The sequence below is a fragment of the Lonchura striata genome, chromosome 6, assembly GCF_046129695.1.
Source record: "Lonchura striata isolate bLonStr1 chromosome 6, bLonStr1.mat, whole genome shotgun sequence".
In the NCBI taxonomy this organism is placed as follows: domain Eukaryota; kingdom Metazoa; phylum Chordata; class Aves; order Passeriformes; family Estrildidae; genus Lonchura; species Lonchura striata.
This window is the reverse complement of record NC_134608.1, coordinates 54,238,062-54,368,531: the sequence shown is the minus strand read 5'-3', so window position 1 is coordinate 54,368,531 and position 130,470 is coordinate 54,238,062. Positions and strand designations below refer to the sequence as shown.

The 130,470-nt window shown below is 44.2% G+C and overlaps 1 protein-coding gene across 1 annotated transcript; it reads right to left on the bottom strand.

Annotated features, from left to right (window-relative positions):
* Positions 1-13,011: 13,011 nt before the first annotated feature.
* Positions 13,012-124,342, bottom strand: ABTB2 (ankyrin repeat and BTB domain containing 2). Its single transcript, XM_021555913.2, has 17 exons — positions 123,253-124,342; positions 52,348-52,494; positions 49,548-49,758; positions 29,532-29,684; positions 27,741-27,906; positions 24,608-24,697; positions 24,066-24,167; positions 22,549-22,645; positions 21,753-21,888; positions 20,531-20,757; positions 19,641-19,819; positions 19,163-19,268; positions 18,921-19,023; positions 18,397-18,487; positions 16,565-16,633; positions 16,051-16,164; positions 13,012-14,793 (listed from the first exon to the last, which is right to left on the bottom strand). The coding sequence occupies exons 1-17, from the start codon at positions 124,112-124,114 to the stop codon at positions 14,596-14,598; spliced, it is 3,051 nt and encodes a 1,016-aa protein (XP_021411588.1). The 5' UTR covers positions 124,115-124,342; the 3' UTR covers positions 13,012-14,595.
* Between the last annotated feature and the right edge of the window lie 6,128 nt (positions 124,343-130,470).

Genomic DNA, 130,470 nt, shown 5'->3' with positions numbered 1-130,470 from the left:
GCTCTCCAGGATGATCCTCCCCTACGTCTCTGCTTCCCTCCTGATGCTCTTCAAGGTAGACATTAAGGCATTCTAAAGGCAAATTTAAAAATACACCATTGTCAGCAAAGGCCTTTTCCCATGTAATCTGGGGATTCAGAGGCTCTTGGAACCCCAGGAGAATGACAAAGCCCAAAGCAGGTTGTTATCGCTTCTCTGAGCTTTGAGTTTGGAGGTGATTACACAGGGGAGATAATTTCACCTTGAGTAAGCCTCAGGGCTTTAGGGACTCCCCAGAGCAACCACAGTGCAAAACCCCACCTGTTGTGTCAAATTTTTGAGCATTCCAGAGATTTTCTGCTCTACAGATGCTGTGTTTGGCTTTATCACACCAGTGAGCTGAGGGGAATCTCACTGGTAGGACACAGTCCCATGGGAGCTGGTATCCATCAGCAGTTCCAGTCACCAGAGACAATGAACCACCTTTCTATCCTTTCTAAATTCCTTAGACCCAAACCACAGTTCACTTGTCCCATCCCTGGAAGTGTTCAAGGTCACGCTGGAGCAATCCCATCTAGTGGAAGGTGCCCCTGCCCATGGCAGGGGAGTGGAACAAGATGAGCTCTAAGGTCCTTTCCAACCCAAACCATTCCAGGGTTCTATGAAGTTTGGCTGCAAGAATCCAGAAGAAGCACAGAATAGGCTGAGTTGGAAGGAATCCACAAGGATCATCAAGTCCAGCTCTCAGCCCTGCACAAACCCATCCTCAAAAGTCACACCACGTACCCAAGAGCATTGTTTAAATGTTTGTTGAGCTATGTCAGACTTGGTGCAGTGACTAATGGTCTGGGGAGTCAGTCCAGCCACCCTCTGGGTGAGGATAACTTTTCTAATACCCAGCTTAAACCTCCCCTGACAGAACTCCAGGCCATTCCCCCGGGTACTGTCACTGGTCACTAGGACAGAGAGGGCATCAGTGTCTGACCCTCCTCTTCCCCATGTGAGGAAGCTGCAGGCTGCAAAGAAGTCAGGTCTCCCCTCAGTCTCTTCTTCTCCAAGCTGAACAGAGAGCCCTCAGCCACTCCTCCAACAGCTTCTCCTCAAGGGCCTCACCATCTTTGTTGCGCTCTTTTGGACACTCTCCAATAGTTTAATGTCTTTCTTATATTGTGGTGCCCAGAACTGCCCCCAGAACTCAAGGTCAGGCCACCCCAGTGGCCTTGTCATAAAAGGAATCCAGGTCTGATAAGCAGGACTTATAAAACCCTTTCCCACTAGATTCCCAGAAAAGAGCTTTCTTCTCCACTTAATTCCCAGAAGAAAACCAAGCCCATCTACACCACCACTGGATCTTCAGAAGAAAATTACACCCTTCTACAAGATCACTACTTCACCAAAACCACATCTATCACTCCAAGAAGACTGCAACCACCATCTACTCACACTGCTATCAACACCCTGAACAACGGTGTCAGGTCCTATTCTGACTCTGTCAATTGTCTTTTTTTAATTTCTACTTTTCTACTTTTACTTTTAAATTAACTTTTAATTTCTACTATTTGTATTTTAATTTTCTTAGTAAAGAACTGCTATTCCTATTCTCATAGCTTTGCCTGAGAACCTCTCAGTTTCCAAATCATAATTCAGAGAGAAGACGTTTACATTTTCCATTTCACAATAACCTCCTACCTTCCTTAACAGATAGCTTTTCAAACCCAGACAAACTTCCAGTCAGCTACCACCTCTCCAGATTCCCAAGACTGCTCAAAAACTTAAGAGAGGTTTTTGATATCAGCAGCTCTTTGAGGATTCTTGGCTGAATCCCATCAGGCCCCATGGATTTGTAGGGATCCTGCTGGAGCAGCAGTTCCCACACAGTTTCAATCCTGTCTGTTGCTAGAGGTTCTAAATTCCCACTTCTGTGCTAGATCCAAACACAGAATGGGACCAGCTGTCTTTTGCTGATGGGGAAAAGAAAATGCTCAGTTTACAGAAACAGACAGTGCAGAAAAACAACAACAACCATACCTTTGGAACTGGGAATTGTCATTCCCTTGAGCAGGAGTAGGTGTTGCAATGCCCCGGGCTCCAAGTCTGGTTCCCAACAGAAACAAAGGTCCAAGGTGAAAGATGTCTCTGGATTTCAGGTTTCCTGTGCCTGTGATGGCACAGGACTGGGAACAGCTCCACCTGACATACAGCAGGTCCTCAATGGAATAATAAACCAACATTGATGTTTCCAGGCTCTAAGTGACACCACCTTCAACACCTCCATCTCCAGCATTTGGGGCTCCCCAGAGAAGTAAATACTTTAGATAAGAGTATGGGCAGTTAAACATGTCCTCCTGCAGACACACAGGCTAGTCCCACAGACACGGATCACACCTGGAGTTTCTCTCTAGGATAACCAGTTACTCTGGGCACATTTACATTCCACCTTGGACACCTCACCAATTTCCATGGCACACTCAGAAGCCATTTACTCAGCTGAAGGGAGGCAGATGATACAAGAGGTTTCTGCAGCTGTGAAGTTCAGGAAGACCAACCCACAGGTGTGCAAACCCATGGATGGGCTCCTGCCACTGCCTCGGCTGGGAAACAGGTGGGGAATCATTTAACCTCTGCAGGGAGCAAGAAATAATTGTTGTTTTAACATTTCCTGGTTGGGCTGCAGCTATAGTTGTTCTGCAGAGTGAGAGAAATAGAGATGGAAACATGAAGCTGTAAAGCCAGGCTATATGAGAAAATCAAATATACTCTGGCTAAGGTATGGTCTGCAACCTGCCTCCCTCCCACCCTGGGCTGGAAACATCCCAATGCATTAGGGAAAGGAAGGGATGCAGAATTAAATGCTCTTTTGAAACCATGGCATGTCAGAGCCCTTTCCAGAGAGTAGAAAGAATTTACAGTTCACAGAACTTTGCAAAATATTGTTTTGTTTTTTGTTATTCCAAGCAATGCCTAGCAGAGAAACAGCCATGGACCAGGGATGAACATCCTCATTGCTCCCACCCTCCAAACACTGAGAGAAGTCTCCTACCCAAGCAAGGGACAACATCATTTCCAATACTGATCTAAGATTTGGATAATTTCACGTTATGGGTGGCATTCTGTGCCTCCAGCCTGCAATATCCCAACAGCCAATGCAACCCCAGAAGCCCAGCAAAAGCCTGGATTCTCTGTGTGCTGCCCCATTCCCACTCCAACAATCCAAGCAGCCTCCTTCTCTTCTAAACAAGCTTTTATAATGAATATTCCAACCAAAACATTAAACAAGCAGGAATTAGTGCCACTAGAAAGACAGAACCCTTCTCCCTGACATATCACATCCAATGCTTCTTTATAATAAATTATGGAGAAAACCCAGGATTTTCTCAGTGAAACGGCAAAAACAATGAAAAAGTGGAATAATTCCTCAGATTTTCAGCTGCACAATCACCTTGAAAACAGGTACCGCCGGCCAGCACCGGCCGCGGTCCGAGAGGGAGCGGGCTCGGTCCGCGCCCGTCCCGGAGCGGCTCCGCCTCCCCACGGCGATTCCTGTCCCGATCCCTGCCTCAATCCGCCCCGGTTTTGCGGCTCCAGGAGCCACCGCCCACTCGCCCCAGGACCCCCAGCAGACACTGGCAGGACCAGGACCCGAATTCCCCGGCCCGGGTCCCGTTCCCGGCCCCACCTCAGCGCCGCGAGCTCCGCGCAACACCGGGAGCAGCCCCGGTCCGGGCCCCGCACAGCGCCCCGAGCGCCGGTCCCGCCGCATCCCGGGATGAGCATCCCCCGCCCAAAGCGGAGCGGGCGCGGATCCGCCGGGATTTACGGGCGGGGCGGGGCGGGGCGGGGCCGGCCCAGGTGCGAAGGGCGGGGCTGAGGGGATTTCAACCCCGGGAATGGCCGCAGGTGTTATTTGACCCTCGGCGCTCGGTGGGGAAGGTTGTAGTCGCGCCGGACTTCGTGTATTTCTATGTTTCTTTTCCTCTTTACTTGTTTTTATCACTTTTCCTCTATACCTCCTCTCTCTCCCTCTCTTCCTTCCTCCCATTCCCGCCCTACCCCCGCCCCCATCCCCCTACACACCCCAAACCTGCCATACCCCTCCACCCTCCCCCTTCTTCCTCTAAGCTTCCTTCCCCCCAACCCCGGCTTTCACCTGCCTCCTCACCCTGCTCCCCTTCCCCCCAGTTCCTCCCCACCTGTCATGAATCCTCCTCCTCCTTCCTTCACCCTTCTTGCCCCTCTATCTTCCCCCATTGTGAAAAATGCATATTATATGGCTCTACACAGATAGTTACTGTATGTATTATGTTATATTGATTAATTGTGCTTTGTAGTTAAAATGAAGACTTTAGTAGTTAAAAAAATTATATATATAGAGACTCTGTATGTGGGGGGGGGAAGTTTTTTTCTTTCTTTTTTTAGGATGAGATACTCACTTCGAGGAGCACCTAAATCTTCAAAAGGAAAGGAATTGATGGCTTCTTATCAGAAGAACCTAATTTCTTCAGGCCTTGCTCAGACTCGAAGACACCAGGGGATTAAAGGAAACAGTTGACATACAACAGACAGAGTTTATTGTTTAGAATAGAATGTATGCATAACCATAAAGGTGTATGAATATGCAACAAGTGTATTGTTTTAAGGGTGATTCCTTTGTTCACAAGACATGCTTTTGGTGACTTAGTGTCCGAGAGCATCCAGACGTCCGTAATTCTTTGCCTTTTTTTTTGTCTTGTAATTGTCCTAACTCTAAACTTCATTACTCTAATTGTATTATTAATTTTATAACCATTTTATTATTATAGAACTTTTAAAATTTTAAAAAACAAGTGATTGGCGTTTTTCACACCTATCCTCTTCTTTCCTCCTCTTCACCTTGACCCTCCCACCCGTGCTCCATCCTCGTCCTGCCCCCCTCACCCCACCTGCCCCTGCCCCTCTCCCTGCTCCCCTGCACACCCCGACCCCCCCACCTGCCCTCCTTCCTTCACCCACCCCGGCCGCCCCCTCTGTCCCCCCCATTCCCGTTCTCTGTCCCCCCATCCCTCTCTCCCCGCAGCGCTGAGGCGGGCCCGGGGCTGCCCCGGAACCGGGCCGGGCCCGGGCAGCCCCCGGGATCCCGGGCCGGGCTCCGCTCCGAGCCCCGAGCGCGGCCCCGGGGCTCCGCCGCCGCTGCGGAGCTCTCGGTGCGGCCGGGGCAGCCCGGCTCGGGCCGTGCCTAAGGCAGGGCTCGGGGTCACGGACACGGACTCGCCCTGGCCGAAAGAGCCCGCCCGGAGCACCAACACGCGGCCTCTGCGCTTCTGTCAAGCCCAGCAGAACGCTGCGCTTCCGCTTCTTTGCTGAGCCCAAACTCTCCGCACTTGCTCTTCTCCTCAAGCCCTGCAAACACAGCGTTTAGTCCCTCTTCCTGAGCCCCAGCTCTGGCGCTAGCAGCCTGCTCTAAAATGCTCCGTTTAGTCTCTGCTTTTAAGCTCGGAGCCCGATTTAGCACTCCCAAACGCAGCACTGGGTGTCTCTTTGTGAGCCCCAAAACTGCTCCAGTCCATCGAGTTCGGAGCCCCCACAAGTGCCCTGGGTCATGGGCAGATCCAGCTGGGCACCAGCAGCAGCATCTTCCTCATTCCCCCGTGGGATGGGGAAGAGACCAGAGACAAAAATACAGCTCAGAATCAGTCAAATACAATTATTTAATATTATTGACAACACATAATAACAGTGAGAGCAACAAGAACACTGAGAACAAAAATGAACAGGAGAAAGAGAAAAAAAACCTACACCCCCCCCTTTAACATTGTAAATCCAAAACGTAATCCACCACAAACTCCCTGTGTGGGGGATTTCCACATTCCTGTTATTTTCTCTGTGGTCCATCCTGGGGATTTGTGGATTAAAGGAGGCACTTGCTGCTCCTCTGGGCAAAGGAAAGGCTCCTGTGCTATTCCCAAAAACAGAACACCTGGAATTAGTGCCATGGGAGCCCAGTCTGGTCCTTCCAGTCACTGGGGGTCACAGAGGTTCTTTACGTGTAGAAAGTGAAAATGACATCCTGGTCCAGTGCATTCCCAGCAGGACTGGACACTCCTGGCCACAGTGACCAGTCCGTGGAAGTTGGACTTGTGACAATCCAGGAGGATTTTAAGTTGGATTCCTGCAGATTTCATTGTGCAGAAGCTCCAGTTCTTTTTGGCACCTCTTGTTTAAATGTTTCCCTGCTGGGAGAGGTCAATTAGTCTTTCTAATGGCCAGATTGCCAGAGGCAGGGAAAACCAACCAGCATTCCCGGCACATCTCCATCATTTCCATGTCCACCTGCAAGGAGTGGTCAAAGGACAGGAGCTAGCCCAGGACAGGCTCAGAGATGAAGCTTCCAAGTCAAACCATTCCATGATGATTCTACAATATTTCCCTGCATTGATTTTGCATTGTTTCCTCTCAAATGTAAACGTTTTATTAAAGGAATCACAAAAAAATCATTCAGGGAATAAAATAGGGAGCATCAAACATTCAAGAATCAGTCCCATGTCCATCAAATCATTATTAATTAGAAGCTTATTCCCTTATGTCTCCCACTGTTTTGCTTTCCTGGAAATCCTTAGGATCCCACAGTTTCTCAGAGACATCAGCTGGGATCACTGGAAGGTTTGCTCTGTCAGAAATCCAGGGGGGTTTAGAACACTTGTTCCTCTGCATCTCTGTCCCTTACCCAGGTTTATCCCAGAATGGTGTTGTAGGAAAAGTTGGGAATTACTAGAAATGCATCAGGTTCTAGCTGAGAATCGCTCTGCTTCTCAACTGCTCCAAAATTCCTGGCATTACCCCCACACATGCCCTAGAACACTGCTGTGAAAACAGCCATCAGAGGAACATCCTGAAAAGGGAAAACCGCCTCCAGCAGCAGCCAGAATGATCCCATTTCTGTTCTTACCTGGACTCCAGCTGCTCCTGCCAGAGCTCCCCACAGCCACTGCCATTCCTAAACAGGAGCTATGGAAGACACTCCTGCTGTCCATGAGGTGAGGAGACAGTTTGGGATGTTCTCTGCTGTGCAATCAGACCAGAGAGTGTCAATGATCCTGTGCTCCCTTCCAAGCCAAAGCAGCCCGTGATTCCATGGCATGAGCAGCACCTCTCCCAGCTCCATTCCAGAAACATCCTCCCACTAACCCAGGACTTCCCCCTCCTCTTTTTGCTCCACTTAGGGATGTGCTGCCGAGTGTGCCGGGGAGGGGACGCCTCAGCATTCCCTAGGACACCTCAGCATTCCTGGGACACCTCGGCTTTCCCTGGGACATCTCAGCACTCCCTGGGATGCCCGGGACGCCCCAGCATTCCCGGGACATCCCAGCATTCCGGGGATCTCTCAGCATTCCCTGGACGCCCCAGCATTCCCGGGACTCCCCAGCATTCCCTGGACGCCCCAGCATTCCCTGGACGCCCCAGCATTCCCTGGACGCCCCAGCATTCCCGGGACGCCGCTCCGCCGGACCCCGCGCCGTGCCGGGCTGCAGTGCCGGCGCTCCCCACGGGGCGGCAGCACCGGGCGCTCCCGGCCCGGCCGGTGCCGCTGCCTCGGGCCGGTCCCGGCTCTGACCCGGCCCGGCCCGGCGGGGCCGCGGGCACCGCGGGCAAACCCCCCCGATGCCCTTGATTTCACCCTGCACGGCACAGGACCGCAGCAGGTCCCGAGCCCGAAGGGACCCACGGGCAGCATCGAGTCCAAATCCTGGTCCCGCACAGGAGCCCAAGAATCCCCCGCTGTGCCCGGGAGCCTCGTCCAGACCCCGGCTCTTCCCCCAGGATCCTGAAAACACAGCGGGGCTGGGAGAAGGATGACCGCGGGCTTTTAAAATACATATCTCGTTATACGGTCGTTCTATAGATCCGTTCTGTATCCTTATCGGTAATCCTACAATCAGTATGTCCCACTTCCCGGCTCCAGCCTTGAATTCCCGCGGCAGTCTCAGGTGTCTCGTTCCATAAAGCAAATTAATCACAGCAACACAGAGCCAGCCCGAGCCGGTCCCTCCGGAGAGCACCAACCACCTCATCCTTACCCCAAACTGTGCATTCTCTCCCCTGCACATTCATTCAGATTCTATCCCAAAATGTTCACTTTGGCCCCTCCGGAATCCGCCCCGGAGCGACGCCCCGCGCCCCGCTCGGCCGAGGCGGCTCCGGTGTCCCCTGCCCGCAGCTCCCGCTGCTGCCGCCTTCCCGCTCCGTGTCCCGGCACGGGACAGAGATCCCTGTGTCCCGGGACAGAGATCCCTGTGCCGGGACACCCATCCCTGTGCCGGGACAGCGATCCCTGTGCCGGGACAGCGATCCCCGTGCCGAGACAGAGATCCCTGTGCCGAGACAGAGATCCCTGTGCCGGGACAGAGATCCCCGTGCCGGGACAGAGATCCCCGTGCCGGGACAGAGATCCCCGTGCCGGGACAGAGATCCCTGTGCCGAGACAGAGATCCCCGTGCCGGGACAGAGATCCCTGTGCCGGGACAGAGATCCCCGTGCCGAGACAGAGATCCCCGTGCCGGGACAGAGATCCCCGTGCCGGGACAGCGATCCCTGTGCCGGGACACCCATCCCTGTGCCGGGACAGCGATCCCTGTGCCGGGACACCCATCCCTGTGCCGGGACAGCGATCCCTGTGCCGGGACACCCATCCCTGTGCCGGGACACCCATCCCTGTGCCAGGACACCGACCCGCGAGGTCCCCGCCGCCCGCTCGGGGTTCTCCCCGTTCCCCGCTCACCTCCGAGCCCGGTGCCGCCGCTCCCGGTGCCCCCGGTCCGGTCCCGCTGCTCCCCGGGCTCCGCCACGGCGCTGCTGAGTATGGTCCCAGAAAAAACTCTGGTTTTATTTCTGAGCTCGGACTCGCAGGCCTTGGCCTGATCCCCTCAGGGAACCCCCAGTGTGATGTAGGGAAAGCCGGAGCCCCGGCGGTGTCGGGCGGTGCATTGGACCGGTGTGGGGGGACCCGGCGAGCGGGCCCGGCCCCGGGTGGGGCTCCGGGGACAGCGGGGGGCGCCGGGCTCCGGCCCGCCGGGCTTTATTCTGCGGCGCCCCGAGCCCCGCGGCTGCGGGGGAGAGAGGGAGAGTGGGACAGGGGGGAATGAGGAGGCGAGGGAGAAGGTGGGGCAGCAGAAAGGGAATAAGGGCAGGAGGGATGATTAGAGGAGGTACAGGATGGGACCCCGAGGCTCCGGAGAAGCCCAGCCCGGCCGCTGCTAGCCGCACCGAGCGCCGAACGAGCAAAAGAAACGGGGGCGGTTCCCGGGGGTTTAAATCCCCTCGGCCCCGCCCCGCCCCGTTTGGGGCCGCTCGGCCCATCTCGGGATGCGCGGAGAGCATCGCATTGTCCGGGTTCGGCATCACCTGTCCGTGCCTGCAGGAGATGGGAACTGCAGCGGGAGTCTCCCGTCCCCATGGACGCCCCTCTCCCTGCAAGCTCTCGCACTGACCTAGTGTGTTTTCCACCTCCTTGGTCCCAGACAGGGAAACGCTGGCTGCTCCTCTGGGCAAGGGAAAAACTACTGTGCTATTCCCAAAACAAGAAAACCTGGAATTAGTGCCATGGGAGCCCAGTCTGGTCCTTCCAGTCACTGGAGGTCTTTAGCTGTAGAAAGTGAAAATGACATCCTGGTCCAGTGCATTCCCAGCAGGACTGGACACTCCTGGCCACAGTGACCAGTCCGTGGAAGTTGGACTTGTGACAATCCAGGAGGATTTTACGTTGGATTCCTGCAGATTTCATTGTGCAGAAGCTCCAGTTCTTTTTGGCACCTCTTGTTTAAATGTTTCCCTGCTGGGAGAGGTCAATTAGTCTTTCTAATGGCCAGATTGCCAGAGGCAGGGAAAACCAACCAGCATTCCCGGCACATCTCCATCATTTCCATGTCCACCTGCAAGGAGTGGTCGAAGGACAGGAGCTAGCCCAGGACAGGCTCAGAGATGAAGCTTCCAAGTCAAACCATTCCATGATGATTCTACAATATTTCCCTGCATTAATTTTGCATTGTTTCCTCTCAAATTTAGATGATTTGTTAAACGAAAAAAAAAAAAAATCTAAAATTATTCCAGGAATAAAAAGGGGAGTTGTAAAACATACAAGAATCAGTCCCATGTCCATCAAATCATTATGAATTGGAAGTCCATTCCCTTAACTCTGTCCTTGTTTTGCTTTCCTGGAAATCCTGAGGATCCTACAGTTTCTAGGTGTATTTCCCTCCCCATAAAGGAATGGAAATACTTTGATGCATTGAGGAAAGGATTTTTTTGTTGTTGTTGTTATTTCAAGGAATGACAAGCAGAGAAATGGCCTTGGACACTAGGGATGAGCACCCTCACCATTCCCTCTCTCCACATCCCTCGCAGATGGGGCTGGGAATGCGGGAAGGAGCCGGGCGTGCCTCTAATTGCAGAGCGTGCCTTTAATCCCGGGCAAAGCCAGCTCAGCCTCTGAGCCTGTCCCAGCGTGGGGACAGGCCAGGACAGGTCCGTGCACATCCCAGCACCCAGGTGCATCAGTCCCCGGCCTGTTCCACACCCTCCGGGCCGCTGGCTGGCCATTCCAGACCGCCGATCCCGTTGCAGCGGGATCTCTCCCTCCTGTCCCACGCCCACAATTCGCCCGCAGTGCCGGGCTCCTGTGGCTAACTGGAGGCAAATGTGGCAGCCGCGTCTGGCCGAGCAGCTCCCTGCAGGTGGCGGCGAGATGTGACCTACTTGTCACTGGAATCATGTCGCCGGCTCAGAGAGCCCTGAGCTCTTCCGACAGCTGGAGCCCGCTGACCCCGGCCGTGTCCTGGGAGGGAGCAGAGCCAGGGAAGCTGAAGCTAGCTGGGAGAACTACCGGGACCGGTCCGGCATCCCAGCGCAGCGGGAGGGAGAAGGGAGCTGTCTGGGAAGCACTGGGTGAGGGGCAGGAGGAGGGTGTGTCCTCTCCACTCGGTCCTGGTCATATTCCCTTGGGAGTTTTTACCTTCCAGAGCTGGGCTTTTGTTTGCCTGCGCACCTGGGAGTCACCTGCCGGTCTCGGTGAGGGTCCTGGTGTGTGGCTTGTTGAGTCCAGGACATCCCTCTGGCTGCCCTGGCTGTCTTGAGACCCTGGCAGGGGTCTCAGAGACCTTGGCAAGAAGTCAAAAACAGCTGTGGCTTCGATTTTAGCCTGTGGAAAAAACTGCCAGCTTTGTATGAATAATTGTAAACCACAAGGGTTTCAGTAGAGTGATACTTGAATTAACATAGGAAGGAATAGTAGAAATTTGGGGTTTTTAGAATGTATTTCAGGGGGTCAAGATGGAGGAATTTGGGCATGTCCTAGCCTTCTTTTCCTTCTTCTTGTCTTCCATGTTTTGGTGTGATGGTGACACTTCTCTCCTGGTTTAAGGTAGAGATTCACAGTCTAACAGATGATAGGTATTGTCAAAGAAATTGTAAACATACAACATGTAGTTTTGAGTATGCAAGGTGAGAGCCACCCGAGGCTCGAAGCAGAATGCTATGGTGGACTTGCTAGGCAGAGCTCAGCAGGTTGGAGAAATATTATAGATAAGAAGAAATAAACAACCTTGAAAACACAATCAGATGCATTCCATTCTTTGGCTCCTTCTTTGGCTGCAGGGGCTGGGAAAAGAACTTTTACACTGTTGGGGTCCAACCCTGACAGGCTTCATGTGGGTGCGAGGGCCAAGGATGGAGAGAGGGACATGAGAAACCTTCTCCTGCCCGAGTTAAGCATGGAGAGAGGATCAGCCGGTGAAATCCTGCACCTGGAACAGCAGGAATAGGGACAGCACTGAGCTGACTCCAGCTCTGGGTCGTGAGGCTCCTTTTTCCTTGCTCTGCTGCAATTTTTCATCACTATCACAAGATACCTTTTGTCAGCCCTTCTTTTTCTTGAGCAAGTAACACCAAGTGCAATATTCTGTGGATGAATGGATCCCCCAGGCTCCAGCCCTGTCCTTTGGAGAGGCAGATCCAGTTCTGGAGCCCTCTCCTGTGCCACAAGCAGTGTGACAGCAGCCTGCTGCCCCGTTCCTCGGGGGAGTCTCCTGCCTCCTCCCTGCGTGTCCCCCCGGCTGTGCCTGTGGCAGGTGCAGGGAGCAGTGTCTGCCTGCCTGGGCAGCATTTGGCGAGAGCAAAGGGCCTGTGAGTGGTGCTGCTGCATTAGCCAGGGCCTGCCTGCTGTGCAAAGCCTTATTAGAGAGCAAAAAGGGCTTTATTTCAGGCTGGAAGTCATCGAGCCTGTTCAGACAGATGTTTATTTCCTCTGCTCCCTGGAATGATGTCATTATGGCCAGCAAAGTTCTGTGCTTCCCCAAAGCTGGGCAAACTGCTCTGGTACTTTCTCAGGCTCCCCGGGCAGCACTCTATAAAATACAGGCAGTGTACAACTGGTTTCACAAGGAATTTCTGTTTAGCCTACTCATTAAAGTGCTCCAAAGGGAGTCTGAGGTGTTTGTATTCCATGATTCTTGAGAACGAGTCACTGTTTATGCTGGCAGGTTTCCAAATAAGGAGAAAAGAAAAGGATACTTCTGGGTCAAATTCCTGCTCTTAAACTTTTATACTCCTTACCTCTCGGACGAGTCCTGTGCTCTGACATCAATCCTCCCACAGAGCACCAACCAGAGCCCTTCTGGCCTTTGGGATCTGAGGTGACATGGAAGGATCACCTGCTTATTTTTTTAATACCTCTGGCCTAGGAGTTACTTTAACCCTCACTGTTTTTCCTGCTGCAGAGAATAATCCTGGAATTCGGGTTTTCTTGGACACTACCATTTGCTGCTTTCTGCTGGAAAGCAGGAAATCTTATTCCAGCTAGGGAAAAATGCAAGTTAAACTTTTTAACTTTACAAAAATGTCTGAGCCTAGGAAGGGGAAATTAATGCTTCTGCATCCCTAGATTTAGATATATGTACACCAAAACCAATTAAAGATGCTTCAGCTGCAACAGCCTTTTCCACTTAAGCGTCTTTAAATATTTTTTTTTTCCTACTGTTAGAGTAACAGAATAAATAACAGCACCTGTGTATTTTAAAATTATGTTGTTAATAAAATCCTGGTACATTTACATAAATGACAACATTAATGTACAATTAAACAAAGCATTGTAATATTACAGCAACAAAAGAGGACCTACATATTTATACAGATAGCTGGAACAGCTACTTGAAAATACTTTCCAAATTAAAGCCTTCTGTGGCATTTCTCAGTGATAATTTTGACCCCCCCCGTATGGCTTTCTGTAATAAATAGGGTTATTGGAGCTGGTGATGTTCAGCAGATGTGTACCTAAAGCACAAAGGGAGTGTGCCCTGACCAACCTGTCAGCTGACTGAAAATCCTTATCCATGCATGCAATTTACCTCTGTGTAAATCCTTTAGGAACAAGGCCATGTCAGATTTTGATGGATTTGCTGGGAGATGCTGGTGGTTCCTTCTCCTTCCCTTTATGTAAACTGGGTCTGTGCTGCGCTTTGGAGCCTGGGCCCAGCTGAGCCTCCTCCTTCCACTGTGTTTAGATACAATGGGAATAAATTGTTGAATTTCTAATAAGGAATAAATAGTTCTCCACTGAAAACTTGGTTTCCTCTTCTTCACCTGTCTACAACAAATGGAAGTGTCCTGGCAAATGGTTTTTGGTGGGTGCTTAGCAAAGCTCAGTGGGAATAGCTGGAGGTCTTTCCTTAATCCAAACCAGCTCCAGAGAGCAAACTACTGAGTTAGATGTTATTTGGAAGCCAGGGGAGGCTTTTATTGCTTTTATTGCAGCTGGGCAGTTTTTCAGCCTAGTGCCAGCTCCTGCTACACCTGAGCCTTCTACAAAGTGTCTTTTGTGATGTCAGGTCTCACAGGTAATGTTCAGAAACACGCTTTTAAGGTGAAAAAAAGTGACTGACTGACACTATCAGACCTTGACAGGGAGAAGGATAGACAGTTTTTTTCTTTCTCCTCAAAACAGATCCAGATTAACAACTAGCACAGTGAAACTGTATTTAAAAACACTCAACCCCCAACTCTCCCCTCCCCGCCCCAGCTCCTCATACTAGGCTTAAAGTGTGAGTAACTTCGGTGTTAGTATTAGTTTCTACTCAGCTTTGAACATACAAAACCGCTCTCTCAAGGTGCAAACAGTTTTGGGGGAAGTTTCTGTCGGTCTGTTGCGATGCACAGACGCAGGTACTACTGAGGGGAAGTATTTGTGTGCAGACAGATGGTTCGTGGGATGGGTTTTAGGATCAGGAAACTCCTCCTAGGCAGCCTTTTTACAGGGAAAACATCTGTGTGGATGAACCTAAGCCCATGTATTAGTGCTGGGCTTAGCTCAATTGCCTCTTTCTCCACAGCCCAGCGCCGTGCTCGTGGAAAGGGCAGCACCGGTCTATTGCTGCGGCTCGGGCTCTCCCCTTGCACCCTCAGCTGGTGTTTGGGCTGTGGCAGTGTTGTTGGTGTGACAGTGTTGCTCCTGGGGCAGCAGCAGCAGCAGCACAGAGAAGCCAGCTCCCGTCCCTCAGCACGGGGGTGCCTGTTCAGGGCGCTCTCAGGAAGATGCAGAAGGCAGCCAGCCCCAGCGACGCCTCCAGCGCGGTTTGCCAGCCAAACCGGGGCTGCTCACACCCGTGAGGTGACGTACACGGAGTGCAGGCGGCCGGCCAGGGCTGCCTGCAGGTCCCTCAGAGGGTCCAGGCCCTGCACTTTGCTGTTCCTGCCGTAGATGAGCTGCTTGAACGAGTCCTGCTCCAGCAGGGAGCTCATGTGCTTGAGGAAGAAGCCCTCGCAGAAAGAGGCCAGTTCTGGTGCATTGTGAATCTGAGGGAGACAGCAGGATTATTAACCCCTTCTGTACATCACAGACCTACATGACATCTCTGAGCCTCTCATTCCTAATGCTTTTCTCCTTTTTGTCTCTTAGAAAACATTAAAAGACAGGAGTAACAGTGGAAAAGCACTGAAGACAGGACTTCGATCATTTCTCCTGGTGCTTTTTGCAGGGGGGCATCCAGGCTTTTTTAATTCCTTCCCCTGCTGGCCTGCACTCCAGCCCCTTCCCTTCCTGCAGCAGAGCAGCTGGCTGATGAGGTGGCCAAGGTACCTGTTTGGCTGAGCCACAGCACACAGCAACGCTGCTGTGCTGGCAGATGGTGAGCAGGGCTCAGGGCAATCAGGACACGGGTCACAGGATGGGAGCCTCATCCCCACAAGGAGGGGCTGAACGCAGGAGAACAGGAATTCTGCACTCCTGAACCACCACGAGGTGATTTCGGCCTGGGATCTGGCTCCTTTTGCTTCAGGATCAGTAACAAGAGCAATGAAACTCAAGTTCAATATTAAGAAGCTCTGTGCACACACAGCCTCTGCCTGGGAATTCTGTGCAAATAACAATTAAAGGAAAAGAACATAATGGCCAGTAGGGAATGCTGTTTCCCCTTTTTACCACTGCACACTGTTACAAATTTTTGGTCTGAAAGCAGCCCAATGTGAGAGAAACTGAAAAGCATCAGTGTATCAGACACTAGACACACAGTGAAAAAAAAATCATTACCAACCCTCTGTGCAGTTTTCTCCTTGTCTTTAAGGGATCTGATCCTGAAAAATTCCAGGAAGGGCAGAGTATTTCTCTGATTTAGGTTATTTGCTACAGAGGTGTATCTGTCACACAACAGACTTTATGCTCCCTTTGGAGCTGAAAAGAGTATTTTCTAGCAGCAGGGGTGCTAGGAAAGGGTTTACTCTTTAGCTGCTATGCTGTGATCAATTGTCCCCGCTGCTCCCAAGATTTGAATCCCTCAGGATTTGCTGATGTTGCTGTATCAGGCTGCTAAGACAGCTTTACAGCTTTCCCCTACTCTGCAGGGATCCCTCATCCATTTCATCCATGATTGCTCCAGACAAGAAAACACACTGGGGCTGTGCAGGACTTTCCAGCCTGGAGCTGGGAATCATCTCGCTGGTGTTGTGGCTGTGGGGAGTTACCTGCAGGGAGGGTGCCCGCCTGGAGTTTTTGGGTACCACCAGCAGCACACAGGCTGCTCACTGGGGTTCTCAAACCAGGGGGGTTGGATCTACCTTTGCATATTTATAGATGTTGACAGAGTTGTCCATGCTGATGGTCTGGGCACAGAGGATTTCACAGTGTCTCTGGAGGCCGTCCAGCTGGAACAGGCTGGCAGCCGACAGCAGCTATGGGGACAAGAGAGAGGCTATTTGAGATCATGAGGCTTGAAAGGCCTGGGGAAGGCAAACAGGACAGATGATTTCCTCTCTGAAGAGTCTCTGACTCGCTGTTTTAATGACCAAGTCCTCATCAAACAGTAAAAAGGCTGCTCCGTGCTGAAGTGACAGACAGACACATTTCCCCTCTCAGCAAAAGCTCCTTCCACAAGCATATTTGCTCTCCTTTCTGTCACCATGACACAAAACCACCAAGCAGCGATGTTTTGAAACTTTTAAGCTCATTTCCAAGCGTTAAATATGCTCCTGGACTGAATGGGAGCCTGCTGTTAGCTCCTGGATTTTGCCTTTCAACTCTGTTTTATGCCCCAGTGCACTTGGCAAGACTTGGAAGAAAAAGCTGTCTCACCTCTAAGATATCAGTGGTGGGAATTTCCATGGATTCTGTCCCTCCATAGTATAAATACTGCATCAGCATCTGGAATGGGAAGAAGGCCAGGCATGAAGTTATCACGGCAGTCACAAGGGGCTGTTGATGGCTGTGCTCCCCTTCCTGAGCAGACTGGAATCATGTCCTGTGCCGGCTCTCACCTCCACTGGTGGCTTTTTTTTCACTCCCTGGCGTGGCAAATCTGCTGCTTTCTAACAGTCCTTTTTCTCTTGGGCCCTGAAAAGGGCCCTGCTGGGGACTTTGGGCTGAGGTGACAGCGTGTCTCTGAGCAACACCACTGTCCTTGTCTGGGATCCGGGCTGGTGAAGCCTGGCAGGCTGGTCACGCGCGGAGCTGCCAGTGAGCCCAGTGTGAGCATCCCGGGGACCTCCCAGCCACTTGCCTCCCCTGCTGGGCTTCTAATCAGCTTCCAGCCCCTCACCAGGCCTGGAGGAAAAGGCATTAATTGTCTGCAGGGAGAGCAAGAGGCAGCTCCTGCTCTTTGATCTGCATGTGCCCACCCCCAGCCCAAGCAGTGTCAGGGAGGGAATGGATCTGGTGTTGGATCACAGAAGTGTCCTGGGTGCTGTGTGGGGCTTGCAAGCTCTGCTTGCCATTCCTAACAGGGCTGGGAACAAATCTAAGCTGCTCCTTGTGAGATTGCCTTATCTGTAGAACAGAATTATGTGAGAGCAGAGCTCTTCCCAGCAGAGGCCTGAGCAGGACACACATCTCTGATGGTTCAGCACCCTCCACCCTACCTGAGCCTGCCTCTCCTAAACCCCTCTGACTGTATTTACCATCAAATTGTGAAATACTTCACTGTTTCAATTCTTTTAGATTTTTCTCTCTCCCTTCACTGAAGCATAAGTTTATCTTTAGAAACCTTCTGATGTACAAATGCTGTTAAGGAAGTTTGTTTCAATACTCAGTTACATTTTCGTCTCTGTTGTGGCTTGAAGCTGCAAAATTTGGATGTCACCTATCCAACACAAAACTTGTACAGCTCCTTACAAGCAGAATAAAGATGCTCTCATGGTCAACTTACTTCCCTCTAGTGAGATAACAGCACTCCTGACCAACAGACCAGGTTTTTTTGCTTATAAAAAGAGAAAAAAAAGCCTCAACCCTTTAGTGAAACAGCTACGTGACCTATACTGCACTTCACATCTCCCTGTTCCTCCACTAAATATGGAAATGTCATAAAAGCAAAGCACAATTCTCAGTTCTGAGCCTTTCTCGACAGAGACACCCTTGATTTCTTATCATCTGATTTGAATTAATATGAAGCCTGGCAATGCACCTGCTGTAACTAAGTTACTCTTTGCTTAGCAAAGGGAGTCTTTGCTTAGCAAAAGGGATAGTGAAAGATGATTTCCTGAAGTGCCTGTGAGGAGATTATCCTGCTCCTGTTACTAACACTTGGCAGCACTGAAGTAGCTCTACCTACATACTAACATGAAAATAGTGTCATAAAAATTATAAAAATGGTGTGTTAAAAGTATAAAACTACCTTCTAATAGAAGATTAGTTTATCCTGCTTTATGGAGAAGTCTGCTGCCTAGGAAGAAAATAAGAATATAGACTGGAAGAGTCTGTTTTAAGGCTGGAACTTTGGAAAAAGGGCATTTCAGAAAACTTCTGAAATTCGTATCTGTTGAAAGGTACTCCATTTCTGCTTGTATTATTATCTAATTATGATATTACTTATTATCTCCTTATGATACTACTACTTGGGTTTGTTTTACCTTCCAAGAGGTTGAGAAAAAAAAAGAAAAACAATACAGAAAAAGTGGAATTAAGTCTTATACCTTGAAAATGTTGTATTTCATATCGCTGATTTCAACAGTCTTGCTGCCGTGGCCATCATGCTCTGTTTTATTGGTCATTAGTGTCTTGAACCTGGGAATGGTTTTAAACAGATTTTATTCAAAAGATTTAATTGTATTACTGTGTCACACAGTCATCACAAAGAGCAAGGGGGAAACAAAAATCCCTCCTTGTTCTTTGCAAGCTGAAAATCGAAACATTTCCTTTAATTTAATGATGATTAGTTCAGGGACAATTGAAAAGTGAAAACTGCCTGGATCTGATCTAATCCGACCCTGTTATAGGTGGAAAACCCTATTACTGTGCCAAGACCAGAGAAAGAAGCTGCTAACTGCAAGTGCACCAGGCCAGTGTGAGATTCCAGGAAAGCTGGAGCAAGTGCAGCTCTCCCTGCAATGAAGGAATGGGAAGGCAGAGAATGGCTGGATATGTACCCTCCAACTACTGCACATGATTTCAGGGATAATCATGGCTGGATTCATTATGCCCCTGATCAGTGACTCACCTGTTAGATGCAGTAACCAGCAGGACTTTGTGTGCATAAAAGAGCTTTCCTTCCACTAAGAAAGTTACATCAGACATTTCTTTATTGTTCAGAAAGTGAGGATCTGTTGGGTAAATGGACAAAAAAAAAGTGACTTTTCTTTTTAAACTGTTCATGCTTTTCAGAAAGACATCCAAACAAACAAATAAGAAACCAACCCATCAGCAGCCAAAAGAAGCTCACTGCTCAGGTGAGCACCTTACCCAGCCGAGCTGGCAGAATCTTTCGGATCTCAGGAATGCTGGGAATGGGGCTGCTGCCATAGCAGTGGGTGAAGATGGATGCCAGCTGCTGGTTGATGGAATCATTCTGTGAGGAGGATGGAACAGGGATTAGCAACTGGACATTGAGCAGAGTCTGAATGTGCTGTAAGGGGTCCCCTGGGGCTTACACAACTTAGCCGTACAGGAGTAACCTCCTCACAGAGGGACAAGTTTTAAATTAAGCCAGAATGACAATATCTGTGGAGTTATGGAGGTATAAAGAGCTGTAGAGCTTCCCCCAGGTGTATGTTTGAGGACTGTCTAGGGGCTGTTAGTGAATTTAGATAAATGCTTCCAGGGCCATTTCCATGCCATAACTCCTAGGGACTTTGCCCAGCCACTCCCTTGCTCCTGTTGTGCACAACAACAACAAAACCCTGGAACACTCAGCTCTGACAGTTCTAAAACTAGGACTTACTTTGCTGGTTTTGAGGATGTCAAACATGAGCTGCAGCCCCTCACTGACCAGCTCCTCGTTGTAATCCTCCTCTTTGATGGTGACAAACTCCCGCAGCAGGGTCTGCACCACGGAGTAGCGGGACTGGGAGAAGGTTGTCCGTAGGGACTCGATCCACACGTGGAGCTTCCAGGGCACTCCTGCAGCCACAGGAAAAAGGGACAGTGAAAGATGATTTCCTGAAGTGCCTGTGAGGAGATTATCCTGCTCCTATTACTAACACTTGGCAGCACTGAAGTAGCTCTACCTACATCCTAACAGCAGATATAGATTTTTATCTTGATATTAAAGGTGACTGATCTGGGTCACTGACAGAGTAAGTGACAAAGGATTGGCAGCAGGATCACAAATTGGAAATTTCTGCTGATTTTTAAGGTTCAGAGACTCCCTGTTTTGTTCTGATCTTCATGGTTAGTCAGAACCACAAAAAAAATTGAACTGAAGTTGTAAGGCTACGTAATGCCACACAACTGTGGTGTGAGGTTTTTCCTCCCAGTTACACACAAGCTTCAAAGTTGTCCCTCTCCTACCCTGAGATCAGTTTTGTTCCTTCATCTTAAACCACTGATAAACACTAAATTTTAGATGTAAGTATCCAATAGAGAGAGATACCCCTTACTTTTGATACGTGGGAACAGAGGATCCAGCCAAGAGTGAGGGACATCCCAGAGCAGCAGGAAATTTGAAAAAAAAACCATAAAAACAACCCAACAACTTGTGAGGAGTCTTGAACGCTTATAAAATTTAGATTAGATAGCTTTGCAGTTGGGGCTGTTTCTCTTCTAAGTGAGATGGGCAGAAAAGGAAGGTTTTTATGCCTTATGTGCACAAGCTCAGAAGGAAGGGCTCACCCAGTGCCCTGAGCTCCATGGTGATGTCCACGTAGCCGTGCTCGGCGCTGTAGTACATGGCCTCCTGCAGAGCCTTCATCCGCGTCTTGCACAGCCGGACCTGCCCCTCGCTGGAGCTGCCCTGGCTGGAGGTGTCACTCTCCACCCCCTCGGCCAAAATCTCCTCCAGGGACAGCACATCCCCCTTGGCCTGCTGGGGCTGGCTCAGGAGCTTGCGCAGGACGTTCCTGCAGAGAGGTTACACTTACTAACAAAGGAAATTTCAACAACTCTGACAAGACTGTGGGCATTTGGGATTAGGGATCCGGCTCAGTAAACAGTAATTTCCTTCCCAAAGACAGCTGGCACTGTGGAGCAGCATGGAAACCACTTATCCTTCCCTACCGCACCCCTAGAAACTGCTGTCCCTCAGCAAGGGCAGAAACACGGCCCGTACTCCTCACATGGTGGGTTTGTTTGGAATTTCACACGGCAGTTGCAAGAAACAGACTTTCTTGTTTGTGTCTTGTTTGGGGAGTTTGCATCACGGGTGTCCCTCAGCCAGCTGGGGACAGCTGCTCCAGACATTCCCCAGCCCAGCAGGGCCACCCAGCAGTCCCTGTGCAGCTGCACTGCCACCAGCCAGTGCTCACCCACACCCCTCCCTGGGGCTAAATCCAGCTTATTTAAGGACCCAGCTTTAGGGTCACCCCATCCTATCCTGTGGCAGAACAAGCCTTGGATGTCACTAACATTTCTTCAGGGAACACAGAGATTTCTGGAGGAGCTTGCAAGTAATGTCTTATTTCTGAACAACCACGCTGAAAACAGGGTTGGAGAGCCCAGGCTGGCTGGTTTAGTGATTCACCTCTTGGTTGGCCCTCCAAAAACTAAAGATGCAGACGCCCAGGCTCTGCTGTGAGTTATTCTTGCCACCTCAACCTGATTAGATTCCATCTCAGAACATGAACAGGGATCTCACAACCCTAATTTCATAACCTACCCTTAGATGGGACTTGGTCTGCTGATGTGGGGCATAAAACCAGCTCGCTCTCAGTGCTGCAGAGCCAGACCAGCAAGTGTCAGGACACGAAACAAAAAAATATCTTTGTTCTTGTCAGGAGAGTCTTAACCCCATCTGCTGAACTGCACACGCAGGGGTTTGGGTCACAAAGTCACACAGGACACACAGCAACACCTAAAGTGCAAAAAAGCTGTGTTCTGAGCAGGAGCAGAGCACTACCTGTGACCATGTGCTGCTGAGTGGCTGAAGCAGTTCATGTCCTCATGGAGTGACGATGACATCCCGTTGACTTCCAGCATGCTCAGGAGTGGATCGGCGCCCCTGCTGAGCAGCAAGCTGACCAGCTCATAATTCCCTGGGGAAAAAGGACAGGAACATCAGGGTGGTCCCTCTGTGGAAGCACAAAACACAGGACTGGCCACAGGCAGGTCTCCCTGGCTCCATTCCCATTAGATGGAGCAGGGAGTGGTGGCAGGAGATCCAGCACTGTGTGTCACTGGGAGAGGAAATGGCCTTTTTTATCCCTTCCATAAAGCTTGGAGCAGAGCAAGCCAGCCACTCATCTTCATAACAGCACAAGGGTAACAGAGAAAGAAACAAAAGGAAAAAAACTGAAACCACTTTGAGGTGAAAAGTGTTGACAAAGGTCAGCAAAAACTCGTTCACAGAATGCTCAGCTCCTGACAGCCCACTAGAAGAAATGCAGAATTTTTACCTGCATTTAATAAACTAATAACCCAAATTTCTTTATTTAACAGTTATTTTCCCTCAGACTGAACGGAAACTTGTTAATTTTCACATCTGGGTGTTGCTTAGGCCCACAGACATGCCCAGACTAGACAGAGGCTGGTTTATGTCCCTTGACAGTGCTTGGTGAAGGAGTTGGTGCCATCAGCTCTGCTGTGGGGGCTCTGGGGAGGAGTCAAGAGTGGGACAAGCTGGAAAACAGATACTTGGGGCCCATCAGGCTGGTGATAGTAAGAGATGTACAGTGCTGAGGCCACAGGGAGCTCACCTGCAGCTGAGGCCAGCTGGAGAGGGGTCTCGGCGTAGTTGTCCTCCCCAGTGTTCACAGCAGAGCCCTCCACGTGGGCACCAGCATCCAGGAGCAGCTGCAAGGGGCACAGGGAAGACAGGGAGTTGGGAAAAGAGCAATTCAGAAGGACCAAACAGCCCGGGCTGGTTATTAGAAAGGAGAATCAGTGGGTTCAGAGTGAGGAGGGCCCATCTGGAGAGCACCACCTCCTTTTTAAAATCTCCTTCGTGGTGTGGCTGTGCAAGTGGAATCTCCAACTCCAAAGGGCTCTGCAATCAGAGCAGGAAGTCTATCCTAGCTCCATGCTGTGCACAGGAAGCAGGACTCCCCCAGGGAATTACCAGGCTGGTCATACCTTGTGGAGCCTGTGCAGGGAGGCCTGGCAGCTGCAGGGATTGTCACACAGAGCCTGCTTTCACTGAGCTGCTGGGAGGGAAAGAGCCGCCTCCCAGGGGAAGGGGAGAAGGTGACAGGGTGATGGGGATGTTTTATAGTCAGGTGGGGCTGGCAGAAGGCTCTGGAGCACCCAGAGCAGTGCTGGCAGGGGCAGGCAGGGAGGATCAGCTCTGTCGTGTGTGTCCACCAGGACATTCCATGCTTCCATGACTGTGGGCACTGCAGTACCCAACAAGAGCTTTGATTCACTTGGCTTCATCTCCTGGGAGAACCAAACTTGTATCTCACACATAAATTAAGGCTGTCCAACCTCTGGAATACCAAAGGCTGCCCGGGCAGTTTGCCAGGTGGAATCTAATCTTTATAATTATGCACAAATGTACACAAACAAAAGATGAGTGTGTGCAGCTTCCATTTACTTACTTTTTTTTTTTTCTTTTTTTTTTCTTTTTATTCCTTCCCTTTGAGCAGAAGGTAAATTAAATTCAACAGCAATTGATTGTCTGTTCTGATCAGTTTTTCATATCCCTGGAAGTTTGGGTAGCATATCTGGGGCTCCACACCATCCTCCTGCCCCCTGTGATAATTCCACAGAAAAGGGAGCAGGGAGGATGCCACAGGCCGAAATCCCACAACAGCTTAAGTCTTGTTCATGCAATTCTCAAGGATTATGAAGGAAGTTACAGATGATTTGCTGCCATTAGAGCAGACATCAGCACATACTGGATTTTTGCACATGTAAATTTATAAACCAATTAATATCTACTGTTATAAAGCTCCTGATCAAACAGCCAAACTGCAACCACTCCACGTGAAGCACTAGTTTACTTAAAACCAAAGAAATGATAGTGCAGCACTGTTTTGGGAGCAGTGAGCCTTACAGCAATACTGAAACCAAAGAAAAATACAGAAACACACCATGCTTTGTTATCAAGGCCTTGCTAGGAATTGTGTCAACCAGTTTTCATTCTCCTTGTTTTAAACAGCATGCAGTTTTTTCCCTGGTGTTTAGGAGGCTCAGGAAGGCTGGGAGCGAGGGCTCACAGGGCTGCCTTTCAGTCCCCTGTGCCTGCTGGAGGGATTCCTGGCTGGGATCTTACCTGGACCACCGAGATGTGCCCGTGTAACACGGCGAAGGTGAGCGCGGTCCAGTGCCGGCTGTCGGGATGGACCGAGGGGTATCGAGGGGAGGCACTGGGCACCTGCAGCAGGGAAGCAGCACTCATCACCCACTGCAGCCCGCCTGCCTTCCTCCCCTGCCTTCTACAGAACTTTCTCCGTGGGTGACAAGCCCAAGGAATGGGGACTTGGGCCACTTGGAGAACAATGTGACCACCACTCGCTCTGCCCCATCCCCAGGACTCTTTAATGGGCTCACTGGTTTCTCCCTGTGGCAGCTCCTTCCCTCCCCCTCCCCCTCCCCATTACCCTTGCCAATGCCAATCCTAATTGGAGCCACTGAGTGCTCCAAGAAGTTTTGAAGGTTTTCTCCCCACCCCCACCCAAATCCCTGAAGCAACACTTTCTGAGAGAAATGCCTTGCTTGAAGCTTCCAGGACTGAAGCCTTCAGTTGCTAGGAGAGATTTCAGAACTCCTGTTAGTTTACAGCTGGATAGTTATGGGCAGAGGGTGTATACTCACTGGTATATCTAAATTTGCTCCAGCATCTATAAGCATTTGGACCATGGCTTCATCTCCAGCAGCACAGGCATACATGAGGGGAGTCATACCCTTCAGAAAGGAAATAAAAATAAAAACAAAAAGAAAGTTATCTTTCTATCCCTATCAACAGTGACACTGTCATGGACACAGCAAGTTTGAATCTTAATGTACAATATGTGTGTAGGACAGCACATATATATTTATAAAGCATTTTTGACTTCTATGCAGAGGGGGCACAACTGATATTGGAAAATGACCTGGACAAAACATCACTGGACAAGGCTGAAAGAACACAAAAAGGATCACTGAAAATCCTAGTCCTGTATTGTCCACAATTCTCCGGCTTTCCCAAGGCTGCCAACAAAGAAATGCCATTTCTTGGCTCATTTGTAGCCAAATGAACTGAAGGCAGAAAGCAACACAAAAATACAGACAATGAATTTATCTGGCAACTTCTCCCCATTGCTAAAATCCTATTTGCCTCAATATTTCAGCATTTCAATCCCATAAATCTCTTTCCCTCTACTTAACCAGCAAAGCATGACGGCTCAGAGATGAATTATGAGAAAAATGAGCCTTACTTATGGAGTTCATTCCTGAAGTAGCCAAGGACAAAAAGGAAATGGCCTGGTAAAATCCATTCCTGCTCACATCCCACAGCTTTCCTGCCCCCTCCCCTTAATTATTGCAGGCATTTGGATTTTTTACAGGCAGCATCTCCACAGCTCAGTGTACAATAACAGAGCTTCATCCTTAATGGGAGCTGTACTGTAGAATGGAATTACATCTCTCACACAGGAGTGCTGCTCTTTACTCTGCAAAGGTGTCTTTTCAAAGCAGCCACAACTCCCAGCTTCCTGCTTTGGGGCACTTCCATTGCTGAGGATATTTCTGGGTGAGATATTTTGGCTTTTGTGGGGCTTGGGAGGCTCCACACTCATTATAGACAAATAAACTGAGAATTCAAAATGCAGGTCTGCAGGCACAAATCTCAGACAGGGTTCTAAACTTGTACAGACTTATATTGTCCTTTTTAATATTTTTAATGTTAGTGTTGCACTTCCTGCTTGCTCCTTGCCAAGGGAAGAAGAGATTGTTTTTCTAAACGTCTCCAACCCCTGAAACCAGAGTGCTTGTTGGTGCCCATCAGAACTGAATACAGGGTCCTGCTCCAAACTCGTGTTTCTGAGGGGATGTTCTGAGTTCTTTTCCACAGATTTCCACGAACACAAATGGACAAGTGGGTCTGAACATCCTGGACATGCTCATCCCCTGGGAGTGGTCAAAATCCCAACCTGGATCTAAAGCCTTTGTATTAAATTATCCAGCAGCTCTAAGTCAATTTTCCCAAGTTTGGGCATCTGGCTTTGTCTTACTTACTCTTTTCCAAAAGGAGCAAAATAAACTGATGGCAAAGTCCAGCTTTGCTTTCCTGTTCCAGCTATGGCAGATCTCATTCCCAGAACTTGAATTTAACTCTACCTGGGGTGGGCAGTGCCACACAAGCACTTGCTTGGACACAAAGCTGAGTTGCTCCAGAGTCAAGTAGAGAATTTCCAAGCAACAATGTCTCTAAAGGGGGCCTATCCTGCCCTTTTTGTTGGTGCCAAAACACTCTCTGAGGGCCAAAGATGACAGAGCTGCCCCTCTCACAGCGGGGCTGGCAAGAGGATCTCACTCACAGGATGAGACATCAGTGAGTGACAGCAGAAACTCCTCAGACTTCCCCAAGGAGCTGCCCACAGGGGTCTCTAGGCTGACAAAAGCCAGACAGCTCCCAGTTTGCTGGCTGGATGAGAGGTAGGGAACATCCAGCAGTGAGAAGTGACAGTCCTGGCACCAGTGTCGGAGGTGTTGGAGCACAGTGTCTCACAATGCAAATCACAAAATAATCTTCAAGAGAATGAGAGGCCTCTGGGCTACAGTAACTGCAAAAACTTATTAAAAATAAATAAAAAAAAAACCAACTAAGTGGGAAAACTTCACAATATAAATCTGCCACCTCAGTCACTTTACTTAAGTGAGTATCTATGATGAGATACCCACCCCAGTGACCACAAAGGTCCTGGTACTGGATTAGTAAATAAGGCAACTACACACCCAGATACATCCAGGAGCAGTTTCTGCTATTTGTGTGTACATTCACACTTCCCTTAAAACTGCAGGATGGTGGGAAGTGCTATGGAAGATGTGACAGGTTCAGAGCTGGGTCTGAAATGTTACTGCAGTAAAATGCTGGCAGTGAGAAAACCTCTCTACCTGAACATAAACCCTTCCCACTGCCTAATATCCTCTTGTTCCAGAGATGTGACAGCTCATTCTCCTTGCTGTGACAGCTGTAACGAGTGTTTATTTAGGAGAGGTGGCTTTTTCCCCCCCCTTTTTTAAATTAAAAGCTAATTCCATGAATTGAATGATATCCCAGAGGACAAACTCTGCTGTTACTTGATGAGACTGACAGCATGAGCAGAAGCAGCCAGAGACTCCCAGGACTACCAAATCCCTATGGTTCAGTGTAGCTGAGCAGGGAACAGTTAAAAATGGATAAACAGACACATCAGCATGATGGACTATGAGCAAATCTAACACTGACTGACACCAGGCCACTGGGGTGGGGTCCTCAGGGCTGTTCCTTGTATTCCAAACTGCTCTGACCCCAAAAGTCACGAGACAAAACCACCTTTTGGTCACTCCTCACTAACCCAGCTGGGATTTGGGCTGTTGAGGCAGAGGGGAGTGTCACTGGAAAAGAAATCACTTTGCTTTGACATCCTCTCAGCACGTATCAGACTTTCCATTTACTGCTCCTGTGTTAACCTGCCTGCTATCAGTGCCTGAGACAGCCCATCCAAAGAACAGACATTCCACCTGATAAACAATCCACTCCAGGCTCTAATGAGAGTTTTTTTGGAGCTGTGGCATGGGAGTGGGGTGGGGAAGTATTTTTCTGTGTTTTAAGGGATGCATTTTCAGCCTAAACCTCGAGCTAGAATTAGAAAACCCTTGGAGAGGCAACAAACACGACCTGGTATTGATTTGCCACCTGGAAAGGAAGGAACGAGCTGCTGATGCAGGGAATTTTGGGGTCATGTGCATTTGTTCTGTGGCACACCTGATCATCCATGGTGTTCACCCCGTCGGGGCCCAGTGCATCGATGGCTTGGTTGATCAGATCCGTCCTCCCGCAGTTCAGCATTCGGAAGCCCAGATCCTGCTGGAATTTCTCAGTAGCAGCTTTAGCATCCAGTCTCCGGAAGGAGCTGAAGCAGCATTCAGGTCTGTGAAAGACAAAAGAATTCCTAGATGGTGCCCGTACCATTAGGAAAAAAAAATATATATATATGGATCCTTAGTCTTTGCTGGGCAAAAAAATATCAAAAAATTTTAAAAGTATGAAGTAAAAATAAAATTTAGGCAGGGAACACCCTCAATGCTTTTCCAGCAACTCAATTGGAGGAAGTGTTTAACGTTTCTGCGAGGATCTAGTAAATCCTTATCCTTTAGTTGACTCTCAGGACAACTTTTATGTCATCTGGAAGGAAAGGAGCCCAGGAATTACTGTAAATCCTCTGGCTGGCTGCTCAGACTCTTCTGAATTCCAGACCTGGAAATGTGTCTCCTTCACTGAAGGATCACTTCCCAACTGGAGGCTGGTAATGGGAGCTCAGCCCTTTGATGTTATTTTGGGGTGAATGCCTTCCACAGTACCCGCCTGGTTTCCAGCACAGGCTCTTGAGCAAACTCTCAGTGAGCGAGATATCAACCTGCCAAGTTCCTCTGATAAATGAGATGCTTTCAGCACAGCCATCCTCCTCTGGAGAGCCTGGACAGCCTGCCAGAGGAACAGGCCACTCATCACCTCACATGGAAGATTCAGGATGATTCTCATACAAAATCCTACCATAATCTTTTTCTAACTGGTATTACAATTTACAGTGTCAGCTAGAATAAGATGTAATTACATAATAGTCAGAAGAAAGAGAAAAGAAGAATTAGTTAAAAAAAAAGAAATAAAATTATTAAATTTGAAATCCAGTGAACCTCAGAAAAACAGGTTTTCGAAGGGATGGAACTTGCCTTTGCACATTGTTCCCATCCCACCAAGCAAGCCAGGAATAAACAAATAAATTAAAAAATTAAACAAAAAAACCAGTTTCAAGACCTTCTTTCTCCCTTAACATGCTGGATATAAAATGACTGCTTTAAAGGCTCAAATAATGCAATCTGGAATAGATTTTTTTTTTTTTTTTGCTAGTTTAGATCTTTCATTCAAGCTATCTTAAAAAGCAAGGAATAATCTTGCAATTAAGTCTGAGGCACATAAAGACCCCAAACCCAAATACCTGTATTTCATATTTAACTTTCAGAAAGACAAAAAAATCTTTCTGCCCTAGCTGCAGAGTTTGGCCAAAGTTCCTTTATCTCTGAAGTAGCAGAAGGTTAACATGCATCGCTTGTGCAGCACAACCAGATCTGGCTTCTGGGAAATTTCGTGGAAGTATGACCCTGAAATTAGCTCACTTGGTTGGAGCACAGTGATACTACTTAAGAGTGGGACTTGAAGATCCTTGTGGGTCCCTTCCAGCTAGGAATATTCTGTGCCTGAGCACCAGCAGCTCCCACCTGTGGCCCACCGGGCTGGGCTGTGGCAGTTCCAGCAGTGGAGGGACTGGAAAGAGCTGCAGCCCACAGAGGGGACTTTCTGAGTTTGTCATCTCTTTAGGAGCAGCAAGAGGTACTGTCCATTAATATTGTCCATTTTTGTGCTGGTGATTGACCAGCATGAACCCACCACACAAACTTACGGCTGGGAAATCTCAACTTGCCAAACCAAAACCACTACAGGAAAGTTTTAAGAAGCTCCAAGGACCAGAGGAGCTTCCCAAAGCTTAAGCCCACGTACTTGAGCTGGCGTGGCTCGCAGTCCAGCCCCGGGAGGAGCAGCCTGGCCGTCTGCCTGATGTCATCGCTGTCCACGGTCAGGCTGCGCCGGTGCTCGGCGTAGGTGATGGCCACCCGCATCCACTCCATCAGCGGCGGCAGCAGCATGAAGGGGCTGTGAAGGGAGGGGAGAAATCCATCATGGAACAAGGGCTGAGCCTGGAGGACACTTGGTGGGCTCCTGGGTGCGCAAGGGGGAGCCTGGCACAGATAAATCCCACCTGAGGAAGGAAACTGGACTGGAAGGTCACAGCCATGGGAAGGAGCTGCTCAGGCTTGGTCACCCAGTTTATGTAATAGCTGTGTTATTCTAAATAATCCATAGAATTATTTAGTATTTATTATTATTGTTATTATTATTAGGCTCCTCCACTAGGAACACTAAAAATATCCTTGCCTGTTTGCAACTTCGAACCTTGCTAATTCAGCCCTGCCTCCATTAATCTTTACATTACTACTATCTCCATGGCTTTTTGCATTTTGCATTTCTAATGCAGAGCTCAATTTTGCTCATCTGATCCTCAGTTTTGCCCCCCACCCCGAGCCTACAGACCACAGAAATGCTGGAACAATGAGGTTTTACTCAATATTAAGGGCTGCAAGGCAAAAAAGGAATATAAATAAGTTAATAGCAGCAGCACCAGTTCGTGATGAGCCCCCCTTATTCCTGCTGTAAGAATGAACACAGACAGCACTGAAATTACACATTAATGTATAGTTACCATGATACTCTCATACACAACATATCCAGCCTCTCAATATACAGCCAGACTGATCTATTTTGCTTGATTTTTCCCCAGGGATACCTGCCACCCCAGTGGAAGGCTTGGAAGTGCCAGCTGTCATGAAAACACCTCTCCCATTCCTAGTAATGACTTCATTAATGCTGTGGAAAAAGGTGGGGGGGAAAAAAGGAAAAAAAAAAAAAAGGCGCCTGTCCCATTTAACCATTCAAAAGAAAAGAACTGAGGGGAGAAAGGATCAGTTCCTTTACAAAGTTCAGACAGGAAAATATATATATGAGGTAATATGAACTGATTTGGGCATTAATGAAAGCAGCTGAAGCCATGAAAGGCATTTTCAAAGCTGTGCCTGCGTACATGTGCGAGAGCAGAAGAGTGAGCTGCACCAATCCCGTTAGAAAGCATTTATTCATAATGGGATTTACAAGCAGAACTCCCTTTATCAGGACTTTGAACACCCTTCAGGCTGCAATAACTCCACTCTGTAAAAATATGTGCTGTTCCAATTTTCCCAGTTGCGAGGTGCACCCTGAAACGCTGCCATTATCACTCTACAAACACACCCACTATTTTCCCCTCTTCTCCTTCGCTTCCTTTTCTTCTGAGTTGTGAAACAGCATCTACAAAACCAAAGGTGTTTTAAGCACCGGATCCTGGATTGCCCAGGGCCAGGGTATTTTTAACAGGACATTGACTTTCTTTCCTGTTACCAGTTTACCTTTCTGTCAAAAAATCAGAATATCAGGGTTGCTACAATCACCACTTTGAAAAACACCCAGCAGCTCATCCTTCCCCAGACTTTCTGAAAGGGATGGGATGAATCATTCCAGCTCATCCAATTCAGAGCTGATCGACCTCCTTAAGGGAAGAGCAGGAATTGTCCACAGGCATTTGGGAGATGCCTTTCAGCAAATTCACTGCTCCAGAGAATTTCAACTCTTATCCGGCCTGGAAAAGAGCCATTCACACTTTTTGAATGCAGGTAACTTAAGACAGGAGCCAAAATAATTATTTATCTTTTCTATGTACTCTGCAGAGCCTCTAGCATGGGATTCAAAGTTCCACAGAGGTGGTGAGGGCAGGGAGGTAGGCCAGGGAGGCTAAAAGCACCAAAATTAAATTATATTTAGATTGGAAATGCTCAGGAGCACTAGAAAAGCTCATCTTACAAGAGATTCCATCTGCCACCTTTTGTAAACAAGGATTTAGACCACATCCCAGCTTCCATGACACTCCCATGGTGGGAACACTGCTGGGCAGGGAACTTGATCAAACCCTGGTGACTGACTCAGGGCTCTGGGCAGCCAGAACCTCTGGTCAGCCAGCAGCAAATGCCACGGAGTCTGCACCAGAAATAACACCTATCCTGAAGGAATTTCCACTCTGCAAAAGATCCACATGTGCCAGGGTTATAAATGGCTTCCACACAAGCAGACCTTGGATGTGGAAAACTTGCTTTGGGAGGAATGGCGAGAAGAAAGATTTTCCCCTCACCCCCCGCTTCTGTTCCTTTTTTAATCTCAACAGATTTTTTTCCAAAGGCTTTAAAAGTGACAGCTCAGACTGCCTGATTCTCCTTGTGTCCAAAGGGAAGCAGACTTTGGAATGCAAAAAGCAGTATCAGGAAGGACGTTCTCATCCTGCTGTCCTGATTTTCCAAACCCCACCACTGGCACTGCTATGCAAATTGGATAAATCGTTATTATCCATTATTCTATTGAGGGTCACTATAATGGCTTAAATTGCTATTTTGCTGAAAAAACCGTTTCTCTGCAAAATTTCTAGGTTGAGGTTTGCCTTTTTACTCCTTCCCCCTGCTTTTATGCAACTATTTCCTTTCTCTCAACTTGGCCAGGCTCTGGCAACAGTTTTATCTTCCTTTGCTCACTGACACTCCACCAGATAAGCAGCATTATCCCAGGACTGAAGCAGAAAGAAGAGCTGCAGTTCAGCTGAATGAAACACCAATGCTGGGTCACGCCGCACTAAGAAAATAAATGAAATTACTCATTTCCTAGAAAATAAAATGCCATTTTCAACCCTGTGGCCCTTAACCTGGGCATCCATCTGCCCCCAAGGAATCACTGATCATTTCACAGTCTGCAGGAAGGGAAGGGGAGAAACCTTCATGGAAAATTAACTGGGAGATGCTTCGAGCTAAAGAATTAATTTCTGTCTCTGTGCTCCTGCCTGTGCCATGTTCTGCCCGGTGCCATTTTCCTCTGGTCTTACTGACATTTTAGAAGCATTTGGCAGCTCATTAAATTCCACACATGAAGTGATCCAGCCTTGGGAAGCTGTCATATTCCAGCAGCATTTCGCTGGGGACACAGACCCTCAGATTTCTTGGAAGTGCAATGTCACTATGGTTTCTTCCAGTTTTTTTGCCATAAGCTGTCTTGCAGTGACGCCAGTGTGAACTGGGAGTTGCACAGGACTGGAAATGTGCACAGGACTGGGAAGTGGAACAGGAACTGCTCCTCTTCTGTAAACCTTGTGAAGGATCACATTGATGCCCCATACTGTCACGTGCTGTCAATATTCCACCCATAAATTCTCTGAAATTCCCTCCATCTGGAATTGGACAGCTGCTCCATTCCCGAGGGGATCACCTTGGAGCTGGGTGAGAGTGCTCTGAGAAAAAACACACTTTATTATGGGCTTCCTCCTTCCTTTGAGCTAAACCACTTAGTTTTATTTAGAAATAGCCAAGGAGACCAAGCAGGATTTGGCAGAGAATTTACAGCAAGCTTTAGGATAACTTTTTCCTGGAAAAGGTACCTTAATTAGAATGGCTTTGGACATGACTGGCATGTGGAGAGCACATGTAGCATCTTGAGGAGAAGCTGTGGGATCAGACTTTCAGGCATATCCATCACAAAGAAATCATTCCCCAGAGTGGGATCTTCTGAGGATTTCTAGGATCACTGGGATCAAGATATTTTTGGCAAAAGGAAATTAATTGTATGTAAAAAGGACAGCACTCCAGGGGAGTTAGAAAATCACATGATCCTTCCTCAGCTTTGAGCACCTGCTAACTCAGGTGAAGACAGTGGGTTTTCCCAGAAAAAACAGCCATTCTATCACATTCCTTCCCCCTGTCTGTGCCCCCAGGAGGATCCAGTGACAAAACTGCTGAGAAATCACAGACTCATAGAGTGGTTTGGGGTGGGAAAAGCTCATCTTGTTCCAACCCCCCTGCCATGGGCAGGGACACCTTCCACTAGCCCAGGCTGCTCAGAGGCCCCTCCAACCTGGAGGGAAAAAGGAGGAATAAAACATTTTCCCTGCTGCCCCACCTCTTCTCTGCTGTTTTTATTTTGCCTTCTGCTCTGCTAGAGCAAAACAAAGCAAGAGCCAATGGTGACAGCAACAGCAAGAAAGAAAAACCTTGTTCTTCTAAACAAGGCTCGCATTCTTCTAAAGCAGGAAAGAAAACATTGTCCTAATGGAAGCAGGTGGGAATGGCAAAAATTCACCTCCCTCCTGGCTGCCTGAGCCACACAGGCACAGTCTCCCATCCTGCCTGTCCCCAGGCCTTCTAAATGGTCTGAGTGAACTAAAGCACGTGGAAATCTCACAGTATTTATGGTCAGAGTGGGGTAGCCCATGGTAACCCCTCATATCTGACTTACAGGAACTATACAGAGGCTCCTGGGGAGAAGAATCCCAAATCTTTAAAGATCAGTGCGGGGTTTTGCAAGGGACTAAAAAATAAAAAGGAAAGGTTTTCAGTGCAGTGAGCTAATGTTTGAGTTTACTGCTGGAATCAAACACTGTGGCTCAAAGTTACTCAGATGGAAAAACCCCAAGGATGGCAACAGAGTCAAAAAGAAATCAGAGTGAAGTCTCATTACTAGGAGAAGGGAAAGGATTCTGAGGCAAGACAGAGTATCCAAAACTCAAACCATGGCACACTGATGTGGAAAACATGGCATATTTACAATTTGGATTCCCAAACATGAAAACCCCTCTTCTCAAGCAGCAGGGATAAAAAATATATCTCAGAGTATGTAATTATATGTGAATAGAATAACAACAGAGATGTTGTTTTAGAAGAAACACAAAATTGTTGCTCCAAAATACAATCAGCTTCAGACAGGAGCTATTCCTCACAGATTTAAAAGTATTTTACAAAATTTCAAGAACTTCCCACATTTACAGAAGAAAATAATAGGAATTACCATGCTGGGCCCTATTCAAGGATCATCTCAACATGTGCAACATGTTTCAAGGCAGACAGTCCAGATCCTTACAGAAAAGGAAGAAGAAATTTAATCACACCCAACTGACCCCAAAAAGTGTCCTTCTGACTTCCCTTAAAACAATGCCTAGTTCACATCTCAGAAGTTAAGAGTTCTCAAATTTTAGTGCATCGTTATCAAGTTACTAAGACCTTGGCTTGGCTATGCCACGAGTTTAGAGAGTTATCCTGCAGTCAGACACTAATGGAATGAAAGACATCTGGTTAATATTATATTTATTTGGATCCTTTCTCCACTGAATCTGCCTTCAGAGTTTCCTTTTAATATAGACAATATAAAATTGTACAGGAGTAGTTTAAATCTAGAACTGGCAGCTCTGATCCTTCTTCCCACAGACAAAAATAACACCTTTTCTGTCCTTTGCAAACCACACTTAAAAATAAGGTGCAGCATCAGACAGGTTTTACTTCATGTTGCTACAAATCAAAGAAAAAACTAAATTTGAGTTCATTTAAAAAAAGTAACATGAAGTGATCACTGGGAACTCACTATGAAACTTAAAAAGAACTCTCAAGTCTATGGTTTATTTATTGTAATCACATTTTACAAACTTTACCAACAGGAAAAAGATTTCATTTTCAGGCTGGAGACAATCACTGGTGCTGCTCTGGAATGTGCCATGTGTCTCATTAGAAAAACATATTTGCAACATCTGCAAAGCTGAGGCAGGAGGAAGGTTTCTAGAGAGGCAGAAAATAATGAAAACCAACTTAAAATGTATACAGTTGTTGTTAAGAGGGAGATAAATATACATGATAGTTTAACTATGACAATATGGTCACAGTTATGGGGTCAAGCATGTGACAGATTTCCATCTGTCCCCCCAGCCCCACACGGAGCTGTTGGAGCCTGGATGGACACAGAGGAAATGCAGAGGAAAACACCAATCCTCCTCCTCCCGCTGCTGCTCCCAACTCCTCAGTGCCCTAAAAACTCTTTGCAAGGTAAAAACTACAGCAAACAATGAGGGGGATGAACTGTGTGTGGACCTAACTGCAGTCCTGACCTCAGTTAATACGGCGTGAGTCCAGTGGAGGCCATGGAAATGCTCTGAGGTCCGGAGCAGCCGTCTCTGGAGCCCGGCTGGCAGAGCTGGGATTGCTCAGCCTGGACAAGAGAAGGCTCCAGGGAAACCTCAGGGAATACATAAAGGGGCTCCAGCAGAGCTGGAGAGGGACTTGGGACAAGGGCCTGGATTGACAGGACATGGGAATGGCTTCCCATCACGAGAGGGAAGGAATTCTTCCCTCTGAGGGTGGGGAGGCCCTGGAACAGATTCCCAGAGAAGCTGTGGCTGCCCCACCCCTGGAAGTGTCCAAGGCCAGGCTGGACAGGGTTTGGAACAACCTGGGATAGTGGAAGGTGTCCCTGCCCATGGCAATGGGGATCACTTTTAAGGCCCCTTCTAACCCAAACCATTCCATCATCCTGATTCCATGATTATTCCATCAGTGGCTCTAACCAAAACATCTGCATCAGACCCAAGCCTTTCCCAACCCTTACAAAAAGGTGACTGCCCTGGTTTGCAAGCACAAACCACCTTCCAGACAAGATCCAACCAGTCCAACATGTGGAGTCCTGGTACCCAGGACCCACCCCGAGCAATCTGACCCAGGAAAACCTTGCCATGCCTGACAATTCCAGCAGCAAAGGAAAAACTGGAACGTTTTGGAGCAGGACAGGAGCACAATTTACATGCATGAAAGGAATGAGCCTGTAGCAGCAGGTTAGGTGATAGTCAGAGATAAACGTGGGCAGAGAACCGAAGTGGGGTGTCTGCTATTCTTGGATCAGCCTTGATCCTGTGGGCAGAAAAACCAAGCAGTAACTCCTACGGTGCATTCCAGCAGCTACATTGGCAAACTAACAAAAACAAAACCAAACCAAACCAAATCAGAACCAAAACAAAACAACAACAACAAAAAAATCCCATGCTATCTGCAAGCAGATTTACCAGGGGTCAGCTGGTTCTTCACCACCCACAGCCCAGACTCCCCCTTCCCCAATATTTTTTTGCCCATTACACATAATTCCCAACAGCAGGAGCAGGATTGAGATAGCAGCCCTTTTAGTTATGACTTCAATCTGATTTGCCAACATGCATATGTTAAAAGCATATGCTGGCTCTGGAGCCAAACCCAAGCTGCCAGATTCAATCACTGAGTTGGTTTTCAGGGCCCAGTTGTAAAATCCTGACACGGAGCGTTGCCACGCTAATGAAAACTGCCCGGAGCTCCCCAGTTAAAGCTGTGTGAGCAAAGAGCCAGGAAGAGAAATGTTTTTTTCTGCAGTTCTGGAATACTGAGAGCTGTTCAATTAATTATGGCTGGAAAAGTTTGTTCACTTAAACAAAGACAATTCTTACCAAAGCAAAAGGGTTTTCACAATAAATAGGGAAAAGTTTCCCATTTACATCCCAACACAAGCCAAAACCTAATTAGTGCTTCAAATAAGACATTTTAAAACACAGAATACTGGTATCTAGAGGCAAAACATTTCAAGGTCAAAAAGATGATTCTAAGATGCTTCTTTCCCTTTCAGGACTAAGAAAAAGCTGATGAAACTCCTGTTTTTCTATTGACTTGACTGATGTGACATTCCTGTGCCATGTCACACTCCTGTGAGCAGGGACATTGAGTGTCGTCAGTCACCCCAGGGCTGATGTCAATGCTTTCTTCATGAAAATCCAAGGAATCTTTTGGCTTGTCACTTTCCTAGAGTCTGAGATGTTCCAGGAATTAATTTAGCATGAAGGCACTAAGAATACACCAACACATGCGGGTTTGCAACTCTCTTAGGTAAAATAATGCAATGTGTGCTCTAAAATCAGGTACCCACTCCACCCAAAAATGTAACTTAAGAGTCCATTTGCTTAAATAAAGGGTATTCAAAGCCCATGGACTGTAGCATTTGTGAATGAATGGACAGCACTTTTCTAATAGTGTCACTGAAGACACAAAATCTGCCATTAATCAAAGTTCAGAAAGAGAAGTAACATGACTGCTGGATCAAATAAATGCCAGTGTGGTGTTTTTAAAGTTTTTAAATTATTATTTTGCAGGAAGACATCAGTCTGTCTTAATGGCAAACTGCTCGATGAACACATTTCACCTAAATCTTCAAGGAGCTTCTGCTCTGCTCTTCAGTTCTTGTCTTAAAACACCAAAGAGTTGCTGTGCAGAATGAAGATAAAGTTCCAGCGGTGAATGAATTTGTTTCTGCTTTTTACTGAAAAGAAGAGAGTTCCATGTTTGCATTTTGCCTTAAAAAACTGAATAAATAGTGTCATGTAATGTTACAGATATGAGAAATGCAAGCAACAGAAGTGTCCTGAATTTAAAGAAAACAACTGTTGCAATGATGTCTTTCTATGCCAGACAAGAAATAATGTTGTTCTTCCATTTTGTGTTTAAGGCTTTGAAATCTCCTAATTTCAAACTCTTCTTATGGTCCTATCTCTGGAATTTGTATGTTCCTATCAATGGGCATCATCACTGAACCTAAACAGCACTGGGAATGGCAGACACAACAGCTTAACTCTGGGATTCTGGTAGGTGGATTTAATTGGCCAAGCTCAAATTCTTTTTGTTTTCAAATATCCTAAATTTAGAGCATGCATGCACTACATTTCAACATTTGGAGCTTCTCAGCAGATGCCACAAATTCCAGCTATTAAGTCTGCTCTTAGTGCCAGCAGTGCTGCTGAGCAGCCTCTTGCTTTGCCTGCCTATAGTGTATTAACTTCTACTGAATCTCAAATGACAGTAATTAAAATTATTCAATTACCTCAATATATGGATGCAGGAGATCTTTCAGCAGGTCACAGCTTGGCCTAACCAAGAGCAATGCTGACAGGACACATGGAAGAAAAACTCTCCCCTGACACCCTCACGACACTGTGGTCAAATACCAGCACAAACAGGAGGCCAGAGGCATAACCAATGTCCTCCTACAAGGTAACTTGTCAAATTACCAAAGTCTTATATCTATTTCTCATGGACTGTGAACTACAGAGTTGCAGATTTTATGCCCAGATGGCAAATGCCTGACTAAGACACCAGCAATATTTGTTTACACCCCGACACCTGCAGCACAGGGAGATGAAAAAACTCAACTGTCACTCAAGTCTCCACTTCAAGTTATCTGCTACCCCATCTCTCTCTTTCTGAAAAGCCACACTTAAATAGTCTCATATTAATAGATTAGATAAACATTCTATTAGGGATAAGAGAATGAAGTTTTTTTAATGCTCAGATAAAACTTGTTCTTGCAACAGGCCCAACCTGGTTCATGCTGACCATGGTAGAGGGAGCAGCTCTGTCCTTCCTACAAGAACATGGAGGAATTTCAAGCTCCAGCTGCTCTCTCAGCTAACGACTAAAATGAAAAAACAATAATTTTTGTTTCTAATGCCAAATGGCAAGGACTTTTTTTTTTCTCAGCTCCATTAAAATGCTGCTGCCTAAAAGCAAATCACAGACCACAGCAGCATCAATGATAGGATAAAAATGACATGAGCCTATTCTAACACCACTGCACTCAATGTGCACAATTATTCTTTTCAGCTTGTTGAGGAAAATATCAGCATTCTAAAATTCTGCTCTACACTTGAGTACCTGTTGCTTTAATAAACTGTTCTCTCAGCATCCAATGCTCTGCATCTCAAACACAAAGAAAGAGTAATCGATAAAATGTTTACAACACATGGGACACCTTTCTTCCCAGGGTTTCCACCTCAAAAGAACCATGAAGGAAGCTGGGACAAATTGTGCTCTCAGATTAAGCCACTTATCTTTAGGTGTCTTGAGTGTCTGAGCACAGACAGTTTAGCAGCCCAAAAGTAGCCCCAGAGTATGTTAATTAAACTATTGTAACTTCTTGTACAAGGAAGAACGGGATGCCCAGATGGAAAGTCACTTAAGGCACATATGTTTCTGTGATATTCCACTGCACCAGCTCTTCAGAGAGATACTTCCTGAAGAATTTGGCAGCCCCAACAGGGAACTGAGCACTGGCTACCTGGCACAGTGCAGAGCTGACAGAGGGAACTTTTAATCACCCAGTCTGGCTGCTGGGAGCAGGATAATTACAAGCAGCTAAGTTCTGAGCAGGTTATGTTAGCCCTGTTATAATTTCATGCTAACATGCTCCTGTTCCTCTCAGACCATCTTCTGGAACTGCATCACAGACAACTCATCCTTTCCCACTGAAAATGTCCCCAGTTCTGCAGCACCTGTCCAAGAAGAGCGCCCTGTTTCTCCAGAAAGATCTTTTCCATTTCTGAACAAAACCAAAGGGGTGAGGAATTGTTAACTGAATTCCTTCCCTCAGCAGGGAGTTTTCCAGCAAGCCTAGGAATAAAACCTTCCAGCTTCTGCCTGCCCCTTCTATTCTCGAGACATTGTTGACAGACTTTCCAATCCCTGGAAGAGAGACCTGCAGGTACAAACTCTCCAGTGGAACTCAAGTTGCCAGTGGTTTGACTCCAGGCTGGAAATGCTCCTTCCAGCAGCATCACCAGCAAAGCACAGCCTGGTCCCTCCTCTCTCAGCAAACACGTTAGACCAGCACCCATGGGATCAACCCCAAGTGCTTCAGCCCCAGAAGACTCTGAACCCAGGGCTGAATCAGCTCAGACATGCAGCTCATTTGAATAGGATTTGTCTTGCAGAGCAGAGGTGCTTTTGGAAACACTCAGTTCAGCAGCTGCTGTAAAAACCTTGTGACTAAAATGGTGCAGTTTAGCTCTGTAAGTGACCACGAGATCAGGGCAGCCCAGGCATGGGATGGGGAAGTACAAACTGCCTTGGAAAAGGAAACCCAGCAGAGACACACAAACCTAGATTACCCCAGGGAAAGCTTAGGTCAGAGAGAGAGAAAGATTGCTGCTATTATCACAAATTACACCCAGAAATATTTATTCTACAGTGGAGCTTGGCTCTTAGCAATGTGTTACAAAGATGTCAGGAACAATAACAGCAAAACCCCCAACAACCTGCCAGCCCTGGCTGCTGCACAGCAAAGGCTCAGGACTGTATTTATTTAGTGTGGCCTTTGTTAAAGCACCAGATAACTCCTTCCTCAGGAAACAGGCAAATTCTGCAAGGGAAGGGCTGCAATTTAATCCAATAGGAAACAATATTAACTTCAATTGGCAACAGCAATTACTGAAAAAGAAACTTCTTGGCTTGTTACCATCACCGTTCTTTGCAACGTGCACAGAACTTTTCATCCCCAGAATTACTGATTTTTCATTGTTAGTTACAAGAGCACAGTGCTGGTATCAGGAGGCTGCCCTTAAGGAAAGATAGAGACAGGAAAGACAGAAACCTGCAAGAGTCAAGCAGAGAGGTGCAGACTCTCAGGCAGTCCTCTGTTATTCTCATAGGCACTGTCTAAAAGGTGGGAAAAGAATCCAGAAGTCCTTGCCTAACTCATTCCTGTGTTTCTGTAACACTCTAACAGCTTTGCTTTAGGTCTCACCGGATTATTTTCCTTTCAATCTTGGTGCTGGTTTGCTGCTCATCACAAAGAGCAAACAACAAACAATGCACAACCCAGGCTGCCCACGGGCACTGGAGATTCCTGGGTGCAGCAGCCCTGAGATTCCAAGCAGCTGAGTTGCCAGGCTCTCATCTTCTTGCACCTTCTTTTTTATCTGAGCAGATGGAAACTCAGGAGCAGGAGCCAAGAGCTCAACGTGGGCATCTCTGCTGTAGTTACAGCAATTACTGGAGCTGTAATTGCAGGGTGGTAACACACACAAACACACACACAGTGCCTGTTGTCTCTCCACTGCTGAACAGCACAGCCAGGGATCATCTCTCCACTTCTCAGCACTTTTACATACAGGGACTTTCACCAGAAGTGGCTTTGGTCAGTGATGACCTTTGCAAGGATTTCCACCCAGCACTGGGGTAAAACCACTGTAAGAGCAGAAAATTGTGGTTTTCAAACAAATGTTTTGTAACAGACAGGACAAAGACTGTCAGACACCTCACGTTTCTCCAGGTAGGTGATGAGGATCAACCACTGCCTGCTGAAGAACCAGTTCCAGGGAACAAGGTCTTGATTCCTGTTGAGTGGGAAATCACCGAGTGGAGAGATGTTAAACAACTCTGAGGGCAAATACCAAAATTAGAACCACAGCAGCACAGGACAGCTGGGGTGGGAGGCACTTCTGCAGATCATTCAGTCCAAAGCCTTTGCTCAAGAGCAGGGTCAGCTGAGCACACTGCCCAGGACCACATGAAATGGGTGATTTTTCAGGTGTCCTGTCCCACCTGTACCAGTGACACCTGAGACTTCTCAGAACATGAAAAACAGGAGCCAGGTCTCAAGAACAGCCCAAAAACCTGACTTCACCCCCCACAGCTTCAAACAAAGCATTTATCATCCAATTTCTGTTTCACTGTACTCTCTTTTGTACTTGCAATAATTCCCCTGTCTCTCCATGCAGTCTGCTCTGTGCTGTTCCAGTTCATACACAGGGAGAGTCTTCTCCTCCCAGTTTTGTAGAGAATTTAAATAATCTGTGTTTGTATCACACCTCTGCTCTGAAACAGAAAGATCAGAAGATGCAGGGGCTCCTTTGGAAGCACTACAATAACACTACAAACTGCTTCCAGCCAGCAATGTGGAAGAAAGGCTGGTCTGTCCCAGGTGTGAGATATGTAGAGTTGGAAAAAAAAATAAAATTTAGGAGTGCATGTTTATACAAACAACATAAAAGAGAGGGGGAAAAGTATCTAATTGAGAGAAGAGTGCATTGCCAGCTTCAGCAGTTGCACTTGGACGGATTAGATCCTCAGGGTTTTCAATTAATTCCCTTCACCACTGCCAAGGTCATCCTCATATTCCAGTTTTGCAATCTTTGAACTATAAAGAAATGAACAATTAAAAAAAAAAAACAACAAAAAAAACCCAGCCAGCTCAAAATACCTCAATAGCTTAAAAATACACCTTAAAAATACCTCAGTAGGTGATGTCAGGCACAGGCAGGAATATTCCAGGAATGGTGTCTGTCACTTACTGACTTTAGCCAGACTTGTTTTAATTCCCTTCCATTTAATATTACATAAACACTTCATCCTGCATCTCTCTGCAGCCCTTCAGTTAAAATACCAGGACACATTTGCAGGAGTGCCACTTCCATGGGCTCTGACTGTCAAAATGTATTTTTTTATCATTTTGATCTAGAAGTTACTGCTGAATATGTGCTGAGATGTCCCATAAACAGCAGGAAGGTGAAAGCTGCTCATCATAAATGTGCTAAAGCTACTCACTTCTCTTTTTAAAAGGATAGATGTTCTCAGATCTCAAAACTGTGCAATATATTCAATGTTTTGAACTATTTAATATGGACTCAGCAAACAAATGATCCAGCCTAAGGTCAGGAACAGCACTGCCACTGAACAGTTAATTTCAGCCAATAGATACATGTGGGTTGCAGCTTACTGGCCTCTGAAATAGGGTTATTCATGTCATCTCCTTGCGAATGAGCACCTCAAAATCACAATTAAGGCTGACATTAAGTGGTCAAAGTCTGAAAAATGCACAGTAGCAGCCTCTCTCCCTGTGTTGGTGAAGGAAGTTGATCTTATCTGTTTATGACCTTTTCATTCTTCTAATAAATCTACCAGACCAGGCATTCATGGATAGCAAATAGCATTTTTTTTTCCCTTTAAAAAGGGGGGCACATATATATGTGCCCTTTGCACAAGCAATGCCCTAATGGCACAGTTCACTGTAAGGCTTCCTTCTCTCTCCCTATATTTAATCACTATATTCCTATCAAAACAGCTCTGGGGAAAAGAATAAAATCAATGGACTGTGGCATGGGGATGGGGCTGGAATGTGTGGACACATCTTTTTGTTGACTTCAGGGATACTCTGAGTGGATTTAAGTACTGTTAAATTCTGCATGATCACAGCATTTTGCTCTCTCAAGGCAAATGACCGGATCAGGGTCTGCTTTTATTATTCCTGTCCACCTATTTTTGAGCGGTGAGGCAGCTGCAGACAGAATGGAAAGATACTCAGAGCTCTCAGACAAGAGACCCCAGAACTTGTTTTATTACAGACCTTTTCAAAGGAACTAAGTGTATCAAGTTCTGCTCCTGATACTGCATGGAAACAATAGGGTATGGCTGTAAAATAAAAGAATTCAGACATAAATACATTAAATTGGAATTAGGAAAGACTAGGCCACAGATAAATCTAAAAGACAGGCAATGATGTAGCTATGGCACTTAATAAAATTCCATAAACCTGCAGTTAAATGGAGCAGAGGGGAAAAAAGCCTCATGACAGATGAGTGAGAGTCTGGAAAGGTCCATCTGGAGAAGAGATTTGTCCTGAAAAGCCTCAACCAGCTCTGAAAGCAGGGATTCCTCTCAGCGATGTTGAGGATGCAGCTCAAGCAAACACAGGTCTCAGCAGCAGGCTCTGCAGGTTATTCCTGATTTTCCTTCCTTTCCTGCCAGCTGGATGCCCGTGCTATGCCAAGCAAGACTTTTTGGAGACAATTCCCATTAATAACTGGGCTGTTAATATTCTCTTTAATCTGAATTAGAATCTTTGCATAAATGGGATCCATGTGACCAAATCACTCCTGTCTCAAGCAATTCCAGAAGGAACATTTAGTGGCAGGCATTTTTTGAGCACAGGGAAAGAAACCAGTGAACCATGAGGGAAGGAGCTGCAAGCTCTAATTATTTCTCATAATGCACCTAGAAATCATTGAGTAAAAAGGAACTAAGTAAGATCAAAGTCATGTGTTTCTAAAACATGAAATTTAGGAAATTTAGGAAATTTTAGGAGACCTAGGGTTACTAGGAATTAAAAGCCAGCCATGGCACAGCGGCTCTTTATTTGCATTGACCACTACAGATCAATCAGTCAATCAATCAATCCTGCTTGGGCAGGATTTTGACACTCTACCAGGAAGAATTAATTTAGACCCAACTCTGGTTTCTGTTCCAGCCAAAATAAGTCTAGATTACACACATGACAAAAACTATCAAGTGTTCCAGCCAATGATGATTTAAATCAATAGTTCAGATGTTGGAAGAATAGAGTATTTGAGCGAAGAGCACTGAAAATCAGCATGAAAGGGCTACACTCTTTCCTTCTGCAGCATTGATACATCTTCCTTCAGAATCAGATGCATTTTTCCTTTCCCAATAAATAACATTGCTGGGAATACTCCACAGAGAAAACTCAAGTAGAGAGCTCAGCTCCTTCCTCTTCTGCCCAGCTAATATGGCACAGAGGAGTCCTTCTTGTTCTGCCTGACCCTCCTGAAAAATATGGTTTGCATGTTTGTCCTTTGGCTTTGGATCATGAGAGGTAACGGATGTAATGGGAAGACTCTTGTTGGAAGCAGAAAACAAATCCAGGTCACTTTTGAGCCTGGTAGGTAAGAGCAGCCACTGAGCTGAAGGCAGGATGAGCAGCAGCCTTCCTGAAGGATTTTCTGGATTTTCTGTGACAAGGGACAAACTGAGTGAGGCCAGGTTTGTTTAGAGGCAGCAAATCCAGAGCCTGCACACGGCTTCTTGCAGTTTTCCAGCTGAAGAGCTGTGAATTTCCTTTAAATTGACAAACCCCAAAATTTCATTGCTGGCATCTGACAAATCCTCCATCAGCTCTGGAATTTCCCCAGCATTTTGCTGGATTTCCACTGACAGGTTCAAGATGGGTGCAGTCTGTGGGCTTCTGCAAATATAAATTGTTTTATACTCACTCCCTGATGTTTGGGATAAAATAATGTACCTGCAAACTCAGACAACATGTAAAACTTGGCACTGCTGCAGCATGGACAGCCTGGAAAGGCCTGACACGGCTGGATCAACAGGCACTGATGGACAAATCTGGAATTAGCTCCACAAGGTTCTACAGACCAACAATACCAACAACAGACAAAAATTCAGTTTTTTTTAATGGGGCAGCTGAAAGGGGAAGAAGCCCTGGCTACCCAAACCCACAGATAATCAGCTACACAAGGAAGCAGGATCCAACTTTTTTGGCCAGTTCTTAGGTATTAGATCACGCTGACTTTCCAACAATAAGTGCTGCAGGCAGATGATCACCAAAAAGAGACAGGATGAGGGCAATCAGTGGTGTCTATTCCCAACTTTAAGGCTGGACCACTATGCTGGCCAAGTAATTAACCCAGGGCAGAGCTGTCCATTCAGCAGTAAAATGAGCCTAAATATTGACCTCCATTTGGGCTCTGTGGGAGCTGACAAATACTCCCCAAGATAAGCATCACTGCAAGAGCATTCCTGCCTTGACACACCATTAAAAATAAAACAAAAGCTTTATATCTCACTTGGGGAAAAGTGAAAAAGGAGAAAGGAACTTCGTTTACCTTTGAATGGCTCTTCTCAAGCCACAGTATCCCAAACAATCCCGGCAAACATGCTCTGGACATGAGCTCACCCTGCAGGAGTGCTCCCAAGCTCAGCCTGCCTGACATAAGCAATGGGAGAAATCCCAGAGCAGGAACAGAGTGAAGAAAGCAGAAATGCCACGTGCCTGGTCCAAAACCACATATTTTGACCCCTGACACAACACAAACTAGGATCTCAGAGAAAATAAAAGTATCTTATTGCCCAGCAGAGGCCTTTTTTGCAGCAGCAGCACAGACAGAACTCTGCTGACACGGGAAGGCTCCAAGCCTCCGGGCACTCAGGTGTATCCTCAATGAGCTCGTGCTCACCTCAGGGTCTAATTCCCTTGCCAAAATATTGCACAAGTGGCACTCTGTGTTTGCAAAATGCTTCCTCAGGTGTCCTGTTTGACCCCAAATAGCAGATGGTTTACTGTCTGTGCAGCAAACAAGGTCATCCTGGGGTTCTAAGTGGGCCATGGCTTGTTTGCACAGCGAGCAGCTGCATTCACTTTGGAAATGCTTCATGTTTTGCCTAAGATACCTGACTGCTTTCTAATTCTGCCTTCTCTCCTCCTTCTGCTTCAACACCTTCCCCTGAAGGTGCCAGAAGCAGACATCACCAACACACAAACTCTGCAGAGTTTCAGCCAATTGGGTATCCCAAACCATCCACACACTCCGAGAGCTGTGCAGATGACTCCGTCCATCCCACTGCTGCAGCCCTCTCCAGATTCCTCACCTCAGGTCTTTTGCCAAGGTGTTTAGCATGGATAAAAAACAACTTGTGTGGGTTGAAACTGGCTCTGTTCACCAGGGTGCCTCAAATCTGCAAGTGTGTCTGTTTTCATACCCTCTGCAGTTTGCTGCAGGTTAAGTGCAGAAGCTCAGCCAGGCTTTTAAAAACCCTTCACAGCACATGACAGCCTCCATTAGGCATGGCTTCAGAACTGAATTCTAGGCTTGCCTTCATGCTGAAGGGAAGACCTTCCAGACCCTACAGTGTTAGGATTCTCACAGCATTATTCTGCATTGCAGTGTGACACACAGAAAGCCAAAATGAACAGCACATTGTCAGGTCTGATGAACAACTGGAGCTCCTTCCACTGAACCAACGTGTCTCATGGATCTTCCCCAAAAACAAGTCTTACCCAGCCTGCAACTCTAACAGCCATCCCTCTCTTCACTGAATTTCAGATCAATGGATGTACAGATTTAGGTAGGAGCGTGGGGACTGAAATAGGAGCAAAGGCAGAACAGGTCAGCGTTATTGTCCCTGCTCGTGACCAGGATTTTTCCAGCAGAAAGTGAGCTGGGACTGCAGAGCACTGAACACATGTATAACAGAAAGTGTATTCCAGAAAGTGAGCACAGACACACAAAAGAGCAGTGCCCAGTGTGCAGCTGATTTAGCACAGCTCAGGGAAGAATAAAAGAACCGGGCTGCACAGCCGTGCCAAGTCACATTAGGTGAATCAGTGCCCTCGTCTCTCACGCCACGAGTCCTGCATCTTGCACGAAGCCTCGGCTGCCTCTCCTCCGCAGCCAGGAGAGAGCAAAGCACCTCCTCTGCAAAGTGCTGCCAGCAGGATCCATCCTCCTGCCTGTGCTAGATACGTGCCCAGAGCCAAGGACAGCGAGCCACAAACACATCCTGCAGCAGATGGAATGTAGGGTTGGATGGGCAGTATTCATTTCATTTCCAGCTTCCATAAATTTTTCAAAGCCAGTCCTTTAAGTGCTCAGGTTGTTTTTTTTTTTTTTTTTTCTTCATGTCAGTTTTTAATAATGTCCATTTTAATATATCCTCTTTAATTTCCTTTACAGCTAAGTACTGGTCAGAAAAAATGGCAGAAATTTCCCTTACCCCAGCTGTTGCAGGATCTAGTGCGGATTTCAAAACAGAACAGAGCTGCAGCCTCCAAAAAAACTCTGGTGAACCATGTGAACAGCATTGTTTGGGAGCAATTGGAAGATAACTGCAACTGCTCTCCTGACTTATCTCATTTATTATCTCCAGTGTACAAAAAAAGTAGCTGCAGTAACATCATTACACTGAGAGCACTGAAAAGAGCACAAAACAGAAAGGCTAATCTACATTTCTGATACGAGCTGTTCAGCAGCCTCAGCGATACCACTGTGGGAACCAGGAGCACAACTTTACACAATCTGACCTTGTGAAAACTTTGTTTTTGCACAGTGTGCAAAATAAACAGCCTTGCAGTAGGTAGGGGTAACCTAGATTAAGGTTAGTGAGCACAAAAAACTGAGCTACCAGCAGGCTGAGGTGTGCAGCCATGCTTCTCTCTATTCTTATTTTATTCAACTTAATTCCTCCTGATTCTTTATAGAGTTCTGTTCTTTTTGAAACTATTTCAGGGGAGGATCAAACAGAAAGGCAACCTTCTTTTGCTTCTGTAATTAATTATTTGTGTGTTACTACGATTTACGATTTCATACAGATTTCAGAAGCTGGGGCTGAGTACAGTAAAGGCCAAGGTGGGAAGAAGAAACCATGTTACTTACTAAACTGTAGAGATGTTCTCCCTTCCCTGCTCACCTGTCCAACAAGCATTCTGCAGTTCTGTTTTATGAGTAAGGCATCAACACATCAATACAGCGGGAAACTTCCCAACCACAGGCTGCTTTTGGGAAGGGCCATGATAGAGTCTTCCCTCAGTCTGATGTCCAGCAGGCCAAAAATATATCCAAAAAGCAAGCTAGAATAAATAATGGGTAACCAGAAAACACAACTTCCCATTTAAGATTTCTGAAATGAACAGAAACTTGGATGTGCACTTGTAAGTGGGGTAACAAATCTGGAGTGGCCTAGGTCTCCTTACAAATTGCAACTGGGGAGCAGGAGCTGCCTGACCTGTCCAGGAACTCAGCTCTGAGGGCTCCTCAACTCTCCTGTGCCACCAGCCTGTGTCAGGCAGCCGGCCAAGGGGCTGGGCAGGAAGGAAAGCAGGGAGGCTTCCAAGAGAAAAAACATCCCGCTGGAAAATTTCTGACTGCTCTAATAATGGCCCTACTTTGTGAGTTGGTCACAGAGCTGGCAGAAGGCAGGAAGACCCACTGCCTTCCCTGGTTAGCTCCTGGCTTCCTGTAAAAATTTCTACTCCAGACACACAGCACCAACTGAAGTAATCCTCAAGTGGGATGTTCATAAATCCCCTGTTCATAAATCCCCTGAACCCTCCTCGCAGCAAACGGCGTTGCTTTTCCCCAGAACGATGACAATTGTTAATTGGCACCATTCAGGAGGTAACATTTTCTTTGGGAAGGCCTTTTCTGCTTTAGGCAACCACATGTACTTTTGGCAAGGTCTCCAGACAAGCCCTGTTGGCAGCAACAGCCTTGTGCCTCGCTCGGAAAGACCGCACGAAAATCCAGCTCACTTTCCAGCTCCCACTCCAAGGCTTCACAAACTTGGCAGGGCTGACAGCCCAGTCTGGCCTGGCTGCAGGAATAACTGATGCCTCCTAGGTAGCATCCCACAAACCTGCCCTGGAAACTCAACAGAAGGAGCCCTTTCAGCCTGCGCCGTGCCCGCTCTCAGCTCACCGACCTACCGCTCATTGCTCAGCGTCATCCTCGGAGGGTCCAGGTTGGGATTCTCCATGGACTCCATCTGGGGACAGCGTAGGAAGTAGTAGAGGGTGTGAAGGGCATCAGGGGACCAGGAGATGGGCTGCTGCTGCCGGGTCTGCCGCACAGGGCTCATGCCGGGCCGGATGGTGTTCAGGCACTGCATGTGGTGCATGGCTCGTGAGACCAAATCGCCTGCGCACACACACGGAGAAAACACAAAATCACCTCTTTGTTAGTCACCCACAGTGCTTTTAATCATGCTTCTGGAACAAATCAAAGCTCTCACCGTTGAGAGGAATGTTTGCTGTGTGCATAGAACCTCCTCCACAAAGGCAGAGGGTGTCCTGTCCCTCAAGCTGCCACTCGGCAGCACTTTCCTTCAAATACCAAGTTATCAGTTAGAAAATATGAAATGCAACACCTTTCAGTTACCACACATTCTTTACAGTGAGTTTGCTGGTTTACTGCTGGTGTTCTCCTCTTTCCACCCACAAATACCAAATTTTTTTGCCAGCCTACAAAAACTACTGATGTCTTTGTAAAATGTCCTCTGCCCAACCTGGGAGCGACAGTTTCACAAAGCAAAGTCAGTAGCACCAATACCTCACTCATTTTTTTAGGAGGTTGCTCCCGTTTCTTCCAACTGAGTCATGCTGTTCTACCCTCCTGCCCAGGCACTTGAGACAAATTAGTGACATTATGTTCAAGACAGAAATCCCTTCTTTGAGGGGTCTGCTGCTCCCATTCTCACTCCAGCAGCAGGTTTCTCCAGAACGGCAAGACCTGACTCTCTTATTAAAAAGCCAATCTTTATCATGCTGGCTGTCTCAAGCTGTGCCAGAAATCTGTGCCTCAGCATTATAAGAAGCTCAATCCAGGAGGTCTCTGGGCTTCTCATTCTTCTTGGTTTTTGAACTGGAGCCAAGCTGTCTCTGTGTCAGAGCACAGTGGACTTGAGGAGGCCGCAACGAAGGGGACCTGGATCACACAGTTGCACTCAGAATTTTAGGACTGCAGATTTTTAAAAAGTTGCCAGATCAATGACCCCAAAGCTGGTCTTTTTGCAATAAGCTTGCTTTAGGCACAACACTGTTTAATCTCCTTGTGTTGTGGTGCATTACAAACTCCAAAAAGCTTTAAAAGCTTCACTTTTGAGTAATATGACTACCAACCAGTGAGCTGAATTATTACTATACTTAGCTAGAATCTGTTTTTTCCTTGGGAGAATCTCTGCTGCTTTATGCTTCAGAGTCCCCTCAAACTCTCACAGGAAATATTGCTCCATTGTGTCCAAAAGTTACAATACTGGGAAAGGATGGAACCGAAATAGTCACCCCATCACAAAGCTGGCTCCTGGGAAAGCAACCTGAGTTTTGTGGTGCCACATGTGCATTAGCAACACCTCCCTCTGAAATTCTTGGGAAGTTATTATTTGTTCATTTATATCTAAAAGCAATACACTAAATTTGTTAGTCAGAAGCCCTGGGGTTCTGCTGTTACACAGGAGAAAGCCCCACAAAGCTACTGTATGTCTATACATGACATTTTTAGTGGTTCAGACCAACAGGGTATTAAAAATCTCAGCTTGCAATCTAAAGCCCTGCCACTCCTTTGTTGTACAGCACATTCAGCTTTAAGGACCCACTTCAGAATAATAAAAAAATCCTTCTAACAACTCTGCCTTTCCACTTCAGTAGCTCCAGGATCCGCGCATTTTATGAGAGTATCACGGATCCTCCAACGCTGGTGCTAACACAGAAGTCTGCACAGTTTATAGCAGAAATGGATCTGGAATTCAAATTTTCAGCTCAGAATAACGTTCCTTCTCCTTTGCGCACTCACTCTCTTTTTCTGGCAATGGGCAGCAACGTTTAGAAAAAATAAAAAAAAAAAAAAGGCAACTGTATCAGGAGAGCCATTCACTGGATGTGCTGACCAAGTTGGCAGGGATGGGGGAAGAGGGAGAGAGGAAGCTGTATTCAATCTCAGACCCTTGCTACAAATGTTCTCTTGTGTTCCAGGATAAATAGAGGTGTGTTGAAGGAATTTGAAAACCTCAAACTAAAGCAGGTTGCAAAATAAATGGTGAAACACACAAACTCCTTACTGGCCCTGGCATTCATTAGCATTCAGATGGTGCAGACTAAGAAAGTGATGCCAGCAGAAATGTTGCAAGGGAGAAAGTAGACCAGGAAAACACAAATCATTTTTGTTTACTTTAAAGGGGCTTTGTGAGTACTCTAGGAATGGAACATTTCAATCGGTCAGCTTTAAAAAAAAAAGGGGGGTTGAAGAGGTTTTTGTTACCAGAGTGCTCTCAGATTCTTTTTCCTTCACTTTTTGTTTTTTAAGTAACCAAAAAGCTTTCCCTTGAATATCCCAGACATTTCCACTGTAGAAACACTGACCAAGAGAACCCTCTTTGCTGTCTTTGGGAGGTTTGCGAATGCAAAGGAGAGCCTACAGAGGCATCTAGGAAAGAGCATCCAACTTTAGCTGGCAGTAACATCTCCACAAAAAAAAAGAAAAAAAAAAAAAAAGAAAAAAAAAAAAAAAAAGGCACATTTCACTCGCACCTCTCCAGGTGAATCAGACTTTAAGCAGACTAATGAAACCAGCTGATTTTCATAAACAGCACCACCAAATACATCTCGGCCAACATTAAATGCCGCTCACGCTGCCAACAGCAGCAGCAGCACTCCTACTGCCCCCCAGCAGTCAAGGGATGGGCTGTCCTGCTCTGCTGGAAGAGCCCCATGGTGGATTACATCCCAAACTTACTCAGCTCCGAGATGCTCCCAACACAGGTGGCCAGCAGGGACTGCTCCAGGGTCCGCAGCTCCAGCTGCGCGTAGGCGTCAGCCCGGCCGTCGCTGCACACGGAGCCGTCGTGGTAGGGGCTGAAGTAGGCAGGGAGGGACAGCACACCTGGGACAGAGCACACAGCACACCTCTTACAAATCAGCCTACGCTTTGTGTGGAAAAGCAAATCCCTCCAGGAGGGATACAGAACTTGCACCTTTCTCCGAGAATTTTTGAACGGTTCAAAGGAAATCAAGCAGCACTGTGAACACTGCTGGAACGGCTGAAACAGGCTCCAGGGAGTAAGGCTGGATGTTCCTACAGCCTTTAAGAGCTGGAAACAAATTGCAGTCGAGATAAAACTACATGAAAAGCTTTGGTTAAGTCTCTACTCTTGTTTATACAACAACAGGGCTGCACACACACGGCTTGCTGCTGAACAGCTGTATGCAGATCCTCAGATAGAAGGGCCTGATCTGGAGAGATGTGGAATATAGCCTGGAGTCCACCTCATCCCCGCAACCCTGCAAACAAAACCAGGGGCTGTGCCAGCCCTTTGAACCTGCCTTGCAGTTTCAGGTGCTCACACTGTGGTTTCTGCATGTGCACACCTCTGGATGTGCCAAGCGACGCCCAGGAGTTCTGAGCTTGCTGGAATTTTCATCTCTGTAAATGACCTCCATGTGAGAGAGAGAGATTAGGAAGGCAATTGCACTGCACACACGTGTTTACCACACACGTCTCCTCTCCATCAAATGCACAGACGCTGATTGCTCCATGTGGCACAGAGAAACGGGGGGATGTGACCTCTGGAGTGGATGTGAGGCAGGGAGCAGGGTCTGTGACAGAGGCTGGGCTGGGAGAGTGACCTGACCTGTCCCGTGACACCTTGGGACAGATCTGGTGCCACTGCATCCTGCCCTTCTTGGAGGGCAGGTGGACTCCAAAAAGCCACTTGCAGTCACTCAGCCATTGCTCCTATGCCCTCACTACTGCCCCATTTTTAATTACAGATCCATGCCACAATTCCAGCAGCACCCTCCTGGCCCAAATTTTCCCTGATTCCAGACAAGGCCACTCAGAGCAGCCATGACAGCCTGTGCTCTTAGCCTGCTGCATCCTGTATATCTGATTTTTAACTTTGATCCACAGCAATACAGTTCAGCTTGGACCCACGTTTCCTTCCTCCCTCACCTCCCAGCCCTGGGTCAGGCTGGGATGTGGAGATCCTTTACTCCCATGGCAGTGACCTCCTGTCACATAGGTGCTGTGTATTGTTGCCCAACAAAACCCTGCAGCTCATTGTGCAAGACCTTTTGTTTCTTTGTCTTGATGTTTTCTTTTGAGATTTTATGCTGGATTGATCTCTCCTACCCTTTTCACATCCTCTTTGCATCCTGCTTTGCAGCAAAGCCAAGGGCTGGATCAAAAACTTCCTGGACATGATGCGAATAAGGGAATGATTTATCCTGTTGTGCTTCTTCACTGTACATCACTGTTAGTTAATGGAGAATGCTCTGCCAATGCCCTCTTAACCTGAATAATTAGGAAGTTGAGGCTTTAAGAGCTACCAGAAGCCATGCATGCAAACTAGGAAAGCTTTGCTTTAAATACACTATACAGAGCCTAAGCCACTTCCTTTTCCATGCCAAAGCTATGAAAGGATGTTTTAGAGACATATGGATTGAATTTATGGCAGAGGGAGAATGAAAACAGCCTGATTTGTCAAAACTTTCAAATAGAGGTACATAATTCTACAGAGGCAAAAACAGAAACTGGCAGCTCCACTGCTGAGCCCGGCAGAGGGAAAGAAGTGGGGTACATTTTCTCTGCCAGCCCCTTTCAGTTGGTTCTGTTTTCTAACACGGAATTAAAGATTTGCAGAATGCTTTGGCTTGCAAAAGGCAACAACATTCTCTCAGTTTTCCAGGTCACAGTTTGTCAGGTGACACGTGGAAACAGGGAGGATTTATTTACCTTTGGAAAAATGACTCATCCAAGATAGCTGTGGACAAGAGTTATGCTATCACCTGCCCTGGCACAGCTGAGGAGCATCCTTTAGGCACCAGAGAGGAATAAAGAACTCACCAAGACCTTGGTCATGTACCAAGGCCCAGTGATGCCACGAGGGATTTTCCCTGGGATCGGAAAAGGGATGAATGACAATAAAGATTCCAAGGCTTCCCATGTCTGGCAGGTCTCCACAGCCACAAGCAGGCGTGGAAATAAGGACACACTTCCCAACACTGACTTTGGGACAGTGGGAAGCAAAACAGAAATACACCCCACAACTATTCTACTTGCAGCACCCTAATCAGGATTTCCTCTTTGATCCCCTTCCAGTAACTCCAGTGAGTTGGAAAAGCATCATTGTTGCTCCTCAGATCAGAAAGGCACAAGGACATCTGCAGTCAAGCTTTGCCCAGTGATGTTTTAAGTAGGAACAAGACCTAGTCTTTAATACCAATTAAAACCCCCCTTTTTTGATAACAGACAACTGCCTTGTGCTGGTTATTTGTATCCCAAACTATGGTTCTTGCTCTCCTGCTTTCCAAGTAATGGAATTTTCAGTCAAAAGGTGTTAGAACAGTATAAACCATGGGCAGTTTCTGTCTGGCATTCACATTCCTGCATTTTCATATTAGTGGCAACACTGGTATTAAAACATGATTAAACATGACTAGCAAGATAAGCAAAACTGCAACTGAAATAAACTGATCCACATCAGAACACTGTCAGTTTGATATTCACCTTTATTTCCTGACTTTCCAAACTGTGTTTTTCCCACAAAACAATGTAAAACAACATATAATTATTGTACAGGAATGAACCACTTGGGCAGTATTTTTAATTAAGATTTTAAGTACAGGATCCAAGCCCTGGTGAGAGACTGAATTCAAGTGTGGCTTAGCTCAAACCTCAGGAGCAGCAGGAGCTCACAAGTCACCACTGGAATAGCCTGATTCTCAATTAAAGCATGGCTAGCTAACAATTTTTTCCTGATCTTTCCATAGCTGTTGAAACAGCAGCTGGAAATAAAGCCATATTTATTCTGCCTCAGTTAAATATGAAACCTGTTCACGAGCACTTGCTGCCAATGCTCTTAAAAGGCAGTCACGACTGGGTGAATTCCAGTTGAGCAGTTCCTTAAACTCAAATTATTCTGCTTGCCTAAAGAGTTTGAAATTGTTGTCCGTAATCTGATGCTTTTTAATAGCAACTGAAAATGTTTCCAGTCTGAGCAAGATCCAGGGAAAAGTCTGTTCACACTCCTGGACATCTTTCTGCTTTAAGAGGTGCAGCAGCTCTGTGGAGAGCTTTGGCTGAAATGTGATGGCTCCCCCGAGCAGGGTTGGGCAAGGCTCTTGTGTGGTTTCCAGCACATGCTGGAACACCTCTGCTCTGGAGACAGGCTGGGAGAGCTGCAAATGTTCAACCTGAAGAGGAGAAGGGTCCAGGGAGAACCTAGGGGCTCCAAGTGAGCTGGAGAGGGGCTTTGGACAAGGGCATGGAGTGACAGCATAAAAGGGAATAGCCTTAAACTGCAGGAGGATGGGTTTAAATGGGATATTGGGAAGGAATTTTTTACTGTAAGGGTGGGGAGGCCATGGCACAGTTTCCCAGAGAAGCTGTGGCTGCCCCATCCCTGGGAGTGTCCAAGGCCAGGTTTGACAGGATTTGGAGCAACCTGGTCTAGAGCAAGGTGCACATGGCAGGGGGTTTGGAACTATGTTATCTTTAAAAGTCCCTTCCGAGACAAACCACTGCCTGATTCTACGATGCCCTAAGCTGAGCAGAAAATCCTGCTCCTCAAGAAGGACAATTCCTGTAAGGAACCCCAGGTTCATCTCTGAATGTCCTCATAATTCACAGGCTGGCAACAAATTCTATTCTTTTGCTCTCAAGATATAGCAAATACAGACCTTTCCCTGAATTTTGCTCTGAGATTGGAATGTTTGACTTTCCAACTACCCACGGACCCTCCACACCTCACACTATTTGCATGCCACAGTTCTGCAAAGGGACTTGCCATCATTTTTACCTTGTTGTAATGGTTTTCTCTGGGCTTTCTCCAGTCTGGACCCTTGATGTTGGCAGACAGCTTCCTAGAGATTAACTCATCAGCCATTTGATGGCTTTCAAACACTTGTATGATGTCTAGAGGTTAAGATGGGGCCACTCACAAGTGGCAAAGGGCCAAGGAGTCTTGGCTGGAAAGCACTCGAATTCTGCTGTCTGGGATTCCTCATGGAAATTGCCCAGGGTACTGATTTCCTTATTTCAGAAATGCACTGGCTCTGCTCATGACAGATTAGGCAAAGAATCAGGAATATAATTAGGACAGGGATATACACCATAAACTATTGACACAGAAAACTGCTTTTTAAAAAAAATAAACCTAGCAAAATGCATGGGACAATATAATGTGCTATTTATACCTAAACACTTCCATAAAACAAATCAGAACAGTAGGGAAAAAAGCACCTATTTGGTCAAACTGATGAGAAAGCCCTTGGAAAATTCAAAATCATCTCTATACATTATAAATTGCTGCTAAAAGCCCCATGTGTGAAACCAGGAGTGCTGTGAGTATGCTTGGAAAATGCACTAGGAAACCAAGCAGGAATCCCTACACCACTCTGCTTTTGCAATGTTTGGCTTGGGATAAATCCTGCAAGAAACATTCTGGGGGGTGGGAATGATGGCTGATCCCTGTGAACTGAAATTTTGGAAGGCCCAAGTTTTGAAGGCAGACGGTGATGACCTGACTGCGCTGGAGTTGCCAAATCCCACCAATTCCAAGGGAGCTGGGGGAAAGCTCAGCCAAGTGCAAGTGCAGTTCCCACGTTGGAACGTGGCCATGACATCAGGATGGCTGTCACCTTGCACAAAGTCCTGCCATTCTTCATGGCCAGGAGCATTCAAGGCTCTCCTTGTTTTCCCTTCCCCGCTCTCCCACAGCACACAATGCCCCGCAGTTCCCTCTTGCCAATCGGTTCCCTGTGTGGAGCACCAGCAGGAATTAATGCCAGTTCTTGGAGTTCTGTTTTCTCCTTGCTGACCTACCGCTGCTAGGAAAGCTCAACCCCTCTTTATTTTATGAGATGAGATGGGATCATTTTGACAGAACATAAACAAACTCCTCTGAAAAACAGCAACCAAAGTGTTCCTGATGGAGCTCCCTCAAAATCTAAACACATCAAGCTCTATAATCAACTGCAGCCATATTAGAGATGGTGAGAGAGACTTATGATCATGGAACAATGCACCTAATTGCTCATATATAGGAAAAGAGTGTGGCTTCTTCTAGAAAGCAGGCAGGCATCTCTCCCAGTTTGTCAGCAGTAAGAAAAATCAAACACAGTTTCCTATATCTGCATCCACATTAAACAGTACTTCTGTAATTGGAAACAGGAGAAGAAGCAGAGGAGGAAGGAGCTGCAAGTGAAGGAGATTTTTAAATTTCCTGCAAGTGCTAGGCTGGATCTCTCCATCAAAGAGCTTACGTCCTAAGGGGACACTTCTGGACACCTCAGAGTCACACAACCCTCAGGCTTGGTCCTACTGTTCACAGAGACAATATTCTCCCCAGATTAATAAAATAGTTTTCCTGGACTTCAGGAATGTTATTAGAGAATGAGTTGCTGCCTTCACGCTCACCATCTTCCTGTAGCTCAGTGTCAGTGTCAACAGGCATTGCTTAAATGAAGTACCCAAATAACCCAGGAGAGGCTTATAAAGTACTCTCAAAACTCACCACCCCTTTCTCCTGGGGTGCAGGTCACTGCAGGAACTGGAAGTCTAAAAAGCAAGGAAAGCCATGGAGCACACAGCCAGGGAAAGGACAGGAGCCTGTGGACCATTACTACAAATGCCTCCCTGGTCCTAGGAAACTCCCTATGCCTGTCTTCATTCCCACACATTCTGCTTCCCTCTTGCTATGAAAATGGTGGAATTGGACAAAGGTAGGAAGGATCTGTATTCCATTTGAATCCAGCTGTGATATACGAGCTTGCAAATGACTATAAATGTAGGAGAAAGGCCTTGGTTTAATACCGAGTCAGAATTTACTGAGTCACTAATCCCACTTCCATACCCCTGTGGTCTTCTGGACAACCACTAACCTGGCCTGGCCCCAAGCACTTAATTGAACATAAGCACAAGGGAACATATCCTGGGCTTGCATTGTCATAATTGCCAGAACACAAAGCACAATGACTGTCCTCATTCCCATTTCCGAGACAGAGAAAGAAACACGGGCAAAAGGAAGAGAACCAACCACAAAACTCCTGCACCAACTGAATTGGGAGGTTTGGCAAAGCTCAAACCTTCCAATTCAAATTCCCTGTATGAAACTGGGCAGCACAGAGCCATCGCTCCTTGTTCAAAATTCCAGTTCAGATTCCCTGTATGAAAAACTGGCCAGTACAGAGTCATTGCTCCCTGTTTGAAATTCCCAGTTCAAATTGCCTGTATGAAAAACTGGGCTGCACAGAGCCATTGCTCCCACAACCCGGATCCAGAGATTGTAAATGAATGGAATAACTTCATGTGGCTTTAAGTGTAGGTTTGTAGAATTATGCTTCCTGTTTTATATGTCCTAATAAAAGGCCTTTGGGGATATAATCTGTAAATATAAACTGTAAATGCTTCCTACTATTATTACTTCCTACAACTACTTCTGAAGAGGAGCCTGTGTGCTCAGATGTCAACAAGTACATCCCTAAAACTCAGCTGATCCTTTTGGAATTTTGTACACGGGATTTTCCAGGCATTGGCTCTTCTATGCAGGGCCCAAGGGCAGGCAAAGACCTGCACTACACTGTAATATCAGTATTTAAAAATCTACCAATTATCAATAAATCCATGTTTCCAGGACTCTTATTTTCAGGATCCAGTACAGCACACAAAAGAGGATACCCCATACTGGGTTAGAAATATCAATGAAAAAACAAAGTTTTATGAGGAGTGGGATAAACAGATTATGAACACTGTTAAAGAAACACAAAACCAGAATCCTGTGCCAAAAAAATTACTGTGGTCCAAGAGGCTGAAGACTTGGAATTCCCTACTGCTGTAAACCCTTACCAGTTAGATTAATCTCAGAGTCTCAGTCTGCTTATCTGGAAAATGAGGATATTGCTTCATTCCTGGTAAGGGTGGTGTGATAGCAGCAGTGTTCTTGCTTCATTTCTCATCCTCAACTTACTCCTTCATGCTGCTCAACATTCAGCAGTGTCCCCATTTCCCATATGTGTCAATTGCACATTTTTTGCCCTTACCAACAGCTGTTTTTCATTTACAAAGCCCTTTTTTTCTTCAACAAAGTTCCCCAAGATGTAGCTACTTCTGAGATTAAAGGACAGATATTGTGACAATATTTAATTGCACCTCAGTGGAGCTTATGACATCAGAAGAGAAGCTTTACCCAACTCTGAGAGGGTTAAGAAAAGCAAAATTATTTCAGCCCTGTAGAGATTTGGATGTGGATACAATACTGGACAGTTGCTCTGACAAACAAGAGCAGAAGTACTTGCATATATATATATATGTGTGTGTGTGTGTATATATGTATATGTATATGTTGTTTCTTTATAAGAAATTACCAAGAAACAACATATATATATGCAAGCTAAAAAAATAAGCATTGTTTTTGAAAGAGGGAGAGAGGTATGACAGGTAAACAGTGGTAAGAGTTGTTTAGTGGCACTGCTGTGGGGATCAAAAAGCTTAGGAAGAAGAGGGTCCTGTCTCCATTCCCCTGTAATTCTTTAGATGTCTCCCATTTAGGTGCTTTTACAGTAAAACCAGCTGCATTTGGTGTAAGCAGTGGGACTGCAGCAACTGCAGGCACCAGCTCGAGCCCTCCTACCCTCCACAATACACTCTCTTCTAATCCACTCCTTATTGTTCACTGTCCTTCCTGTAATCTGGCCTTTGAATCATGCCCAGCTCCCCAGATGTGCTCTGAGTAAGCTCTTTGTACATCCCATAATGACCTCTCTTTACTTGCCTTCAATTCTTCTATTTATACGTCCCATGATCTGTATGCTTGCCAAACAAAGAGGATAGTAAATTTATATCCTCAGCCCCTCCCAGTTCCTTTTCTTAGGGAATGTCAAGATGAAGAATCTGACCAGGGAAGTACTCCAGAATAATCCAGTGCAATCCCTTCTAACGTATTCCAGAGCAATTTTTTGGAAGAAATAACCCCTGCATGGCAGTTTCTTTATACAGGTGAGACCTTGGCCTGATAAAATCTACCCTCCTTAGCCTCTCCTGGCTGTTGCAAGCCATCAAAATCAGATTTCAGAAACCATGGTCACTTAATAATAAACATCAAGACTACAATTACATCAGTTAATGACCTAAAATATCAGAGTGTCTTAAGAGCTGATTACTTTCAGTTTATTTTTAAAAAGCCATGAGGAAATAGGAGCTCAGCAGTAACCAACTTACTGCTCCTAAAGGAATTTTTTAGGCAACTCAGGGCCCGTTTCCTTTAGCTGTCAGCAACAGCAGCTTGGGTTCTGTTGGGGTGAAATATGCATCTGTCACTCAATATGAAATTGAAATTTTATCTAAAAGAAACACAGTGCAGTGCTGAGACCATGAAGTCTGACCTCAGGAGGGCAAGGCTTGGAGGCTCCCCAGGATGAGCACATTCCTACCCTGCCTGCAGACAAAAATGATTCAGGTTTTGAGTCACCGGCCAGACAACACAAAACTTGGGGTGGGTGCATGCTGAGCAGTCCAGGAGAAAAGAGACAGCACCAGTGTGGATTTGATACCTCCAGTTTAATCTCCAGCACTATTTCAGCACACTAAATTGCTCACAGCAGTGTTTACGTGCATGAGTAATTCATTAATCACAAGCTTTGTCATTTTTTACCCCAGCTCTGCCCACAGCCCCATATTAGTGCAAGCTTTTGGGAAAAGACAAACACAAAAAGCTTCACCATCCTGATAACAATGTTTGCGTTTGACAAGCACCATTAGGCAGGGTTTGCTCTCCAAGAGTATTTTGATAGCACTAAAGACCAGCAGCAATTCTAGCCCAGGATAGAAGCTATGCCCCTCTTACTTTTCATTTCCTCAAACAAACACTTGGAAGTATTTGGCAGTTTTCCCCCCAATACAGCTGATTAGTCTCTTACTAATGACAGTATTTTGCAACTTTCTGCTTCCTCACATCAAAGCATCCTGGAGATCTTGTCAACAATGACCAATTGTTTAGACACTCAGAAGTGAAGCTGAGGAATTCCACTTACTCACCAACTGCTCAAGCTTTACCCTCATCTGCAATACTTCTGCATGGTGTGTGGCACCCAAGGACCATCTCATACCATCTCCATTCATGCCTGGCTTCCATCCATGACGTCTTGCTCTGGTTTCAGCACCTATTTTTGCATCTGAATTCCTCTTTCTTGTCCCCCATCACCTCTTCATTGTCATCACACTTGCACTCAGGCTTCAACCTTTCCAAGGCTCCACACCAGTCCTAAAGGAGAGCAGATCTAACATCTATTTTTGACAGCGCCCTTCAGGGGTGGCAACACTGTAAGAATTTGGCATTTGTAAAGCTGGCAGGCAAAAAAAAACCCAAACAAGCCCAACTATACTACAAGGCTCTGGCCTGTCTCTCTATTGCACAAGTGCCAAGTGCATTTCAAAGTCTAAGTCTCTTGGCTGTAGCCATTTATAGTTTGTATAAAAAGCATAACTTGTACACTTCCATTAGAACCCTAAATATAACTGCCCTGAGCAAGTACTTGCTGCTCAAACAGGACCTCTTTGAATTTTGTTTCCAAAAGAATGTTGCTGCCACTATATTATTTATAGACATTTACATTAAGATCTGAATACTTGGTCAGGAAACCACTCTGATTAATGCATCTCCAACACTGTTTTATAACTCAGAAGAAAACTAGTATTTTTATTTTAAAACATAAAAAAATGCATAAGCATAAAAAGCAGCAGTTCTCAGGATGGCAATGGCTCTTTGAAGAATTTGGAAACACTACCACATGTTCTGGGTTTTTAACACAGCATCTGTGTAGGGGATGAAAATTAGAATTCCAATCTTGTGTTTTCTTTTAAAAATACACTTTGATATCTCTATCACACCCGTGCAGTAGATCCATAATGAATTCAAGTATTCAGCCCAATGGATTTTGACAGCATGCTGCTGTCTCAGGGCTTTCCTGCATGGGACTTCCAGTATCCCATGTCATAGCATGCAATTATTTTCCTGACACTTGGAACACTGTTATTTGTAGAGGTGAAATGAAGGAAAAAAACCGAAACATTTTTCATCATTTCAGGCAAAATGATGGAAAAACAGGTAAAATTGCCTCACAGCAGAAGAAAATGGAATGAAAATGAAAGAACTTTTTAGAGCAAGATCCTTTACCTGACAAAAACTACACAGCTAGGAAAAAACTTCTTTATTTTAATGAACTATCAGCATTACCTTGGTCCATAAAACTTCTGCAGTCACTAAGGTACAAAATAAATCCTCTATTTTCTATTTTGTTGGTTCTGTGTTGTTTTAAATTATTATTTTTCTCTCTGAGGTCAACGTGGAGCATCTCGACTGCTGCAAGGCAGAGATGCACAGCATGGAAGGACTTGAAAAGCAAAGGTCCATCCCACACAAATAACCCCATCCCACAGAAGTAAGCACTTTTTGGATCCAGCTGTTTGTCTGCAACCATCATATCCCAGCAATATTAATAGCTTTGATTATTGCCAAGGGGAAAAAACATCTTAGAAGGCTTTTTAAATTTGTTATGGAATAAAGCAAAAGGCAGAACCATGGCAGAGGCAGATCTGGGGAGGCTAAACTGTCTACGAATGCTTTTTTCTGTTCTTTTCACCAAATTATTGAAGTGACAGCTCAAATAAGAGACTGTTCTGTTAAAAAAGGACAAGCTGGTAAAGGCTAAAACTGGGCTGCCCTGCAGCTCCACTTATGGGTGGGAACAGACTGGAATAGGAGATAGGGAACATCACTTGGAACTGAAACAGAAACTTATTTGGAGTTCAAACTGTACTTCAGAACAATCTTTTTCCCCAAAAGTAATACAGTAATAACAACAGGGAAGGGAAAAGAGAACACAGAAAGCTCAGAGAGGCTGGAAATAGATATATGGAAGAAGGATGGTGAAAAAGGAACAGGACAAAAAAAAACCCAAACCCTAAACATTCCCTGATGGAAGAAATCAGTGAAAGAATGGGAAACAGTCCTATAAATAAGAGCTAATTCTGCACCTTTACCTTGGAAATATTTTATTTTTCCCAAAATTCTTTCGAAACGTCTAACACTCTGTATCCTTTAACCCCCAGTATCATTTGTCTCCCTTCCCCTCATCCCATTCCCTGAGAAGTGGCACAACAAACAAAGAGTGATTGAGCAGAGCTGGACATGCCTTGACTCTGTGCTGATGGAACTTGATACCCACTGTAGCTGTGTGGGCAAAATCATTCTGCTTCCAATGAATGCCCCTTCCCGAGCTCATTTCAAGATCACCATAATAAGATAAAAAAATAAATTACTCAATTTTTTAACACCGTGCTTTGAAACCTGAAGTTCCTTGGGTTTCATTCGGGGTTTTTTTTTTTTTTTTTTTTTGCTGTTTTATACTTCTTCAGGTCAGAATAATCAGACAAACACAAAAAAGCAGCAGTCTCCTCGCTACCTATTTTCAAGATGATCTTCACCTTCCTGCCCTGTTCTTCCTAATAAATCACTGATTTACTGTTAGGGCCCTGCAGGCTCGACCATTGCTTCTTCATCTCAGTGGGAGCCAAATGATGATTGAGATGCCAATATATTAGGCTGGCCTGATTCAAAGCAGGGTAAGGAACAAAGCATTTGTGCAGAGCGAAGATAAATGAATATAAATCAAGTCCTAAGTCATTTTCTGTGATGGATTAGCACCTTCCTTTGACCCAATAATGTCAAGGGGTCTCCAAGCTGACAAGAACTAATGTGGAAATCTGTGCTGTGCAAAGCCAGGAGGAATCCTGATCTCCAGCTGCACTGCTCCTCTATTTGCATTTTGCTCTTACTCAGGTGTGAGCAATCCATCTCCCCTTGGGAAATGTCACTACAGAACCCAGCAAATCTGTCTCTAGAGTATAAAATACTTCTATTCTGACTTTCTGCCTGTAATCTCATTCTTATCAGTAAACCAGCAAGTCATAGATAGTACCTAGGAAAGGACTGGATGGAAAAGTGTTTTCAGTATCTCACAGAACGGTCTGGGTTGGAAGGGATCATCTCAAGGAATCATCTCATTCCAACCCCCTGCCACATTCATCTTGCACTGTCCCAGGTTGCTCTAAGCCCTGTCCAACTTGGCCTGGAAAAATTCCAGGAACGAGGCAGCCACAGCTTCTCTGGGAACCTGTGCCAGGGCCTCTCCACCCTCACAGGGAAGAATTTGTTCCCAACATCCCATCCAACCCTGTCCTCTGTCAGTGTGAATCCACCCCCTCCCCTGTCTTGTCACTTCAAGCCTTTGTCCAAGGTCTCTCTCCTTTCTTGTAGCTCCCTCCAGGTACTGGAAGCTGCAATTAGGTCACGCCAAGCCTTCTCCCTGGTATCTGGTGATGTTGCCAAAGTACAAAACTATACAAAGCCAGCAGCAAAAAGCACATGTTTGGATCAAATGCGGCTACTGCAATTTTGCCAAAAACAGATGTGAGGGAAAAAAACATTAGTGAACACAGAGAAAACTTAACTGGGAGTCGAGGCCAAACCTCTCAGCTCTGGCCATATGCAGTAGCTGGAGCTGTATTGTATTATAGTACAGAGTGGTTAAAATGCACTGCATCACTGACTGGTGGCAAAGCTGCAGGGTTTGAGAGCAGGAAACACATCCAAGCCCTGCAGCTATTGCAGCCTCCACCATTGCCATTTTCCAGATGAAAAAGTCGTGGATGACTTGCCCAAAACAAGAAAGAGCCATGATTGTCCTGTGCCACGAACCTGGACACGCGTCTCTGTAATAACAAGGGCTCTGTGCCTGGGCTGCTCTCCCAGGTCGCTCTGGATCTGGGTGCAGGCAGCATGGGAAGCTCAATGCCACAGGTGAGTGCCACTTGTTTAACCTGCTGGAGACTGAGTCACCTCTCACCCTCTCTGATCAAAGACCATCGATATGATGTGCTCCAGCCTGGATTCCACCCTCCTGTCTCCACATTACACTGATAAGAGGCAATATCTCAGAGACCCAGGGCACTAAAAATGAGCCAAAGGTGCTCTCATTACCACCCACATTCTTTTAAATTTCCAGTGAACTGCATCCTAAGTGACAGCAGCCCTGCCCCCATGTCCCAAGCTTTGTACTCCTGGCTTCTGCTTTTGTCAATAATCTCCCTCAGCAGGCTCAGCTTTGGTTACATCACTTCTTTGCCTCAGTGTAAGCACTATACAAACACCTAAATGCAAGTGCAGGCATAAAAGGGTAGTGGGGAATGTTTCAGGGTAAAAAAGGATGGGTGAGACTGCAGCACCCCCGATTTAGTTCAGCTTGAACTGCCATAAAATCACACCCTGCCAGTGCCACCACTTCTTGTAGAAATAACAGAAACTGCTGAAGTACTGAAAAAATCATAAATTAAATAAAACCCCTTAAATTTAATTTCTTCTACTTTCAGAGAAAATAGTGGAAGACTTTTAGAAGTCAATAGAAAACTTATCCACGGTTTTGGCATTATGAAGCAAAAGGAATTTGCCAAGTGCAAGAAGTTGTTTATAAGAAAAGAAACAGAGAACTGGAAGTGGTTCCAGAAAATTTATTATGACCCACCTGACTGCAGCCAAGAATATTACATCAGCCCAGATAGCCTGAGAACTGGAACAATATTGCTCTCAAATTAGCAAGTTGCTGGTACCACAGGCAGAGAGAAATGGTCTTGCAGGAGGTCTGGGTTCTCTCCTCAGCTCTGATAGGCAAGGCTGCTTCTAAACTCACTCCCTGTGACCAGAAACAAAGGATTTCTTCTCTTTATTCCTGAGGTTGGTTGGGGAAATGGTGTTTAACAACATCTTAAGATTCTTAGGGTAGTGAGCATCTCTTAGTAAAGCCTCCAGAACTCGCTGTACTCCACATGAGCTTTCCTGGTTCATGCTGAAAGAGATGACTACAAGGTAACTCCAACCCAAAAGCCACAGAGCCCCTGGTGCTGATGGTGAGTTAGAATTAAGTATAGTGCCAGCAAGCCAATGAATTCTGTGGTGCCACGTTCAAAAAGAGAAAGCACAGCACAGGCAAAGAGGTCAGCTGACACTTAAGTAATTCAAAGATCATAATTAGAGAACACCTCTGCAATATTTAGACAATTTCTCTCCAATATAAAACACAGCACTGAGCAGTTAGAACATGACAGCTCATCCAACAACTTTCTCTTCCTCTCCCACTGCAATCAAAGCCTGAGTGTTCCCCACTGCAGCTGCAGGGTGATTTCTCTCATTTAGCAGCACTGATAAATTACCTATTTTATGAGAGTCTAAGAAGCCAAGACTCATAAACTCTCTGATGGAGCTGGCATGACATCATTAATTCTGAAGCAGTATTACAGATGCCTTTTATCTTGAAGTATCTAAAAGTACTTTCTTATACATTAAACAAGGTGGTTCACCAGCAGTGCTTCCTGTTAAGAGGCTTTCTCTCCCTTCTCTTTCTCTCCCCTCACACTGGAGCATTCTGAGGGAAAACAGTCTGAAATGAGGTTCTGCTTCTGAACATTCAGTTCTAACAATGGTGAATCCTCTTTAACAGCTCCAGTAATCTCCTATTAATCTCTCACTAGAGTTAACTCTGGGGCAAAAATATAAACATCTTCAAACGTTTTGGGGAAGGGGAAGTTCCAGGATACAGCGCTGAACCAAAAGCACTTAGTGCCTGAGCTAAAGCTTTCAGTACATCATCCCAGGATGAAGATGCTCCCTCCAAATTATCAGCATATCCTGACCCCAAACCCTCCATGAATACCATGGGCATCCCCAAATGGAAAAATACCACTTAAGCATTGACTCAAATAAGAACCACATTGCATCCAACCACAGAGAGCTCAGTTCTTACAAGCCTGGTCACATCATCCATAAGGCCCATGTTAGGTCTAAATCATACCATAGTTCATATTTTATGTGATAATTTTTTTTATCTATAAAATACATAAACCACATAAGCAAATAGCTAATGAAAAGCAGAATGCAGGAAATTTTACAGGGCAAACAGAGGTCATCTGTTTCAAAGAGGTTATGTTGTCATTTGTGTTTCTGCTGCCAAATGTCTTCTCCACGAATAAAAGAGCATTTGTTGCATCAGGTTTCATTCCCAATTTCACTTTCTGTATTTTGTCATGAAAAAGGAAATGTACTTTAGATACATCAACATTTCTCTTCTCCTCACCAAGCACTGAGGAGGAAAATCACAGGGGCTGGTGATTATTTGTTTATTTAGGTTTTGTGTTTGTCTTTATCCACACCTGCCTGAAACCAGAGGTGTGGATTTCAAACTAACACAAAAAGCTGTGAAGGAGCATTTGGGCCCACTACACAAACATAATATTTTCTCAAAATTAGGTTCATATTTAGGCTTCACTAAAGTCATCATTACCACCACTCTCATTTCAAATATGGCTAAAAAGCTGAGGTTTGGGTCTGACTGGAGCCTTTAGGAACTGTTTCCATCTCTGCACTTCTTAGGTAGGAAGGAAAAGGTCTCTGGATTTATTTTCATGTAATAGACTGAAAAAACAAACTGACAATTCCTCTTTTCTTCTAGGATGCAATGAATAGACTCAAACCACTCTTTGCAGAAACACTGATTTATGGATTTGAATCGCCTTGGCCCTTCCTCCTTTTAAAGCAGTTTGAAGTTTCAAACAATACCTGGTACAAAGCAAAGATCCATATCACTGTCTTTGTTTTCCAGCAGGAGAAACAGAGGCACAGCCATCAAAGCCCCTTGGAAACCCAGTGCCCTGGAAGTCAGGGAAAAGGGTGGGAAAACAGAAGGGGTTATCAATAATTCTTTTCCTCTTTGCACATCTTTGGTCACCACATGGCACTGGGTGCCATGTCCAGGTGAAATTCATCTCCCCCGAGTAGATTTATGCAACATCCTCCATGAAACCTGCCTGACAGCCTAAAAGCTCAAGGCATTTCCATATGGATATGGTTTATGCAGTGTCTTCAGCTGGGAGGTACAACAACAACAACAAAAAAATCATTTCAGTGCTAGCCTACATTGTTTTGGTTACCCTCTGGCTTGTTTTCTCTATGTGCCCTTTCTCCTGAGGGATAGTGCCAACAAGACATGTACCTCTACCTAAAAGCAATGGAAGAGCCCAGAAGGAATGGCCACATTCACTCTGCCACTCTCCTGTTTTTTCCTTTTGTTAAACAAGCACCCCTGTTTTGCTTCACTGCTCCTGTGCACCAGGCTAACGGCTTCCAAGATTTTTCCACAACAACATCCAAAGCCCTGTTCCAGCACAGTGTTCTGGATGGTTTTTGCAGTGCACACACATATTCCCCCAGCTGACTTCTTTCATTTCCAAGTTATTGTACCATTAGAATGACAAGATGAGATTTATTGCATGGCAGACATATCTTAAATAACCCAGAGAGGCGCTGACATTCCCAGCTCTGGATGGGGCCTGTGCAAACCCCTCTCTCCTGCTGGAAGGACAAGCTGAGATCAGATTGATGTGGAGGTTTTCACCAGGGAATGATTAAAAATTATAAAAAAAAAAAAAAAGCCAACCAAAAAACAAAACTGGGGGAGGGAAGGTATTTTGAAGAAAAACTTCTCTATTCTCAGAAGGGACAGCTATTTTGAGGCAACATTAAAAACCCTAAGCCTGTGCTGAAACAGAGATTGGAGTGGGAAAAGCCTTTGGAGGCTGGAAAGGCAACAGTAGGTTTAGTACACAGCTCCTGGGACCCAGCAGCAGAAATACTGAATTTATTCCAGTCTGCCACTAAATCATGTGGCTAAGGCATTTCCCTCAGCTTTCTCATCTGTTAAACAGTTACCAACCCTGCTTCCCACAGCCCATGCCGCAGAGGTGCTGGAAAAAGCTCCGAGATGCAAGGAAGGAAGCGGCAGGGCAAGACAAAAGCTCTCAGTGTGTGCAGGGGAAAAGCTCTGAACTGAACACTAAATTCCTGATCCACTGAGACCAAAGCTGAGCATTAGTCTGCTGCTTTATATAAAACATAATGCTGTATATATCAGCCTCAAAGCAAGGCAACTTCAGAATTCTGGGTTTCCTCCAAAGGACTCTTGGGGGGAAAAAAAATCCCAACCAACACAGAGCAAGACATCTCTCAGTGAACACAGTCATGACAAAGTCAGCAGCTGCTTCAAGACAAGTATTAACCTGAAAAACAAGTGCTTTCATGTCTATAGCAAGGCAGGTGTTGCTGCAATTAGAGTTCTGGTATTTGTAATTAAATCCTTAATTCTCAACCAGTGCAGGGACAAGGTAGAGCTGGGGAAGGACCCAGGAGTTCTGTCCAGATCCACCAAAGGGGCTGCTCATTGGCTCTGTGTTTGTGGCAACATCTGTGTCCTGATAAAAATACAATTTTTTTATATTTCCAAACCAAATTACGCAGCAAAGAAGCTGTTTTACAACAAATTATGAGATAAGACTAAATCTCTCTCTGCTGTCTCCCCAGCCTTTAAAAGCCTGAAGGTACATGAAAGGCAAATCAGGGCATGCCAGTGGGAGCAAGCAAATGACTTCAAGATCACCAGTCACACACACAGAAAATTCCCTTTACTGTGTGACCAGAGGGAGGGGAAAAATCAATTAAAAAAGATTAAAAAAGAAGATCAATCCGTTGTGGTGCGACTAAAAGGCACCCAGCTTCACCAGCCATCTTCACACAAAGCTCCACTTTGTTTGAAATTTTGAGCCTTAGAGCAAGAGATGAGCACGAGGCCTGCTCTGTCACAAGGTAGAGCACAGAAGGATGTTGTTTTGGGGAGATTATATCCCCCAATTAGGACATTTTACTCCATGCCTCCTTTTCCATGCCTGGGAACTGAGGAATAACTTGGGAATTTCTGTTCAATATTCACAGTTTCAATTCTCGACGGGCAAGGCTCATTTCTGCAGCACAGCTTCTCTCTGAGCAAAGTTCTGTTTCGGTTTGACACAGAGAGGACAGTTTGCCATAATTCTGCAATGAGTAATGAACCCACAGGGCTTCCATCTGCAGCATGTGACCCATGGAACTTCCCAGAGGAGGAAAAGGCCTTTTTCTGCAGCCCAGCCTGGCTGGACTGCATCAGCAGCTACTCCCAACCCACGTGCTCCTGCATCTCCCTCGTGCATGGAACCAATCCATGCTGAAATTGTACTTACCACCCTCAGCTTTTACTCCTGACTTCAATTGTCATCTTTAAAAAGAAAGTTCTTTCTTTCCTTGCACTTTTCCACATTCCCTGCCCGGTTCTGAGCAACTCCCATCTCCCTCTGACATTAATAACATTGCCCCTGTGAGGACCTGCTGCACCATCCCCTGGGGATGAACTGCAGACAAGTTTGTGACAGGCAGAGCCAAAAAAAAAAAAAAAAAAAAAAAAAAAAGGGGCTTATTTCATCACATAAGAGAATTATTTTTATTTTAATTCCAGACCAATCCCTTCCAAAAATAAAAGGCAAGTAAATGGTCAGTTCAGCTTCTCTGCTGCCTTCTCCAAGGTCATGACCAAGGGCTGGCAGGCTCACAGCCAGGCTGTGAAAGGGATGAATTTCCCTTTCCTGATCTCTTAAAAAGTGCAATATCTTGGCTCACCCTTGTGCCTCTTTAATCTCTTTGCTGTATTTATACATTCTCCTCACCTCCTCACCAACTAGAATGCAAATGCTGCTCCACAGTCTTTTTTTTTTTTTTTTTTCCAATAAACATTCCTTGTTCATTTTATTATTTAACATCACCTGATCCTGCACTCTGGAAGCAGAGTGATTTTGGAGTGCCCATAAATCACATCACAAACTGGACTGAAATAACTTTTTTTATTATTATTATTCCTGATATGTTTTACAGCCTATTATTGCAAGCAGCTTATCCGGCCACATATAAAGTCTAGATGTGAAACAAACAACCAACCCCAAAAGCCAAAAAGGAAACTACAGAAGACCCAGGTACCATCTGTAGCTCATACTACTGGAAATAAGGGCTAAGGAAGTTGCAAGGAGGCAGCTGTTGCTGGAATTTCTACACTTCCACCTTCACTGGAGTATTTTCTGCTTTGTGCTGGCCAAGAAAATAAGAATCATCTTCTCACATAGTATTTCACCAACTAAAGTTCACACATAGAGTGTGCAAGTTTGCATGGTTAGAACCACTAAGGCAGAAACCAGAAGTGAAAAAGGTTTTCTGGCGATCTCTCTAGATTGTCTGAAAAATAAACTGTATTAAGACAGTGGTTCCCTTCCAGTTTAAGGCAACAAAAGTCAAACTGGGAGTCTGCAATACCAAATTAATGAGCTAAAATAAGGTGTTATGGATAAATAATAACTGGGGGAAAAAATTCTCACACCAATAAAGCACTTGGTATCTTTGCCTTATTAGATCACAAACTGAAGCCTCATGGAAAGGGATGGAAAAGGCTTATTCACACTCAATTCCCTTCCAGTTTTTGTTGTTTGCAAGTGACATTTCTCTGCTTCTCTGTATTTGTGCTCAGGACAGAGCATTGCCAACAATTAAGTGGTTTAAATGACTATGCAGGGTTTCATTGAAACAATAAAATTCCAATGGCACTGGGCCACCAGCATATCTGTGCTTTAGCTCTGTCCTGGAGCCTCTTAGCAGATGCCTGGATCTGCATCCCCTCACAGGTATCCAGTGGAATACAGCACAATATTACCAGCAATCGGCCTCAGAAGTTCCTGTCCCCTTGAGTAAGGAGCCCTGTCCATGTCCAGAGCATCTCCAGAAGAGCACCCAGTGCAATGCCACCCTCAGGGCCTGGCTGCACTGGAAAGTGCCCTGAAGAATCCCAGGTGCCTGACTGAAGATAAGGAGCGGATCCCAACCCCACAGGAACACACACCAGCTCAATCCCCAAGATTAGAGGGCATGGCAGGCAACCTTCATGCTTAATTCCTGTGAGAAACCACCTTTCCCTGCTGCATAGGAATGAACTGAGGTTAAAACTGTTACACTTGGAGATGAGAGGAGCCAGGCTTAAGTCACTAATGTCACATCAGCACCAAGTCTGGTGGCTTTTGAAGTTGGCACTGCGTAGAGAAGGCTCAGGAAGGTGCAGAGCCTGCAGGAGGCTTGTATTAACAGCTAGGTTTGGGTTAGCAGCTGAGGAAAAGCGGGAACAGCTCAGGGATAGAGTGTAATTGGATCCTGGCTCAGGGAGGAAAGACAAGGCTGTGCTCTGTGTGTAAACACACATGGAGGAAAAGAGAAAGGAAAGCCAAAAAAACCTTGTCGGAGCTGACCACACTTGCTTTTCACAGCTGAGGTTTCCAGCAACCCTTTTTTATTACAAAAGAAACAAAATAAATACGAGCAGAGCAGAGGATTTCTGTGAGCACAGTGGGTGTGGGAGCAGGACACATATGACATAAGTTGGTGGCACAGCAGGGCTGTGAATCATACGGTAATCAGAGAAGTTCCTGCCCAAACAATGCACACAGTGTTGGACTACAGGTTGTGTAGGCAGCAGCCCTGAGCTCATGGACTGAGAGCTGGAAAAGCCCTCAAAAGAGTCTGAACAGCAAAAAAAAAAAATGGGAGAACCCAGGCTCTGGAATGGTCACACTTTATCTGTCTCCCCAAACACAAGAACCTCAAATCTACAGAGAAAACACTGGCTCCTACTTCATTCACTCCACCATCCCTCTCTACTGAAGACTTCTTTCAGAACTTTGTAATAATGAATTAAATAAAAAAGATTTACTCAGATGCTTTTGAGCACCACCAAGCTGTTATTTACTACCTTAAAACAGCTGAACACCCCAACTACAATTACCTACCCATTACTAAAATAGTTTTCTGAGTATTTTTCAGCAAGATAATAAAAGCAGCAAGAACTCCTGAGTCAAGCAGGAGGTGCTGAGCCAACCTGGAATCTGTCTCTGACCAGGATCTGGAAAACCTGCACTGAGGAATAAGACAAAGGCCTGAAAGTCACCTAAATATAACAATTCAGAGTAGAGAAAAGTAGTAACACAACAAAATGCAAAGAATACGCAAGCTTACCCAGCAAATGCCAGAGCAGGAGACCAAAATAAATCACAGCTGAAGCAAATCTAGTGAAAACCACAGGCATAATAAAAACCAGACAGTAAAAAACAATGTAGATGGATCGCTAGCTCCGAGTTTTCTCTGGTAATGTTTCCAGCAAGGCCCACAAAATAAATCTCATGGTGGAAATGATAAGAACTTCTGAGTTACAGAGCCCTTCTGAGTTACAAGGCTGTACAGATGTACAGATGCAAGAGACTGAGAAGGAAACAGCTCAGAAGGAAACAGTGTCTACAATTTCTACAAAGCTGTGTAGTTGCAGTTTCTCTGGAATAACATCTGTGCACACCAAGGGAAGGTAGGAAGGAAACATGCTCCTTAAAAATATGCTCCACTTCTTTCTCCAAGAAAAACCAGGTACACACTCCAGCTCTGTTAGCCCCACTATAAGGCCAGTGTGATCACAGCCCCCTGGGGCTCCAGGCTCTCGTATTTTACATTCAACAGTCATGGGAGACGTACAGGAAAAGGCAGGTCCAGAAGGCTACAAAAGCAAACAAATTCCAAATTATGCTCTTCACAGCACCCTTGCCTTTCCCTAGGAGAGGCTGTGGGATGAACTGGAGTTGGATCCACTGCACTGACCACACTTAGTCAGGATAAACACTGCCCAGGTTGAGGGATACTCATCTGCCAGGGCTCTCAGACAGGACCAATTTCCATTGAGAGCAGTCAATTCTGCTGAACTGAAAAACCCTAATTCCATAATTCTCTGTACATGCAGCTCCCTTCTCTTCTCCTTAGGCCATCTCCATCCACCTTTCTTTACTTATTTCTTCTCCCATGGTTGTCACAGCTGTTTAGCAGGGTTCATCTCGGACAAAAAGCTCTTTCAGACAGAAAATTCAGTGTCTTGCATTGTGAGTCTTTATATATAGAAACAGTGCCCAGAGGTCAGCTTTGGATTTGGGAGAAGGCTTATGATGGGCTGGTTCTGCTTTAAGTATATAATAGCTCATCATATCAAAAGAAACACAGAATCATTAGGGTTGCAAAAGACCTCCAAGATCATTAAGATGAAATACCCTTGTGCCCACTGCGCCATTTCATGAAGTGCCACATCTACTCCTTCACATTCCTTCTCCACTATAACAATGGAGCACAATGGACTATTAAACATTCTGCCTAACCTATCCCAAATGGAACCATGGATATATTTAAGTAGCCCTATTAATTGCCAGACAGCCAACGCTGAGGAGACTCCCATGCGTAACAAAGGTTCCAGAGATTTCTCCTTTGGGTACTGTGACGCCAAGGACTTGCACAACTTATGGCCAACAACCAGTGTGAGCAAGAGGAGCCTGAGACTCAGACACTGTTCTGGCAGATGAAAGGCTTTGCACAAAAGCCCAGGCAAGAGCTGAGCTATGCAGGCCACGCCAGTATCTGCAGACATGGTTATTAAAGCTCCAGCAGCCTCCAGATCTCTTACCTTAAAGAAACAACAGAATGTGCCAGGCAATTTGGGAAATGTCACTGGCTGAACGAAACCAGGGTGAGTAGAGGTTCAAAGTGCAACCTTTCCTCTCAACACCAGGAGAATCCCCCACCTTCCAGTTCAGCAACAGGATCCTTCATCCACTGGGCATTCAGCCAGTGCTGTGCTCCAAAGGTGGGTACTGCCAGGATAATGCATCAGACCTGCTTTTGGTGGCCCGTGTTCATTTCTGCCTTGCTTACAGATTAAAACTTGGGAAAAACCTTGGTGAAACCAAGTGAATTTCCCAGTAAACCATCTGCTCATCCTGCAGAGACTGAGAGTCTGGGTTGGATTCGTGGGAGGAAATGGTGAGAGGCTTGCAAAGCCAGCCTTGCATAACCTCTCTGACATCAAAGGCCTGCCAGGGGTTTAAATCAGATCAAAATTTGACTGTGCAGCATTTGCACTAGAAACAATCAAAACTCAGATATCCTCTGAAGCAATTTTTGATTCATGCTTACATTTCAACCAAGAACTTTTCTCTACAATTTTGATTTCTTTATTTTTTCTAAAACAGACCGATTTAAGGTAAGATTATTCATATTTAGTAGATCACTTTATAGGTCTTTTAAAGCAACTGCTTAAAATGCCTGAGCCCATGCAGGGAACACCAGAATATTAAACATCTGACATGTTCAGTGAAGCATTTCTATAGAGAATTAAGAATAGATAAGAAGGGTATGAGGAAAGAGGATAAAGTGCAATCAGCAGGAGGGAGGAAAACCCAACCTACTACTTGCTGGGTTTTTTGAGAGTCAAATAACTGGCCTGAATGAAACCACAAATACCTGTTCACTGTGTTACGTTTTGCATCCTGAATAATACATACACCTCTCTGCACATTGAAAATAAAACTCACTGGAGCTGTCATGGTTACTATGCAGATGGAGACTGTCAGGATTAAATTACATCCTTAGGTTACATCTGGAAAACGTGCAGAGGTGTAACTTGTAAGGGAAATGGTTTTGTATTTTAGTTGTCGTCCCAGTTCAAGAAGAGCACAGAGTGCATCTAGAGGATGTTTCAGTGTCTGCAGAGAGAGAGAGGTCCTAGCAGAGAGAACCAGCCTAAGCCAAATATCACAACATCTCCCAATTTCTGGATTCACAGGACCGGCTACAACATAAGGCATGTCCTGAAAAGAAATTCACAGCATGTGTGTAAAGGTAAAGACATATTATTACAAAATAGAAATAGATGTACTTTAGTGGAGCTGAAGTGACTGATACCCACAGGATTAAAAGTATAGTTTACTTGGGGTCACTTTCTACACTGACAGGAGTTCAAAAATACCTTTGTTCTTAGTCAACTGGCTAAGACAAATTTATTCAGATGGAACAGATATGAACAGCAACAAGGATTAATTACAACATAATTAATTAATGGTAACGTCTGGATGAAATGATAAACCAGTGGAAAGATTAAAAAAAACCCTGAAGTGTGATACAGATCCTTAGTAACCAGATCCATTTATTACCATTAGCACCCAGAGCCAGCATTGCTGTTTCTCTCTCTGCCATATAAAGTTTTAATTAATTATGCAGCACAGCCGTCAACACCTGAGATCCATTCCCAATTCTGCTCTTCCAGGAACAGACTCCGTGAGAGGAGAGAACTTTGGAGACACCTGATACTGCCTCAGCATCTGCTACCTTGGCACAGTGTGTGCTGGAACACAGTGATCCCCTCCTCTGACACAGCATGGTCACAGGAAAAAGGGAAGGAAAAGGGTGTATTTAATTTTTAAAAAATGAAGCACTTTAGAGTTGATCACCTGTATTTTATAGGTAAAACCAAAAAGGCACAAGGAGCTCACACAGACTCATGGCAAACTCTTTGACTGTGCCCTGCTTTTAGCAAGAGCTTCCTTTTAGGATCGCAAAGTTCCTGGAGTTTGTCAAACGTGAGCAGGTTGTGCTGCACAGCACTGACATGAGGCTCTTTCTGCAGTGGGAGATCCAACTTTCACCTCAGACAGTCCCCAAAAGGAATAATAATGAAAGAGCCGCAAGATTAAACCAGCCCAAATTGATAATGGACTGCAGGTTTGTTTTGAACTGAGCTCACTCTTAAGTGGTGTCCCCTCAACTTAGTGACTCAGGGGATGGGTTTGGAACCAGGAATGGTTTGAATTGCTAGTTCTGGATTTCATTATTCCCCTCTGTGCAAGTGGATGTGTTTCAGAGCCTGAGCCTTCATTTGGAGAAATCCTGCTATAGCTGGAAAAGCAGGAATCAAACCTACCAGAATGGGATACATACTCTGAGTCAGCATTCAAATTCCTGTTCCACTGCAGCATCTACCGAGTCTGGAAAGGATGAGAGGAAATAAAAAAGAGACAAGAGGCTTTCCTTATACTGCCAGCAGCACACAGCCATGTGTGTACTGCAGGAAACAGTCTTGGGCTCCACTTTTCAGAAAGTTTCCTTTCTACATGAAGCAGCTCATTGTATAAAATCACAATTCTATTCCTGTTCCTGGTTTATTCTCTGTCTCACCTTCCTACCAGCTGGTGGCTGTAACTGCTGCTATCTCATCTGCTAGGGAGAGATGAGTGTTTTGCCTTTTGACAGGAGACTTGTTGCTGCAAGTCTGATATATTTAACATTCTTTCTACCTGGTTCATTTACTAACACACAATAATTAGCTTCCAGAAACAATTGGCAGGGCTCAAAGGACTCCTCCACTGAGATTTGTAACCAGAGTTTTGAGTCTGAGCAAACACAAAGGGAAAGAAAAAAATAAAAAGAAGAAAGGCAGAGTGTGCATTCAAGATGAGACTTGAAGCAAAAGCCTCAGCCCAGTGCTGAACCCCAGGTGATAATAGTGAAGGAATGCACAGAAGCAGAAGGTTAAATCTGCAGCAGCAGCAGACTCAAATGTGATTGCAAGTATGAGGAAGACCTGCTTCTACTCCTCACAGCTCTCCTTTCTCTTGGCTCACTCCCAGCAAGAGTCATAGAGGTTTTATGGGCAACTCATATTTGAGACAAAAATTAATGGAGATACTGATCACACACATAGCATACAGTAAAGTAATTAGAAAAGTACTAATAGCTGTCCTTTAAATCATTCTCCAGCTACCTGCCTAACCAAGAAACACTCAGGAGACAGCAATTAAAAAACAACTTGTTGATCCTTAAGGACTAAAAGTAAATAGACCTATGTCATAAAATCATAGAATTCTAGAATGGTTTGGCTTGGAAGGAGCCTTAAATACCACCATAGTTCCAGCCCTGCCTTGGGTAGAGACACCCTCCACTACACCAGTCTATTCAGAAACCAATCCAGCCTGGTCCTGAACACTTCCATGTATAAGGATGCGTGTAATTTAAAATAAAGGGGGGAAAGTATCTATTTTGGGAGGGGTGAACACAGAAAGAACATTCTCAAGCACTCAAAGGCAAAGGTGGGAAGGCGAGGTGGTGAGACAACCCCCGGGTCATTATTTGTACAGTACAAGGCCAAACTAAACAAAAAACTCTGGCTCAAGGGGATCACCACTGGGGCTGCTTCAAAGGAGAGATTTCAAAAAGTTCAGGCAAGGACAGATCCTGCTCAGGTAGAGCTGTTAGTGCTGCTGGTGGAGCTTGACTTGGAAGACAAAAGTTAAGATGATCCCAAGGTTCAAAGAACAAATGAAGAAGCAAGAGATCTTGGTCTTCCCCCACCTCAGACATGATTTCATCTCCCACTCCATCACAACTTGCTGAATTGTCAAAACTCCTTCCACACAGCACCTCACACTGAAAACAGCAAATGGCCCTTGAGAAGCAAGAAATTCAGGATCTGGCTTTGTCTTTGTCTGGCACTTCATGTTTTCATTTGTGAAGTAGAGGCAATAAACATCTCTGTTACTTCAAAGCTCTGCAGTGCTTTGAGTTCCTCCTCACAGAGAAAGCAGTAGGTACAGTTATGATCTGCTATGTGATCACTTCAGGAACAGCACAAGCTTTGCTCTCCCAGATTTACAGCTCCTTTACAGACCATTCATTTTATTTTTTGTGTTACAACTGAAGGAGCTGATGACTAACTTGCTGAATATAGAAATGCTACTGTACTCCTCGGAGTATTCCTTCCTGCATCACTTTCCCCACCCCCAGACATATGTTAGTAGTTAGAATCATCTTGCTGGAGCTCCGAATTTGACAGAGGAGGGGGGAAAATGGGAATAGGGTATTTCTGTTCAGAACAAAACAGGATAACTAAAAAGACTGCCCTTGTCTTTCTAGCTAGACACACACACTTTTCCCCTCTATATGAGATTTTTAGTTAAGGCCAAGCTAATCAGCTAAAGCAATAAATATTTCAAATGGCCCTCACTACGGATATACCTGTCCCTGAATAAAAATAATGACTAAACAATGAAAGAACTCAGCTTTTGATAATGCACACACACTGTGCATTCATATGGATCACAGGGAGTTAACCCTTAGAATATCCTGAGTTAGAAGGGACCCACAAGGATCATCCAAGTCCAGCTCCTGATGACAACATCAGCACAGTAACTACTGCAGTTATCCTGTGCCTGGCTGATGCAGTGGGATCATCACTAGAAGGCTGTATCTGATGCAGAGCAGCATTTCCTAGCCGAATTTCTGAGGAATAGGGAACAACACACAGAAGTAGTAAATGGAAATGGACAATGCTAGCAGCAGGTTTGCCAATGTCCAAAAGACAACAGAAAATTTTCCTGCTTCTTACTTCTCTCCTGCCAGAGAGATGAAGAGGGCAGAAGGTAAGGGACCAAGTAGAGGAAAGAGCCAGTGACCACCCCAAGCCAAGGCCAGGGACCCAGAGAGCCGAGGAGGCAAAGGAGAAGGAAGTGTGGCTGGCGGTGAACATGTCACCCAGGCAGGGAATTCCATCTGTGAAGAGCTCCTTGCAGCCGTCATCGCTGTGCCAGAGGAGAAGACCCCAGTGCTCCCAAGCAGCAGAGGGCACAGCCAGCCCTGTGTGTCTGTACCCATCCCTTGGGAGCCGCGAGCCGATGGGAAGCGACGCCGAAGCCGTGCCCACGGTGAGAGCGGCTCCTGTCTCAGCCCTGCCCCAGCAGCAGGACCCCAGCAGGGCTGGCACCCTGCCCACAGAGCACTTAGTCAGCCAACTCCATTTCTGTTATCGTGGAGTCACAGCACAGAGCCCACGGGACAGCCCGGATGCCCTTCGTTATCGCGGCGTTCCTCTTTGGAGCGGTGCCGGTGACGGGGTGCAGGGCGGCACGGAGCGGAGAAGGGAAGCTGGGACAGCCTGGATAAGTCAGGCACTCTGCTCCCACTTCCAGAATTGGGCCTGGGAATAGAATCGTCACCTTGGCTTTAATTTGCACACCAGACTTTCTCCTTGGGAAGAAGTGAGGCTGAAGTGAAGAGTAGAACAAACCCAGAAATATTAAAAGGTTTTCAAATTTTTGGTTCTTAAGTTAACCAGAATTACATCAGTATTCTGGAAGCTTTCTCGTGGCACGTGCATTTTTATTTTGAAAGAATAAAGCAAATACATTCAGCTCCAGCTCTCGAGTTTTCCCACATTTAGTGAACTGCTTGGCAGCACTTAAAATGATAAAAATGCTGCTGTATGTATTCCTGTGTTGGAATCACCCAGCACAGGAAGAGCAGAGAATTCTTGGAGTTTCAGCAACACTAAAGTCTCACTGTTTTCATTCCACCACGACTGCTTCCTAAAAACCCAGCCACCGCCAAGTTAATGTCCCAAAGCAGAAGTACCATAAGAAAATAACCTGAAGAGGTTGAAATCCCACATCTCCCTGGATTTTAGACCCTCTGTCTGAGATGCCCTGAAGTTTCATGTTGTAAATAAAATATTGTGCTAAGCACAAATCATGACCACTATGTTATGAGCTACTCTGCCATGGCTGAGGCTTGGTCTGGCAGAAAGCTGTAGATAAGCCATGAAATGCTGACACAGAAAGGGAATGGAACTGAAATTCCATTCCTGGACTATTACAGGTTGGGAACAAAACTCTGGAAGGTTCATCAGCAGAGGGAATGGAGCTAGGCAGATCTCATGTGCTTATCACAGATTTTAAAAAATAATTTTGTGTTAACCCTTTAGACTTTTTCCACACAGAAATTTAAATGGTCCTAGTTAAACAAGTCACTTCAGTATTTCCCATGCAATACAAGCTTCATAGCTGTCATTTCTCACATGTGGTTTCCAATGCATTGTTTTGTTTACAAAGGACAATTTGATCCAGCTTTCAGATCAAATCCAGTGCGTGGCAAGTTAAAAGCCATGACTGTTTAGGCTGACTTCTTCCTTACTCTACAGAACAGAGCTCAGGATTTGCTTGGTCTAAATAAAGTGCCCAGAGTGGTCTGATTTTAGGACTGCAGCTTACTCAGCTGGCAGAAATACTGATTTTTTTGCTGATACTGTTTTCTAGAAAAAAGGCTCAGCTGACTGCTGAGCGCTGCAGAGATGCTCGTGATAAGTCTAAACAAGTTAATTGCTGGGAGTGCAGTAATTGTAATAGCACAGCACTAAATATGGGTTAATTTACCCTGCTAGGACTCCAGGATAAATTTGCCTCTGCAAGGAACTCCAGGGCACCCCAGCTGTCCTCCCTCAAATATTCAGGTCAACTCTGCTGTGTGTTGCAGCATAGGAACACCTGGAATCTGAGGAAAACAAAAATATTTAAGAAGGGGGAAAGATGTTCAGAATTAACTGGAATGTTACCTGAAGTAGAAAACCTCCAGGTAATCTAGTTTTCCCCTGTATTTTCTGAATCTTCTAGTAGCTTTTTTTACAATTACACATCAGAAGGACCTTGGAAGCCTGGGACAGCATTTTTAGATTTGTGAACTGTAGTCCGTACATGGAGAATGAGTTAAGGAGCTGTATTCTACTCTTGGGTACTCCAGGGTAGACAGGAACAGAAAAGGGAGGAATACCCAGGGCTGTGGCCCTTCAGGACTGACTTCTGAGTCAGTCTAGATCCAGATTACAGATTTTATGACAGAGAGGGAAAGCTTGCTTGTGAACTCCTACAGCATCTCTCTGATTTGAGCTCCGGGGCATTACTGCTGTATCAATCGTCTCTCTAATTACAGTAATTGGAACAGACAAAACTCACTGGGTTTCATCTTCATCTCAGGATTTCTCTTCTGTTGAGGAGACTTTTACATTTCTAACAGTGGATTCTTCTCTGTTGGAAACATAAAAGTCTTGCCTTCCTGCAACTCTGCTTGAAAGAGCAATACATCCACTGTCAGGAAATCCTTTGGTATTCAACTTGAAGTTCCCTTTTGCATTCTCTTTCCTCTGCCAATTACCTCTCCAGAGTGCACTAAGAAAATCCTTCACCATTTACATCTTTCAAATAATATGGCATAATTAACTCCAGGGGAACAGCTTTCACCAAACTACATGTATTTATCTCTTTTAATCTTGTGCTATTAATTTAACCCCTCCAGCCAGTCCCTGAGTTGTTTGGGTTGCTCCCCTGTGAGCTCCTGCCAATTTGTGAGCTTTTTTTCTGGTGACTCAAACGCATGAAGCTCACAGCAATGTGGCAGGTGTGGTCTGTGCTGAGCCACAGGCAGAGATCTCCATGGTTAAAATCCATTCTGAACCATGAAGGACAACAGCATATTAAAATATTTTGGAAGTGGAAACTAATTCCCACATGTCTCTCGGAGAAGGGAAGTGTCTGGCCTGTTCTACCCATTAGAAACAACAAAACATTTTACCTCTGGCCACAAAGGGAGAGTCAGCGTGGAAGCAGTGCCTGAAATTCAGCATTTCACCATTAGTCTTTGACTTTAGACCATTTCCATTGGTCCATAAAAGAAACTGAAGGAGCTCCAGAGAAAAAAAAATTCAGGAAGACATTAATTTAGCCCCAGTTGTCCTGTAATTCTGCTTCTGGCACTCTGGTCATACATTATTGTACTGGCTCTGCTGCAGAGTACCATTATGCTTCCCAGGGTTCTGTTTTGATACTTGACTTGCCTCCCTCATTCTCATCCATCTGAAACTGGAGTCTGAACCTCCAACCCTCTGCAGCCCAATCCCCTTCAGCTTTGAAGCCAAATGTCAAAATACTCAACGTCAAAGCACAAGCCTGAGAACGTGCCACACCTCCGAAAAGCCACAAGTGCCTCTCCAAAACTACAAGTCAGAGGTGCAGATTTGTAAAGAGGACTGAACATAAAGCAGTTCAGTGCAGGATTCCTCTGTCTGGGGGCACCACTCAACTCGTGCTCCGTATGTTTCAGCAGCGCTGAGCTGTTGTTGGTCTTGACAGACCAATGCTAAATCCTCAGGGAGCGCTGCAAGGAAACTGCTGCATGCCTGGCTGGAGAAGGAGCAGCTGTGGACTGAGACCAGAGACTAAAGAGAACGTGTTTCAGCTTGATTTTTGTTTTTTTTTAAAGCCATTTCTACACCTTCTACAAGCAGCTTGTTTCCTTTGGGTTCTCACTGAGAAGGGCTCTTTCTTGTGCCTGGGTTTTTTTTGGGCCATGAATACTTCTGTAATCTGTCTGTTTTCCAAAAAAATTGGCAGAACTTTCTAAAAACAATACAAATATGTATCATCGTTTTAGTGGCAGCTGCAGGTGATTCGGGTTTAATATACCTTTGATCTGCTAAATAGATGAGCATATCTACATGCTTGATAATTAATTTTATTCAAATTCAGTATGTGAATAACCCGAAGCAGTCCATAAGGCACGTGTGCGCTTCACATCCCCTGCCTGTACAAATCTGGGAGCTCACACAAGACTTAAGGCTTCCACAGCCAGCACTTCTCCAGTCACACTCCCTTCCAAAACTCCTTTGAAGGTGGAGAGACACCAAAGTTTGGGACTCACACAGTGCTGACTCTGTTCTCTGAACAGTTTTGCACTTACTGTGGAAAAAATCTGGACCTTCCTCCAGCTCTACAAATAGAAAGTTGTAATAAAATAAAGAAAATAAATGGGAGGAGGTGCTTGAGAGATCCTCCAAGAAAATATCTCCCAGAAAGACAGGCTCTCCTGATGACACAGCATTTCCAACCCAGGCTAAAACAAGACACTTGTACAGACATGTAAATTAGAGCAAAAGTGATAAATATTTTCAATTCTGCTTCCTCCCAGGTATTCACTAGGCCTGTACCCAAACAGAGAAGAACTTTTGAGGGGAGATTTCATTTCTCCTGGAACCTAACCTTTCCCTGGGGACTCTGCTTCAGAAACTCAAATTCAATACCTCTATTCATTAACCTCTCTGACTTGCTTTCCTTGAGGGGTCCATTCCCTGCTCAGCCTTTTCCTCCAATTCCCCCTCCTCTTCCCTGCACTGTCATTCCACAAGCCACGTTCCTTCCATTCTGTGATCCCTGCAGTACAGATTTGATGTGCTTGGCGTAGAGAGCCGGTGTCTGTTTAGATTAAAACCATGTTGCAATTTCCAGGGAAAACATACAAAGCCACAGCCACAGCCGAGTGTGACGGGAGAAAGCTATTCCAAGTTTTGGAAGCTGCAGGATGTCCCTCCTGGGAGCAGCCCAGCCTCGTGTTTATTACTTTAACCAAAAAGAAGGGAAATGGCTGAGGTTTTGCTGGGCTCCACACTTAGAGAGGCCAGGGTTCATCTCCCCTCCCAGCTACACTGGGGTGAGCACTTTACACACGTTCTAATTCCTACTTAATGGCTCTTCCATCCTTTCAAATAACCATCTCCACTCAGGCAAGCATATGATTTATGGAGCCCAGCAGAAAGGATGGATTACAGGGCAAATGAATGAATCAAACAAACCCAAGAGGGGAAATCGTATCATCAGCTGCATGGGACTTACTTTTGAAATGGCATTTCTGCTATAGGTCTTTGTGCACGGTTACACTGAAGTTTCAGAGAGCCAGGATCCAGAGAGATACTGAATTGTTAAAAAAAAACTCCAAAACCATGGAATTTTTCAGTTTGGATGTGCCCCCACTGACATCTTTTATCAGTGCTGTCGTCATCCAAATTAGCTACCACTAATGCAAAAACTTCTGTGACAGCCCCTACAAAACTTGGGACAGAACAACTTTGGGAGTATTTCCCTCTCAAATACACCTATGGCACCAGGCAATCCTAACAGGACACTTCTCTTGGAAAATATCCAGGGCTGTGAAGTTCTATTTGCTAAATTTTTTCCCTTTTAGTCATAATATCAGCCTGAACCTCTAAGCTGGTTTGTACCCTAAGTATGGCCTGGAGAGGTTGGGATACCTGGAGACTCCAAACTTAGCCCCAGATTTGCATTCCAACAACTTTGTGATAAAAGCTTTGCCTCTCCATCAGCCCAAAGAAGCTCTTTCAATATCATGGCCTATTAGGTTTGCGTCTCAGCAGTAAGAAAAATCCCAACACAATCATTTTCTCATCCTACTCTTTATTTTCCCAGTAAACATTTGTGTTTTTTTTCCTTCAGCTTATGATGAAGCAAATCATAATTTATACACACACACACAAAGCCAGTGGTTGGGCTGGATTTGCAAAATGTTATCCTGCATGTTTTGCTTTTATGTGATCAAAATCATAGACGGACTTGATTCAGGTCTAACTTTATTTAAAAATTAAAGGCAGTTTTGCCTGAGAGTGGAATTGAGGGTGGTGGTTTAAATGTAGTTTAATTTATGACTATTTTTGAACAGTGAATGCATATGGGAGAGAATGGAATTAAGTCTAACTCTATCAATTTACTTATTGAGCTATGCATACAACTCCAGGCTTACTATCAAATTGTTTTTACAACATGAAAAACTGGTTTGTTTTGATTGAAAGTTTCTTCAGCTTTCATATTAAATGCAGGCAAATTCAAAATTTTACTTCATAGTGACATTAAAATCCTTGACTTTTAAGTATAAAATGGAAATGTTTTAAACTTTCCAAATTTTAATCCTACTTACTAGGCCAATGCTCTGAATTTGATGAATACATATTTTGAGCTAAAATTAAATTGCACTTTTGGGGAATTAACTATTTGATTAATACGTCCTAGTGTTCCTCAGTATTTATTTCTTCCCTCCTGCCAAAAGAGGGTCACTAGAGTAATGAAGAGATTTAGCTGAGAATTACTTTAAGATAATTATTCTACATCTTTCAGGCTCTTTCTACATACAGGAGGACAAATACTGTGGAAACTTAAGTTATTTTGTGTATATAATTTGAGAATATATTTTGTAGAATGAGTAAGTGGGATATTATTTTATTTGGATAATGCCTACAGACCTAAATTCATTAAACTGGCTTTTTTATTAGAACTAGTAAGAGAAATATTCTCTTTGAGCAATGCCTTGTGTTCATCATACCTAAATACTTTCTAAGAGTCACCTTTTTGCCCAAACTCCAAGTTTTTACTTTACCCAGACTTGTGAGATTCAGCACTTTGCTATCAATCTGATTTACTGCTAGCTACCAGCACTGAGATGACAAAACCTGCTTCTATTCCTGACTAATAGACTTGATTGGACCCTGCTCTGCACTTTATGCCATGTGGAAAAATAAGTGGCAAAGTCTTTTTCCCTTTTCTCTCCCCACAAAGCCTGACATTTCATTTCATCCAAGGCTTTTATTGGTTCTCACATCTGGATTATATAAATTTAAAGCACAGTATTCAATATCTCAGATGCTTAAGGTTACCATATTTGACAAATCCTATTCGCCAGGCTGTCAAATTAAATTAACATGGGCAATGGAGGGGGAACAAAAGAATAAAGAGGCTGAGTTTGATTCCCTTGTGTTCTCCAAGTGAGACAAAATTAACCCCTCTGAAGGGGAAGCACCAGCCCTGACAGGCAAACCTGCCAGAGTGGTAACAGCCAATATGACAAAAATCCAGGAATTTTTCTGGCTGGCATCCCAAGGATCAAGGGGCCTTTTTTTTTGCGCCATCAACTCAAGTTTTCCAGCAAACACACCAGCTAGGATCCACCTCTAGTTCAGATATAAACTCATTAGTGGGCCACAAAGACTAATTGATCCCATATATTTTGGCATCCCAAGGGATGTTCTTCATATCACTCTTTTAAAGATTCTTCCTCTGTAGCTGCACACACAGAATCTTTTTTTATTTTGTGCTCCAGGGTAGGTTTTGGGGTGACACCACACTTCAGCAGCCAAATACTGTGGGGGTACTTACCAACAGCTAAGAAAAAGGCACACAAAGCCCAGAAAAATTAGTAAGGATAGAAGGAAAGTTAGGGCACTGCTCTGCTTAATTCCTAACAGATGCTTAAATCTGGTGTAGTGCTACTTAGACTTACAGGTGAGACTAACTCAGAACATCAATCCTGCACAAGACTTTTATCAGCTTTCATCCACTAGGAAAAAGTCTTGGATCCTAGGCTGTGTCAAGATGGCACTTGAAGGTCTCCACAGGGGGCAAGAGGCAGAATTCTTTCCTCAGAATTACCTTCAGGCTCTGCAATTGCCACTGCATTTCCGAGATAAACTCAGGTAGCCACACCCCAGAGCTGAAACCTGGAGGTCTCATCTTCACTCTGTTCATCCCATTTTTGTCCCTGCTGACTTCCATCATCCTTCTCAGGTATGGATGGACAGACTCCACATACTTTTCTTCATTCACTATTATGGCATTTCTACTATCTGCATGGAATTTTGAGGCAGCAATTGCTTAACTGTGCTTAAGGTCTATATAAAATAATTAACTTAAGTAACAACTTCCTATCTTAAGTATCTTTGTGTTCACTTTACATACATTACACAGACCCCCTAATGAGCAACCCCATTACACTGAGCAGGACTCACTTTTTAAGAAATTAAGAAAACCACATGGCTTTGTTATCATAATTCTTACCGCTGCCATGCTGCAGGGCAATGATGACTGCTCCTTCCAGCTTCCAATCTGGAATGTGCTTTTGCTTATCTCAACTATCTGCTGACAGCAAACACCAATGTGATCATCTAAATGTACACATTAGTACACTTCTTTTTTAAAACCACCACTTTATGGCAAAATCAAGGGACTGACAGGCAGTAAAAAAATGATAGAAAACAAATCAGCAGTGATGCTGTTCTGAGGCACAGTAAAGCAAGACATCTGTCATGAGATAAGGGATCACAAGTGTAAATCTTTTTTGCATGTACATACATGTAACTATGTATTTGACAGCAATCATGATGTCAGTGTGGTACCCAGGCTGTCTGGAAATCCTGAGAAGAACTGGCAGCTCTTCCCATGATCAAAACCACCTCTCAGCTGAGCTCACTTAACACTAGAGCCACTCCTTGGGGATATTTTTAGGTTTGGAATAGTGACATGAACTGATGAATCACACTTTCTGTCCTCTCAACTCATCAAGTTTCTGCTTTTACAAATTATCCAACTGCCCCCAGAGTTGTGTAGTACCCCCAGCCATCTGAAACCTCCAAACCAATACTCATTAAAGCAGTTTAGACACCTATTTTCCCCCTAAAATGATGGTTCATACAGCACATGACTGGGCCTGTGGTTCAAAATGAGCCAGTCATGGGTGACATCAGAGGCACAACCTCATCACAGGGACATGGCAGCTCCCAGAAGTTGTTCTATAACAAACATTTACCATGGGCTTTTTGTGAGCAAAAAGGCACACTCCAAGGAAGAGACAAAAACTAAAATAAAACTTCTATAATCAAATTCTGAGTATTTGCAGAAAGAAACTGGTGAAGAAAGATGCTCGAAGGAAAAAGAACAGAACCTGTGCAAGTCTTGAGAATAGAAAGAGGATTTAGGGCAGGTCACTGAGGTCAGTTCAGTGGAAGAGCACTCAGCCTGCACAAATTAAGTGTGTTTGGAGTTGTATTGGGGGAATCCACTGATGAAGGCTCTCAACTGTAGAAAAGTTAGGTTGAAATGGATGAGGAAGAGAAGCACAGCTCTCTTTGGAGGAGGAGATCCTCAGAAACACAACAGGCATGATGGAAGCATTTGGAGCAAGCTGCTGTGACAAAGTTTCTGGACAGTGTTCCCTTTGTGCTTCCTTGGATTCCAAGCTCGACTTAGCACAGGCAACATTTTGAGGCTGAGGTATCAGATCAGATTCTGCTTTCCCAATGGGAATCTAAGGTTACAAACTGACTTCAAAAAGAGGAGAGACCCTGCTTATTTCCTTATCAGTGGCTTCTGAAGCAGTTCCTTATCTCTGCAGGAGGGAGAGGCCCTCTGAGCTCAGCAGCCCCTGCCCTCACTGATACTTCAGATGCCACAGCTGAAGGACCTGGCTGTCGAGTTCTGCTCCGCACCTGCCTCAGCTGCCTGCTTTGAACATTTCTTAATCAGCTTTTGGGTCCAGATACACTGCCCCAAACCTTACAGAGCCCCAGAGACCCGCCTGACACAGCTAAACCTGCAATACAGCAGCAGGGGAGTTGTTCAGCATTTATTTCTCGGAAGGATTAATTCTATGCAAGAATCAGAGCAGTGAACAAAAACCCCTCGGCGATCGATCGGTATCTGGGATTGTTGAGGTTGTAAAACGCCAGTGAATGAGGCAGATCACTCAGGACAGATAGAATCAGAAGTTCCTCCTATGCTCTGCTAGCATGGATAATGTTACACAAGGCTTCCTGGGAACATTAAACCCCAATATAATGGTAAGATATAATCTGCCCAGATCTGCAGTTCTTTGGGGGGACATTCCACTCACTTGGCAAAGGAGAGTCTCCATCTCCACACTACACCCAGAGGAACATAAAATAAGAAAGCAGGACATGGCAACTCTCATCTTTGTTTAGAAGGAAAATGAGATGGTTTAATGGACTATTTATTCTAGGACAATTATTTTTTCATTAAAATCAGTTTTATCATATATCCCTCACAGAGGAATTCAAAGCAATTTGAAAGAGGAAAGCACAGAAAGCAGTATGAATATTCAGCAAGGGACTGACCAACACAACAGAATTGGAAAGTTTTGGAACTTCAGAATGGCAACAACCTCAACTGCTGGTCCTGGAAATTATTACATTTAAATTTGGGAAACGATGGGGAAAAAAATTCCCAAAACATCCCAAACCAAGAGTAACCTGCACTCCTACCCTGAGCATCAAAACAAAGCAGGGCCACATGCCACCACAGCTACTCCTGCATGTTCTCTTCTACACAATTATTGGTTCTAGTGTCAGAGGATCAAAGGGAGAAGGCAAGATTCCTTCTTGGGTGGCTCCCAATCCCAAATGCTGCACATATGGCAACGTACAGCAAATAAAAACCTGATCTCATCACCCTCACTTTGCAATCAAAAGGGTTTTTTCCAGATCTGCTTTTCATGGTTTGCTCCAGTCTGAAGGGAAAAACAGGAAAATGCACATTCTGCAGAAAAAAAAAAAAATTAAACCCTATTTCTCAGGCATTGAACCAGGAGGAGGGAGGTCAAAAATGCAGGGGAACAAATAGAAAATATTCCAGTTTTTGAAATGATCCACATACCAGCTCCTTATCCTACAATGCCCAGATATCATGGAAACTAAGTGCAACACTATCAAGCATCCCCCATTTCTCCAGGACATTTATTATTTAGACATCATTTAGCTTTTATGGTTTCCCTAGAAGGTCAAGACAAATTTTCTCCCATCACCTCCAAGGCCCAGGTTGGTAATGAAACACCTACCCAACAAAATAATTGCTGCATTATAGGCTGAAATGCTCCATTGGAATAGGGGAACATGAAATAGCTCTATCCTTCAGGAAGCAGGGCTTCCACTCACAGCACCAAGGAGCTTTCACATTTCTCTCATTTTTTTCCTCCCCGTTCTGTAGTATCATGAATTTCTGGCCAGAGGTTATGCTGAAAGAGATCAAAACAACTTTGCCACTTTCTGTCCCTTTCACTGAGCAGACCAGCGAAGTGAAAATTAAGAAATTTAGTAGCAGTAAGGAAAAATAAACATTAAGGAAAATTAGTCGTATACAATAGTAGTAATTTTCTGAATGTAAAACTCAGTACAGTAAACAATACCACTAACAGAGGGCCATTCAGAATTACCCATCTGAATTTCCTGCTCTCTTCCCAAGTGTCAGAACACAGCCTCTGTTCTTGTTTCCAGTGTTGTGACACAAATTTCAATTTTCATTAAAAAGCCTGGAGTTTGGCCTTCATATTTGCATTTGTTCCTTGTATATTAACAATGAACCATATTAGCATGAAAAAGCAGCTTCAGAAAATGCACTTGTGAGCCACGAGAGGCTGTTTATTATTGTTACCCCAATTCTTTACTGGAACAAAGGCAGGTAAAGCACAAGGACTTGCACTGTGGCCATAAGATATTTTTGCATGCTTTATACACCAAACTGGGATTTTACATTTTGCATTCCAGTGGTTGGCTCATATTTAATAGCACAATTTAGATTTTTAAAAGTAATTTTTACCACAATATATGTGCCCAGGCCAGTTAAAGTGAGTGCCTGGCAAAGGAAATTGTGAAGAGCTGGGAGGAGAGGATTTACTGGGAAGTTGTTCCATGCAAACTCCTGTTTGTGGAATACCTCACAATAGGCACAGCTGCAGGACTGGATTGTCCTTGCAATAAACAGGGAAATGTTTAAGAGAGACAGATACAAGAACCAGCTACAAAGCAGAGTAACCTGATAAAGCTCTTTTTAGTAGCTACTGTAATAAAGAACCTTGATCTGCAGCACACAAAGCAAAGTAAATTTCTCGAACAGTCCCCCCAAAAAAGTGCAAACATGAGCTGAGTGTGGCTTCACTGCTCTCAGTGGGAGGAACTTCCAAGGGCAGCTGCACCAGGCTGGGTCTGCTCGCACATCTGGGATAGATCTTACAGGGATATTGCTCTCTTAAAAGCAGAAAATTAATTTATTTATTCTACTTTTCCCTGCTGAGGGGTGGGAGATGATAACAGAGAGTTTTATAACTTGTTACTATATGCTTTTTGTAGTATTTATTCCCACCATAAACCTCGTCCCAAAGAAATCACGATTTCCACTGATATAAGGTTTGGTTCTGCAGTGCATATCCCCAGGTTACCTGTAGGGACTACTTCCAGGAATAAAGGGTAACATTCTGCTTTATGAACACCTTGACTTCAAACAAAATTACTCCTGATGCACACCAGGAGATCAGAATGAGATGGGATCTTGCATAAAGCTTCTAAGAGAAAAGGAAGAAGGGTGTCCTTCCACTCCTTCATGTAGCACCAATCAGGAAGATGAGATTAGTCCACAGGAGATGAGAGGATAAAGCATTTGTTTTCATGCTGGAAATTGCAGTTTCCTGCTGGTTAAGTCTGTCACCAACTCAAGGAGAAGCGTTCACCCAGAACTCTGACCTGGGCTGCAGCTTCCTCCTGCTCCTGACTCAAAGCAAGGTGTTTCAAGACATGTTCCACACCCTCTGATAAGGCTGCAGGGAAGTTTCATGTTTATCTCATCCTTCTCTAGGAAAAACCCGTGATGTAATAGCTGCTCAGGACTGCAGGTGATGCATTGGCAAGGGGTGAGTCAGTGGCACTAAGGACGGGATATTTGCCTGTCAAATTCCACCCATTCCAGTGTTGCCACATGCAGAGCTATCACCACACAGGGCAGCTCACATCCAGCAACACAGAAACCAGGATCTCACCTGGAGGTATCAATAATGTCTTTAAAAGATCCAAATTATTCTGTAAACTAGCTAGGTGTTACCAGAATTTAGTCACTGAGGTCACATCACACCGGTGCTGTCAAAAAGTGAAAATCTATTTTCCCCTTAAGGAGCAGATTCACACCCTCAGCCTTGCAGAGTTTTGTGTCTCAGAAAACAATCCAATAGAAAAATTGCTTTTATAGTTTGGAAAGCCAGTTTTCCATTACGCCAGCAAACTGATCCAGCTTGCCCACAGTCAGAGGTGCCAGAGCAAGCACAAACAGAGGGAGCACATGGAGAAGAGGATCTCCTTTCACTGGCAGCCCAAACTGGGGCTGAACTCCATTTAACACAAACCTGCACTCTGAATTGTCTCTGACTGACTCACAGGACACTGAAGGATCTCTGGACAGCTACAAAAGTTGCTGTGCATGAGGCTGATTCCTCTTCTCTCCCATGTGAGAAAATGGAACAGATGTTAAGGATTTTGCTGGAACAGTTTTGGTATCTAAGTGCTGACAGAGGTTGGCACAAAGTTCTGGATAAACAGAGGAACAACAGATCCAGAAAGCAATTGTGAGATCTTCCTGATAAAACCCTGTCCACATGCTATGGATTCAGGAAAAACAAGATTTACCAAATTATTAATTATTGTTAGGTCTATGCAAGCTCTTAGCAGTTTTCAGTGTGAAGCCAAGACTCAAGAACAATCAGGAGTTGCCACTCTATTGCAAATGTGGGGCTTTCTTCAATTCTCAAGCACAAGTGTTAAATGAGCAGAAAAATATTCTTTAGAAGAACAACAACAACAAAAAAAGCAAAACATCCATCTTTTCATTCTTCACAGGTAAGGACAATTAAAACATTGCAAGCTAAAACCAGAAAACAAACAACCAAAACCTAACAACAAGTATGTTTTTTTTGTTTTGATCTGTATTAAAAAAAAAAAAAAAATCAGGCTTCTAACTTTTGAATAGCCAGACTAGGATTTTGGAATATTGAAGATGCTAAAAGAACCAAGCCTTGATCCCGTGAATAAGAATTCTTTAGCATTCCAGGACTATCATCAATATCAAAACAATATATAATGTATTTTCTGCTAGAAGGGTCCTTCTGATTTAGTTAAAAGGCTCCAGTTCCTTTTATTAGTGTTATTTTCTTCTGTGGTCAATATCTTGAATATTTAAATGATGCAAGTTATAGGTATTAAAACTTTTATACCATCGTCTATTAATGTATTTTTTTTATTATTATTAAATTTGGTATTTGAGAATCTTATGCCAGCTCTAAGGAGAAAATTTGGAATTTAGGAATTCACACAGTAATCATCTTATTTCTGCCATGAAGGACTTTACTGCATGTCCAGGAAACATACCTGGTCAAACAGAACCTGCCCAGCTTGAGTTACAGGGTACTTAAATTCAGGTTGGGCTCCTCAAAACTGAGCAAAAAGGTTAAGCTGCTCAAGATGAACTCCCCAAGCAACACCAACACCAGCGCACTCTGAACGAGGGCACTTTGCTAGGGAGGAAAGAATCCCAAATGGCAGCAGATGCTCATTGTTCAGATGTACAATTCTGCTGCAGAATATTAAAGTTCTTTTTCAAACTCAAGTTTCTAAAGATGAAAAGAACTGTTAAGATTAGAAACAACCCAGTTAATCTGACAAGAGAGTCAGATTTGGGGTCTAATTCTACAGGACAACATCCTTTAGCACACAGGCACGTTTTACACAGGCTTTTTAAATGGCTTTCACATTTATTTTGCCTCTCCATCACTGACAACACAATACGAAACTGCCTGAACTTAAAATATGCATTTCATTTCCACTACAATGGATTTATCTTTCCAGCAGATGTTGTGTGGAATATCCAGTGATTGCAAGATGTTTTGATCTAAAGTGATGACTAAAACGTGCACCAATAACCCCCTTTCTTCGGGGAGATTGGTATTTTTCAAATCTAGTTCCTATAATTTGTGGGATAGCCTTAAAACTCCAGGCACCAAGATGAAGTGTCCACAGCACTATATTCTAAAGAAATACTGATTAAAAAATGTTGTTTCTGATCTCTAGGCCAAGACTTCTCAGCAGATCAGGTTTCCTTATTTTGAGGAATGGCTTCTTTGGAAATCTGGAGCACTATTCCTCCTGGAAAACAATGAAGGCAGTTGTTTGAAAAGCAGAAGCTGACCTGGATTATCAATGTCAGGGCAAGAACTTCAGCTGCTTGATGTAATTTTTAGTAAGCAGGCCAGGGAAAGTGCAGAGTGTGACAATAATTGCACAAACACTCCTCTAAATTGTTGTCTCGTTGGCTTTGAAAACCTCTGCTGCAGAAGTGGAATGTTTGGAAGTGTCATGGAGGTATTTGTATAAGCAAAGCCCAACAGTAATAGGGTCTCTTATTAATACAGGGTCTTGCAATCACTATTCCAAGAGTTTTGGTCAGTCCTATATCCAGAATTGTTATTTCACTCTCCATAATTTTTCTTCCAAACCCTCCAAACCTATTTTCTTAACCAAGTGATGGTTATTTGACTTCTGTACTTCTCACTCTGGTCTCTGCCATGAAAGTGCCCAGAAATGTGGTCTGTTCTTCATATCTATATATATATATATATATATCTAAAACAACTTAAAGACTTGAGCAGTTTGCCTCTTCTTGCTAATTTTGGGAATTTCTGAGGGGTTTAATTGCTTCTGCTGGCAGTGATTTGATGCTTCTGTGATAGCTTATCTTTGTCCAATGTTTGTTTAACAAGCCTTCTCCAAAAGACTGCACATGTGAGGAAACAAATTTTTTAAAAATTGTGAAACAAATTACACTCTTCATTTGCAAATTCAAACCTACTTTAAAAAAATCAGACTGAAATCAGCTGTAAGTATAGAGACCAGAATTAAATTAACTCCCATCAAAAAATTTACATCTGGATTTCAATTAAGCTCAGAGTTAATTGTTAACTGTCTTAACTCCTGACCCATCAAAGAGTTAAAAAAATAAAAAGGGAAAAAAAAAAAAAGAGATCAGGCTTTGATGCCAATCTGGAAGTTGCTGAGCTATTAATCAGTGGTTATCAGTTTGCCTTAGATGACTAAAACTCATTAATATAAACGAGAAGCCTGAAAGGATCACATTAGTGTGTTATCAGTTTCATCATTTACAACCCTGGAACAGCTAAAAGAGTTAAGCTATCACACGCTGCACTGAAGGATAATTTGGTATCATTAATTTTGTTCTGCCATTTGCCAAACCTAATTGGGAATGATAGGGGCTTGGAAATCTGAATTCATAGCTTTCACCTACATCCCTTTATTTTTTCCCCAGAGTCTTGGCATTTAATGAATGAAAAGAACCAAAACTATTCAAAGGTTTTAATAACTTGAATTTCGGTGAATAAATTTCACATTGCTTTTGATTTTTTGCTTTTACTTTCCATCATAAAAGAACAGTGCTGTGGCAATTATCTTCAAATTTGTTCATTCTTAAAGGGGCTTTTACACTTTTGGCACACAAGGAATGTGATGAAATGGAAACAGTTTCTTCTTTGGTAGTTGAAAATTAAAAAAATTATGTTTGCGTATATGGCCAATAGTGAGTAAAATGCACTCTTCTCCTCAGCCTCATTCCCACTGCCTTTGAGTAAAAGCTCAGTATTTTGATAGCTTATGAATAAGATAATAAAAAGTAATGCATAAACATTAAATATGACTCATCAGATCCAACCTACCTCTGATTTCAGACTTGAAAACACTTTGGTCAGGGAGAGCAATTCTTAAGTAAATTCATGTGTGGAAAAATGCCTGACCCTGGTCACTATAATTCACCTGAAGGTGTAAGAAAAGCTGAAAGAAGAAAGCTGTTCCAATGGCAGAGGTGGATAAATGTGCTGGATCAGGATTATGGTTATTTATTTCCACTCCAGATCTACATTCAAGATAAACTGAATTAGCTCCTCCGTAGCTGCATCCCTTGGATCCAAGAGGCTCTGCTAATTTCAAGGAATCATTCCCAATGAGACAAGAACAAATCATACCTGTGCTTTCTAAAGAGATGTCATTCACTGCACAGAAGGAAGGCATTCATCTTTCACATTTTGGCACTTGCCATATAATCCCTTTAGCCTTTGGGTTGATGCACTTTATAGAAATTCAAAACAACCATCCACCAGACTTATTTCATAGCTCAGCCTTTTATGGCACTCTTCAAAGAGCACTCTTATTCCAAAGAGATAAGGGAGTTCTTTTGTCACATTGACAGAGAGACTTTATTATCCTTTAATGGAAACTTCATCATCTGTGGCAGTTTTGAACCTTAAGGAGGTTGTGCTATTAAGACACAACAGACATGCTACTTTTAACCATTAAAAGTTATCATTCCAGAAAAGCATCTTCCATTTTCCTTGAAATATCGTGATGCTATACAAGACATTTGCTGTTTTCTTGCATCACAAGAACATCCAAATTACAGTCCTCTTCCCAACACTCCAGAGTTTTTTGGGTTTTTTTAAAATAAATTGTTTTGAAAGCAGTTTTTAAAGACAAGGATAAACAAGGACTTCTCACAATTCTGCATCCTGAAATTCTGTACCATTAGCTCACTTCACAAACTGAGAAATAACATTCTGCAAGCCAATAAAGGATGAAATCCATGAAAGTATATTTCAGAATACCTAAACTAAACCTCTTTTGGTACAACTTGAGGCCCTCTCCCCTTGTCCTGTCCCTGGGAGCAGAGCCTGACCTGGCTGCCTGCACCCTCTTGCTGGGGAGTTGTGCAGAGCCAGAAGGTCCCCGCTGAACCCCCTTTTCTCCAGGCTGAGCCCCCCCCAGCCACTCCAGACCCTCTCCCAGATCCATTCCCTTCTCTGGGCTCACTCCAGCCCCCCGAAGTCCTTCCTGAATGGAGGGACCCAGAATTGAGCACAGTGAGATTCCTTCTGCATTGGCATAGATTATTCCTCAGGTGAAGAAAGCTCCCATTTTCTCTGTACTGCCACAGCCCATTCACAGCTTACACAGAATGCAAGATGTTAAGGAAGAACAAATTCTTTCCCAGGAATTCACCAACACTGGAGCTTTGTGTTAACCACAACTCCTTGGATTTACATAATCCCAGAGTTTGAAAAACGTGAAAAAGCATCCACCACCAGGGTGGTGTGTGTGAAAGCATCTCAAGGGAATAGTTTTGCAACCCGCTGACTTTGTGTAAACACACGAGTCTTGGGGAAACCTTTTCAAAAATTTGTGGTGAATTTTCACTCTGGCCAAGTAATGCAGCTCACACCAAACCACCCCAAGGGGGCTTAACAAACATCCTTTATTGGTTCTGTTTGATACAAACCCATGCTCAGTAAACAGCAGGTACAGGATGTTCCTTGTAGCACTAGGAACTACATCAGCAGGAAAGAATAAAACCAGTAACATTCCCACGATAGTAGTAAATTCATTTTGCTTGTTTGTTTTAGAAGCAAGGACAAATTTTATGTAGCTAAGATTCTGGAAGACTCACAAAATGTTTTTACTTTCATTAATACAATTGGCTGAAGGGGAGTTGTTCCCAGCCCTTCAGAGCACTTGCTGTTTGACAAGGAAAAGTTCAACTTCATCTCCCACTGAGTTCTGGGATGCCTCTGCCCAAAACCTGCATCTTTACATGCAGTAGATATTAGGGATGTCTTTCCAAGGATGAAAACAACCCTCACCAAACCTGCTTTGAACCCAGTCATGCCTTAAAACCACACATGCACTTCAAACCACAGTGCTGCCACCATGGGTTAATGAAGAGGCTGAGAGAGAAGTGCTAATTACCAGGGTCAGAATGGTATCCACACCCATTATTACTTTATACAGCAAAGCAACTCCTAATTTCTACTATTTCCAACACTGGACACTAACTAGTTTCTTCAAGAATGAAAAAAAAAAAATCAAGCTGGTCTACTGCAAGGTGTTCCTAGCCATGGCAGAGGGTTAAAGATGGTATTTGAGGCCCCTTCCACCCAAACCATCATAACAATCTAGGATGACTTTTTAGAAAATTTTTTTCTTTCCCCGTTGCACTGCAGATTTAAAAGAATCCAGACTTCTTGGCCCACGTTGCTACAACTCCCATTACTTCAGAGGGTGCAAGTCTTGCAGAAATGGAACAGGCAATATGAAATGTAGGATTAAACCCTGGCCACACCATAGAAGCAAACAGGTTTTGACATATAGAGGGCAAGTAGGGAGCATGTAATCAGAAAAACTAATAAATTGGAAAACTGTAAAGCAAGAGGCTCCAAGAGAAGCAGACTCTGTTTCCAGCACAGCCAAGCAAGTGGAGTAGTTTAGTACAGGCAAAGCCACTTAGGTTTGGGCTAAAGCTCAAATTCAATCCAGATACTAGATTCAGAACCCAAATTTCACTACTGCATTCTGGAGGGGTGTCAGTGACTTCACAAAGCTCCAGCAGCTCTGCCAAATACATTAGCTCAGCATGGATTCAAGTCAAGAGATGGCATTTCAGAATTGCTCATGTGATGTCTCCAGTTCTACTCTGATACCATAAATATAAATCTGTTTGGAGTATAAATCCATTCTAGAAATGCACCTGATGATAAAAGATGACAGCATCTATTTTAAATGCAATTATTATTTGAAAGGTGCTTGTTACTGCTAAATGATTCCTCTTTAATAGAGCTCAGTACCTGCAGCACACACTGGTATTCCACGGAATTCCACGTTCCCAGGAGCAAGCAGTTCCCTAAACTGCTAATTAACGTGATAACACGAGGGCTCCACTCAGATACACTGTAATTGAACTAAGGGTACAGAAAGAATAAACTCTGCCATCTGTATCTGTGCAGAGGGAAGCGCTTGGTTTGGACTGGGATGGGGATTTGCTTGAGATTTGTCCCTCTTTAGCCAAAGGGGAACCCTCTCACAAGGGATTGCTTGCTGAGAACTTGAACTCAGTGTGTTTGTGCTGATGGTGTGTCAGCCCCTGGTGCTCCACAAATCTGTCAAGCTTTGTTTGCAAATTTTCACCATATTTTTAAAAAGCATTTGTGCCACTGTTCTCTCCCCTCCCACCAAGCAGTTCTGAATAATTAAAGCGTTTTTACAAATTTTGTAATTAAAAGACCTCCTGGAGTTACTATAGTAACAGGGCCTTTAGAAATCAATTCAGTAAAACAAAAAAAATGGGGTTGATTGGTTGGCTTTGATCTTCTCTCTTTGTTCACTGGCATTAAGAATATTCTGAAATATCATATTTTTTTCCCCTTCAACCGCAGAGTTGTTATATTCCAGGATGCACAGTGTGTAAGCTTTAGTAATTATCATCAAGCCATGGCATAAATGAGGATGACTTTCTGGGTGCCCTTTTCTTTCTGGGACCAACCCTGACAAATACAGAGCTACTCCATTTCTTCTGTTTTAAGACAGCCTTATCAAATGTTTACCACTGCTTATTTTGCATTGAAATCAGCACCTGGAAACATTCTCGACCCTGATACTCAGTCAATATTCCTCCGAAAATACAACCCAGCTCAAGACACAAGAACAAAACTCAAGAGTTGATGAATTTCAAAGCAGGATCCAACTGGATGGTGCAGTTAACTTGCTTTAGTGCAAGTGTTCTATTCAGTTTTACCTCCACCACCACCTGACTCTTCAGGTTTCTGTTTAAGGATTGTTTCCACTTTGAAAAATCACTTTAAAGCAATGATGAGCTCTTCTTTAACAGTCCTTCTCCTTCTCACATTGGGTAGAGAGCTAATTGTTCTTAGGGCACACATTGCCTTTTGCACTTTTCTGTTCTTTCACTTCAATTTCTAGCCAATGAAAAAAAAAATGCATTAGAAATTTTCCCTAGGGAAAATACTCAACAGAGAGACACCAACTAAAAAGACCACAACAGTCTGGATCTGGGGGCATGAGGAGGATGAGATCCTATCTACCAAGTCCTCTCCTGCTGCACCTGAACAGAGGTGCTGCTTGCTTTGGGATCCCAACCCCTCATCAGCACAAACACAGCTTGGTGCAGCTGCCAGCCATGCTGGAAAGGCAGGATTTGCACCCCAGAGCCTTTCCTGGGAAAGGATGGGCTCTGTTCTCAGAGCCAAGTGTGGCTCTGTTGCAAGCAGCCACCTCCAACAAGGTTTCAATTTACAGTGATGAAAATGAAACCTTTCCCCCATAAGGGACAATTAGCTTCCATTGAGATATTTATATTATTTACTGGGATCTTCTTGGGAAATGCCTTCATGAACATCTCATAGCCTTGCAGAAGGTTATACTACAAATCTGAATGTCAAAATCCTACCCACAGATATGGAATGCTTTGCCTATCTCTAGTATCACCCCTATCCAGGGATGCTGGCATGGCCCCACTTGGTCCTCACCCATCATTCGTGCCCAAGCTCCAAACCAACACCATTCCAGGGACTCCCTGCATTTTCCCAACTCTGCTGGAAACTCCCACTTTCCTTGGAAGAACATTTGGGTGCCAAGGTAACCAGCCAGTCTGGGGAGGAGGTAGAGAGATCCACACTCAAGTCTTGTCCTGCCTTGTGGCAGGAACATCAGAAGGTGTTAGACCAGCTCTGCAAGGCACATCAGGATGAATCCACCCCACAGCTTACGCAGAACCAGTGAGACCAACACTTGAACATTATTTTTCTCCAGAGGAAGAGACATTTTAGAACAAATTTAGCAACAAGGAAATTCAGCCGCTCATAAATCAATAACATTTCCAGAGGTTTAGCATGACTTATGTAAAAACTGTTCTTTATGTCTAATTTAGGACTGTTGTTACAAGTTTACTCAATCAGATAAATTTACGGTTACACACATTTATGGAAGGAGCCTAAATCTCCATGCAGAACTTGCTTTTACCTTAAATAACCAATTTTTCTGAGTAACTAATTTTTATTGGTCTGAAGAGCCATTGTTTAAAACAGGTTTCTTTGTAGATAAGAGATAGGAGCCCAGATGTTCATTTCAGATACATGACTGGAGCTCAGATGAACACCAGATCCATCTGGCAGAGTCAGAGCCTGATCTGAAAGCAATAAATCACAACTTTTTGTTTTATACTTAAGTTATGCTAGTGAACTTCCTCAGGCCTTTGGAATTTTCTATTTGTAATTAAAAAAAGAAATCATATTCTTAGCTGATTAATGACAGAAGCTGCTTTTATCTGTGCTAAACCAGTTCTTACTTAATGTAACACTGAAATGAATTGCAGTTCTAAAAGGAGCCATCAAAACAACGAGGGATTGATTATTTTTTTGGTAAAGGTTTATAAAATAGACAGTAATGAACTCTCTATGCAGCTTCCAAGAAAAATGCAGTAGCAGATGCATCCCTGTTCATCTTCAGCATCTACCAGAGGGCTGTAAAAGAAATAAGAGTTCCTTCTGGGAAGGACCAAATGGAAGGAGACTGAGGTTTCACTTTCAACATGGAAAGGAATTTTGTAATCTAATCATATGTGAGGCACTGAGAGTTGGCTCAATCCAAGAAGGCAATTCCCATTCTCATCTTGCTGCAGGAGCATCTCTCTTCAGCAAAATTCCCTGCAAAATCTCTTAACCAGAATAATTCCTTAAAATGACCAGCCAACACTCCATGGCCTAAGAATGGCACCACCTTTGGTTCCCTAAGTCTCAAGCAGACTGACCTCTGATAACTTCCCAATATCCAAAGGAATTTCAGAAAGACAGCATCCCATTTCTTGTCTGGGGCTAGAACAGGAAGCTGAAGATGCTGCGCTGTGTCACGTCCCCCCTCCACTGTTTGTGGGCTGTAAATTCATGTGGTCCTGGGGGTGCTCTGAAAACTCCTGAATTCTGCTGCAACCTCACAGCACGTTCAGGACACCTCTGCTTCAATTCCTGAAGAACTGGTACAAGTCCTGAACTAACAGCACTCCTGGCCATTAGGTAGCACCACTTGGATTCAAATTAGGTTCAAGGATTTAACTCAGATTCAAGGATTCTTTCCAGTTTTGCCAAGTTTTAGTGTCATTTTAAACAAATCACTACTACATACATTTTAGATTTTCCTTTTTGTTTTAAACTTGCAAAACCTTCTGCCTTAATAAGCACTACAAAGCTTATTTAGTACTTTCAAAATGCCAGCAAGAAATACTTCATAAAAATTCCAAGTTATTTAATATAATAAGTTTTGTAGGCTTATACACATAAGGCTTGAGCCCTTGCAGTGTTTTGTAAGCAGGGAATGAGGTAGAAGTAGCACACAAAGTGCGTGTGTCATCATCTCCACCTCTAAGCTGCCTACAACACTTGGAAATCTGTACAAACACCCAGAGAACCCAAATAGCTTTCCCCATATTGCTGAAAGGGGAAGAGAGGCTTTTCTCATGTGCCTGGTATGCCCTAATTTTGCTCAGCTGGAGGATATTTTAAAAAAGAACGATGACAGCCTCTGACGTAGCCGACAGAGTCATCACCAACGCCATGCAAACTGAATCCAAAAGTAGAAAACGGAGCTTGAGAGAGAGAAAGAGACCTTCCCATCATTTGCAACAAGGAAACCACCTTGGCTTATCAGAAAGCAGAAGTTGCTGGGCTGAGCCAGCGTTCGTCACCAGGCAAATCCATGGAGATTGCTGCCGAGCAGCTGCCCCAACATGTTCCGTAATGAGGTTTCACTGTGCTCTGCTCTCCTACAACATGCAAATGTTACCTAAATGTGGCTGGCTGTACACAGGATATTCCTTAGAATATTCCATCATGACACACTGACTTTCAATCTGACAGAATGCCGCAGCTGAGCTGAATGGAAATCCCCAGAGTTATCTGGCTACTCAGATTTTCATGAAGAAGAGCAGTGAATCTGCTCTTTCTCTCCTTCTCTACCAGACAGGAGAGAAAACATGAGATGAGCAAGCAGTTCAAAGCAGTTGTAGAATTTATTGCAAACATCAGTGATTTTACTGCAGTGACGTCTTGCATTTCCACTGAAGGCCTGATGCTCATGGTATAAAATCACTGCTAAAGATTCCCATCATCAACTGGTGCTGTGCCAAGTTGTCCTCTGGAATTTTAAGCTCTAAACTTTCACACCAGGAGAACACAAAAACTCAGAAGTTGAACCAGCCAGGACATCTAGAATTCAATCCCAACTTTAAGACTGACTTAAAAGGTGGTCTTGGACAGTTAATTGAGTTTTTAGTGCCATACTGATTAGCATCAATACTCAAATGAAGTCAGGCATTGCTGAAAAAATAAAAAGGTACTCAAAGTACAAGAGAAATCCATCCCATACATGTCTTTATTTTCATAAAGGGATCTGCTTTCCTTTTCCTTTTTTCCCCCAAAGGGATTAGTTTTTCTTTTCCCACAGAACAACCCCAGCAGTGAATACAACAGATCCCATTTTTCAAACCTTGTCACGTTTATTCACCTACAATTTTACATCCACTGCTACATTCCCTAGAAATAACGTGGACAAACATGGACAGGTTTGCAAATTTTTCAAATATTTTGACTGCATCTAGGCCAATTAACATAAAAGCAGGAATAATATTTGATCCCTCAAGAAACAGGGGACACCCCTAGTCCTCCACTCACCTACATGCTCTCCACAGGATTCTACTACAGAAGTAACTACAGTGTACTACTATTACAGTAAATCAATTCAGTGCTGGGTTCCCTGCGGTTTGCTCATAATAATTCTCATTCTTGGTCATCCTATCCCTTTTTTTTTTTTTTTCATGTGAGGAGAATGAAGGAAGAATTCTGAGCAATTTGTTTTTGCAATCGCCACCTCCTGCTTGGCTTCCAAACCACAGTACTCATGCATAGCTCTTCCACAATCATATTTAAAAGAACTTACGTATCTATGTTTTCTTCACAACAGAAAATTGCCTTTGCTTTAAGTGTATGAGGTTTTTTTTGGGCAGTAAGTCTAAGTCTCAAGTTAAGCTGCTGTTAATAAACTGGTACCAGTGAAATTGATTTCTCACAATACATCACAACAAGCCTTCCTACCTAAATTGTTTAAAGCACATTACCAGTTTCTTGGGTTTGTTATTTATGATGAAAAATGTAAAGATGAGCCCCCTCAAAGTCGGAGCTAAACTATGTACCCAGATTCCTGAGCTGTTGTGATTAAGAGCAGCTGAGCTGCAAAGAAAAAAAGTTACAAGAGAATGAAAGAGAAAAGTGCCAAACCAGATCAAAGAAGTAAGTGAAGAAGCCTGGAAAGACCTATTTAGCTCAGAAATAAACAGGTTTTTAGACAAATAACAAGAGATCCCACTGCCTTCAGAACACAAGAGACCTTCATCCTAACACTGCATTTCTGCTATGAGGGTATTTCACAATTACCAGTATTCCCAAGAATGGGAGCAGGGAGATATTTGTGGCATGGGACCTTTGGAACCAGTTGGGTGTATATCCACATCTGGGGAGCTATGCTCCTGTACCCCTTGTCTCAGCTCTGACCCCAAATCTCTCCAGCTGCTCACTAGTATTTGCAACTCAAATGCTTTAATCTCCTGTTAATCTATTGTCAGATTAATTTATTCAGAGACAAAAGCTGTAAAAGAGAACTTTCCTTCCCCTTTTGCAATCCCAAGCTCCAGTTTCACTGTGTCCGTGTCATCCCTTCAATAGTCACGTTTTTGGAAGGCCTTTAGATATTTGTGCTTTTAGAGAAGACACCAGCTACAACTGCAGTAGTATCAGAAACATGTAAATACATGGTGTGCTGGATAAAACTTTACAAATTCCCTCCTAATCTGGGAGGGAACTAACAAGCAGTAGGGCTCAGTTCTGCAATGAGAAAAGTTTAATTAATAGCTTCCAGCACAGTGCAGAGGTGGTTTCTCCAGAATCCTGGGACTGGGAGAAGCTCAGTCCTGTCTGGATTTACAAGCAGAGTACCTGTACAAACCAGCAGCCCAAACATCCCACCAGATAAATCCCAGGACACAGATGAGGAGTTACATGGGGAACTTGCATGGGGTTGTATTGCTTTATAAAAAGGGTTTTACTAGCACACATTTCAGATGACTTGAGAGCTCAGTAGTGGCTTCCTGAATAATGTGGCTGGCTCAAACTCACACCAATAAAACTTTTACACCAGCCCAAACTGCCACCTAGTATTTTAACATCACACATTATGCAGGGAAGCTGTTTTAGAGAGCTTTAAATGCTCTGTATTTGCTCAACTTCCTCGAGTCTCCAGCGATTCTGTAGCTGCCAGGAGCAAATGGCACCCAGCTGAACAGTTAGAGGCACAAATACATTTCTCAGGTCCCTTGAAGGGAGCTGGTTATTAAACAAAGATGAGAAGCATTGACAGGCTCTGTCTGGCCAGAAAAAGGCCATTTCTCACCCTGTGTTAAATACAGGGCTCGCCTGTGACAGATGCACAGCCTGAACCTGATTTCAGGGATGCTCTCCTGAATTAGCAGAGCTGCATCCATCGAGACACAGGCAAACCTGGCTCTGAGCCACCTCCAGCTTCTGTATCCTCGGAATCAAAAGTGCTGGTCACATCCTCCGAGTGGAGTGAATTAGTTCCTGACAAAAGATAACATTTTCCTGGAGAATGCTGCTCCCTGAATGGGAAAGTGCTGAAAGGGGCTGCATTTCTGTAAGGGAGTGTGTGTTTAAGGGTCCCCTCTGGATAATCCACATGTAAATGAAGCAACATTTAGTTGCAAGTATCTCTTGAAACTTAAACTGGCTGCACATTCTGAAAGTTAAGTAAAAACAGAACCACGGGAGAGAACCCCTAATTACCACATAGCGAGGGGACTGATTAAAACCATCAGGGCAGGGATCCTGTGTTTCATTAAATAAATATACCAAGTTGAGCTTTATTGTTATTTTAGCTGATGAAGGAAAAATAAAGTCTACCTCTGCATGCATGAAATTACCTAAATTCAAAGTCTCACTGGCAGCAAGGCTAGTGCAGGATTTTTTCCCCCCCTAATGTCTGTATTTAAGTAGCCCAATACAGTTACTCAGATTAATATGAAATGTTGAAGCACAATTAACCTCTGGCATTTTTAGCATCTAGACAGAGCCATTTCTTTGGATTTCACATGGTAGGGTGTAACTAATAAATGCAACATTAAAATACTAGTTTAATTTTTTTTTTTTTTCAACTGAAAGCAGAGAGGAATTACAGAGCATTTTGGTGTAAGGGACAACACCACCTCACTCATTCCCTAGCACATGGGGGGTTTTTTGCTGCTTTCTGGCTACTGCATTAAGTATTCAAAACTGATTGCCAAGAGCTTGAGCAAACAGCCTTGGTGAGGTCATTTCTGGGTAGCAATTTCACAGGGGGTTTACTTCAATTAGAGTAAGACAGACATGAATTCGTGTGTAGGGAGCAAGTCCCCTCTTACTACTACCAAACCCAATTTAGTTCCACTGCTCCAGACAGGAGAATACCACTTTCTGGGATATACCAATATTTGCAGTCTACACCTCATTAGTCAGCATTATCTCTGCTGACATTTTTCAGAGTTTTTAATTATGTCAAAAAGAAGTCTCTTTTTCCATCTTCTTTCATTCCTCCAAGGGAACCCTGCATCCAGGAATGGCACCACTGGCTAATGGGATCCAGCCTCTCCAAGGAAGGGTTCAGCACAAGCTCAACATTTCCACAGAAGGGAAAGTTACAACTCTTATCAGTTATTTGCACTAATTACTTCAAAAGCTCGAGATTTAGGAGCTTTGTTCAAGAGCTGAACAAGTTAAAACAGAATAACTTTCAGTGTCACAGTCTCCATCCCCCTCTCTCTCCCTAAGTTTATAACCCTAGAAGCAAAATAAATGAAAGTTGGAAGAAAAGCAGTGTGGCTATGCTGAAGCTTGCCCAGTCACCAGCATTGCTATTTTAGTTGGTACAGAATGCTCTTCAACTGCTTGCTTTTATATTATCAGCCTGTAATTTTTGGTGGTGACGTTATGTTTTTAAGGGTTATGTAAGACTAAAACATAATCCTGTACCTGTTTTCCTGGACAAGCAGTGTTTAGAGCCACATTTTTCCAAAGAAATGTTGAATGAGCCTTTGGTTTTTTGTGAAAGTTCCACAGAACAGTGGGTAGAGAAACCAAAATATTTGCTTCTCACTTCTCCAGTTGCACAGAGTGCCTCAATTCTCCAAGCACATGGAGGCAGTATTCATGTAAGTGACTATAAATTTAGAAAGGGCAGCCAGTGATGAAGAATTACAAAAGAGAGTGTGCTGTAGCCTTCTTTCCCATCTTCTAAGCTTAAAATCATCAGGCAGGTTATGCCTTCAACTCTGGCTGGGGGGACAGGAAAGGAGAGGAGAAAGAAAACAAGCACTGAAACCTGAAACCAGGTCTCAGGCAGAAGCAGACTCACAGCCAGACTTCAAACTCTTGGTTTTGAAGGCGTCTGGACAGTGAAAATACTGATATTCTCACACACTGCAATAGCTGTAACTCAGGTGAGTTTGCAATAAACCCCATAATATTGAGTTGCCACATAGAAGACTTTAAGGATTTTTGTTGTCTTGATTTTGCTGGGTTTTTCGGGGAGTTTTTTGGTGTTTTGGTCATGTGGTGGCTTTTTCACTTTTGTTTCTTTTCAGTTTTTTTAAACATAGAGTCGAATAGCTTTGACTGTACCAATGGGTGCAGAGGAACTCAAGAACCCCTGCTTGTGGCAGCAAGCATCCCAGTCATGCAATGAAGTAATTTCTCTATGGAAACTCCAAAGGGCTTTCTGAGTTCTGAGTTTCATGCTCTGACAGAATGAAAATTCTACATATGAAACTTTTTTTTCCACCTCAAACACATAATTCAGAGGCACTTTCCAACCCAAAAGGTCTCCTGCACTCTAGGTGAGGCAGAGATGAGAGCAAAGCACACAATGCCATGACAATGATGGAGAACAGCAGCTGATCCTGAGGTCCAGCTTGCTCAACCCCTCCATAAGCAGCCTCAGCAGGTTTGTGAGGAACATTGTTTTAGGCTCTCCACTTCAAGTGGGATGTGAATAAACTGCAGAGACACTGGATGGTCTCTGCCTGGAAATGGTGGGGGTACGAGAGCTGGGCTTGTAGAGTCTGGCTGTGAGGACACTAAAGGCCAATTTAAAAAGCACCAACAACTAGGTGCCTACAAAATTTATGGAGTGGAATGATGGGCACTGGCACAAACAGTGACTTAAAGGCCTCATGCCTGACCATCAGGAGAAACTTCACTAAAAAAGCGAGCAGGTTGCTCAGCGAGGCTGTGGGATCTACCACAGGGGTGTTCCCAAGATTTAGAGAAGTAAAGCCATCACTCAGCTGATCTAGTTCTGGCAGGAGTCCAACCAGAAGTGGAAATGGACTGAACAACCTCCAGGAGCAAATCCTAACTGGCATTTCAGTGGTTCTAAGGTGCACTAAAGCTGAGATTTCCAGCTTGTGAAGAAATGATTTCTATACCTCCTCCCACCCTTTCTCAGCTTTAATTCATCAGCTCACAATACTTACACAATGGATGAAGCACAAATACTTGAAAAATCCCCCAAAAAACACAAATAAACCCCAAACCACATTGAACTGCTAGTCCGTGCAACTTCTCTGATGCTGAATGTAACAGACATCATTTCCATGACATTATTGGGGAAAAAAGCCTACAAGATATTTCTATTTGAAACACCTCACTCCTTCATTAAATGCTGCTTTTGTCTTAGCTTGTCATAAGTTGAGGAAAAGAGAGGGGCAAAGGAAGCACATAATTCCCCACCAATAAAAATAAACCTAATATTCATTCAACATTTTGAGCAGACCCAAACACTTCAGTAATACTTAAAGCCTTCAACACCACTGCCTGCACTGCCTGAATGCTGTTACCAAAGAGTGGCTGATGACTTGCATTAGGAAGTTGAGGCCAAAGAATATTGTATCCCAAAGAAGCCAATTGGAAAAAGAAAAAATAATAATCAGTGAACAGCTGTGTGATTGCTGCACAACAGTTGTGGGAAAAGCAGTGCAGCAAGGTCAGGTTCTGATCCATTACATCACTGGGAATCAAGACAGGCTCTGTTGCAGAAGGAAGCCATTAAGGATGTGAAATAAGCACTAGAGATGTGAAATAAGCTCAGAGTCCAGTCCACAATCTGCAGGACGGGCAGCAGAACACACTCATTAGCATAGCCACATGAATGCCATTATTCAAACAAAATTAATACTACGCTGCTCTCAGCCCCAGCTACTCACTGTGCCAAGCCATGCGTATTTTAAGAGGAGGCACAACTCAGACCCCAAGAGATCTCATTCTGGTTCACCTCATGCTTTACTAACCATTCTATCCAATTAAGGCTGCCAGTTTTATGAACTCCTATACATTAACGACCACACAAACCTGACTGTACCCTCCCAATAAAATGAAAATGCTGCTTGAGTACCCTCCTTAAAGGCTGAACAGAAGCTCGGTCCTGTGCTTATGATCCCATTTGGGCTTGCAGGAATAGACAATTGTATTATTAGACAATTACAGAGTGGGTTTCTGACCAAATCTACTGATCCCTTCCTCTGTCTCAAAACTAATCTAGGTTTTAATGGTTGATCCATTTACTCCCACTCCTCAAAAAAGCCCAACTCTGTAACAAGTTAACGTGATTATAATGTAGTAAGCTCTTCTCATACCATTAGGACTACACAGGGGATATATAAGAAAGACATCCCTGAGGAACTCGGGGGTTTAACTACAGAATAAGTCCTGCTGTAAAATAAGCACTGGGATTTTCGAGGGGAGAGGAGATGCAGAAGCTGGTTAATGCACTGAAAGACTTTTAGGAAAGTGAAAGCTTTTGTGCTAGCAAAACTGAACAAAGGGAAGAAGCCACTATTACAGGACAAAAATTTACACAAGAGGAGAGCTCAGAGCAGTTCTTCGTGCAGGTATTTATACAGCCACCTCCCACTCCTAAAAATTACTTAAAGGAGAGTCAACACTTCAAGAGGAATCTGTTTTGGTTTTACTCCCTACTACAACGATTTGATGCTCTTAACCTATACATCTGAATATACAACATATGTCTTAGGATCCCTGGCATTTCAAAATGTACAAGAGATGCAAAAAGGTTTTTTTTTAATAATAAATTAAGGTCGAGCTAAGTGATTAATGACTTCTTTAATGTGTTATGCTGATTTTGTTCCAAAATAAGCAGCTGCTTTATATGACCTGCCTCAATTCAACAGCAAATCACAAAAAAAGTAGAAGAAATCAGTCCCACACGAGTCTCCTAAAGCTCGTGCTGTTCATCACGGAACAAGCCCAGAAAATAACCTGCTGTCCCTGAACAACAGGAAAGTGTCCTCAGATGAACTGTCCGCACAACAAATACTACACATTCTTCCAGCTATTCCCTGAGCAAACTCCTCAGTGACAGCTGAGAACAAAAAGCAAGGTTAGGAGAGCAGTTGATTATTAATGCAGATCCATATTCAGATCCAGAAGTCAAATTAGAATGTGTCTATCAAGCCCTAATTAAGATGAATCAAATACAACTTCTCTGTTGTCTTCTAGAAATCACTCTGGGTGACAAAGTCAGCTGAAGCCAGCCCATGCAAGCTCCATGAATATTTTAAAGCAAGAAATATTGTCTCTCCCCCCACCCACAACTGGCTCGAGGGACCTGACAACAAAAGATCTCGTACCTCTAAGCAAAATACAGATTGAAAATACAAATGACAGTAGCTTCTCACCATTGTGGAGCATCAGAAAGAGCTGTAGCCCACAACAGATTGTTCCAATCAGCCTTACTCAACCACTCGAGCACTCCTTTGTTATGCACTCTCATCAGAGAAATACTTGGCAGTGTTCACATGTAAATCACCAGCAGCTTTTTGGATCACTTCTTTTAATGTAGAATCAGCTCAAACTTTTCAGAATTGGGATGTTTCCCTAGAATGCTCTTTCAGGAATACAATGCGCTGCTGAGGGCTCAGGCAGATGGCTTGGCTGAGACAGTCTGCCATTTGAACACTGTCCCCCGTCAGATTTAAATAAAATCAAAAAGGAAAAGCAGCAAATCTTTCTGACATTATATTGCACATAAAAAGGCAGCAGTTACTGGAAGATACAGGGTCATGAAATAAACTGCCTCAGTCACTGATCCCAGGCCCAGCGTTAAACCTTACCGAAGTTTTTAATTTCTAATGAGATTAATTGGTAACTCCAGTCTCATTCTTGACAGATACATCACCAGTGCAACCAGCAATACTTGGCAGTGTAACACACAGACCTCACCTTACTCCTGTTCACAGTTCCATTCTTCCAAGCAGCTGGAGAGGCACTACATACACAAGCCAAATTGGAAAATGCCCGGTGAACAAGCCACCCTCTTATATGGCTCCCTTCAGTCAGAATTAAAAACCACAGATGGGCCTTGGAGAGAAAGTTTTAAAGCAGGTTTTTACCACAAGAAATTTGCTGAGCTCCTGTTCTGTCTGTCCAGAATACCTCCCAAGCACGATGTTCAGTGTGGATTTGCTGTAAATTTTAGTCAAGGAGCATCTCCTTGACTAAAATTAAATTAGGAACTGCTGCAGAAATTATCCTCTCCCCACATCTGTCAAGACAGCATAAGCTGACCAGTCCTACACTACTCTTCAGACACACTGGAAGCTCTGCAGGCTGTGCAGTTCATTACACACAGATTACTGTGCTTATCTCTCATAGGCAGATGATAAAACTGTTTGCTCCTCAACGCAAATCACTCCAGTATTCCCTATTTTAACCTATGGCTCAAGGAAAATGAATTAATAACTCTGACCCTGTGATCTACCCAGGGCTAGAAAGCAACCCAGCTCCACTAACCAAACACCTTCTGCATCCCTGTCACTTCATGGGCCATGCACACACAGCCTCCCATAGCAACACTCTGTAGTGCACAGAACCCAGGCCTTGATCCCTGAAAATAGAACTAAACCCCAAAAATGAGTCGCTGGGAAGGGGAGGCAGGGGCTGCTCTTCTGCCTGATGTGCCCCAAGCTCCATGTGGTTACTCCTTTCCCCTCTGCTCTCAGCCCAGCACGACCAATTAAGCGAGGGCTGAATCAGGCCCCTGGTATATAAATGGATCATTTGAAGTTGTGCACGTTACTTTACGTGGAAAAAATTCAAGCTTTTAAAAAAATGAGCGTATTAAACACACCAAGACATTTAAAGCACACGGGCACACACAAGGCAGCTTTGCTTCTCCCTGCCTGGTGAGCAGAACAGATAGCCTGTTCTCTGAAACTCCCTTTTAACTGCAAACCTTATACAGGCTCTGTGTATTTTGGAGCCTTTCCCATCCTACCATGATTTCCTGTCTGAGTCTGCAGCCCATGGCAACAGCAGAAAATTGGAGTGCAGGCTTTGCAGATGGTGCAAGGCCAAATGCCCCGTGCCAGCTCAGTATCTTCTGCCATAACTTAAGAATTATCTAAGTCTTGGCTGTGTGGCAAGGGTTACCTGCATGCTAATCAATTACATTAATTTTCATTTATAAGTTGTGCTTGCCTTAGGGAAGCTCTGGCCTTCTGCAGTGAACGTGAAAAACCACAATCACACAGCCTTGCATATACATCATCACACTATGACAGGAGAATTTTGAATATTCTGAACTGCTGTGGAGGTACAATAAAATTCAGAGTTTTATCACTCAATTCCAGCAGGTCACAGGTCACCTCAACTGTTTGAAAACAAAGCAAGACAGCCCCCTCCCCAAATTTATGGATGTGCAGAGTGCAGAGCATACATCATCCCACAAAATAACCTATGGTGAAAGCTGCATTTCCACATGTATGCTACAAAAACATGAGCCACAGAATTACACACACAGGGGAAAAGTGCCAGAAAAAATTCCAAGGTTGCTTTCCATGGAGAAATGTTGAGCATGAATCTTCCTTGAGTGGCTTTAATAAAAGACTCTGCATCTGGAATTAACCTTAGAGAACAGATCTGGAGGATGGACACACTCTCCCAAATAATATTAACAGAATAATAAGATTAACAAAAACACACCAGTCACCTACATTGCACTCACCAGCACAGCTACAAAAAACTACCTCAGGGCACAGATGCTTTAAATCCCCCAATCCAGGTTTTCCATGGAAGAAATGGTCACCAAAGCCAAAGCTGCTCCCACCTCAAGGTGTAAATCCCTTAAGTTTATTACAAAGTACTAAAACAAAACCACCTCAGACAAACAGATGGCCTCAATCCAAGCAATTTTGAACCCAGGCAACTGCTTCAGAAAGGATCCAGTCTTTTCTGATAAGCAAAAATTGATCAAGTATCTATTAAAACAAGTGGAAATTATTCCTTGAGCTGCAGCAAGGTTAAACTCTGAGGTAAGCAGCCCTTCCTGCATGGATTCTGAGCATTCTCCAGCAGCAGGTCATTGACAACAGCTCTGACAAATCTCCTGATCTTACTTCAGGTTTGAACAAAACTGATATCCATCCAAGGCAAAGTTTCAACATACGCTGACAAAGCATAACAGAAATTTTCAAAACACATCTGGGAGGGGGGGAAAAAAGCTTTAAAAGTCTTTCTATATTGACAATAGAGTGAGATAGTTTATTAAAAACAACAATAAAGATTATGAATTGGTTACTACCATTATAACTTTTCACCTTCTTCCCTCCCCTCTAAGCCCAGCTGTCCCTACACTGCAAATATCCACAAACACATCATAAAATTCATATAACAGCTTAAAAGTACCAGAAACCACACTAAGATAGTAACAAAACTGTATCAATGCAGCTCAGGAGAAATTTTTATGATCTCTAGACTAAACAAAATCACCAATGCAAGCTGAGCACAAAACCGGGTGGGGGACTGGAATGAAGATAACATTCAACCAAGAGCAGAAATTCAATGTGCAATTCAAGAGAACTTATAACCACCCCCACAGAGGAAATGCATTTCATTATATGTTATCTCTCATACATTACAACAACCACCCATCTCTAAGGTTTTGGTTAGGCCTGTGGTGTTATCTCAGGAAATTGCACAAAAACTGGGAAAAGAAATAAAAAGGAACCTCACAACTACTTGTAAGAGGAATAAAAAAAAAGCTGGGTTTTGCTTTCACTTGACATGAGTCAGTGCTGTCTGGAGTACTGAGTTGTCAATTAAACAAAATAAACAAGAAACTGACTTCTACTAAATTGTAGTAAAACATCAAAAACCCAAGCAATCTGAAGAATAAATATGAAACAAAACTGGCCCAATTCCCTTCCTTAACTGTCTGCCAATATTCAACTCTTCTCCTTCAGCTCCAATAGTAGTGTGCTTGATTCACAAACAAAATGTAAATATTAGAAGAAAATATATTCACTGTCATCTTGGAATTAATCAGGAAAAAATCCAGAGCTATATAGGATCAAAAAAGAATAGATAATTATACATTAAAAAGATAAGCATGTAGAGGGATAAGTCCCAGCATAAACAGAGTTGTATTTTTTTTTTATTATTCTCCAGGTCCCAGACAACAGACTCCAGATTGGGATAGAAATTAAAGTGACAGAAGTATCCAGCATGGATTGTGATGTTATAAACACTGAAGAATGGAACAAGCAGATTATGTCTTCTGTAGTGTTCCTTCCCTCTCAACCCCAAAGTATCATAAACAACTTCTACTTTGATCTTCCACAGCCCCACAGCAAATTTATCAGTTGTTATAAATCTACATCCACAAACTGAAAAGCTGCTCTGAAATGTTTATTTGGCTTCAGTTCTTTGTCTCTACCCCAGGATTCTACCACAAACACTCTTCATCATCTCAAGCATTTTAGTGTCACTACACAAAACCTAGAGGACTTGTTTACGTACATTTTCCTCTTTTTTTGGTTTTTGTTGCTTATGTCAAGGCTTTTTAATTTCTGGACAGGGAGAGCCAAATGCAGCCTCATGACAGACTGCTCTGGCATTTTGTTCAACTCAGACTTGAAGCAGGTCAAGTACAACATGATGTGAACATCAAGCAGGTTTTAAGAAAGAGATGGTCCAGGTGTAATAATTAAACAACCAGAACAAGACTGACAAGTGGTCCAGGTGTACAACTGACCTCCGAGTGTCTGGGTCAAAGCCACACCAAGAGCATCAAACAATCCCCGAGACCCGATTTAATGATGCTCCCAGGTCGCAGCCCAGTACCTTGGGCTCTGCTCAGGGGCAATTTCAGAGAAATGCTTCATTTAAAATCACAGCAAAGACCAACCCAAACCACTGCCCCATGGAGGAGATCCTCAAACAGAGTCAGCCTGACTCGGAACCACAGCATTAAGGAATAGGTTTTGAGCACATGAGGAGGAAGTTTACAATTCTAAGGGGCTTTCACCTGCAAGTACCACATAACAAGCAGGTTTTAGGAGTTGTACAAGGATTTTATAGCTCAGAATTCCATTTAACTTCAATCCTTGGTGTCCCCTCCTGAAGAGCACAGCAGTCACATCATCCCCTTTCCTCAGAAGTTACTTCCATACTATTAGTTCCATCCCCCACATCCCAGGCTCACAGAAGTGCAGCCACCACCCTGGCAGGCTGCAGGCAGACACCTGAATTAGAGGTTGACAAAACCACCTTAGCCATGACCTGCCCATCACTGCCTTGCCAGGCTCACCAGGTCACCTGCTGAACCCCAACCCTTCCCAAGGACCAGGCTGAGCTCACAGATCCTGCCTGGCTTGGGACCCAAGGCCAAAGGCAAGTCTGGATGAGCTGGGGGTGCAAGGAACAAATCTTGCAGTCTCTCTGTTGTTGCTTTCTTAGCACAAGTCCTGTGATGCAAACAAGGCAACTGCACTTCAAAGGTTCTCCTCTCTCATGTGGTTGAAAGGTGATCCTTCAGGTCCCTTCCAACCTGGTATTCCATTAAAAATCCACAACTTGGAACCCTTAAATTGACTCATGCTCTCAACAAGGTCCACCATTTTTTAAAATAGATATAGATTTGTTCTTTGTTTTTTAAATGTAGCTGCTCTTCTGTATGGAAAAGAATCAAGAGCTCTGCTGAAGTACTTTGGCCCCAATTTGTAAATGAAGAAAGCATGTGAAGCCACCACTGTCCTGGATATATGATACCTCAGGCTTGTTTGAATTTATTGGAATGTCATGTTAGGCACTTAGGTTCAAAATACCATGCAAGTCAATCCCAACAAAACAAGAGTAGCACCAGAAATTCAATTGGCTTTATCCTTTTATTCATCAGCCTGAATTCTCATAGTTCAACAGGAGCAAATGGACATTTTCTCCTGCTGTCTCCCGGTGGGGAAAAACTTCATCAGTGAGAGAGAGGCTTTCCTTAATGTTCAGTTTGCAAAATCCTGAGCCTCCAATAATGGGAAATGTTTATAAATAAGGACTACATAAACTGACTTGTAAAGCTCAGCCCTGAGCAAATGCAAAGTGAGAGTTCAAGTATAAATGGAGAATTATTTTCATCTTGCTTCCAAACATTCAGGAGAATTAAAACAGCTGAGAGATTAACTGGGCACTGCAGAGTATCCAGTGGGTTTATTGTGTTTACAAGATGATGTTTATTGTGTTTCTGTTCTGTTTAATTCTGCTGGCACAACTGACAAATTGCTCAAGAAAAAGTGAAATGTAAAATGCATTAGCCTTTAAGGACAACAAGCTAATTTAGTGAAGATCACAAGATTAATATCATTTTTGGTCTTATTCGATTTTCTTGCATTGCTGTAAAATGAGTTTTTTAACAACTTACTTCTACTTCAGCACCAAGATTTTGGGTTTAAGCTCCCAAATGCAAGTGGACACTTTGGAGCTTTGGCTTTCTCTGCAGTTAATTAAGTGTTTGAGTCCTCACCCATCCTCCTCTGCAACTTGGAATTGTTTATTGTAAATAAACGTTTCCAGTATTTTTACTTATGTTTCCTGCAACAGAGGACTTCATAAACTGAAACATTTGAGTTGTTGCAGACCCATCCATTACAAACCAAGCTGGGGAAAGGGACAGAAAATTCAAACAGATTTTTCAGTGTAAAAAGATGTTTCATCTCAACCCCATTATCAGAAAAAAAATGTATTCAAAATTCACCACTACCCTTTGTTACTACTGCAGTTAGTTTTGGAATAACTCCAAATGAGGGTGGATTAAGATGTCAAAACAGCCAAAAAGTATATATATGACATCCCTGCTCTGGATGAGTGCTGATCTCAAGGAAGAGGAGGATATCCACAATCCTATAGATGAGTTATGGAAGTTGACTGACAATCAGCAACCCTCCCTTGATCAGGTGAGTTGCTGTTTCAAATCACATAAGAAATTAAATGGGGTAAATGAGAAAAAAAATCCACTCGGGTGGCTCAGTTCAGCAAAATCAGCTGCAAGATCTCTACTTTAATTGCAGTTATTCCAGGATCAGAAGACACGTACATCAAACACATTAGAGCTCATTGCTCATTTTGTGCTCACACACACACATCTAACAGCACCCCAGATACTGCACATGTTCACTGTTAATCTTTGAGCTAAACCAGCTTTATTTTTTCACCTGGAAAATCAATTAATCAATGAACCAAACACCAGAACTCTGTTGTCACTTAGGGATAAAATTCTGTCCTGACCCAAACAATGCTCAGTTCAAACTTCAGCAGTAATAAGAGATTTCAGCCTTGACAAAAAAGGTCAGTTTTCTCTCAGAGAGAAACAACTCTGTTTCAAGGGTTAAGTTGCCACCAACAAATGATTCCAATAAAAATCTAAACATCAGCAGCATTTGCTGCTGGTATTTACAGAGAGAGGGATTTCAGCATTTGCTCTCTAACCAGTTTTACTGAAAGGACACAAATTTTATTGCCATGGGGCAATATCAGCAATGTGAAGGATTAATTCAAGACAGAATCATTACACATCATTAATTTTCCTTTACTATAACTAAAAATATATAGATAGGCACACAGTAAAGTGGAAAAAAATAGGTAGGTCAGCCTTACTTGCTCTTTACTTTAACATAAGATGCACAACTAAAAACACAAACATCTGCAGATATGCACCTGGTGGTTTGTTTTTTGTAGGAGAGGTGAGCGTGTGTGTACAAGCATTAATATTTAGGCTTAAAGAATTTGTCCCTGTGGGTTTGTGGATAGAAATCCAAGCTCTTGGCTCTGTAGGAGTAGAAGCATACAAGGTGGACTGGGGGTTCAGAGGTGAATGAAGCCAAAGTTGGAATAGGATATAGCTACAACCAGCTCACCCAACACGGAAACGTGTTAGCAAATTTCTTCTCAGGAATCTTCAAAGTTGCTTCAAACTCCAGCTTCAGACAAAGTAACACAGAAGACAGAGTTACTTGATTATTTATTTTCTGAAACAATTTACAAGCTGCCTGCTGTACCTCCATATGAATCCTGTATTTCCCCTCAGATTCATTTATTGATTGCATTTGCAGCTCTTTTCCCCAAAACGCCCCCCTTCCACCGTGCAGTGCTTTCGTGAAGACTTGTGGAGCTGATAGCTTATTAAAATTGATGAGGCTCTTGATGAGCACACCAGTTTGTTCAGCTCAGATAACAAAAGGACATTCTGCTTATTGAAATGTCATTATTTTTCCCCATGCTGCATTTCAATACAGTACCATGACTATGCAGAAATAAAAAAGTTACTTCAGACCATGTGATAGGTATAAAAAGGAATTTTTATCACAGTATAGCTCTGAAAAATCCTCTGTTAAAGTTGGCTATAATTTTTAACTTGTAGTAGTGCAGTGTAAAATACAAAAGAACACAAGGTTGCTGACAGTAAATGCTAAGGCCATGTTTGATAAGTTTGTCAGTATTTAGTATTAGAGAGAAGAAAATTCATGCCTTGTTTAATTACATAGAGTCCAAACCACTCCCTTACACTGTAAGGAAAGGTTATACATTTCCCCCCTCAAGAAAAATACCTCAAAACTCAAGTAGAATTATTTTAGACCTTATTTTTCTTTATCCTCAGGTAAGCAAACCAGAGACTCATTTGTGCATTAGTTCATCCATGGAGAACTTCAAGTGTCTGAGCTAAGAGGTACATGAAGAAACAGCATTAGCAGGTTAAATTCCAACCCTTCCCCCTCTCCTTTTTTTTTCCTTTGGCAAAACATCTGTCAACACTTCTATCTCCAGAGCACCAAGATGTGCTGATGCATTAAACAGCACAGCAGGTGGACTGGCAGACACAGGAGTGCCTGACCATAACCAGAGAGTTCACTACAACCCAAGTGCTGTAATTAACAGGACAATGATATCCTAATGTATTTGCAGTGCTGACAGCTCAGAGTCTAAAGAACCATGCACCAAACACAGGCAGATCAAGTAAAAGAATCATACTCCCAAGGTAGAGTTCAACCTCCCTCTCAAGCATTTTAAATTAATAAACCCTAATATTCTTAATTAGCATGCCACAAAATCCCTGTGAAACCACTGGTGGATTTTCCACCACTGCATATATACACATCCATGTAAATAAAAATAGAAAATAAAACATGTATTCCAATTTACACTCATTTTACCTTTCATTAGCTACATTGTTCAGCAGCTGGTTATCTTTTTTGTGCCTTTGTTTCATTTTCTTTCCAGCATTGCATGCATTTTTACAATGTCCCACCTGCCTAACTCTGAACTCTGCCTAAGAACACCTAACTCTTGGAGGCATTAACACACCCAGAGCCTGGCAGAACTCAGGGCCACAGGCTCAGGTCATTCCTCCTCCTTCCTTGGCAGAGCCACCAAGTCCCAAACACAACATCAGAACTCGCACTGAGGGCAGAGAACAGCAGAAAAGTTGATTAAAGAACAGCTTCACACAAAGGGCAAATAAACAAGCAAGCCACAGATTATTATTTATTTAAAAATAATATTAAAATTCCCCCTTAAGCATTTACAGAGTTTTAAACTTTACCCTTCACGCAGCAGGTGTTGATTAAAACACATTTGTTGTGATACACAATATTGCTCTTTCAGCCTCCAAAGCTTCAAGGGACTGGACTGTGGACTTTGATGGGAGATTAGTCACTGGAGAAATACAGGTCCAAACCTCAGTCTCATGAGAATTTAGGAAGATTTATGTATTTACTTACTGTTTCTTTGACTCCAAAGCAGCAGGCTGTCCTGATCTAATAATGAAAATGGTATTCAATAGATCATAATGCCAGAAATGTACATTATGATAATCCCATGCAATCTTCTGCATAGGACAGCGCCATGGATTTCATCCAGGGATTACAATGCTTGACTGGAGCTAGAACTGAACCTCTAAGTGCTTTTTATCTCTGCCATCAAACTCAAGGCTATAAAACAAAACCCAACACACACACCCCCACTCAAGTTTGCAATTTACGAGTGCTCCACTAAATGCTTTTACTAGAAAAGAAACAAAAGTGACAGTAAAGCAAGTATCCCTGTTCCTCAAACAGGAATAAATCCAGTTATTTCACTGCCAAATCTACTTCAGATTTAAATTAATGTAAAAGACAAGATCATTTGAAAGCACTGTGCAGAATGATGTGAATACTACTCATTTACAATTCCTACAGGGAGAAGAATAGAGAAGTTATTTCAAGCTTTTTTGCATCCATATAAAACCATTTGTGGCCTTCCAACTGCAAGAAAAGCCATTTAGAGGATTCACTGACTTGTGTCAGGTAAAACACTAGTGACAGACTGTCACAGGAAATCACAGGATGCCTTCGTGTGCGGTTTTATTCAATTTCCAGACTTAAAAAATGCATTCAATTATTGACAGGATTGATCTGAAAGGCAGGAACAACAAAAGAGGCAACAGAAGCCAATCCTTCTGTGGCCACTGACTGCTTGGCTTTCCACTGTGCGGGAGCGTTATCATAACTGACCATTTGGCGCTCTGAATATTTATAAGCATTTCCCTGCACACTCACCCTTCTTCCCATTCAACACCAGCATCCATTCACTCACTGCAGTTTTTCCAGGGAAATTTCTCTTAAGAAATAGATTAAAGGAAAAAAAAAAAAAAAAAAAAGCTGAGCGAGAGTCCAACTCTTCACTTTACACACAGAACCTGTGTGGCAGAAGCACTGGGCAGAGGAGAGATTAAATGTACATTTCAGTTCGCAGAACCAAAATCTTTTACTCCAGGTTCCCTAAATGAGGAACAAGGGAGTGGAAACAATTGCTTTTCTCCGAGCTAGTGGCAAACAAACACTCCCATGGAAAACGAAGAATGACAAGTGTTTTGGCAGACACATCCTCATACCTCTCTAATCGCCCAAGAGCTCTTAGTTAGAAGTGTAGATGTCTGTGTTTGACCTTGAAACTTACAGCTATGCCTTGAACCAGAGCCAAGAGAAAATCCAAAAGGCTCTTCACATTTATTTCACAAGTGTTTAGCAATGCTGACCCAACGGGGACAACTCCCTGTAGTCACCTACTCGTGATCTGAACAACAGAATTGCCTGGGTATGGAAAAACTGCAGGAAATCAACGCTCCCAGGGAGGAGGAGGTGAGTCACCCCACCTCTGACAATTTCAAAGGGGTTTTTCCCTCAAATTAAAAGAGCTCCTTTACTTCTCTCATTATGAGATTTCCCTTTGAAAAGACCAAGCCCCTTGGTTTTATAGAGTTAAATCACAAACGTGTTAAGCATGGAATAGTCGACCGTAACAGAGCCCAGCAAAAGTCATGAAACCGTGGGTGGTACACAAAATACTTTCCTAAACTGAACGTTTCCCTGAATTTTCCACGGGAAAATATGGTATTCCTCAGTGTGACAATGCAAAATAAACAGTGCAGCTCCTTAACACAACTGTCACGGCTTAAGCCTTCCAAACTGCTCCTCGCTCCCGTAAGAAGATGCCAACATTCCTCTATCTGCTTAAGTGTTCGGAAACTTTGCTTTCCAAACAAATGGCAGCAGTAAGTACCTTAACACCGTGTTATTCTCATCACTGAGACACTCTCCTACGCTCACACAACACGCTCTTGTTTATGGCAGGAAAGGGCACCACAGGTTTCTGCTGAGTTACAAGGAATTCCAAAGTATGCAAGTTCAAAGTTTTTGCTCATAAAGTGAATTTTACTACCGCAGAGGGGAAAAAAAAAAAAAAATTGTTTTCTCTCTCCAGGCTGTAGGTGGTAACAGCATCTTTAAGATGAAACTGCAAGATTCTCGCTGTAAGATAAATTTTGTTTAAAAGAGATATAGTGGCACTTTCTGGACAGCAGCTTGTAAAGCACATTTCACGTTAGGGTTACACAGAACATATTTGCACGCCAGTTAGAGGGAAATGCTCAAAACAGCAGCTGCTGGAAAGTAAGATATTTGTTAGAGGACAACAGGGCTTGGCTTCCCAGAGCCTTTTATAACCTGGTACATCTTAAGAACAGAGCAGGATCCTGCCTGGCAGGACCGTCATGCCCGCTTTACGCACACACAAACCACGACCAAGATGCAATCCAGATGCAAAGCAAACCCAGAAAAACCCCAAGTCCACAGAGAGCGAGGACTTTACTGTAAAGCTCGCTGGTATGAAGACAACAGACCGTCAAAGCTGGATCTTACCATTAGCATTTTTCCCACAGATGAGGTGCTCGTAAGGTTGCAACACTCCCCAAAGTTCCGCATCGTTGTTGATAACCATCTCCAGGATTTCAGCCGAGATCTCCCCTCCACCATCGGGGCTCTGACTCGCCAAAACCCTAGCCTTAATCTCTTCCACCAGGTTCTCCATGCAAGCCGTTAAGGAGATGGCCGCGTACTCGTGGATCCTCACCGAGATCCTCGTGTCCACCATCCACCTGAAAAACCTGCCCACCGAGAAGGTGAGGCCGCAGCGGGCGGACTTGCCTTTCCTGAGCCCATCGCCGGCGCTCATGCTGTACAGGGAGAGCGCCTTGACGGTGGCCAGCACGCAGCTCTCGGCCAGGGCCCAGCTCTGGATGAGTTTGATGGCGCTCTGCACCTCGAAGCGGGTGCACTTGGAGTGCATCACGCTGAGGCGCTGAGCTTCCCGGGACACCCTGATCAGGGCGCGCCGCAGCAGCTGCGAGAGCCGCCGGACAGCCTCCTGCGAAAAGCTCCTGCCCTGGCCCTCTCCCTTCCCTCTGCGCAGGATTCTGCCGATGTCTTCATCAGTCCAAGGGTACTCCTCGAGATCCGGCAGCTTAGGGCACTTGGAGAAGATATCTGCGACCTCGGGGTCTTCCGGCAGCACGGTGTTCACGGTGTCCCAGCTGTTATTCCTACTGTTCATGGAGCCCGAGTAGTACCACCAGTTGCCTCTGTGCTGAGAAGAGGTGAAGGCTTGCGAGTTGGACTTGGAAGAAGAGAGACTAAGGGACCTGCAGGAATCCCCTGCCCCATAACCAGAGTCCAAAGTTAAATCCTCCAGGGTCTTCAGAGTCGAGCTGTATATCCCAGCCATAGGAAAGACGGGTTAAGCCAAGCGGCACGACAAGCGCGAAAGGTGAGGCTGGGGCAGATCCCTAGCGATCCTGCCCGAAGGGCGCGGGAGGATTGGCAGCGCAGCGGGCAGGAGCCCTCCCCGAGGGCCCGGCTACCTCCATCCCGGCGGGAGGCTGCGCTCAGCCATGTCCCGCTCGGGCCGGGCGCGGCGGAGGGCGCGGAGGCTGCGGCGGGGCCGGGCCGGGACGGGCGCTCGGCGGCGGCTCCGGCGCAACTTCCCCGCCGCGGCTCCGCCGCGCGCTCCGCACCGCCGCATGCAAATGAGGCGCGCGGAGACCACCAATCGGCGGCGGCGGGGGAACGGCCTGGCCAATCACAAACGAGAGGGGCGGGGAGGGAGGCGGGGAGAGGGGGCGCGGGGCGTGGTTCGTGTGGAGCGGCGGGCAGGGGTCGGGGTTCGGAGCGGGGATGGTGCCGACGGCTCCAGGGCACGGAGCTCCCGGCGGGAGCCTTTGAGGCACGGCGGGTTCCCCCAAAACCCCGTCGGAACCCCCGACGGGAGACTTTGAGGCACGGCGGGTTCCCCCAAACCGGATTCGGGCCGGGAGCCGCGCGCGGAGCGGAGGAGCCCAGCGCAGCTCCGTGTCACCGTGGTGTGCGGGACGAGCGCGCCCCCGCGCGGCCGCAGCGGGGAGCGGCGGGCGGAGCCGCGGGTCTCCCTGTGTTTCGGGCTCGGGTCCTCAAATCCCGGTAATTTAACCTAAAAACGCGCTTTGCACATCTTCCGACAAACCCCCACAAAGATTCCAAACCCGCTGCTATTTACGGCCCCCGATCCAGGCAAACACGATAAAGCAAGAGAGAATACGTGTCCTTGATAATGCCGCTGTGACAAAGTGTGTAAACACCCAAAATACAGCTCAAAGGATGACACTTTTATCTTTTCATGCACGCGAATTTTGAAGCTTGCTCTCTATTCCTGCCATATACTCACTGTTTGTAGGATATATGTGAAAGGGTATGAGTAGAAGTCTAAAAAGAGTATATTCAAAACTTTCACAAAGGACATTTTCACTTCAAAAAGTACTGTCAAGACGGATCTTACACAGTCCTTAACTACAGACTAAAAAAAAAAAACAGAACATATTTTCCACATTAATGTCCCTTACAAGATACAGCTTTCAACTATTATCAGCTTCAGTACCTAGGTTTCCAAAGTTCAAAATGACAAACTGTTTTTGCATCATGAGGACAAGCTTTTCAGCAGGGCCTGTTGCACTAGGACAAGGGGGAGGGTTTTTTAACTGACAGAGGGATGGTTTAGATGATACAGAAAAGAGATTTCCTGCTTGTAAACTACAATGCCTTACAGGACATCCCTTGTCTTTTTGTACTGTAGTATACATATTACTTAGTGTCAATAAAAATGTATCATAACTATTAGGCATAAATTATATACTCAAAAAATCATCTATTTAACTTATGCACTTCTGCTCACAGGATCAAGCAGTTCTGTTTATACTAAAAGACAAAATATTTAACAGGGCATTCCAACTTCCACTAGCTAAACCCCAAAATTGATTTTTTAAAAATAAGATCATCTTTTATCTTTCTAATGTTGAAGATCAACTATAATGCAGCTCTCAGCATTTTCATAGCTTCTCCCCATGAAATCATGAACACAAAGGAAAAGTTGTCTAATAAAACCAGACCTAATTCTCTCAAAGTAATTCAAATTTATTTGGAAATCTGAACACTTCAGCACCTCATCTGTGCTCCACTGTCAGCTCAGAAATTGGTATTTTTACTGCACAACCGATGCTTTGCTCAGGTGTTATTTTACAGATCAAAGCTAACTCTGCTATTTTGGTGCGTTTTTTAGGCTATATTTTTAAGAGCTGACAATACAAAACTGACAGTAAACATGGTAAACAGGCCCCTAAATGTGAGACAAGGCAGGACTGACTCAAAGAACCCAGCTTTAAGTCTTGTGTCTTCAATCAATCCACTTCTGTGTAAAAAAATTATCATCTTTTTTCTTATATCTGTATTTAATCCCTAATCTTATGGTGCCATGAACTACTGCAGGCCTCTTAAATGAGACTTTGGGTGGGTGACCATGTGGTGCCTCCCCAAAACTAGGGCATTTATTTTACTCCCTGTTAGTTCCTCCAAGGTCATGCACAGAAGGGTTGTATCTTCACAAGGATCACTGCAAGAATGGGAATGGGGCAAAAGAAGGCAACAGAAAATCCAAAAATCCTTCATGCCTTGGTTTGTGATGCCTCTTTGCAAAAGCTTTCTCTTAAACTCATCCTATTCTATTGCCTAGGTTTCATTTCAATCACAAAAGCAAGGCTAAATTGACACAGAGAATTGCTACACAGTTGGCAAATAGGAACTTGACATTATTTAGGAAAAATGCAGCTGTGCAAGCACTCAAAACTTCTACAAACCATTTCTGTCCCTTCCCTTTATCATACTTCTCCCATACTCCCACATAGTTTGTTATTCCTGCCATTCCATGTCTTTTAACAGCACCAAAAATTATCTGGTTTAACAAGCAGTGTCTGCTTTCCCCACTTCCTTCAGTGTTTTCTCATTTCAGTATTTATTTATAAAAGAAAAACCTTTGCCAGATAAATCCTCTCATTCTGCTGCAAAGGTATCACCAGCCTTTTCCACAGGGGAAAAAACCTTAGAACAGAAGCACCCCCAAATGTGGAAAGGATTTTTCTTACTGAAGATTTAAACGTCAAACTCCAAGATGTTGAACCCAATAAAGACAAGTCACACATCAAAACACCCATAAAAAACAACTTAACATTCCTTAATTTATAAGGCACAATAAACATTCAGCTTTTTTTTTTGTTTGTTTGCATATGTTTCAACTGGAGACATCAGGAATCCCAAGTTATTTTCACACCATAAAAATCAACTTTCCACGGACAGATTTTCTCATAATAATTTCTCTCTAAAATTAGCATTAAAGTAGAAACTACCAGAAGACTTCCAGGAACATAAACAAAACAGATAAAACACATAACATTGGAAGTTCCATAATAAACAAAATCACAGGACTCTGGAAGCTCCATTTTCCTTTGTGTCAGAGGTTCAGATATGAGCTTTTCTAACTCTGATAAACTACAGGGTTTAAAATTTTGAATTTAAAGTACACCAGAATTAATTAGAAATAAAAAGCCTTTACATTCTCTGATACACCAAAAGCAACTGGATAAATAGGAAACCTATTTAAAAAACCAACACTTGTTTTAAGGAACTACAGCAGTCAAAGCAAATGTAAAATGTAAAACTTAATCTCTAGCAAAGACTCCAAATCACTACATTTTAAAGTAACCAAAACTGAGATTGACCTGCTACTGTTCAAGCCACAAAGTTCAGTGAATTTCTAGGAAATAATAATCATATACATGGTATTGAGCAGCATAAACATCCCTTACCTCTAGGTCTCACGTAAGCTTGTTTTATTCACTTGAAAATGACTCTAGAATTTCCAACAGGAAAAGAAAAAAAGTTAACAACACAACTGGCCTTAACAGAGCCCTCAAAGAAGCTGCTTGATTGGTGCTACCAACCCCTCAGAGCAGTACCAAAGAGAGAGAGAGGAGCCCTTTCCAAACCTTATTTAAAACAGTTTGTGGGAAGGAGTGTTAATGAGCCCAAAGGCTCAACAGCTGGCTGGCCTTCCATGGAGGTTGCTGGAAATTTCCTTCTCAGGCTGCTGTCTCTGTTTTGAACATGTGCTAATGGCATTTTCCTTGTGTAGCTACTTCATTAAATTGCATTTTATCTGCAAGGTTCAGAACTATTTTTGTTAATAAAGAAAAATAGCTGCTGTCTGATACCTGAAAATCAGTGTGAGCCCAGACAGCAGGAGATGTGGGGGGAGCAGAGATGAAGCATGACTAGAGCAGGTGAATCACATATCAAGTCTAAATTAAATGGGGAAAAAAAAAAAAAAAGTGTTAAGAGAATTAAATTTGCATATTTTCAAAGCATCACTGATGGAGAGAAAATGTTCATGTGGTTTGTTTTCTGCCATGCAGCAAAATCCCCATCCAGCCCTCAATTTATGGTCTAACTGAAGTTGCTGGTCCAGTACTTGGAGTGACCAAATACTCCCTGCTGACCTCATCACTGCCAGCTTCTTGTGTCTTCCCAGCTGGAGAGAAAATTTATTCAATGTGTAATAACTCAAAGTCTTCGCTCATTCATTTTGTGCAAAATGGCCTTTGCCAAGGTTACAATACTTGTCTTTCAGAATGTCTTGATTGGTAATTTAGGTAAATCTACTTGATAGCACTAATTAAAATTTAAAAAGAGAACATAGAATCTCATGAATGTAGAATTTTAGGAATAATACTGTCCCTAGTGAAAACTTTTCAGATGGTTAGAAGGCACTGAAATCAGAATGTCTGCTGAACAAATCTTCAGGCTGTTAACAATAAATGGACATCTCACCTTCTCCCTGTCTTGGTTTTATCTGTGATTTAGCATAGCCTAAAACTAATTTTGCTATTAACAATTCCTACCAAGAGAAACAATCCTGTTTAACAAATCTTGCCTCATTTTTCCCCTACACTACTATTTAGCCTAATAAAAGACATTTCTTGTCCTTACATAACTTGCCTCACTCGTATCCTTAGGCTGTCAATTAAAACATAATTTCTATTTAAATAAGATCAGGAACTTAAATTTGCTTAGCATAAGAAATCAGCCCAGATCAGCATTACTGTTATTTATAATGACAGATAAGGCAGAGCTTCTCAGAATTAATACTGTCAAGAAAGAAGAGGTCATGTCTATCATGACTCATAGTGACTGTTAAGCAAGACCATTTAAAAAACTTTAATTGCTGAAGATTTTATATTACAACCTGCTTCTGACACACATTTTCAGGTATGAAAAGCATAAGAAGCACTGAGAATCTATTAAGAATATCTTTTCTACACTCAAGAGCTGCCTTTTGTAGTAGATATAATTGAAGTGATAAGGAACTTGGAGTGAAATCTCCATGCAAAAGCATATCAGATGCCCAAAATGAATAAATAAGTGGTTTTCTGCTGCTGCTGTACAGAGAACTTCTTCAGAGATCCTTCAAAGCAAACTGGTCAGGTACCAGTCAGGTAGGAACTGGTCAGCATCACCTTTATCCTTGGCAAAGGGGTGGAACAAATAAGCCTGGAAAGCATTAAGGACAAAAGGGTGATTTAGAATCACAGAGTCTGGATTGGAAAGGGGCTTCCGCTTACTTCCTCCCACCCTCTGCCATGGGCAGGGACACCTCCCACTAGACCAGGTTGCTCCAAGCCCCATCCAGCCTGGCCTTTGAAGCCTTCCTGGGATGGACAACCTGTGCCTGTGTGTCAGCACTCCCCAGGGAAGAATAAATTCCCAGTACTTGATGCAGGATACCGTTGTCTTTCTGGACTGCAAGTGTGTGTTGCTGGGTCTTGTTGAGCTTCTCATCAACCAACACCCCCAAGTCTTTTCCAGGCTGCACTTAATCCATTCTCCAGTATTTTAGGAAGGGGAAATGATGCCTGACCAATCTGTCAGCCTTTCACGGTATCAGTGATATGATGGATGAGGGAAGGGCAGTGGATATTATCTTCACCACAGCAAGGCTTTTGACACTCACTCCTGCAACATCCTTATTGACAAATTAATTTTTTTTGTCTGGACAAATGGCTCCTTTCAATCTAAGCGGAAAACAAATTTGGATTAAAATATCTGTTGGAAAACAAGTTGGATGTAAGCTGGGAATACATCCCTGCAGCAGTGAAAGCCAGCAGCATCCCAGGAAAAACACTGCCAGCAGGTGGAGGAGGTGATCCTTCCCTCTGCTCAGTACTGATGAGACTCATATAGAGTCAGAGTCCAGCTCTGGGTTTTCCAGTACAAAAGAGGTGTAGACAAACTGGAGTTAGTCCATCAAAGGGACACAAAGATGATTAAGGGACTGGACTTTCTATCATTTGAGAGGCTGGGACAGTTCATTCTGGAGGAGGTGGGACAGTAGCTCTACTTATAAATACCTGAAGAATAAAAAAAGGAAAAAGACAGGTTGGCTCTTCTTGGTGTCCAGGGAAAGAACAAGAAGCAGTAGGTTCAAACTGAAATACAAAATATTCCATTTAAAACTTAACCCCCCACACCTTCTAATGTGAGGGTGGTAAGACACTGGAATAGGTGAAACAGGATAAAACCTGGAGCAGATTTCCCAGGGAGGTTGTGGAATCTCCATAGTCAGAGATATTCAAAATCCAACTGGACACAATCCTGGACAAGCTGCTTTAGCTGACCCTGCTTTTTGATCTCCAGAGGTGCCTTCCAACCACCAGAAGGATTCCA

Excerpts from the sequence above, each read along its gene's own strand:
- ABTB2 (XM_021555913.2), bottom strand. The coding sequence starts at position 124,114 with ATGGCTGGGATATACAGCTCGACTCTGAAGACCCTGGAGGATTTAACT. Across the intron at positions 22,646-24,065 it reads GGCACATCTCGGTGGTCCAG|CTGCTCCTGGATGCTGGTGC; the intron begins GTAAGATCCCAG and ends TGCCCCTTGCAG. Across the intron at positions 21,889-22,548 it reads CCAGCTGGCCTCAGCTGCAG|GGAATTATGAGCTGGTCAGC; the intron begins GTGAGCTCCCTG and ends CTTTTTCCCCAG.